The sequence below is a fragment of the Amphiprion ocellaris genome, chromosome 3 (genome assembly GCF_022539595.1).
Source record: "Amphiprion ocellaris isolate individual 3 ecotype Okinawa chromosome 3, ASM2253959v1, whole genome shotgun sequence".
NCBI lineage: Eukaryota > Metazoa > Chordata > Actinopteri > Pomacentridae > Amphiprion > Amphiprion ocellaris.
In genome coordinates this window covers 16,259,815-16,394,033 of record NC_072768.1, presented here as the reverse complement: position 1 = coordinate 16,394,033, position 134,219 = coordinate 16,259,815, and the positions used below count along the sequence as shown (strand labels likewise).

The following is a 134,219-nucleotide window of genomic DNA, read 5'->3' as shown; positions in this document are numbered from 1 at the left end:
CTCCAGAAAGGTTTGAAAAAAAAATCATCATGAATTTTGGCGCAAAAAAACGCTTTACTATACTATGTCGAAAAAAAATGCGAATATTCAAACATGTTGTGAAAACGTGCCATATCATGTGTAAATGCAAGCATGATTTATGACATCACAACTGCTTTGGAAGCTAACCGTGGTCCAGTGAGCCATATGTGTGCTGTGGGTATACACGTGGACAAATTCATATATAGTGAAGGAGGAGGAGTAGATCTTAAGAATTTCTAGACGTACAGGCAGCATGGAACCCTTGTTTTAAAAGCTTTTTTTTGTTTGAACATGCATTTAGGTTGTGGTTCACATGTCAAAATTCAAAATGCTACTGAAAGACTTGAAATACAATATGTAGCCTGGATAAAGAGAGCAGCAGGTAAATGACCAGTCAGATTTTGCCCTGCTGAGCAATACACATACATTTTTGATGAAGTTATTATTGCAGTGAAAAAAATATATAAATGCACCATGAAAGCAGTCTGCTTGCCTGACTTGGACAAAAAGGGAAAATCTCATTTTCATTGTTCTTTATAGAAAGGGGGGAAATTTAGACAAAAAAGAGTTTTTGAGCTGTTCAGTTGGTGATACATTTTTTTGACCATTCAGTTATCTACAGCCTGGTCAGGTGCAGCTTTAAAGGACAGTGATCAGATAGCATGACCAGCACACAGGCTCTCCTTTGCAGTGACTATAAATGGATTCCTTAAAGGCCTTCATTCTAATGACACGATCCCACAGACAACAACGGATGACAGCATTTCCCCTAAATGCCCACAACTCCACCATTTGTTGTCTAAGAAATCATTTCAGACACAATGGGACAGCAGACAATCTGCCACATGACCGCAGACCAGGATCGCTCATTTGCGATCATCTACACCAACTGCTGATGAAGTTGTTGATGTCCACAATCAAAGAATATCCAATCAAACTGTGAGGAATCACCTGAAGGAAGCTGGTTTCAGATCTTATCACCCACAGCAAAGCCTTGATCTAATATAGAGCGTTGTCGTATTATGTGCTACAACCCGTGTTCATTGAACACTTGCAAGACGGAGGACAGTCCTTTTCGCTGATAAATCTCTGTCTCAGCTCAACAGAGCAGATGGCAAATATTGCTGAGGCTGATGTCAACATTGTGCAGACAGTGGCCCATGGACGCCGCTATGGATTACCCATAACATTACAGCGTGATATGTCATGGACAAAGAACACATCTGCATTATATCATTGGCAGTCATAATGTCCCATGAGTTTGAAATGAAACACAGACGGCCGTGGCTATCCTGGTTATATTCCTCCATCACTTAATGTTTCATCAAGACAAAGCCTGTTTTCATGTCAACAGAATATATACTGCCCTTCTAAAGCAGTCTTTCCAGACACATCACTGACCCAACATCTGTGGAGCGCTCTGGATTGACAACATGATCCTGTCCCCCAAATGTCCACCAACTTTACCAAGTCCTTCAGGAAGAGTGGCAAAACATTCCCCAAGCAGCACTTACAACCTCAGTCACAGACATGTGACTCAATAAATATATGCTGTGTTTATAGTATTGTTAAGTATAAATAATGTCTTCCTGGTGATCTTAAATTACAAATACACAGAGTAAAGCAATGTCATTTTTTTAATTGTCTAGGTTACATATAGCCTTGGATTGTATGGTTTATACATGCCAAAATTAAATAGAGTCTCTTTCACATTTAACCAAATTTAGCTTAGATGTCTTGAGATCTGCAAATTACTAAAACAGTGCATGATGGACAAATCTGCACTATTCAAGAGTTTATACTTTTGCAAGGTCCGTAACGGAATTCTGATTAAGTGATAACGGCTATTCTTAGTAGAGGTCGACCGATATGGGATTTTCAAAGGCCGATGCCGATACCGATTTTTTAAAAAATTTTCAGCCAATGGCCGATATCTAAAGCCGATTGTAGAAGCCGATTTTTAAGGCCAATATCCTTTTTTTTTTAAAAGCACATCGATTACAAAAGGCAATTTAAACACTAAAAGTATACACATGTATATATTACAAATTAAATACACTAGTAGAACTCTAACATTTATTGAACACAAAAAGTGAAAAAGTACAATAACATAAAAAAATACTTAAAGTTTACAAAAAATACAATTAAAAAGTAACCTGAAAGTGGTTATGGTTAGGCTTGTTGTTGCCTGGCTCACTCGCTCCGCTCATGCTCCGCTCTCTGAGTGCCGGGGGTCCTTCTAAGGGAAAAGCGGTCACGGCAGCTGCCCGTACGGGTGCCTGATCACAAATCGGCTTTTTATTTGTAAATATCGGCCGATGGCCGATATTGAAAAAAGTCCATATATCGGCCCAAAATGTCGGCCGGCCGATATATCGGACTACCTCTAATTCTTAGTCAAAAAGTGAAAGGGATACAGTGCCAATAAAATGTACACTGTAGGTGAACTTTGTATGGCTTACAGCATACATTTCAGTCTTCACTCATCAGCCAGTGTATATGGCAAAGCTGTGAGGAGCGTGTGCAGCTGCATCTAATTAATAGTGTGAAAGTTTTTGCCTAATAGAGCCTAAGCTGTGTTTATACCATCCCCATTACCCGCAGAGCCTCCTCACCCGGAGGTGTCTGAACCCAGGGCTTCCACTCTAGAAAGCGGATACCCCAGCCGTGCTGCTTGCCAGTTCTTGCGTTTTGATAGCCACCAATTTTAGCCTGCTGTCATCTGAAGTTGATGTTCATGTTTTTGCTGATAGGTAGAGAGGCATGCAGCAAGAGATGAAACTGGATACCTCAGATCCGGAGGGCAGGGTTCCTTGGAATTACCTCAGCATGTCCCATCCCACACCTACCTCGGATTATCATTTCACTCCTTGATCAAGCCTTTCCCTTTTTTAGCAGACGGTGTCGTCCAAAACCCAATCTTAGGGCGACCACAGGGGGATCAGTTCACAGCAGAACCACACATGGGTTATTAATCAAGGAGGACTTCAAAGGTCTCAGAGTTAAATTTTTACTTGTAACTTTATGTGTATATCATTCTACTCTCTGACTCCTCTCTTGGTACCACCAGGCTGACTGAGCTCCTGTTGACTACTATCACTATTAGTATATGTGTGTGAGCAGTCTCCGTTCTCATTGTGCTGCTGAGCCTCAACCAGAATATTTTCATTCATTAGACAGGTTAAAGCAATCTCACTTCACAGCGAGAACATTTTGGATTCAGACCTGCTGACTGGCCTTTCTGTGTGCAAGTTGCTTCCAGTCAGAAGACATCCATGTTGGGTTGAATGGTGGCTCTAAACTGGCAGTAGGTGTGAGCGTGCATGGTTTGTGTTTGCCCTGTAATGGACTGGAGATCTGTTTGGGTGGGATAGTTTCAGCTGAAATAGGCTCCAGTCTAAACACAGCCCTCTACAGGACAAATGATAGAGCGAACAGACAGATTACACAGGGTTTGATATATCAGCAGTTTTCCTACTACAGCTGAAAGAATTATTCCAGAACTGATTAGATCTGCAACAATCTTTCTAATCTCGTAATCAGTGAAGTCATTTATCAGCTAAATATGCTTTAGCTCCACCGTGTCACATGATGGTCTTTGCTGCTTTCTTTGTTCTATGTAATTTGACAGTGAATATGAAACCATAGACTGTATACAAAGATGGATAAAGACTGACACCTATAGGTTTCCTGTAGTTTTGAAGCTCATTGTCACCATGTTGGCACTGCCTGACTTCAAAAATGAACACAGATGGAGCAGGAGTGGAGATGAGGTGGGTTGTAGAAATGTCTCTGGGCTGTCCTATGATGGCATCCATCTGTAACTGAAAGCAGCCACACTCTTAAATACCTTAAGCCTTAATATAATTTAAACTGGTGAGCTATTTAAACATTTACACACAGCACTGGGGTTACCAACAAAGAAATTAGCTGTAGAGACCAAAAAACAATTTCCAGACTAGGCTGTAAATGTGTGTATTTCTGCGGTAAAGCTGGACATTTTAATAAGGGGGTCAACAGGGATTGGCTCAATTTTGGAACCACTCTCTAGTGTTCATTTTAGGAACTACAGTTTCTGGCAATTCATTTTTATTTTATTTATTTTTTAGCCCCAGAAGTTTCCATTAAGGCAAAGAACAAACTGCCTTTACCTTGGAGCTCTTGGAAGTTGAGTTGGATATTTGGTATGTCCGAATTATTGTTATGCTATTAAATTAATAATATGCTCTTTAATTTATTAATTTAATAGCATAACAATAATTCTGACATGAAATTATTTCCAGTTCCACTTACTATGCAGTTGCAATGTCTTAGATGCTTGCTAAGCACATCTCAGTTTCTGTTGACACATCAGTGCCATTATCTCATACAGTAACTATTCTTTTGCAGGTCGCCAAAATGCATTTCTGTGCTCTTCTGTGCATCTTTTTTTTGGCAGGCTGTCAAAGACTATACAGCCAAATGATCCATAATATTCTACCTGTACAAATAGTTTCTAGATTAAATTGAAATAAGTGCAGATTTCCTTTTTGTGTTTATTTTTTAAAAGAAGAGCCATGTTTATACTGGCACTTCAAGGCCCCAGTGCTTCTAGAGCTCAGCTTACTCATTCTTAACATTTTCACTTCTTACACTTCACCTGCCGTGTCCATACCATGCCATGTTACAGTGAGCTCCGCAATGTAAACAGACTGCTGAACTGTGATATTAGGTCAGACTGGGGCCAACGCTGAGCATCTGGACTGCAAGTTGCTGCCATGTGACTGATGGGATGTCTCAATCCACAGCACAGAAGCCTTCTAACTTGTACCATATTAAATCTATTACTTGCCTTTGTTCACAAGCACATAGGCTGAATTATATATTTGTTTTTTCTTTGCTTTCTGTTGTTTCTTTTCAAGTGCTGCTGGGAACATCTTTGTTTTGTTGTGTTCCTGTAATGTAGCTTATGAGCACAGGGGGCCTGTGGGTTTCTCATATAGCCACTGGTTAACTGGTTTTGGGATGATGATAGCACATGCTGAGCTGACCTGATTATGCAGGGTACTGTTATCATAACAGCTGTTATGCTGTATATTTAATATTTATATTTAATATCCAAACTGTAGCCGTTATGTCTTTAATATTGCATTTGAAGCTTCTGTTTTCAAATATCACCAATATGTGCTTCAACTATTGTAATTATATCACTACAGACTGGGCCTATAGATTCATATTAAGAATTTACACTCATGTTTGTGTCTGTATAGATGCTGTATTTTCATCTTTCACCAGAGCTGTAATTGAATCCTGCTCAAAGAGCAACCCACTGCGGTGGAACCTTAGAGACTCCTATAAATAAACAGGCAACACTCCTTCAACACTTGCCTATATGGCACATGGAATGATTAGCTCATGGCAAGAGCCCTCTGATCTGACAGTGTGTAGCCACAACTATTTTCTGTCAGCTATGCGCATTGCTTAACTCTTGGAGTGTGTCAAGAATGTGGTCCCAAAGGAATTCACAAAAGTCAATAAGTAGAACCATTGGCATTTATATTCATTTGATAATGAATGCAGCTGTGTAGTATTGTTATAGCGGGTTAAATTTGTAAAGAATAACAGCCATGTATAGAGGAGTATGTCGAGGACAATATGGATGCAGTGGTGTGTTCGATCTGTCTATTAATACTGTCACACAAATGATTGTGTGTTACCATAAATGGCTCAACCAGCGGCAGTGATGCTGGTGATGAACTGGAAGCCTTAAAGAATAATAGAAATAAATTATCTGATCAAATGACATATATTTCATCTACTTTGACTTTCATACTATTATGTATGGTTTTATTTATGCAACTTAACACTGGAAAGTGAGTTATATCACAGAATAAGTTGTCTGTCTATTGGAAAAGTACTTTTTTTTAATTGTTGGTGTCTGTCCAGTAAGAAATAGAGAGAGGGCAGTTTTATTTACGGTTAAGTAAAAGGAAAAAACCTACAAACCAAAATGTTTAGTGATCTCTTCCTTTCAGAGGTATTCACAGCAAAACAAAGAAGTTTAGCCTGTAGTTTGAAATAGAGCAGCAACTTCTCAGTTCAACCTACATGGACAGAAATAAGATAGGCTTCACGTATTTTGGACTGTGCATGAGCACTCGATGAATGAAACACCATTTAACCAGCATGACATTTAAAGCAAAGTTACGTAAATCATTTGCTTTCATTTATATGATATACATTTGTCATATACATTTAAGGCAGCTGGTTGAGCCAAGCTCTGATCTTCTGGTACACTAATGTAGTGGCAAAAGGATGAGTAACTGAGGGAACAATAACACCACTGCATCTATTTGGAGTCAACCCATGTGGGTGGGTATTAATTATTGGTAATCAAGGAGACTAATAATTGATTTGGAACTGATATACATTTCCATTAAAGATGTAAATCTTGGTGTCAACACTTAGAATAACGCAAACTCCAATACACAATGTCACTGAAATGCTCTTGTAGTAGTCAGGTGAAGTTCTGTTGTGATGCCACCGAGATAAGCTGTTAATGGTCGACTCAAGGAGGAACGAAAGCTCAGTGCAGCTACTGTGACTTCACACTAATGACATCATTTCCACTGATGGAGTAGAAGCAGGTGAAAACATTCCTGTCCTTCTGCTTGGTAATGTCTTCCCTGGTGTTCCAGTATCTGGTCTGCATGAAGACAAACTATGTTGTGCAAACGCTGATGGTCTTGCTGTTTGCAGTGAGGAAATGTTTCACAACTTGTTTGCCTGAATGAAGCTATTTGTGTTACATGAGTGCTGAGTTTGCTGCTGCTGGTGGTGTGATGGGGAATGTTCTTCTGACACTCATTAATTTAGTCCCTTAATACCAGTAAATCATGATTTTAATGCCACAATCTACCTGAATATTATTGCTGATCACATACTTTCATTTATGGCCATAATTTACCATCTTCTTGTGGCTACTATTGAGGAGTATTTTCTGACAACCACCTTCACTAAATTATTCTCAGTTATTCTGACACAATTGGGAGGAAGAAAGTGAGCAGAGTCAGTGGTCTTCGGTGAAGGTTTATTGTTCACAAGATCTAAAAAGAGCTGATCTCAGGTGTGACTTACCGAAGCCACAAAGTGCAGTAATTTAAATAAAATGATTTGCCCTGCTCAGCGTGCATCATACGCCCACCAAGGAATAAAAATCACCTCATTCTCTTCTTGTGTCATGAGCTGCATTGTCACATCGTGTGTGACATCCTTGTAGGCTTTGTTTACATTCAAACACCTCACAATCTTATACGTTTTATATTGTCTTAATTATACATTATGTAAGTATGGTTGTAATAATGTATTTCTCACATGATACTTCCAACATGATAACACGCAATGTCACAAAATAAAAGTTGTCTCAAACTTGTTTCATGAACATAGTATGTATAGTGAACTTCAGTGGCTTCCTCAGTCAGCAGATAGTCATTCAGTAGAACACCTTTGGGATGCAGCAGAAGAGGGGCATTTGCAGATCCTGACACCAATATTTGAGATTTTAAAAAATTTAGAAAGTGGGATGTTTGCCAATGGTTATTCATTAATATACATATATAGCACAAACAATCATGTTCATACATAAACTGTAGATTTGTTGTAGTGTGTTTTTCATTGTGAACGTGACCAAGATAAATGCAGAACGTGATTTTAGAGCTGAAAAATCAACTCGTTGTTGGACAATTTCTTATTGACTGGGAAACACCAACACAGTATATCTGCAGTGAGTTAATATCTGTCAATATGTTACAGCAGGTGCCAGAGGCTCAATAGCAGAAAATGAGAGAGCAGAAAGATTTGCGTTTAAAATGCTTTATTTACAGACTCAAGGAATACGCGCATAACAAAAACCGGAACTACAAATCCGAACCAGAGGTCACTAAGAAAGAACTGAACGTAAACGCCTCTAGAGGTAAGGAGGACTAAAAACAAAAACAAAACCCAAAACTACAATTAACCCACTACTGGTATAACCAAGGCAGGAAAACAACTAAGGAAACCCAACTAAACAAACTCAAAACAACCAGTAACTGTTCTGAAATCCGAAAGCTCTAACCTAAAAAATCCCAAAGGTCAAGAGCCGACGAAAACAGGTTGGTATAATCTATGTCTGGTGACTCTAGGGCTGGAGAACCTTACTGACACTAGAAGAGGAAGGGGGAATGTCCATGGGGGAATTTGTCTCCTTTTGGTTCTTCCTAGGAGCCTCCTTTCAATAAGCGGACACGAGGATGGTAGGTATGGCATCCCAAGCGAGGCAGGAGGAGAGGGAGATAAGATGGATCCAGACACTCCAGGTGCTGTGGTTGGTGTTATCCTGGTGGTTCTGACGACGGCCAATTTCCTCAGTCCAACAGAATCCACGGAGAAGAACGGAGGACCAGATAGCAGACCAGTGAACTGGAGGAATCAGGAACCAACAGCAGGCAGAGGTCAGCACTGAACACAAGAAAACAGAATTACTGGTTGAACAAAAAGTATCGTGGCTCAGATAGTTCGGCTCCCAGCACCGACGGGAGGGACGAAGACGGTCCAGCATCAAACCACGACTGAGCGCAGTCTTTATAGGGACGCACAGAAGCTGATTAGCCGGCCTCCACCTGCACACGATCTGCTGATTGCAAATAGAAACACCTGGACCTCTCATCAGCGTCACACACACCTGTATGGGAGAGAGAGAGCAAGGCCAAGGGAGGAGAGAGTCCTGCCTCAGCTCACAGCCTAAGCTGTGGCTGTAACACAATACACTGACTAAATGCTGTTGTTAAAGGGGCTAAGCCAATACTTTAAGTCACTGAGAGCCTCCAACCAGGAACCATAAAAACGGAATTGATGCGCTTAATAACCGAGCAAACGAATGACAGTCCAACTCGTTTTAACTTGCCTTGAACACAATGTCTTTATTAGTTTCCCAAAAAACTCCAAATTGCACAAATTCCCATTCACAAGTTGGCGTTCGGCGTGCAGCATTCTACGTTCAGCGGTCAAAAACTGATTTGTCCCCTTCCGGCTGAAAACCCTACCTAGCCACAAAGGTTCCTACCTTATATAGGTAAAATAGACAATCACAAGTGAAACCCACTGACACCAATATAATTTACAGAGCATATTTCAAATCTGCTCCTACACACCAGCCCCTAATTGTCATGGCAGGCAGACAAGACAATATAAGGAAAACAACAATAGCAGCAGGATATAAAACCCAATTAACACATTTAATGTCCCAGTTTATACTTCTTGAACCAAACAAAGCTTAGTCACTGGTCTCTCAAGAACACTGTTTAATTTGCAGTTTAACAGAACACACTAAGCCTTTTGCATCAGGAAAGATCTCCAACACTTTGCCAAGAGGCCAGGAACCCTGGGGAGCTGAGGAATCCATGACAACAACAATATCCCTGACAGTTAAACTTCGTTTTCTTTAGTTCCACTTCTGTCTTTCTTGCAACAGTGGCAGGTATTCATGAATCCATCACTTCCAAAACAAGTCTGAAATGTACTGAACTCGTCTCCAACGACACTTCACAGACATGTCATAAGATCTGAAGAGTCCAGGTGGTAAGGCTGGTTTTCCCTTCAAAAGGAGGAGGTGGTTTGGAGTAAGAGGTTCCAGGTCATTTGGGTCATCAGACAACTTAGTGATTGGACGATCATTGAGAATGGCTTCTACCTCACACATAACAGTCTGGAGTCCATCATCATCTAGTCTCTGCTGGTGCAAAACTGAGCTCAGCACAGGTTTTACTGTGCGTATCATATGCTCCCAGGCTCCACCATGATGAGATCCTGCTGGTGTATTGAATCTCCACTCGACTCCATCTGAAATCACAGCACCTCGAATGCGCTCATGATTCAATTCAGCAACAGCCTTTCTCAGTTCTCTTTCCGCTCCAATGACATTTGTTCCATTGTCTGATCTTATATTGACTACCTGCCCTCTCCTGCTGATAAAATGCTATATTGCATTTATGCAGGCATCCGTTTCTAACGAGTTTGCCACCTCCAGATGAACTGCTCGACTGACCATGCAGGTAAATATTACTCCATACCGTTTACAGGTTGTCCTGCCTCTCCGTATCTCCACAGGTCCAAAATAATCCACTCCAAAATTGGTGAATGGAGGTAAGTCCGGCACAATTCTCTCCCTCGGAAGATCTGCCATCTTTTGTTCCATGGCCCTTCCATTCAGGCGTCTGCAAAAACTGCATTGAGAAATCATCTTCCTAACAGCCGCATTGGAGTTGGTAATCCAATACTTTCTCCTGAGTACTGATAGTGTATGATTTCGGCCACTGTATGCCAATAGTCGATTAATGTCTTTGATAATAAGCTTTGAGATGTACTGATCCTTGGAAAGAATAAGTGGATGTTTTTCCTCCAGAGGCATTGCTCCCTTGCTTAACCTCCCTCCAACTCTAAGAAGTCCATCTTCCAAAACAGGATCAAGCTTATAGATGGAACTCTGTTTACTTACTGTCCTCTTAGACTTCAGAGAAGAGATTTCATCCACAAACCTTTGCTGCTGACAGTAACGAATTATGGCCAATTCCGCTTCCACCAGATCCTTTAGCATCAAACTGCGGCCTGTCTGCTTATCAGTTTATGGTTCAGAGATCTTCAAACCCCTTTTCTGATGACTGAGCTCCAACAGATGTTTTTTCAGTCGAAGAAACCAGGCTACTGATACCTTAAGTTTTCTCCAATATGAGAAGTAGAACATGAGGTGGTCAGTGGTTGGTTGTCACATTCTCGACTTATGTGTCCAGCTCTTAAACACCCAAAACATATTCCCTTTTCCTTTAACAACTGGATCTTTTCTCTGTGCTTTTTACGCTGGAATTGTTGGCACTTCTCCAAAGAATGAGCACGTGAACAGTAATGACAATACAAAAGGTCCTGTTTCTTTGTATTGTTTGTGTCTGTCTTTTCTTCAGGGGAATGAACAGATGTCACCATAGCAGCAAAACTGCATTCTTTCCCTTTAAATGTCTTTGACTGCATTTTGAATTTGTTAGCAGGTCTTGAGATAGCTGTATTTTGTGGTACACGTTTCAATATCTCCGAAGATTGGATCAGTCAGGATCCTCACGTGCTTCTCCAGAGATACCACCACATCAACAAAGTGAGCTCTCCGATCATGAGCCTCCATAATGTCATGAGCAACAGCTCTCCATTTTTCCCGAAGTTTGTATGGCAACTTAGAAACAACTGTCTTCATATTACTTGGCATATCCAACTCATGCATATGATGAAGCTCCTCCATCGCATTGCAGCACCCACATAGGAACAAAGCATAGGCCTGTAATGATATGGCATCCTCTGATTTTATTGTTGGCCAAGCTAAAGCCTTTTTAATATATGCCATGGCAATTTTGTAGTTGTTGCCAAAATGTTCTTGGAGAAGAGCTTTAGCCACAATATAGCCACGCTCAGGGTCCATGTGCTGGCAACTTTGCACCAGTTCTTTTGGCTGCCCTTTTGTGAACTGCTCCAGGTAGTAAAGGCAGTCAGCTTTACTTGCTTTTTCCTCAACACCTTGCTCAAACGCTTTGACAAAGGCTTTGAACTGGAATGGCTCACCTTCAAATGCTGGAATTTCTCTTGCTGGCAGAGAAAGCAAGCGCTGTTGGTGCACTAAGGCAGTTGTTATTTCATTTTGTTTGTGCATAATACTAACAACATCACCAGATGAAAACTGATCCTTATGTTGATTATCCATGTTTTGCTTCCTGTTTTGAGTTATCCACCCACTTGTTGTAGCAGGCTGTAAAACTTTTGATGTTTCCAAAGGTTTTGTTTCCATTGCTGGTTGTTTAAATTGTGGCATTGACCAATCCCTTTGCTCTTGTGTTTTACAGGATGCGGGCTCAAACTCCTTTGCCATTGGGTTGAGTGCATTTTGTACCAGTCTCCTTTTTTCTCTTTCAAAATAAGAGTTCATGCCATCCATTGATGCCTGAGAACGGCCCTGTCCCTCAGACGCCTGCAAAACTGCCAACTTAGCATCTGATGCAGCCAGTTCCGTCTTCAACTCAAGCTGTTCCTTTTTCCTTTTGATTTGCTGCTCCTGTTCCTCCAGTGCGTGTCGTTCCTTTAAAGCAGCCATTTGGGCCAAAAGTGCAGCTCTTTCCGCTGCTACTTTTATTTTTACAAAGGAAGCAGTATTTGACCTGTTACTTGTGTAACTTTTGTTTGAATATTTACCCACGTTAGAGACACTGTCATTGGGTTCAATATTATCATGTTCACCACCAACACCATTATTATTTCCAGTTTCAGACACACCTTTTTGATTAGATTTTACCCACTCTCCAACATTGTAAACAAATTCATCGTTAAACATCATTTTAGCCTTCATCCATGTTTCATGTCTTTCTTTTTCTTCTGGTGGTAACAACCCCATTAAAGAATCATGCATACACTTTATTTCACCACATAGTTCAGAAAACTCATCCAGAGATTTTCGTACCTCGTCAGCTTTACCACTTTGCATTAAATCTTTTATCGTTTTTCTTAAAGCGGTTGCTTTGTTTAAGCTTAGTATTTCTACCACATTGCAGTCGGTCTATCTTGTCCGCAAGTCCTTTAACAGTCAGTTTAACCACCCGTTTGCTCGTCAGCGTATCACTACAGCCGGCCTCAGAGTCCAGGTTACCAGCTACAGCTGACACACTGACGTCCGGCTGTGTGTCACCCAACGCGCAATCATCCGACAGTTCACTTAATACACAGTCAAAATGTTTTTCCACTTCACCAACCAATGCATTGGGCTTACACCATAACGTGTGCACGCTATTTTTAGATGGCCATCATTATAAATGGTAGCGCTACACATACCTATTTCAGAAGACTGATCATTCAAAGCCGCTACCGTGAAGCTCCTCCGCGTCCCTCACCGGCGTTTCTCCTCTTCTCCCGCAGCTGCGTCCAGGAACGCAGGTAAACAGGTGATGATCCGCTCAGGTGTCTCCTCCAAGCCTCCGCCACCACCATGCCTCCCTTGTCCTCCCGTCCTCACCTGCAAAACGCGACAACAAAGTCCTAGCAGCCGTTGTTGAACTTTTCAAATCAGTTTTTGACTTGTGTTAAAGGGCCTAAGCCAATACTTTAAGTCACTGAGAGCCTCCAACCGGGAACCATAAAAACGGAATTGACGCGCTTAATAACCGAACTAACGAATGACAGTCCAACTTTTTTTTAAACTTGCCTTGAACAGTGTCTTTACTGGTTTCCCAAAAACTCCAAAGTGCACAAATTCCCATTCACAAGTTGCCGTTTGGCGTGCAACATTCCGCGTTCGGCGATTAGCGGTCAAAAACTGATTTGTCCCCTTCCGGCTGGAAACCCTACCTAGCCACAAAGGTTCCTACCTTATATAGGTAAAATACACAATCAATTAATTACAAGTGAAACCCACTGACAGCAATATAATTTACAGAGCATATTTCACATCTGCTTCTACAGCTGTGTTTGTTTCAGTCGTCAGTAAAAACACCACTGCATTTGCTTTTTCATGCAACAATCCAGCCGGCCAATTATTTGGTTGTAATGTGTTGAATAAAATCAAACCCTAGAGTGGTTGGGCTACAACAGGAAACATAAGCTGCAGAGGGCTTCTGCTTAGGCAGCCAATGGTGGATTCACAAGAGTGCAGGCTGCTGGTTTTGGTGTGATGAATGTTGGGGGAATGTTTTGTTGGGCACACATTGGACCCCTCAATACTAATCCATCATTGTGTGAATGTCACAGTCTATCTGAGTATTGTTGTTGACCACATTCATTTTTATTACCATAATTTACCTTCCTAAGGCTTAACCAGTGGCCCTAATTTATCTTCTTGTGGCTACTTTAAGCACGATAACACGCCAAGTCACAGTGTCTCAAACTGGTTTCATGAGCATGACGTTGAGTTCAGTGAACTTTGGTGGCCTTAAGGATGCAGTAGAAGAAGGAGATCTGCCACATGAATATGCAGCCAAAAAATATGCAGAAATGATCTGAACACGGACCAGAAACTCAAAGCAATGTTTTAAACATCTTGTGAAATCCATGCCAGAGGGAAATGAGGCTGTTTTGAAATCATTATTAGTGTGGTGTTCTGAATAAAAGGCTAAATGAGTGTTATGAGGAGGTTGATTTCTTATTCAGGCTATGTTTGGTTACACAAGCTTTCGTTAACTTTGTACAGAAGAATGAGATTTTATTTTTTTATAGTCAAATGTAGATGTATAAATCTCTAAAGCTCAGTTATTTCTACTTTTAATGTGTTCATTAGAAGATACAATATTAAAACAGTAATTTCTGTGAAGGCATACTGTGTTGTTTAGCTTTTAGCAAAGGGGTACACGGTAGTACATTTAAGGTACTACATGTACAAATATTAGATCTATGTAGCGCAAATATTTATTCTCTTCACTGAGCGAATTCCTCATTAAACTGTACCAGCACTGTTGAAATACACATCACTTGGATCTAAGGTTACATTATAATGATGAACAGGAAGGTGTCACCTTAGTAAACGTAGATCTGTTTGGAATCTCTTCTTCATGTAGTAGATGCATAGTGACCACACTGGGGAGTTTTAAGTGACAGGGTCATTAAATTACTATCTGGCTGCAGCTCCAGCGGAGATCTCACTTCAATAAGCATCAAATATAGAAATAAAAAAGCAAGCAAAATTAACTTTGAGGTAAGCTGACCTGACATCAGTAAGATGCAATAATTAAATATGTTGAGCTGCACAGAAGCTGCAGGGAGAGCAGTGAAAGGCGACAAGGCACCTGTTAAATAACTGGCTGAGTGAATGGCATGAGTGACATGATATGAGTGACACAAGCCAGAGAGGGAGCATGCTTTAGGTTTGTTCATGCAGGGCAAGTTTGTGTTTTTTTTGCTTTTGCTTTCATGGCAGTTTGCATCTAAAGCATTAAAGTGAATGTATCTAGCATTCCATTGATTATTTTTTGTGTTACTGTTGATTGTCTGTCAATGATAGATTTTTCGATTAGGCCTCAAAATTTTGCTTGACATCATAAGTAGTCCCTTTCAGCCGAGGCTAGTTTTTGAAATTTCCACCAGAAACGACATCCCCAAATTTAGTCAATAACATATGCCAAAATGAACAGGGTAGCCTTGGAGAATTTTGAAAAACAGCAGGCCTCCTTATCCTTACCACCAGACCAGAGTGAGATCTGAAGAAAAATGTCATTTTTTCCTGTCACCTAATCAAAACTGTAAATTACAATGTATGCAACCACCTTATAACAACATGTCAATAGACAGTTCTGTTATTGAACTTGTCATAAAAATGTTCAACAGGAATTACTAATATATGATCTAACAGAAATGAAGGACAGCAAATGTTACATGCATTTTATTCATTGCAGCACTTTCCGACATCTTCGGTAAATATGCAACACTTGGCAACTTTCAAAAAATGACATTCTTTGCATTTCTATCATGGATGTTGCCTCCAGAGTGAAAGGGGTTAAAACACACTTTCAGATTTGTGGGATATAAAATGATTTAATTAAAACAGGGTAAATAGGGTCAACTCTAGATCAAACCCCAGGTAGAATAAAACTGAAGTTGAATTATTTTTAGTCAGACGCCTCCCTGATGGTGTGTGATGGTTCAGAATCTAAACATCTAAAGTGCCTCCAGCGTTTGTACAGTGCTGCACAGAGAGGCACCTGTTAGTCTGAGGGCACGACACCCGTCTGACACATCTGTCTTCAACCACTGGACAATGACTTTTGAAGCCGAGGAAACCAGTTTGTACTTTAGTTAATACATAAACAGCATGCTGTTGTCAGAAATTTTTAACTAAATGCTGAAATCCTCATGATGAGGAGGATTAATAAAAGTTTAGATTCAATGAAACGTGATCTTATGAACTGGGGAAATCACAGGTCTATGATCTACCTGACCGGCCACACCTGATTTATTTTATAAATCACAGATTTGGTTCAGTTAATCTGGGCTGCAGTGTCTTGTTTTGTCCAAGGAACAATCCAAATACTACAAAGAAAACCAGAAAATGCAAACATTTGAAAAGCAGGAATTTGTGATTTTGACCAAAGGGCAAATTGTTTAACTAAAAGTGTATTATATTAGTTTTGACATTCAATTTAATTCTGAAGTAGCAGACAAATGTGAACTTTTACAGTCTAATGCAGTTCAACACAATACAACTAGATGTTTTTTACTGAGAACAGGCAGTGGTTGGTTGTGATGTACTGGACTGCATTATATTGTTTACACTGAAAGGTGTTTCTAATAATTCAAGGCTTCGGTTGATAAACATGGATCAGAAGCACCTGTTTCTGAAAGTGTTAGCATCCTCTAGCAGCTCCTGGTGGCCTTGACAATTGATTAGAAATCACTTCAGCGAGCTATGAACAACATTTATGGGACAAATATCTTACTTTTATTGTTTATGGATATTTTTTGAAAGGTAAATGTTATACCTGGACTCCCTTTGGAAAGCAATCGCTGACTTAAAAGTACATTTAATACATTTGCTTGTACTTCTTGTGCACGTGTTCTCTGTTGCTCTACCAGATTCAACATGCTGATTGGTTGCTGGTCTGACCGGTCTGTACAAGTCAGGCCAGCTGCCCTGCAGTACGCTAAAGAGAAGGCCAAAAGTCAGGGGGCAAGCTGACAGAGGGAGGGGCAGGTGGTCTCCTATTACTGCAGCGGCCGCCAGAACTCAGCCAGCCTTGTTATTCCCTCTCCCAGTCCCTTCCCTTTCTGTGAAACTACAGCACCTGCTACACGGTCCTCTGCTTACTCCAAACTTCAGGCTTGTAGCCGCCTGAGAAAAGAGTGTGAACACAGGTGTTTGCTTTTATCTCATGTGTTTGTGCTGTTAGTGAGCGAAGAATGGCACGCTGACGCTGGAGGTTTAACTGCTGATCCACCCAGCGGACAGCCAGCAGCTCCTGCAGGATTAAACTCATTTTTAAAGGAGCAGTCATCCCTAAAATACTTACTGTAGGTAACGTTGGATTGTGTAATAAACATGTGATTAACCCTCCTGTCAGTTTCTGACTGCATGACCTGAAGTCACATGTGGACACATCCAGTGCAGCCAAGACTTACTGAACCACATGTCAAGAGGAGTTGAAACTGTGCTCAACAACAGCACCTGTATTCACAAGATAATGAACATGCAGCTGAAAGATGCTAAGAGAAGTATATGTTGAACAAAATCACACTTAGAAGCTGTGAATTACAGTTAGGAATGTCTCATTACTGTTACAAATATCATTTTTTGTTTGGTGGCTCCTTGTTGTTAATTAAGTTTAGTTGTAATGTGACATAAATGTGATATATAAAATTCTTCAGTGATAAATTGAAACAGCTGTGATCATCAAATTCTTGGAGATCAGACTCCTGTTATTCTGTCCAGAGTGAGATTTTAGACTTGGGGGTTGGCGAAATGTCATTTTTGATGACTCAATTAAACAGTATGAAGGTGGAAGGTTGCGGTTTACCCCACGGTTTTTCATTACTTGTTTTGTAGTGTAATACTGGTGGATCATATAGCCCACATTTAATAAGCATCCTCCACCAAAGTAGCAAAGCTTACTGAATGATTTATTACTGTCTGGAAGAATAGCTGTGCTGTGAATGGAGACCAGCGTTACTGTGAAGCACAAAAACATCAGCTCACCCACACCTTTAATGCGCTTCAGTAGCACATTTACCAGATAAATCTGCTGTTGTTTCCTGTAGGGTGTGAGTTAAGGATTTGTCTTGGTGAGGAGACAAACTGGCTGCTCATATTATTACCTCAGCATTGCAATATTTTATCTTCACTGAAAATCATTTGAAAAGTGTAACTTTAGATCGCTGATATTGTGGGAAAAATAATCTCGGTTACGCACCGCAATCACAACGTATTCTTGCATTAATGATTGTTTTATACACACACAAGATACACAGATACTTTTTGTCCTGTATTTACATATTGAGCTTTAAAGATTTTTTAAAAAAATAAGAAAATTGTTTGTAGTGGCAGTGCAGGATGGCGTGCTAATGATAATTCTTTTAGTATGTTAAACAAAAGAGAAAATGTAACAGACTAACAATAACAGACCACCACAAGAATCAACAATAAGAAGAAAACAAACAATAAGATTGGTCCATTTTGTGTAAATGTAATCCTTCAAATAGAACTGAGCTTTTAATTACTTAAAAAATTGACAGAAAGAAATGCAGTATTACAAAGATGATCATCATATATTTTTAAAATTTCACATTTTTGGGTTGGTAGTACTGTAGAATCTGTAGTAGGGTTACATAGTTTCTCTGAAAAAAACACATTCAAAATAAGATACTAAGGTTGGATGGTTCCTGCTGATTTTTCTTTAGTGAATAGTAAATGTCTCTAGATAAAAAATAATCCTGGCTGTTCCTTTTTACACTATTTATCTTTACATTTACCACAAATTGAGAGGAAAAAAGAGAGTAAATGAAAGGGGCAAAAAGACATGCACTTATGTATCTGATTTGTACAAACAATACCATACTTTAATAATAGTACTCATTGCCTGATGCTTCAACAAATGAGCTGGATTTAAAAGCTGTCTGTGGTGACACTGATGACCTGCGGCTGCACTCGGTTCCTGTTGCAGCTGAAGAGCCAGGCTGCCCTCCTGTGGCGGTAACGCTTCGACAGCAGCACATAGAGCACCGGGTTGATGCAGGGGTGCAGGTACTGGAGCACAGTACAGGTGAAGTAGAACATCTCCCAGGCCTGTCCGTGGCGATACAGACCCAGGTAAACACACAGCTCCAGCACATAGCCGGGCAGCCAGCACACTGAGAAGGTAGCAGCAGCCAAGAACACCATGACAGAGGCTCTGCGGGTGTTTCTGGCACTGGACACCGACATTACAGGACTCTTGTGGAGGAAAAGAGCCAGACGGACATAGTTGAAGGCGATTACTAGCATTGGAAAAAAGTAGTAAAGCACAAACTGGCTGAGGACCACTTGGTAGTGGTGCTCATGAATGGTTGGAAGGCAGAAGGAGCAGTTCGCCAGGCTCGGGCCCAGAGTCTCTTTGGTGGCAAACATTCGCAGAGGCAGGCTGATGAAGAAGCTGAGGGCCCAGACCAAGACAAACATGAGGATGACCAGGTCCATGTTGGGCGGCTGGTATGGGTTGGTGATGATCATGGCGCGGGTCATGGACACAGCGCATAGGGAGTAGGTGCTGGCAGCCAGGCTGAAGGCCAGCAGGAACTGGTAGACCTTGCAGGAGGTGTCACCGAGAGGCCAGGTGAAGCTCACAGCGGAGTAGAGGGTGAAGGGGATGAGCAGGAGGGTTAGAAAGTCAGCCAGAGTCATGCTGAGGAGGAGGATGTCCAGGCGGTTCTTACGCAGTGTGTTGTACTTGGCAAACAAAGAGAAGACCAGCAGGTTGGCACAGAGCCCGATTCCCAGGATCACTCCACAGGTGCAGGCAAAGATCAGCCCAAAGGTATTCTGAGCCGCCATGTTATCATCAGCTTGACATCACCTGGAAATTAAAAATACATATAATCAGTTCCAAACTTTTGCTGCTTACAGCTTTTCAAGCGAGATGATTTGACTCTTCTGTTTATCATATATGATGGAAAACTGAATATAATTGGTTTATGCATTATTTTTGGGAAAAAAAGGGCACTTGGATATTGGGCTTTGAAAAAACAGTATTAAAAATATTTAGATTTTACTGAAAGGTTGTAGACAAAAACATGGAATAATCATGCTATTTCTACTGAAAGGAAAATTACATGGCATGTCTAAATATTAAGATACAACTTTTGTTTCTACAAAATGTTTTTTGAAATAATCATCTGTAAGGCTTTTGAAAACCCAGGAGTTATAGAAAAGATATATATATCAAAATAATCTCGTGAAAACACATATATGATGTAAAATCCCCAAAACACAAAAATACACAGAGTACAATGTGACTCCCTACTGAGGAGAAAATCTGCTTGAATTAATATTTTTTAACTGGCATCTACTGAAAGCTACATTTTCAATAAATATAGGTGTGAACAAGTGCAGGCGTTAGTCTTCACAGTTCATTTTAAAATGGTGTCAGATTCATCCTTTTGTCATACTCACCATCGTTGTTCCTCAGCCGTGTCTTGTCTATGACTGAGCCGTCCTCATTATGTATACTGGATAATTGTTTTTTACTGGTTTCTATCCTGCTAGAATGGACTGAGGAGGTGAGAGGTTGCAGCCTCTGAGGATTCATTACAAAGTGTGATTGCTGAATGTGAAGGGAAGAAAGGCAAACATTACCTGAGCCAAATTCATTCTGGTTGACTGGGTTTAAAGAGAAATGGCCTCTGGTCAGCTGCTGAGAGAACAGTCATGTATCGTGGTGCCTGTTTTCCTGTTATTGCTTGTGGGTGTTTGTTTATTTTCTCATAACATGTTAGAAACCATGTAGGTGTAAACATATAAGGACATAATAGGGGTTTAATAAGGTCTTTGTTAACAGCTGTAACAGCATTCATAACTGCATAAAAAGGCCTATTGAGGGAATGATCCAACAAAGCCTTTCAGATCACACATGGATAAAAGTATGTATTTTTTCATACATTTTTTGACCTCTTTCCAAAATGATATAGTGGTTGTGTCATTAATGTAATATCTCCAGTATAAAAACAATGAGCAAACTTTAAGAGAATAAAAGAAAGAAGAAATTAATTGCCTGAATATGTAGCTTGAAAGTAGCTCAAAGTTGTATAACAGAGGAAAGAAAACGCTCTTGACACTTATGTTGGGCTGAAACCCAAACTTGAGGACTTTAGAGTCAAATTGCACCATAGATAGAGCCGTAAAATAGGGAAAATAGATACAAAAACAGGGAAACTGATAAAAATCTGTTTATATATTGACAGGCTTGAGGTGCAGTTGGCCTGTTGTTGGATTGTAGCAGTAATGCATTAACTGTATGTGCACGTAAAAAGTCATTGATAGGCAAGTTTAAAAAGTGCTGTTAAAATTCTGATTTCAAAATATATGAAAAAACTGTTTAAAACTACTTTATAGATAAATAACCACATCTGTTTTTACCATGTTATCCAATGTTCACCACTGTTTGTACACCATATATGAGGAAAAGGAGCTATAGACATTTCTAAATGTGCTTATGTGTCTTTACAACTTTGGTGTGTTTTAAACCATTAAACCATTATTGTTTATATACTGTCTTTATGAGCTTATAAATGCTAAATGGAAGCTTGACTTGTCAGCCCTTCCCCTCAGTCTATGAAGATGCTATTTTAGGGTTTCGCTCATGCTATAAGAATCACATTTTAAACTCAACATCCCGAACCACCTTAAGACGGTCAGTCTGTAAAGAGAAAACGTCCAGCCCATTGATTACGTTCTCTGATCCTCCCCCTCTGTGGAGATATTAACGTCTCTCTCCATCGTTTGATTGATTTCTCCAGTATAAGCGGCAGGCTTCTAGCAGTGGCTTTATCAGGCTTTCCACAGCATTTATGACTCTGTCAGCTAATGGCCTATGTCGTACACTGCTGCTCTTAGCACAGGATATAGCTGACGCTGATGCATTTGCGAACCCCTCCATTACCAGTGTCGGTGCCTTTCATTCAGTGGCTGTTAACATGTCATGTGATCTCAAGTGGGACATTAACAGCTTCAGTGTGTCCTGTCCATGTCAAAAGTCAACAAAAACATTGATGTGTTTTTTGCATACTGCTGCCTAAATGTTAAAAATCAGTGCCAATGTTCATAGCTGAGTAGTTGGTAGATTTTTTCTTGCAAAATTGACAAACATTTTCTCCTATGACACTGAAACGTGAAGATTGGTATGTTAATAATATTGTTCTATGATAGTAAGATAATGTATAATTTTGGAATGTTATTTTGGACTAAACAAGCAGCATTTGGGTATTTTTGACAGAACAATTAATAACAAATGAGCAGAGGAATTCATAATGAAAATGAACAGCCTTAGTCTCTTTCATATCAACCAAAAGTTTTAGATTATAGCAATCAGTAGATTTCTGTTTGGTTGTTGAAGATGTTTCTCCTCTCATCCATGAGTCTTCTTCATTTCTGCCATTCTAAATCTAAAAACAAGAAATTCAGTTCCAGTTATTTTACAATGGCAATCTTCTGAAATCTACTCTCACTTGTGCTAACTTTAACATTAATAATTTTTTTCTAAAAAATCTAATAAAAAATAGTGAGAATGCAGTAAAATATTGTGGAAAAAGTGACAAAATAATTCCAAATCTAATCATCTCACTAGCCATAGTCTAAAGATAATCCATTGAGTTCCCCAAAATACATTTAGAAGCATTTTTGAATAAGAAAACTTTAACAATTAAGCATTAATTAGAAAAAAATAATTGCTGCTGGTTGATTTTCTGTTGACTCAAATCATTCTAGCTCCTGTCATGAATGCTATGTGTCGTGTTTGAACATCATGTTTGTGGTGAATAAAGACACCGTGAATCAAAGTCTCTCTAATGGCTACATTTTTAATGTTTGATTAACTGGAAACCTGTACAGTATGCCCTCAGTGCAAGTGCAGAACATTATAGGAGTCTGATAGCCCCTGACTTGGGCTTTTTCTATAAAAATAAACTATAAATGCAAAATGATGGGAGTGGGTTTGACAAAGCATCCAATAAGTTATAAGTCCATGAGGGATCTAAGGAGGGAACGGAAACCAGGACCATCAAAAAAAAAGCATCACCAAAGTAAAACTCAACCACAAAAGAACATTTACAGGATATAACTAAAGTGCATTATGGAATTTAGTCAGCAGCACCGTGATACATTCACAAAATAAATATACATTTTCAAAATGAAATAAATTATGGCAGAACCATTTGAAGAGATGTATTCATTGATCAGTTTGTCATGACTGTAAGTCCATGATAGTCAACACATATAGAGCCAAACAAAAGCAGACCACTCAGCATCCCAGTTTTTGTGAAGTTATAATATATAAGAAATAAATACTTCCTCCTATGCTCAGCTTGTGCTGGTTAGAAAATACAATATATGCCATGGTTTTGAAGGTTACAGAGGTGTAAAGATTTTCCAAATAAATATGGATCTAAGAAGATGTTGTGGTGACACTCCAGGAAGTGGGATTGTTTTAAGACAAAAATACAAACGTTGCAACACTTTATCATACAAGCACAACCCCAGGGCCGTAATCTGAAGTGACCGAGTCAGGAGCAGTTCGAGTCTGTCAGGCCTCAGTCAGTCTGTCAGTGTCTTAGTGCAGCACCACATGCAGGTACTGGGGGTCTCTCATGCAGGCTGCTGCCTCCTTTATGGCCCCTTTGTTGAGACAGACCGCGCTCTCCTCCTCTTCTTGTCGTTCTCTCTGCGCCGGCCTAACCTCACCTTTTTTTTCCTCTTGGTGGCTACTTTAAGTGGCTGGTCCTTATAAGCCAGAGCCTTGTTGGTCTCCTGGGGGAGGTTAGGGCCCTCCCTGTCCAGCCTGAACCTGTCTGGGAGGTCCTTGGTGGCCCCTGGGGGTTTCTGGTGTAGAGCATTTCCACTGAAGGTCTGGCTCGGCGTTCTGCTCTGCACAGGTGGTGCATGCTCATCGGCCGTGTGCACCTCCTCCAGCAGCTCCTGTAGCCACATGCGGCGCTTGAACTCCTGCAGGGAGCGACCTTTATCGTGCATCAGCTGGGCGTGGCTCACTGACCTCCTCCTGACAGCAGAAAGTGACAGGTCAACATGTGCTACAATCAGAAATAAAGCAAAAAAGATAGGATATTGGCATCCTACAGCCAAACCCTGTATTGAGGCAGCACATATTTCTCTTTTGTAGACTTTTAAAAACCTGTTTTGATCTCTGCTGCCTGCGAGCCAATTCTCATAACTCTCTTTTTATGTTTAACCCATGTTGGAATTTTATTCGACACCACAGTGGTGAGTTTATGCAGTGAATAGTTTTAGAAGTGGTGGCAGCTGAAATTTAAGGTCAGGCTTCAGGAAACCTCAGTACAGTAGGTGGCAGCATAAACAAGTCTGAGAGCTGTCATTAATGTGAGTTTAAGACAGAGTTACAACAGACAAGACCTCCTTATTTTAACATGTCCAGGTAAACTGCAGTGGTGGTTTCTAAACAAAAAAACTGGAATCATTAAAAAAAAAATCAAATACTTTTTTAATAAAGTTGCCAATTTTTAAGTACATTACTGCAAACTATTTCTTCTAAACTTTTCAAAATTACTCTTAAAATAACTCACGTTCTGCTACTAAGTGCATCAACTGGTCTCCCATCAAGTGTCGCTGGGGAACACAGCAAGAACACAGCCAGACTCCACTGATGAAGCATGACTATAGAGCACATCCTTGAGCCAAACATCTGAAGGACACAATAAATATTATCAGTCACTTTGATGAATTAAATAAGACTTTGTTTTCTAAATTAATGCTCAGCTGTTTCTCTGATTTTTACTTGTTATTTTCAGTTGAAAAATTCCACAGTTTCTAATACATAAGATCTTCCAGGCACCAAACAGTTTGTATGAATAAAGAAGAAACTTACATGCTGTGAGTTTGTCCCCCCAGTGAAAATCCACAAAAAGCTGCAATCTTTTAAGAGACGATCTTGTTGCAAAAATATGTAATTGCAAAAAGATAATAGAAATTATTTGGCCAAATTCAATTTGGTCCGTTCAGAACTTGAGTCCAGGTCCATTGGTGCAAATGCAGCCTGGGGAAGTCCCCTGCGAGTCTGCTCCATTCATTTGCCTCCCAACAGTGTGTGTTGAGCTATTTATTTCTCCCCAGTGTCCAAATTAAAAGAGGGGTAAAGATAGAAAGAGCAGCAGCCCATCAGCTGCAGAGCTGCCACTCTGCTCAGTCCTGCAGGAAAATCATGAAGAGTAACACTGAAGCATCATCTCTGGTGGCCAAAGCTGGAGAGCAGAGCTGAGACACTTTTTCAGTCCAGCACTGTGAGTGAGCCTGTGTGAGTCTGTCTGAGAGAGAGGCACTGAGAGAAAGTCAAACTCCTCTTTGGGTGAAGATGCATGCACTACCTCAGCCCCTACCCATTAAGTCCAGTCCTAACACCCTGCCCAACCTCCCAACCCTCACCTCTCTCCCTCCCCTCAACCCTTCACACACACCTGCTGTGACATGAAGGTGGTGGCCGCGCAACAAAAAGTGAAGAGAAACTCCGCAGTGGCTGTGTTTTTGTCCAGTTTCAGCTCTTTTAGCTGTACCTTCAAAATTAAAGCATGCTAATAATTCTTTCATAAAGAGGTCAGAAATGACAGGTGTGCACCATCGTCGGTAATCATGGGTTACCAAGCGGAGAGTGAACAGTTTAAGGGGAGGGGCAGGGTTACTCCAAAGTAAACAGCCAGGCCTAACCACTTTCCCAGGGGAGAATGACCATAACCTCAGAGAAACCCAACCCACAGCCTCTCACTGCAGACCATTCAATTCGCCTCCACTCTGCCTCAGCAAACCAGCTCACCACCGAATGGTTACAGTGGCTTCTGAGGTATCTCTGATATTCAGGTAAAAAGGAGAGCAGAGAGCTATGAAGGAGGCAGCTGTATACAAAGCCAGGTTCAGTGTATATGTCTAGATGTTCAGACTTCAGCATCCTGTAGATTTACTGAAAATGTGATAAATGCACATGTCAAAGCTCAGCAGTCTCATGGCTAAAACTGAATGTGTTTTTAGAGTGCTGCACACCTCAGTGTGGCAGTGTACGCAACCAGATGTGATATTTTTAGATATAATGCAAAGTTTTACAGTCAAACACAGCTAACGTCTTTTAATATTACCTTGGTTACTTTATTTGTGACTTTGCACACATTTGGCACATCATAATAAATGTGAATTTTGAATATTAATAATTATAACTTTATTTATATAGCAGCCTTAAGAACAGCATTCACAAAGTGCTTTGACACTTAAAACATGAAACAGAAACAATCAAGCAAGATATAAGAAACAAGTCCACGCAGTCAATTAAAATGAAGAGTAAAAATGATATTAAATTAAATGAATAATTAGCTAGATTAGCACGCAAATCAAACAAGGGAACTAGGCAGTTTGAAAATTAAAGAACAAGATTGAGGGTTAAAATTAAAAATTTTAAAAATTTGAGAATTGAAGATTTATAGGAATATTCAATTCAATTCAATTTTATTTATATAATTACAGTCAAATTGTCTCAAGACGCTTTACAGAACCCATATGCCTGACCCCCAGAGCAAGCCAAAAGGCGACAGTGGCAAGGAAAACACCCTTTTAACAGGGAAAAAATAATAAAATATTGGCTAATGTTCTGTTATACAGATATGTTCTATAGTTACAATGGCAATCAGTTCCTGTCACCATTTTTATTTAAATGATGCAACTAATGTGAGGTGTGAAAACAACATTAACTCATAATTTAACCAGACTGCAGGTCCATCAAAATAGAAAGTGTTTTTCACCCTTTTATGCGCAACGTGGGTCAAAAGTGACCCAAATCCAATGGAAAATGGATATCTCCTGACCCACATTGTGCATCAAAGGGTTAAAAATAACATCTGAAGGAACAGATATACTTGCATTTTTTTTTTAAATATATCAATCCACATTGACTCCAAATGTCCATCCTTACAGGATGCTTCCTTTTGTAATGTGTTTTATCAATTCCAACCTGGAACCTGTATTAAAAATCATACAAGTCAGCAGTTTCATCATCTGCGCACCATGATTATCTGCACAAAACTTCACTATTCTGTCCAATACCTGTGAAGATATTTCAGTCTGGACCAAAGAGCCAGATGCTCCACCAGCTCGGCTAAAAATATGTTGTCCTATGTAAAAATACTTGCAGTCTGTAATGTTTCATTTTCATTGAGCTGTAAACTCTGCAGTTTCCTCCAACTGTGAAACTCAAATCGCACATTTGGACAGTTCTGTCCACAACATTCTTGTTTGGTACAATACGAACATGTTGTTCCTGGGTTTGTTGAAACTGATCCCTCCGTAAAATGTAATTGGACACAAATGAAAAAGAGCAATGTGAAAATGGATATTACTGTTTGCACTCAAGGTTCATGAGAGTTCCTCCCTGGTAGCACATTGTTCTCAACCTAGTTAAATATTCCTGTGATTCATTTCTGAGTCATGAGCTGTCATACTTAACACTATCCCTAATTCAAAGTCCATTTGATGGCTTATTATTTTTTATCCATGTTGTTTGGTCTATAAATGGCAATTTCAGTCTGTGAGTTGGTTGATTCACTGCTTTGGTCCAGACTGAAACATCTCAACAACTGGTAAATGGATTACCATAAAATTGTGTACAGACTTTCATGAGTCTCAGAGATTGAATCCCAACTTTAGTAATTCTCTCATGTTTCCTCTACAGGGTTTTTGCTGCGTGCAGGAATTTTTGGCGCCCCCCCAGAGAGGCTTCAACCAGTGCCAAAGGAAAATCAACAGTGCCAAAAGAATAAAAATAGCAAATTTTAGCAAGTTTTGCTGATTGTGCTTGCAATTACTGGTGGCTAATTGACATGCTTGCTCATCAAATGGTCAGAAATAACAGGGAAATGATAGATTTCTGTCAAAAATATAAAGATACAGTTGCATCTCCGTTATGGTCCGTGTACTGATCATGCTTACTGTTGTGTGTAGTCACTTCCCAAAGGTCCATTCTGAGCCAGGAAAAACCTGCTCAAACAGCACCACGTAGCTCACATTTATGGTTTTGAGTGTCTTTTCGCTTGTCATTGATTGAATAGATTACCATTAGGTTTGGAACAGACATCCATGTTCCCCTCAGGGTGAACTGCAATAACTTACCTTGACTTTCCTCAACCTCCATCATTAAGTTAATGTGCCACGTTGTTCAGTACTTTGCTTTATGTCTGTGTAGATTCTCAGTAACCTTGGTCATGATAGTTCTAAGAACATCAGTACAAGACTAGTGGACTTCACTTTTTTGGTTGATGAAGATCTCATCCAAAAGGGTTCTTCAGTTTTAACTGACTGGGTGCAAGTTCCAGATATGTTGGTATATCATTATTCCCTAACTTCATGCACAGTCAGCCATGTGAGTTGGGGATGGTGTATATCTTGGTACTCCCCATCAGTCAGCTAGAATTGAAATCCCCTCTTGGATCATTGGTGCAACATCTCCATTAACCAAATACCTGCAAAACTAATGACATTCCCATCAGCCTCAAATTTATTTTGAATTTTTTGCTAATTGGCAAATGCTAGCATCCTAAAATAGTTTACTAAGCTGGTGAACATGGCAAACATTAAACCTGTTAAACATAGCAACTTAGCATTGCCACTGAGAGCATGTTAGCTTCTGGATGTTAGCATTAGTAGCACTGGTCTTCCTGTGTACACGATGACAAAGGCTCTCGCATGGCAATACTCTCATAGGGTTGGATTCTAGTCTCTGAATCATTTCTGACATGCAGCTTCTAAAGAACATTAGTCCTCCATTTCTGTTTAAGATGTATGTTTGAATCACTTTATTGCTGAATGTTGTCATTCTTTGTAATAATAATATTTTAATAACAGTGGTAGAACACAGCAACATGCCTGTTCTTTATAAAAACTATTGTATTGTCTTATCTAAGGTTAACATAATTTAAAGTCATCTATTATCGTTGTTGCATTGAATGGACGTTTTTCAAACATTTTTAAAAATGTGCCCAGTAATGTATATACTTTATAAATTAACCCACTCGAAGTATTAAACTGTTGATATTTCTATATTATGTAAAGTTTTTGTGAGATGACGAAGATGAATACAGTCTATTCAAAATCCCAAGTCATTTATGTGGTTGCCGTACCTAAATTTTTTACTGGCTGGAATAACTTGCATTTCTCCTCATGAATAAAACCCATAAATTATTTCTATGTGCCGTGATGATTAGTAGAATCACTTCAGGCCAGTCTGGAGACCAGTTGGTGGTAAATTACTTAATAGAGGGCTCAGTATTTTACAAGCAGTCATGATTCAATTCAGCAAGGGGGTCCAGAAGGGGTTTGGGGCTGGGACAAATATATGGCAGACCCTCCTGCTGTCCCTGAAATCCAGCTTTCTTCTGTTTCCAGCGAGTCTGCCCCAAACTTCCAACACTTTAACATTCGGTAGGGGAAAAAAATACCTCATCTGATTCCATTCTGCAAAGACTTTACCTGCAAAAAAATATGAAAAAAATCCCATTTCCTGGCAGACTGCAGCGTATGGAACAGGAGCCAGGAAAGCTGCTTTTGATTCATGCTAAATTGCCCTCTCAACACAGAACAGTATTCCTGTCCGTTTTTCATCCTTTTCACACTGCACCTACTTCACATTCACACGTACAGAACGTATACACACCCGCCCACCCCGGGTTCAAAAGAATTGTACCCTCCAGTCCCAAGCAACCAAACTCATACACACTCCGCATCCAGAGAAACACCCTCATTTCATGTATAAATTCAGAGTTCAGTGTCTATTTTTAGATGTGTTTTACCCATTCCTGTATTGGCCCACCCAATTATGTCATAAATCCTGGCTTAAGTTGCCGCCACAGTTCCTGCTTTTGTTGTGGAGTTACATTCAGAGTCACTATGTACGTTACGATTCTGCCCGTGTCACTACGTCAGTGGTAATTCCCACAGCAGCCACACTCAGACACCGTCACAGTCCCCGGTTATTTTATTACTATGTCACAGCAACCCTCCACTGCTCTCCCTTTAAGTGGAATTTGAACATTATAGTAAAGTGAAGACATAAAGCGTTTAAAACCATTTTAAAAAACAAATTCAGTGCATTTCTTTTTAGAAACTTGAAGTTCAACAAACGTACACAAAACCCCAAATGTCACATGTAGCCATATGTTCAGCTGCAAGGAGCAAAATCTGAGGTTTTTAAGGTATATTTGATAATGGTCTCTTTATGATGCAGTCAGGGCTTTGATCGCTTGGCCATTTGTTCACATGAGAACTTCAGGTTTGTTATCCTGGAAAACCTCACTTGAAAAATGACTTTTGCAGAGGTACTTTTCCCTCCTAATGGTTTTTTAACGGTGAGTTACTGTACGGACCGTTTCAGTTAGTTCATTTGAGGCATGCTTTATAATGTCGTACTGTGGGCTGTTGGAAGAGTTTTCTGCAAATCATTCACACCTACCAATCATAACTGTCATCCCAGGAATGCTCTTTATTCCTCTTTACCTTCTTCTGGTTCAGCTACTTTCAACAGCTCTGCTATAGAGGCACAAGTTCTATTCATACAGGAGGCGAAATTTTAAATTGATCCACTCTGTTTTCTTTCCGGTTGGTGGTTTATTAGTGCTTAAAATGTGTTGCTTTTTTGAAGAGAAGGTTTTGCCACATTAAACCTGTACACTTAAGAGTTATAGATGAGAGAGGATAAAGAGCTCATCATCAAATTCACAGAAAATTGGTAAGCATAGACATTTTGACTGCAGTTGAAATGCCGTGAACTTCAGCTGACTTTGTTTTAATAGTACTTTATTTTACATATTAGATTGCAGTTGTCTTAGATTTCCATGAAGTGAAGTTTATATATTTGTATGTGCAGTAAAAAGGCTTTTACTGCATTGTTTATTTATGGTGTAAAACAAATCTGTCGCTTGTTAACATTAAAATATTCCTAGGTTGTTTCCAGGTTTTCTCTACATTTTTACAACACCGGTATTAAAAATCATCGAAGTTCTCAGACACACGATATCTCAAGTGAACTTAAAAGCTAGTAAGTAGGATTGAGTTTTCTGATAGAACATCATAATTTCTGTATGCTTGCTTTTTGCTTACTTGACCTACTTTTCACAGTTTGTAATTAATCATACAGTCCAAACAATAAACAACAGTACGTCTTCAGGTTTACAATTCACGATTTTCAGTGGAATCAAAAAGTAAAATTTAAAAATGTCTTTTGAACAGTTATAATAACACAAACCATGAAAAAAGCACAACATTTTTCTAAGTGGCCCCAGGTGTGACCAATACTGGGGGGAAAAAGGATAGCATCCCTTAGATATTTAACTACTTATATGTTTAATTTGTTGCCATCCTTGTCTCCTGTCTGCTCTGTTTGAACACAGCCTGCAGTTCAACCAAAAAGTCTCAGAATTTTTACCCTTTGACATTTGGTCACAGCAGAGTCACCAATGGCTTAAGTGTTGCACAGGGGAGTCCAGACTTTTTTGTTTTTTAAAGAATTTTGCTAGAGGAAACATTTCAATTTTGGTGAATTTTTAAATGAAACATGTAGAATAGAATCACTTTCAGGAAATATCGCGATTTTAGGATTAGATCACATGTCTATCAGAAAGTAAAAAATCTCATTGTTTCTGTTGTTACAGTTGTAGCCCTGATAAATACTGAAATGTTGGTAATTTTCGATGACTTTACACAATGGCAGAAATATCAATACTCTCATTTTCTTTGGTAAAGAGAAAACTGAATCCCAGTGATATTGTGGATGTAGGTGTTATCTACTGAGAGATTTCTCACCCTTTAAATGGTTAATATAATATTTCACAGCTTTCTATCCATTGTATCGGCATTAGTGTGAATTCATGGCTTTTGAGTTTGTTTCTAACCGCAAATGCAGACCTCCAGGTTTTGACCCACAATGCACAATGGGCTGTTTAGTCAGAATGTGAGAGTGGGGTCACCGCTCCACACTTTAAGAGGCGTACATCCTGAACATTACCTAATTCCTGCTCAGGGTTACCCAAACATGGCCTCCTCCGTCATGCATTTATTTGATCTGAAAGTAGCTGCAAGATTTGTCTGTTTCTGTTTCTGCAGCTTGATATATGATAATCCTCCTCAGGTTGTGCTTTGGGGCTGATTTCTTATTTACAGCTAGATTTTTTATTTTTTTTTATGTTAACCATAAATGTCAAGCTCCTGGAGACAGTGAGTCGGGGAGGTCCTACCAGGACAAAAGCATGTTGTCCAGACTCAGTCTAGAGCACAGGTACATTAAATCATTATTTTTCAGACAGGAAATATCTGCCATTGGACATTCTGCCTGTAAAATGTATTTCTAAGATGAAATGATTCTTGCTTGGCACAGCTCAACTCTCATCTGAACTGAAGTGTTTTTGCACTCATCCATTCAATGTTAGAGCTTGTTTCTAGTGAAAACCTTCAATGTTGTTCATCTTGTGATTAAACTGGGTCTTTGATCATGCCCTAGATGTGATTCAGGGTGAGTCAAAAAGCAGAAAAACAAGTCCAAAGCTTGAGTCTGTGACCCAGCCTTATGAGGTGCCCACCACATTAGCATTTCTCTCTTGGCAGATGTTGATGGTGGGGTGCCTGACTCTCTGCAGTGGCCCTGTGCTCCAGGCTCTAGGGAAGGGGGGAGGTGGGCTCCTTACTCCTTACTCACCCCCCAAACTCAAACCACAAGCTGCCCAATGTCTGATGCCCCCCTCTCACTCTCCTGACCTCAGAGGCAGCTCCCAGGCCAGCTGGACGTGGCCTGAAACCCCACACAGCCACCACCAGGTACCACCACCCTCCTGCCCCTGACCTATCACCCAAAACATTACCATAAACCTCTGCCCAGCTGCCAAGCAACACACACAGCAGAGCTTACAGTCAGTCAGAGTCTGCACCGCTCGTCCATGTAAAGATAGCTCTGTCTGAGGGGCAGAAAGTGGAGCTGGTGGAGAGGGGCAAGCGCTCTCGGTTACGATGGCGTTTTACACGCGACATAAAACCTACTGTGGTGTTTTATGTTTTGTGGCTTGGGATGATGCCGTGGCATTGCCTGTGGAACAGACTCCTGCCCGCTGCAACGACTACTGTGCAATATTTGAGGCTGATGAAAAATGTGCCCGGCAGTGTGTGAACCATTTTGAAACATGCCACAAGTCGGCATGCTCCACGTCCTTCCCTCACTTTGACAAATCGTGCCGTTTTTGAGTTGCCTCAGCCTCTGCGAAAATTGGAGAATCAATAGAGGCCTGATTGAGAAGACCACACACACATGGTGTTACGGTAATGACGGGCTGAGTCTGTTTGTTTGCATAAGTGAAGAGCAGGCTCAAATCGTTAATGAGTGCTTTGCGTCCAGCGTGCAACCACAGCTAAGCCAGTGGGTCAACAGGGTTGGCCAGACTAACCGCCGCTCGTGTGTGAGCGTGTGTGTGTGTGTGTGTGTGTGTGTGTGTGTGTGTGTGTGTGTGTGTGTGTCTTTAAAAAGTAAAATAAAAAAGAAGTTTACATGCATCAAGTAAAGTAGCCTAATATCAGAATTGACCGCACTCCTTGTTTTCCTTACATGTGTTAATTTGCTCTTACATCATCTATAAGCACTCGCTGTAATGGTTCTATATTTAACTTCATGCTGTATTTACTTGTGCTCTGACACACAGATACAGTTTTGTTTTCCCAATGAAAAAATATATCTGAGACATTTCAGTGTGAAAAAAAAAACCCGAGCAGCTTCACTTGAAATTTCCAAATCGTTATAATGCACGATGTTAGCCAAGTGCACTTCACCGACTCAAAGCTGATCCATTTACTGTAAATGAGCTTGTCTCTGTTGGTTTCCTGGCCAATTACTGTACAGTGAACTTAGGTCTTGTATTTATTTATCCATAGGTTATTTTAAATGGACTGCGCTCAATGCAGAGGCCTTGTTGAGCGGTCTTGTCCTCCCAGCCTGCCCTGGGACATGCTAGCAGTGCTTGGCAGACAGACACGGACGCTGAAGGCAGCCTCTGGACAGCTTTATCCTGCGTCCAGTGAGGCCACCCGCTTCGTTCTCACCAGGGCACAGTGACTGGCACGGCACTCCCAGGCCTCAGTTTTCACCTCCTCAATTTTCTGCTTCTCCAAGAGAACTGGAGAACACTGTACACTTTTAAAATCCCTGAGAGGCGGAGAGGATATCAAGGTTAACCAGAGAATAGGAAGGCTCAAACTTAGCAGAATACGCTGTTAAGCGAGTGTGTAAAACATTCCAAATGAGGGGATTATAAAGTGGATTACGTACAATAAATCTTAAATAGGCTGTAAGGGCCAGGTTATAGTGTCCCGGAACTAGTTAAGCTGTGCTGTCTGAACATGTCAGAAATCAAATGTGTTTATAGTCATTTCCAATGGCTACACAGGAAGACCAAATGAAAGTCTGGCCGCCACAGACAGAGGCAGTCCCAGGAAAAATGTTACACAGTTTAAAAATGGGAATAACAGCACAGCTTGTCTGTCCATGAAGACACTGACAGTGTTGCTTTGGACTGCACACATAAAAACTGACACAAAGGCTCAAGTACTTACTGATGATTAAATGTGTTTTGGCTTCATCAAGACTGGAGCTAAAACAAAATAATAAAGAACAGTTTTTTATAATTTAGGAAAGTTATTTTTTAAACAATAATGTCAAACATTTGTTAATTCTCAGATGTGAGGATTGCAGGTTTTTCTTCATCTTATGCGTTAGTAAATTGAATTTCTGTTTTGGTGAAGCCATCAGACAAAACAATCAGATGACAGTAATACAGCTTTTTTCTTAACATTAAAGATTAATCAGTTAATCCAGAAAATGAATTGAAATTAGAACAGTTAATATTGAGAATAAATATCAGCTGCACACAGCACTATTTAAGATGCTCAAGAGATGTATTTGTGGTTGCACACTTTGAATAAATTGTCTTTTGGGTGAAAATATTATTAATCTGTTAATATAGGGACATATACAAACACTCAAAACGGCCACTTCATTTTCAGACTCATCGCTAAACAGAGATGTGATGTGTTCTGTCTGATGAGTTGCTATTAATTGGCAGCTTTCAGTATGAAGTCTTTAGCAGGGCTCCGAAACGATCTATTAAATCTGCAATATTCAAAGACGGGATTTGTTGTTTTATTGAAAATGCTTTCAAGTCGGTTTATGAAGCTGAAATAGTCGAATGTGGTACGCAGTGACATCATGTCCTTTTACTGACAGCCACATCTTTTGTTACTGAGGTTTTCACCAAACACAGACAGACAAACATTTACAATGACATGAGCTCAGTCATCTCGGTATTGAGACGCAATAAATGAGAGCAGCTCTTATAAATGATTCAATCAGAGAGGACACTGCGCACTCAATGGAAGAATGAAGTACTGTAACAAATCCAAATCAGGTGGAGACACAAATCCAGACAGGAAAAATAAAAACACAATTGTTTTAATGCTGAAATTGTTTTTTTTTTTTTTTTTTTTTAAAAAAAGCACTGACGCATTAGGTGGTTTGTTAAAGAACAGGTATAAATGTGCATGTAGTTTTGGTAATTGAGCTACAAAATTGTTGTATTTCAACACGGGCCATGATATCATATTTATAGGCTGGTCCTTTAAAGTTGCTGCTAACGTTCTCTTTAAATCTTTACAAGGCTTCTGTTTAGAGGTGCTGTGGTCTCGCGTTGACCTTCAGTTGATGAAACTTGTTCTGTAATTCTATATTTTTCAGAATGGTTCCTACAGAGAAAAATATCCCCACCCTCTGAGCGAAAACTCTAAAATAACTTTTTCTTTCATAAATTGAAAACATGTGCTCGGCCTTGATGATGTAAATGTTCAGAAGTGTTAATTTACTAATGAACAGTGAGTCCATTAGACATTCGATTACATACTCTGGGCAGGAGATAAATCAACACAGAGCGTAATTCAAACATGGGCCCTGGCCAGGCAGCTTGTTTTCTGTCCGACTGTGGTTTTCCAACAGTCTAAATCCATGAAGCGGATTTGCTCACAACAGCCAACATATTTCTCCAATCTGCATCCCCTTGTAAAGCAAAGGAAGGAAGGCAGCGCTCACAACTGTTTGTTTTGTGCTGCCCACGGTCTCACAACCCTGCAACATAAGGCCGGGCTTTCATTGCCTCTCTGCTGCATGAGCAAAAGGGAATTAGCTTTTAAAAGTTTGTTTTGTAAGAGTTGTAAATAAAGCAGCACTGATTCAGACCTCGATCCCCTTTCTCTCAGATGGGGTATGGCTTGTGTGGGTGGCTTTGGAAATACTGAGGCAAGCTGAACATGTTTATATTACACTGTCCCCAAGGAGGGCTGAGCTTTGTGGTGCAGATGGATTACAGGGGGAAAAGAGCTGTTGTAGACGCTTAAAGTTCAGTGTTAATGGTGGGAGTGAAGTGGCTGTGTAGGTGTGATGTGTTCGTTTCACAGGTCGCTGCCATTTCTGTCCACGTCAGTGAAGGCAAAAGGGGGGATTCCCACGCCAAGCTCGAAAGGCTGTTTTGCTAAGTATGAAGATACAGACTTTAAAGCGGCACAACGCAGCGCTTTATATTAACGGGACTTCTTGGGATTGTTTGCGATGAGCCCACGGGGAAATATTATCCGTCTCCAGGGAGCGTTTCTACATCTCCAGCTCATTGTTTTGTTTTTACGCCCCAGAACTTGTCTGTTTTCGTTCAGTCTCACCACTCTCATCAGTGATTTTCCGACATCAGCGGCAGGCAGCTGTTTTCAGCCTTAACAACATGAGTACACACTACCTGGCTAGTGGCAAACAGCAGGCAAAGGTGAACATAGTGGAACATTTGGCAGCCAGAGTTTCCCCTTAGAATAATTTGTTTTTGGAAGAATGCCTACCAATTCACGATTTTAATCTTGCTTGTCTGACACAAAAAGGTGCTTTTAGGTGGATTTTTTTTTTTTTTTTTTTAACCTGTAGAGACAGCAAGGCCAGTTGCTCTGCCCTTTCTCCTGTCTTTATGCTACGCTAACTATGTTTGTATTGACCAAACAAATATGAGGGTGGTATCAATAGTCTTTTTAAATTCTTGACAAGACAATGAATAAGCACATTTCCCAAAAAGCAGAGTGAATATTGCAATTAGATTTACAAGGCGCCCAGAAACACAACTTGAATGCTAATGTGTCTTAGCGTTTGCTAGATGTGTAAATAGGTAAGTCCTTGCTGCCATGTTTGCTAGAATCATCACGATGACCAAATCTCAAGGGCTGCAATATTTTTAATGAGGCATTGAGACATCCCGGCCGACAAATCATACTCTCCTTACGAAAATGGAACATGCTTCTTTGGTTCTGACTGCAGCATAAATCACACCAGGGGTGGGCAATTAATTTTCATACGGGGCCACATGAGAAACTTTGACGGTTGTTAAGGGCCGGACCAGTACACTTAAAAGCTCTGCTCAATATATATCTCAATAAAAACAGTAAATTACACAATACAATGATATAATGAAAATGTGGAACACAGAACACAACTATTTAATGAAAGATTTTGTTTTTTCATTCAAACTACGACTGCTGCCTATTGAGTTGTAGATATTTACTATCATAAAGACATACTTAAAATGTGAAACTGATTTTCCAGGTGCTTTACTTACTTTTCAGCAGTCACTGTTTTTACAAAGTAAGTAAGCCATCACTCAGAATTTATTCTAAAACAATATGAACATCAGCTGGCAGAGATTTGAAACTTGCCTTATCATGTCAGTTTTTGTTCATCATGAATGCTATGAGGTAACTTCTACAGCTTATCTGGACGAACAGCTGCTGGATGTACAATAACACTGCAAACATCTTGTACCATCATAGTGTTGTCAGTTTTTCTAAATCTACATTAAGATGACTGTGAAGCATAAAGAAAGACAACAGCTCCCCACTACACTTAGAGCAATGTTCAATATATCTCAATAAAAACAGTAAATCACACAATACAATGATGTACAATGATGTACAATGCCCAAGTCTTGAATCTCTGCTCTCAGATCCCAAACTCGTTTAAGCATCTTGTCCAGGCTGAGCCATCTGACAGCTGTCTGGTAACCAAGGTAACCATGTTCACTCTCATCTCCTCCAAAAAGACAACAAACTGTCTGTAATTCAATGCTCTTGCCCTGATGAAGTTAACTACTTTAGCTACAACATCAGTCACGTGGTTGATTTTTAGCACTGACTTACACAGCACCTCCTGATGTATAATACAATGCAAAAATATCAGTTTCTGTTCTGGGTTCATTTCAGTCACTTTATCTTGCATCCGTTTCAAAAGTCCAACATTTTTCCCTGTCAAATTTGGACATCCATCAGTTGTAACACCAACCAAATTCTCCCATTTTAGTCCCAGCTTGTTCATGCATGTATTTACCTCAGTGAACCGTCGTGGTTCCTTCATTGGCTGCACAGCTGCCAGCTCCTCCGTCATCTCAAAGGTTTTTTGTTAGTCCACGTACAAAGATGAGTAACTGGGCTGTGTCACGGACATCACAGCTCTCGTCCAGAGCCGAGGACAAAACGTCAAAATCGTACACTTTGTTGTGCAGCTGAAGCTCCAGATTCTCGGCGCTGCTCTCCACCCGGCTCGTTACGGTTCGCCTCCAAAGGGTCACATTAACGAACGCTCCTTCTTCTCCGGGCATATAAACGCTGCAGAGTCCACCAGACATTCCTTTATAAACTCTCCATCAGAGAATGGCTTACTGTTTTTGGCGATTTTGTAGGATATTACAAAACTCGTCTTGACTGCTGCATCCCTTGATGTGAGCTTTGGTAAAACAAAGTCATTGCTGCTTTAGCAGTTTAGCTAGCAAACCTTCAGATATCCTCCCCGCTCTGCATCAAATGTTTGTACTTCTCCGCCATGTTTGGTCTCGTAATGTCGATTCAGATTATAATCCTTGAGCACCGCGATCTGTTCTCCACAAACTAGACCACAGCTTTACCTCTGACTTCAGTGAAGAAATACTTGGAAGTCCATGTCTTGTTAAAAACTCTGCATTCGGAATCAATCTTTCTTTCTTTGCCGTTAGCTGACCAACAAACCAATCAGCGCATAAACCTTATGCTAAGTACGGAAAGCACGCGCGAAAAAACGTTAACTTAGCAGCTCTTTCAAAATAAAAGCAGTGCAGGCGTATTGCTTGCATGCATTGTGATGATATATATTTGTATTGACTTTTAGTATTTTCCAATGACCTCATACGGGCCAGTCAGGGTTGTCCGGCGGGCCGGATGTGGCCCGCGGGCCGTAGCATGCCCAAGTCTGAATCACACCATCACTGTCTGGTCTTTTTTTAGTGGGAAATAAACACAAACATTTCAAATCCTACTAAAATTGTACGGCCCACCACAAAATAATTGCACTATGATATTTTTTTTTGTGTGTGTGTGTGTTCAACCCTACTATTAATTTGTCTTTTATTCTCTTGTATCCCCTTTAATTTATCCATTTTGTGTTAGCTCCACCGGCCCCAAGTGGCCAAAAATATGGGTTGAAGTATTTTAATGAAACAAAGAACAAGACAGAAAAAAAACAGCAAAAGATGTCGGTAGGTTTATTTTAACACCCCCACAGCTGAAGATATCTGTTCCCAATCAGGACTGTTCGTGTAAGAGCACACCGGCCCTCCTGTACAGTAACGAACCACAGTGAGAGCCGTCCTGTGCTGTTTGGATGGGAGTGTGTGTGTGTGTGTGTGTGTGTGTGTGTGTGTGTGTGTGTGTGTGTGTGTGTGTGTGTGTGTGGGCAGGCATGCCTGAGGTTGCTGAGCCTCGGCCTCCTCCTCAACATTAATAAGGACTTCCTTCCTACCAGACAGTCAAACACCTGATCATTTACCGGGGAGGACATGCCCACGCATCCCTCAGAGCTGGCAGCCGTCGGCCTCTAATAAGGATCAGCCTGTATTCCGTAGCTGCCCATCAATCAAAGTGTTCACATGCCGGACATCCATACACAAATCATGTTTTCTCTCTGTACTCCACCCCTAATGTGTGAGAGTGTGTTTGTGTGAAAGTTTAGACTGAGCTATCATGGGTGGCAGCTATATCCAGGTAGACAGAGCAAGAAATAATCCCTGTCATACACACACCACTTCAAAACTTCAAATTGGCCTCTTGTAAAAATGTCGAGCCAAAATACACCTGGTGAAATGTGCATTTTTATGATGTGCATAACCTCGTGTTTCTCCTCCTTAAATATCAGGTTTTGAAATGGTTTTTCCATAATTGAATTAGAGTGGCTAGTCACAACTGACTCGAGAACACATCAACAGTTTTCAGCCCAGATGCTGTCAAAGAGTCACTGAAACCACAGACAGGTTGCTGAAGAGAAAATTGTCCTGTTTGCGGAGCTCGGCTGCAATCAGGTCTTCTCCAAAGGTCAGAACTTAAACAATGAAATCATCACTTTTACATGACATCTGACATCTCAGTTCATCGCTGCATATGTTGACTGTCAGGAACCTGGTTGCGTTCGGGTTCGAGTTTCACGCTTCATATTCTGTCAGCATACCTCCCAGAGAGGCGACGTTTCAGCAGTGAGAGCTGCTGCAGTCAGTTTGTGCTCAGCGGGACGAGTGGGGGGAACAGAATATCCTTCAACTTAAATGGAAACCCACTGTTTTTCACTTTTTCAGCCAGGGAGGTTATTAAAGTGAAACTCTATTTAAATTAGTGATTGTTACAGACTTCGCAAAATCATCTGGTCTTTATGTTCTGTACCCAACAGAACCCAGAGATGCAGATCTCACAGTGATTACTTTGTTCTTGTGCTGCAAAACAGAGAATGTGTGATCAGATCCTGGTGCATAAGAAGTGTAACGCATTATGTTTCCTAACACTGTTGTTACATAATAAAACCACTTGGATGTTAACAAAGAACTGCACTCAAATATGAAAATTGGGAAACTCGTACATAGTGTGATATTTGCATCTCTTTTTTTTGCAAGTTTGTTCAATTTAAGACCGCAGCTAACTGAATTTATTTTTTATTCATCTCTTTACTTTGTTTATAACAACAGTACAATGGATTTTAACTTGTAACATGTAACCCAAAGACTTATCATCGCGTTAGAAACTGCTTTGAACCAACGGCTGTGTTATCAGAACAGCTGATGATTATTTTTCTGACATTTGATTGATAGTGTAAGTTGTAGTAACCATTCTAATCTTCTGTTTGCCCCAAAGGAATTTTTGCAACACTTCTATGAAAAAAATGAATAATTTACCACGATTCAAGTACACAATAATGAAATTTTATACTGAGAGGCTGGGCAGCAATTTACAGTGAGTGCATCTCGATCAAAACATGTCTAAAATTTGGTTTTATAGTGTTTTTAGTGCAAAGATACTTGTTTTTGTTGCACCAATCTGGAGTTTGAGGGGTAATAGTCGATCATTATGTAACTATTAATAATTTGACAGCTGCAAAAACATGAAGAGGAAAATATCATTTTTTTTTAGAGTTTTAAGATTTTTTAGATGTTTTTTGTTTTCATATAAAGTAATTAATGGCCAGACTTTTTCTCTTTGTTGACAAATGGCAAAAACCATTAGACAAGTCGTGGACTAGCTGATGGTGCGTAACAAGACTCGGCTGTTCAGTGTCAAAGTCTTCCAGTAATCAGCCTGGCTTCAGATCCGTACCTCATTAGGTTCAACTGCTGCCTGTAATTAGAGTTCGTTTGTAGCTTATTCATAGCAGATCACTGTGAGTGTAACAAGCTCCTTATGTCTGAATAAAACAGTACTGACTGTGGATGAAGAGGCAGCAGCGTGTTGACTGTAGTTGGAGTGACTGAAGACATTTACACATTGTTTGTATTCTGATTGTATTTGATTTTCTTAATTATCGGCCACCAACATGTTATGCGCCCATTCTTATTTTTGTTCAGCTCCACGATCACTGCTGTGAACAATGTTGTTGTTAATGTTGGATTCATGTTGTTTTTGTTCAGTTTTGTGTGTTCCGACATCATGTTGTGAGGAAGTAACATGGTTCAGTATGTGGCTTGGTTTTGGAGTCACAGGGCTACTTGAGACACCCATTCCTACCGTCCCAGCACTGTACTGGTCAGAACTACAGACCCAACAGTGTGAGGCAGTCTGGATCTTTAAGCACTCACTGATACTGGTAGCTAACTATCATTCTAACATCAGTGTAATAGATTTTCTCCTGGGTTCATCTCTTTTGTAAAGGCAACAAGAGATGCCATGAACTTTCTTTCATTTGCCATAAATTTGTCTCCTCCAGCAGCTTTAACGGGTCTGATCAAACACTCATTGCAGACTCACTATTCAGAAAAAAACTCACTATAAACAGACTGAAAAAGAACCTGCTAGTCTCACATTAACAATCTGTTACATTAACAATCTGTTACACCAGTACTCTCCAATGGAAAACTATGTCTGTAATGTTTAATTCATTGTTTAGTTCTCAGATGTAGCACCACCTTCACTTTTTAAAACACTGTAAGACACTGGAGACCTTTTTAAATGTTTGTTGTGGTATCACTGCAATGGTACTGCTTTATTTGATCTAAAACTTTTATCAATTTAACACATAATATGCAGTGACACTCTTGATAATGCTGCTATTTTGTTATGGTTGTGAAAATGTTGCTGTTTTATTAGTACTCCTAGAGCTAGGATAATAGCCATGATAGTGGCAAAATCTTATAGGTTTATTACAGAAAGCTATTTTTGATATGCTTCATCCTGAGTTTATATAGGAAGGGAAAAATGAAGCTCAGTTTTTGGCCCAGCAGCAAAAATAAACCAGTACTCGCTCTTCTCCACCTACCGGAACTGAGAAATCAAACATCACAGCATAATAATAACTGGCATTCTTCAGCGAGTGACCTCTCTGCCCAGCATGTTTTATCACCTTGGAAAGCTTTGCAGACAATGAATATATCAGATGATGTGTGAGGACTGATTTCCACATCGCTCTGCGTAGTTGCAGTTGGACATTCCTGTTCGCCCCACGTTTGCTACTTGCTCCTCCATGTACGAGCTGAAACCACAAAACTCAGCGGCCCTATCAAAAACAAACACAACAAATCTTCACGGAGCTCCATTTCCATAATGCAGTTTCTTTTTGAATATCCCTCTGTGTGTGTTTTCCACACTACAAGTCTGAACATATTCAAGCTATTCTGCAGTGCGAAGGTTCTCCGCTCTGTTTGATTAGGGCAACACACAGGAGGTCCGCTGCCACGGTGTTTTCTTTACCTGGGCCCATAACTCTTAAAAACACACAAACACTTGGGTTGTAAATGACCTGTTCATCACACAGTGACAGGAGAGGTGATTCTGGACTCTTGGTGGGCCAGGTGTGCAGATCAGGACAGCTGTGTCGTGCCAAGACCTGTTGGCATGGCGACGCGGGACCATGGAAAGTTCTGGAATCTGTCGCTGCTGGCAGCGCTGAGCTCCTGAGCAGGACTGGTGTTGGCTTTGCCTCCAGCTGTTTCTTTACAGACATGCTGAACGCCAGCAAGAGCCAGGGGCCAAGATCAGCCCAGCGAAGTCTGGCCACACACAGGCCACTTACACACACACACAGACACACACACACACACACACACAGACAGCCACAGTTATACAAGCTCACACAAACAAACACGCATGCGTTTTCTGCAACCGGCCCATCTTTGAAAGAGAAACAGAATAACAGAAGGCAAAAAACACATTATCACACATCTGTTAAATCTCCCATAGTCATGTTGTTATTATTTAGTGCATGCATGTATATTTTATGTGCATGTTTTGTCCAACATTTGTCACTTTTTTGATCTGTTTCATGTCTCTTGAGTTTATATAGCCCGCATTTGTTTTGCTAATCATACTTTCCTGTCCTGTATCCCAGGCTTTCCCTCTTTACCTGCTTATTCTCAAATGTTTGTTCACACTTCTTTCCTTCATCTTACTTGATAACAATGCTTGCTTGTTTTATTGATTTTAGCATTTTTGTGACTGTAGTGCTGTCTTACCCTGGTTTTAATCACACTAAATTGCCATTTGTTTTCATTTAATTACTTTAATCACTGAAATTATCCATCCTGTGCTCTATGAATAAACCGACTTGTGCAGCTGTTTACAAAAACAATAAGCACATTTTTGACCTGAAATCATACATTTTAACACCCTGCCAGTCAGCTTTGCACCATTAAACTCTTTTTTTCCGACAAATACTTTACAGATGTTCCCTTTTTTTTCTTTGACCAAATATACAAAACATAGCCCTCCATTTTAACTAACCATAATGTGACAGTGTATTACACAGTACTGTAATGTTCCCACTGTTGCTAAGCATTATCGGTGGGGCTTGAAACCTTTGATTGAGGAACCTTTGAAGGTGGTGTCAGTGAATAATTGCTACGTTGAAATGGCCCCACCACAGAAAAATAAACTTGCCATCTTTTGTTTTCCTTCTGTGGTCGACGGTAATTCATTGAGTAAAGAGAAATGGGAGGGAATTCTTTTGAGGCTCTTGTTTGCTAATTCATTGAGTTCTCAAGACCGGGGAAAAGTGGCTATGGAAATTAAAATTTATTGAAATCTATTTCAGTGGTAAAGTTGGCTGTGTTTCTTGGAGAGTCAATTCCTTTTCTATACTTGCTCAGTGAGTTTTGGTCAATGAGGAGGTGAACTGCTTTTGTGGCTGTGCTCAGAGGAGGAATGTGTAGGCTTTGTGGCAAATGGAAACCCACAGTTAAAGGAACTAGTAGTATTGGCGTGCTGGAAACAACGTACAGACTGATCAGCAGTCTCACTTGTTTAAAATGAAAACATTGGGATTCTTTCTCTGCAGGTAAATGGGCAAAGTGCTACAGACAGAGCCTCATTGACTTAACACTAGAGTGTGAAATCAGTAATTGTTATTTGCAGTAAGCGTTACTGATCCATTATTTACTTTATCTATCTGACTTTCAGAATCAGAGGCATCAGCTAAAGAGAATCCACCTCAGCAGTCCATAATACTTGCCAGCTATAATACATGTGTTTCTGAGAAAGTTATGCAACTCTTGTGCTCTTTGAGCTGAAAAACTTGCTTCCTTTTTTGATTTTACAATCCCATTTCCATCACTCTACATCTCTTCAAATGTAATCAAGAGCAAAAGCACTCTCGGAAATGTCAGCAATTAGTGAAAAGAGTAGAATTCTGAAACAGACAGCACAGTTTAAGGTGATTGGTCTCAGGCTGCAAATATAGGATAATAGTAAATGCTAAGATATATAGTTTAATAGAATCCAGAAACTTCTACTGCTGTATATACACAGCTATATTTAAACTGTAAGACTGCTAACATTAGCCACCATTAGCTACCGATCATACCAGACCAGGTAGGACTGCAGCAACAAAAACCAATGGTGGCTTTGATAATGTTGTTTTTCTGTCATGCTGTCCTTTGCTCAAGTACAAAATGTCACAGTTTTCAGTCCTGTCTATAAAACTTTGATCGAGTTGCCAGCGGATGAGTCGCTGCATTTTAAAGGTCTGCTTTAAATGACACTTTGAGAGATTTGATTACAATATTTAATTTTGGGGGAGAAGTGGTGTCAGTCTTTATTACAGAAAACTTTATTGCACTTTTTGCACCTTTATTTCTGCAATTGTGATGTACAGTTGGTGTATTTTGCTTGTCTCTGATGCATTGTGTCACCAGCACTGCAGGTGGGCAAAGCTTCACTTAAAGTCCTGTCCATCATCCACCCACTTACTTGTCTACAGGGGTCAAGTAAGACCAGACTGACTGACTGCAAGACTTCCTCTCCTCTGTCCCCTCTCACTGGGCGCAGAGTTGGTGGATATGGTTAGCGGCAGTCATAACAAGCATTTTTCAAAATGAGCTTCATCTGATGACAAGCTCGGACATATTGAATGGCTGACAGTGTTTTCCAGTCCAAGTCTCTGATGATGCTGCCATACAAGGACTTTCTCTCCCACGGCACAGAGGCAGGAAATAGAAAGAAATGTTCTTGGAAATGGAGTAATGTTTTTAGCATCTTACACACAGCTGGACATGCAGTTTCCTTGAGCCACTGCAGAGATTTTCACTGAATTTGCCCCCAAATCATTATGTTGTCACTTCAATTTCAGTCGCACAGTTGGCATTCTATAGCTTAACGCATGTGGTTACCGCATTTATTACTTTACCAAAGTGTGTCCATCAACCTGCAAAGTTTCACCAATAAACTCATTTCCATTTATTGTCTGCTGCTGATGTTGTAAGTACATCTTTTCTTTCCATATCCGTCGTTCCTGCCAGCGCTCACCCAACCCGGGGCCATCTGGTCTCATTTTGACACCCGAGACTGCCATCTTGTAATTCTGAAAAAGTAAGAGCTATAGAAAGGTGACAACAGTTCTCCTTCCTAGTTTACCTCCCTGCACCACACTGAGTCTGACAAGCTGCTGAAAAATAGGACCAGGTCACATTTCAGCCTCAAAAGAATGTGCAGGGGCTGTGAGTAACCCTGTGGTCTGGCTTGGCATGTTTGGTCTGGCTCCACATAATATCATGTAGTGTGCCATTGAGGACCGAGGGCATGAACACCAAAGAGAAGGGTTGAGGGCGTTCCTACTTTGGACCAAAATCGATGCCAAAACCTAATAGTAGCACTGTAATCAGTCTTCCCCCTAATATTAGCACCATAACTTTTTTCTCCAGGGTGGCGGTTGGTGTGTTTGGCTCGGCGCGTCTTCTTTGACCTTAAATTCAGTCCTGCGGCTGTGCAAAGCGCCTCTTGGCATCATCAGCAAGCAGCACATTAATAAAACACTGCATTAGCCTTGTATATGATGCCTTTACCTGAATGTAACACAGAAGATAATGACACCGGTGATTTCAAAAACATCCTCACTTTTGACATTAATCCTCCTCAACAGAACAGATTACAGAATTGATCCATTATGTTGCCCTGCATGTAAAATATATTAACTTCTTGAGCTATTGTAACCATATGGTTTTATCATTGAACGCTGCTCAGGAAATCTCATGGAGCTGGTTTCTCTTTTATCAAAACCAGAAGTGCCTTGAGAAAATAGTCGAAAGCAGGCACTGTGAAAAAGGTTCAGTTACACGGAGAAATAAATTGTGTCCCAAATGGACTGGATATTAACTTAAAGATAACTTGGTCAATATACTTCAAATCGGAGCTGATATTCAATCTCACCCCCGCTGGCGACTGCAGCACCTCATACACTGCAGGGTTGCTTTCTACTATTGCACCTGTGCTGAATTTGCAGGAAAACTCGTATCCTCGCATGTAAGAGAGGAGCACGTCAGTTAAACCGGAAGCCGATCTCTGGTCAATCAAGCCACCCAGTATGTGCTCACTGTAAATTAAAATTAAAACTGATATCCCCAGCAAGGCCAATATTTTTTGTTCTGCCACTAAATGTCGGCGATTTATCATTCAAACATCCCAGGGTTTTGTGTAGGTACTTTTGGACCTCAGGTTCAGTGGGTTTGATGCTCAGCCAGAGACAATATCGAATCCATGCCAAGAGTCCAAGCTGTGAACGCTTGTCTGAGAGTTACCGTAAATCCTTCTGCTCGCACCACTAAGAAGCTCAGAAAGCCGCAGCCCTGCTATTTGCCACCCCTGTGGTCCTTACAGGTAGCCACTGAGACTCCCTAAATTATGATCTCCGTGTATAGCAGAGCAACGCAAGAACAGAGCTCAATGGATAAAGGCTTACCTGTTGCCCCTTATTTTCCTCACTGGATAAGGACTGGGGCTGTCAGTTCTCCTCTGTGTTGATTAATCTGGCACTTTATTGGATATGATACTGATGATTAATGGCATATTATCCTGCCCTGATAAAAACATTCACTTTTCAGATATTTCCTGATTGAATCTGATATTTTTTTGGCTGTTGCCCCTCAACATGCTAAACTTTTGACTGTGAAAAATACACAGTTTATTCAGCTTGATAGGCGATTTACACTATCTCGCTGTTGAAAGGTCATTAATTTATGATTAATTAGAGTTCTGGATAGGTCGGTCTGACCATAACAAACTATACTTAACATTAATTCCATTTAAGTTTAGGAAATGTTAGGTTTGAACATTTTACTGTGCAGTTGATTTCTCTTTTTACATCTGAAACTGCTCAGATGATTTTCAATATAGTCTCATGTATAAAATACGGATTGTGCTTCTTAATGTTAACAAAAATCCTTGATATGTTTTACTGATCCTGCAAATCAGAATATAGAATTAATATAGAATTAGCATCAGTAAACATGTTCCTAATTTAGACTTTTTTTGTTTTTTTTCAAATGGAAACTGTTCAGTCAAAGGGGTCCAGGAGGGTGAAGTCCAACACTGCCCCCACCAGGAGTTCCCAGCAGGGTCCTGGAGTCACACATCAAGGTCTGTCGCTGGGCCTCGACCCCTGCCCAGGCCTCTGTGATGGGGAGGGGCCACGACTGAGCGAGCCAGAGGAGACAACACACCATAGCTGTGTGTAACTGCACAGTGAGTCCTTTCGCTCGTTGCCATGCTGTAGCTGACCGCAGGATTGCAGTGTTTACTTAAGAGCCAGTGCATAAGAGAAAGGCGGACCACCGGCAGTTGCCACCCGCCGGGCCCTGGGCAGGACCTGGGGCTCATCTTTGTTGAAAATGGCTCTGGAACCTGCCACCTCCCACCGGGCGGGCCTATATTTAGCAACAAACTGAGAAACCTCTTCATTCTTAAAAAGCTGTTTAGGTTTCCATTGAGAGTGGGGTTCAGAGGAGGACGAGTGGCGATGCTGCACTCCTGTGGTCTGAGAGGTGCTTCTCTTTGCCCTGGACTCACCTGCACAGGACAATCATGTTACAACTAACCCAGGATGGAAACAGGTTATCTTCAAAGGACAGCTATAATAAGAAGATGGGAAATCTCTTTTGGGGACATTGTTATGCCAAAAGAGGAGCATGTGAAAATGCATCAAACACACGTCAACACTTTAGCCAGTGCAGATAATTTTAACTGAATTAAAGCTTTTCACTCTCTCATTAACATGGTAAGTGACTGCTGAGTCTATAAGCAATGTGAAGCCTAACATGGTGACCAATATACTGTAGATTCATAATTACGTGTGAAACAGATCTACAACACAACATCAGGTGAAAAATGGAGATAAAAGTTCCACTTTCAGGAAAAGAAATATAATTTGCAATTAAAGAAAAACTGCCAGTAACAGCTGTTAATGGTAGCGCTAGAAAACTACCAAAAAAGAAACAACATAGAAGAGATATTCTTCTGTCAGCAAGGTTTTTATACATTACACCAGATGCTATTTGGACCTTTTTGACTAAATTAGTGTGTCTTTTTTCTAGTCAACATCAGTGATTGTAAAAATATTTTTAAAGTACCTCAATTTTAAACATGGCTGGAAGAAAATCAAGATTTTGTCGTTCTCAACAAATCAAGATTCCATGTTTTCCGTCTTAACGAAGATGTTTTGTAAATGATGATTTGCTGAGTCTGACTTTTCTGTTTGCATGCTGCTTCACCCTTCCCACTTCTCAGTGCTGAACTCAGAAGGAGAGCAAATCCAAGACAGGACATGCGTATTACATGTTTTCATTTGCCCTCATGTATGCCTGAATAGTGAAACAATCCTTCTTTTCATGCCCATGGTTTCATTCAGTGGGTGGTGAGAGCACCACTATGATTGGGGATGAGGGAGCTGGGTGATTTTTTCCAAGGTGAGCACCTCATGGGAGATGACTGCTCGCTGCCATTAGTTTAAGTGCAGGAGTGTCAGTTAACCCGACACTGGCACCAGGAATACTTAATACCAGATGGAGGGAGCTGTCCTTGAAGTCTTAACAAGCAGGCGCAGAGAAACAAGCCTTTATTCAGTGTGAGAGAACATAGAAAAAACTGATAACTTAGCAAGGTTACCACAAAGTGTACGTTAAATCCCACATAGGAAAGGGAGGGATAAAGGAGATTGAAGGGGGTGTGGAGGGGCAGAGGTCCAAAGTGGATAAAAACACAGTTTAGATGTTGCTGACTGTAATTTTTTATTGCGTTCAAAATACGCAGGAATATAAAACAAAGCGGTGGTTGTCACGCTAAAGGGTCCAGCTGCTTAAGAGGTGTCAAATTATTGTACCTCAGCTGGATACATCGGTGTTGGACGCCAGGGGGTGAGAGAAGAGCCAAACCCAGCAGACTTTGGCACATTTGTCCTTTACCGCTGGCACGGATAAGCCACGCTGTGAGGCTTCAGAGCATCGATAGGCCCCCGGTGTTTTACTACCCAAAACTATGAGCCGCTACAAGAGCTGAACCATCAAGACTACCTCCTGGAAGAACAGTAAACACGACGACAAGTGCTTTTTCCACACGATGCACCTCCTGACCAAATAGTTCAGACGTGGGGCAGTTCATTCAGCCAGTATGCAGTACACGATGAGGCCTAAAAGTTTCCATTTTCGAGATTGAACAGATAAGAACAAATCAGCTGAAGTACCAGGTTTGTCTTGGCTGCGGTAGATACAGAGCTGAGAGCTATTACTTAAAATAACTTGACACCAGAAAGCCCCCAAATCGACCAGTAAGGAAATTACAAGCACATTCGTGTCAGTCTATGGAGGCACCTCACACAAAGGTCCCCAAAGAGGACTCTTGTTGTCAGCTTTGATAAAATCCACTCCCTTTCCTTTTTTGGTACATAATTGAAAATCGAGCTTGAGCCCTGCCAACGATTGCAATAAAATGCTGAATGCACTGAGCTTCTGGCATGTTCCCCGATCTGGCACTTGGAGCTACAAGTGCTGCTGAGTTTCTGTTGATCGTCTTCTTCTCATTCATTAGGTCCGCTTAATGCTGACGGCCCTAAATGGTGACCCCTCACTTGAGTCAGGGTCCTGTGAGCTCAGAGGCCAGGCATCCGCGAAAGAGAGGAAACAGTTGAAGGGCATGGCAGTGTCACAACCGATACATCACAGGAGTCTTTTGAGAAGTCTTTGGCTCTTCCCATACTGGTCCGGTACCAGTGTTCAGCCATGCGGGCAGAAAAACTAAGCAGAGGCAGGTCTGTTGAGAACTTCAGCCAAGTTAAGCACGGAAATATTTCTTTCCTGTTAACTCAAGAGTCTGGCAGTCACCTGTGTGAGGTTGCCGTCTCTTTTTAGTTGTGAGCCACCGGCCATTCGGGGCGGTCATGTCAGGCATGTTTAAAAAATAGAAATAAAAACTAAAAAAAAGGCCTCCATGGCGATGAAACATTTGATCAAGCATGTTGTTGAACACTTTGATACCACATCACAAAGGTATTACTGTCCCAAGCAAATAGAGACGATAATCACTTTGCCAGTTGTTTTGGCTGAAAGAAATTCACTTAGTTGTTGTATTGGATTATAATGAGTTCCTGACGTCCATTCCTTGGGGGCAGTGGATACATTTCTGTTTGGGCAGAGGTGGTGATTGTGTTTGGCGCACAGTAGCTCACTAGCAATAGCTCTCCTTTAACCTGTGTTAACTGGCGTTTGGGCCAGTTGGCGCCAGCAGAAACAGTCTGCAAACACACCATTAACATTACCTCATAAAGGTGATTTGGGGAACTAGTTAGCAAACAGTTGCTCGTGTTCACAATAAGCACGCTGTAAGTCATTTCAAGCTTGTTAAACTTAGAAACACAAGTTTCCCGACTGCCACAAAATAATGAGTTAACTGGACGTAGATTGAGTAATTATTTCAATTTGATGTTGTGAATTTTAAAAAGTAAAATTATCTGGGTTAAATGAATGAGTTCAGTAAACTGAAAATATTACACTGAATCAAATGAGCAGTCTCTCTGCTGGAGGACTTTACATTTTCTCATGAAGCCAGGTCTTTAGTTAACATGGAAATTAACAGTTACATGAGCATTTTGTATCTAGAGCAATGTGCCAGATTTCAGTTTTTGCTTTAAAATAACATACATAGGTAAAGATACTAACCTTCCTCAAGGTTTGCACCGTTGTCTTTATTATGTAAAGAAACAACTGGGATCGAATACATCTTAAATGACACACTGTGAAACTGTTCTTAAAGCTACAAAAGAAGAGTTTTGGGAGAGTTTCTACTGTAAAATAATGCATGGTGGGAATTCTGTGAACATTTTAGTGTTGTTACTTTAAAAAAATAATTTTCATCAGTTGATTAAACTCTCAGCCGTCGATTAATTCAGTTCACCATTTAACCTCAAATCAGACACCTAATGTTTTTAGGTTTACATAATTATCTGAAAATAAAAACTATATAGTATGTTGAATTAACCTGAAATGAACAAAACCTCTGTGTTTACATTAAGTTAAGAAGAAAGGATTAGTTTATTCCACTAGATTCCTGTTTTATGTTTTAGTATGCAGCAATATCAGCATTTCTTTGGAGTCAGATGTGCAATATTCACTCAACTTTTAAGTCCATTCTTGAGAGGGATATCTGCCATCATAGCTGCTAACTGTGTTCAAAATATGCTGCTAACTTTGTCTGCCTGTTTCTGCAGTTAGCTGAAAGACACTAAAACGCTGAGTAAAGCTGAGGAAACTGCAGAATAAAGTCTGAATTCTCTGTATGTTCGTCACTCCAAGACAATCTTATTACATTGCTCATAGTAATTTGATTAATGGCAGATGATGCACATGAGCAATGAACTGAGTTGTGCAGTGAGTTGAAACTGGCAGAAGAGATGCTTTTGGTGGCTCTGACAGATCAAATATATCAATGCATAACACAGCAAGGAGACAAATGGCCTACAAGTTTTCCGTCAGACGGTCCAGCATGACGCTTCACTGGTGCGTCACTGAGGACTTGATTGAAATTCTTCATTCACTACACGCAAGTTCACACACAGTAATGTTTGCCTTAAGTTCAGTGAGGACATGAGCAAGTGTGTCTCTGTACTCAATGGCCAAATAAAACAGGAATAGCCCAAATCATAATAGTAATGCAAATAAATGGAAGAGTGCTTATGATACAAACAGGCAGGAGGCCAAATGGGCATCAACAAGGACCAGAGACGCAGTCTCATTTTTCCTCCTGACAGAAATGTCTACAACTAAGTGTGTGTCCTTTAAGTAGAGTTTGGATTGTCAACAGATGAAAATATACTGTGTGGGCATTACTAGATGGCTGTTCCTAGGCCAGGACACACAAATCTCAACTCTGGTGAAATACACTGCTCCCCGCTGCCCGCATCCTACCCTCCTTTTCGCACAGGAAACTGCCCAGGACTTGATCTTAATTAGTTTGGCAGTGAGTAATAACATCCTTGGAGGATTAGAGATTGTTGTGATAGATTAGTACAGGAAAACCGACCCTTTTTAGCTGTGCATGGTACTACAAAGTGGTCTGATTATGTAAAAATCCTAATGTGCAAATTGCATTAACCAGAATAAGCCTTAATAAAAGAAACAAACACACAGCTGACTGTCTGGACAAAGCAACAGATGTATGCCCACGAGGTGACAAGTCTGTTATCATATAGTGTGCTGAAATTTTGTAACACTGATTAATTTCACAAGTATGTGTTTTGTTGTGTCAGTGCAATTGGATCAGACATTCTCTGGGTGGTAACGGTTGACTTTTCCTAAGGTACTTCTGTGGTTGGCTCAATTGGGATTTAGAAATGCTTAAAATCCAAGATAAACTGTACTGAGGAGCCTGTGTTCAACATTTTTCTAAATGATCAGAAATCCTCTTTTAGAACATGGATGTTGGAGTTTGTGTTCATTTGAGACAGCCTGTCTTTTCCAAACACAACATAGCATTTAATAATTCAACTGCCAATTCAACGTTCTTAAGGTAACAGCACATTGGCTGCTATTCTCAATTGATTATTTTTTTTTGTCTTTCTCCAACTAACTGCTTCATTGATTCTTTAGATTTATTCAACCATCATCTGTCATGAAATGTCATCAAATATACTAACTGGTCAACATCAGGTGGAGCAGCTCTATATAAAATGAAATCATTCTGAAAATGTGAATGTTGACGATTAAAGAGGAGGCTTTGATCATTTTTCAGAGGCCACGACTGTTATGCTTAAAGAGGCACTCTCTATGATTCTTGGCCGGAGCCTTATTTTCTGTATAAATTACATACAAAGAAAGCTTAAGAGGTGTTTCTCAAGGGCTCAAAATTTTTTGCGCTTACACTCCATTGGCAAATCCACTATGGAAAAGCTGAACTATACTTGAAGTGCTGCATTTTACTGTGGTTTGGAGCTGAGGCAGAGATCAATTGCTTGGTTTCTGCAGCAGCATCCCAGAAAGCCCCAGAGAGGCAGGTCTGAAGGACAGGTGGGGAGCCACACAGTGCCACCTCAAACCACTGTCCCCACAGCGAAGGCCGGCAGCATTAGAGAGCAGCCAGGAGGAGGTCGAACACTGCCACATCTGTGTGTGAGTGTGGAGAACCGCCGCTGCAGATTATTTTCTTAATTGATGGATTAATCTGTTGGTTATTAATTTTTTTTTAAAGAATCCTTTAATCTAAAAAATGTCACAAAACAGTAAAAAATTAGCCTCATTCCAGACACCAGTTGCTGCTTATATCTTACAGTGATTGAATATGTAGAAGCACTTCAGTCTGATTATCATCCTGTCAGAAAATGTCCATCACGGTTTCACATCTGGTGCAAAATAATCCAAAGATTTTCAATTTACAATACAAAACAGAGAGAAGCTGTGAATCTTGCGTGTGTCTGTAAATACTGTGTTACTTTTATTTTTTTTAAGCTTTCATGCTGTGTACTCTTTCTGCAGAAGTTGTACTCTTGACATACAACAGTATTCAACTGGTGCTCTTGCTTCATCAACTTAACTAGAATGACTTTGCACAATGTCTCAGAGAGGCCAAATGTAAATGCAGCATGAAATATTTTATTCAATTCTATTCATTCTTTTTAACATAGTCACACATCTGTTATGTAGTTATTGAGGCTGTCAGTGTTGCTTGTTGAATGTCGTCTTCTTGAAGGGCTTGGCGAACACATTCATCCAGAACCATCTGAAACAGTTTCTTAGATGATAAATGTTAGAGTTGTGCACTTTCAAGTGCCTGACTATGACCCTAACTCATCTCATATCCACTCTTCACACTGATCGTACTGTGTAGAAACTGTATATGTAGGAACAATTTATGAGTTTTCTCGGTTCATTATCTGAATTTGAGTGTTTGGTTATTTTAGATGTTTGGTGGACAGACAAAGGTGGCAGAGTTGCCAGTCCACGTGTTCGTTAATTTGACTGGGATATGTTGTATTTGTTAGTTATTTACTTAGTTTTATGCAGCATGGCATTAAGGCCAGCTCCACTGATTATACTGTTCATACCTATATTTATCTCTTCCTTCGTATGTACATTTATCTATCTTAAATAATTGTCTACAGCATTTTCTATTTATATGCTTAGTGTGTTCAAACCACTCTGTTCATACTGTTCATTCTATTTATATTATTAGAATATTGTATACACCTATACTGCATATAATGTACTTTTACTGATTCTTTTACCCTTCTGGGTAGATGCTAAACTGCTTTTTATTGTCTCAGTACTTGTGTAGTATCAGTTAGATTGAATCTAATTTAATCTTATCTAATCTTATCTTTAGCATCCTGGTCTTGTCTTTCTCAGATATTTATCTGTGGCATTGTGTCATTAAAATGAAGCTGCCTCTTCAGATGGCCGTTTACAGTCACTGGTCAAAGAAGTGTCTGTGTTCTGGTCACATTATCAGGTCACTGTTCTTGGAAGCCACACCTGATCAGGATGTGGATTAACTCAGTGGTCCAGATGTCGTAACCAAACTTTTAGTGCACTATTGGCTGCATTTAACCCTTTTCTAACCTCATCAGCAGAAATTAGGCTTTCAATTTTTTTGTGCAAGTCAGAAAACCAACTGCATGCTGTATTTGTATTTTTGTCCAGTCTAAGTGCACATCTCTAAAAAATTATTGTCTTCTGTGTAATCCATTGAACCATCCCAGTTTCTTCTCACTGTAAAGTGCAGTATGTGTTTTAGACGTGAAGTTTGCTTTCGTGTCTGTTCTATATTAAACATTATAAAACTTTAAATAAGCCAAACCCATGTTTCTTTCCAATAATGTGGTTACACTGCCCTCTTCTGTTACAACAGCAGATTTCATATTAATTGCTTAACATTCGTTCATAACGCATTGTGCCAAAAATAAATCGTTAGAGACACCGTAGTTAACATCAATAAGTGCTAGCCGTTATCAATTATTGAGGATTGGACCAAAATCCTGCCATTAACCTGAAACTGCAGCTGTATAAACGTGAGCAACCGTCAGTGCCATTAAACCGCCATTAACATTGTTCCCTCTTCACTTAATGCGACTCAGATTAGGGACTTAAACTCACATTTGTCTGCGATATTACATCACACTGTCAATAACCTCTGTAAATTAAAACAATTGTGCAAATGCGTTCGTCAGGATTTGTGCAAAGCTGTTATCTAAAACACACAGCCTGCGGTTTCTTTGTGGCGGCGGCCTGCCAGCGTTCCATTCATAGCAGGCCAATCAGAGCGCAGCTTACTGCGGACCTTCAGCCAATAGCGGCGCTGCTTGGTGTTTGGCCCTGTTGCGACCGCGGACAGACAGAAGCAAGTGGACCGGTTAGAAGCTAAGCTAATTCAGTCAATTTACAGCTGGTTAATATAGATTTTTGCATTTGTTTCATTCACAGCACACGCGTGTATCTGTTTTTGAAAAATCTAAGCTACCTGTAAGTATTTCTGCCACTAGGCTAACACGCAGGACTGGACGTTTATTTGAAGAAACCGCTTCTGTCCTGCTAGCTTTGTCGGCAGCGGGTAGGCGCCACTTCTGTTTGACAACAGCGCGATTCGGTCACGTTCCCGGTGTTGTTGTTTGTAGCGGCTCAGTTAACGAGCTGATTTCCGTTAGCTGCAAGTAGCGACAATAAAAAACCTCACATCGTTGTTTTTTTTTTTTTTTTAAAGTTAGCATGGCAGAATTCCTGGAAGACCCGTCGGTTCTCACGAAAGATAAGCTGAAGAATGAGCTTACAGCAAACAATGTGCCACTTCCCAGCGGTGAGCATAAAAAAGAAGTGTACGTGCAGCTGTACCTGAAAAACTTAACCATACTGAATAACAAGAAAAGCCCACCTGCAGACACTTTCTCCAGCGACGAAGAGTTACCTGCCCCCGTGGTGTCTAACAAAAGTCGGTCTGGAAGAGTAAGTTTTTGTTCAATCGAATTTGTAAGTGTGTGATAGTAACCATGCGTCTGTTTGGACTGATGCAGCACCTTTATGGGTGTTAATCCTATCGCAATGTTTGATGCATTTTTGGATCTTTTTGCAGAAAGCTACCAAAAAGACAGATAAGCCTCGCACAGAGGAGGTGGAGGTGACAGATCTCACTGATGAAGATTTAAAACAGCAGCTGGCCAAGCATGGTGTGGAGTCAGGACCTATTGTTGGTGAGTTCCTGGATGCACGTCTTACCCTTAACACAACATCAAAGATGCAAACATATGTATATATATTATTGTTATTCATGTGGCACTTCATAGAGAAAAGTTGCAAAGCAGTTTACATTGAATAAAACATTTCATGCTTGCTTCAGTAAAGTTTATCAAACATAGCTGTTTGTGTCAGGATAAATTCTGTAATTTCTTGGTTGAAGTTTCAACCATAGTTCTATTGATACTGAGACCAATAGAGTTATCGCCATCGTCGAGGGTAAACAAAGTAGAAACTTACGCCCCCATAAAGTCCTGATAGGTTTGAAAAAATGCCAAAACTACTCCATTTATCAGAGTATTGCACATAAGACATTTTTGAGTCCTCTACTTCTGGATATGGTTATGATGTTTTCATGTTTAGATTTAAATGAGCAAGAATATATTAATTCTGCTGGAGTGAAAGTATCATAGTTAGTAAATATTATATTCTCTTTTGTGCCTCTTTTTCTGTCCACTCAGCCTCTACCCGGAAGCTGTACGAGAAGAAGCTGCAGAAGCTTTTGGACCAGCCTCCAGCCGAACCTGAAGCTCCTACAGATGTCACAGCTCTCCCCAAGGCAGACAGTAACCAGAACGGCAATACAAACTCTGACCAGTACAGCGACAAAGAAGATGGTGAGCTGTGACTACACATTACTGGTGATGTTTTCAAATTATACTGGATTTGAAAGGACAAAATCAATTTGATTAAATATATTAGTATGTTATAAAGCATACTTCTTCTTTTTTTTCTGCAAAAATTTCAAAATCAGTTGCGTCATGCCTTGGTTAAGTGCTGCCAAACACTGATTGCTGTTCTAATATCGCCATAGTCCACAGTTCTTCACTCAAACTGTTTTTTCAGAGGAGATTGCTGCTGCTGAGCCAGAGCCAGTTCCTGTGGTAGAGAAGCCTGTGAGGAGCAGAGGAAAAGCTCCTGTCACTGTCAGAACCAGCAGCAGAAGACAAACCAAGGTGAGGCACATTTTGCCATTCCTGATTTTGGTGATCTGAGTATAGTTTCAGTTTGTATGACCATGTCTTAATATATCCTGACAGGTGGTAGAGGAGATAATTACTGAAGAGACCCCTAAAAAGGCCAGTGAGAGTGTTGTTGAAGATATCCTTGCCAATGAAATAAGCACACCAACGGGTATCAGGTAAGCCGTGGTCATTATTGACTTGTTAATTATTTTTCCTCGTGTCAAGATGCTCACACTTAGTCAAATATGTGAGTTGTGTATTTGGAAATATTCAAGGAACTATATAACTAAAATGTCAAATGTCCTAAAAAGTAGTTGAGTGTGGAAGTTAATTCTCAACTATGTAAATATAACTTTGAAGACACTCCTCTTGCTAGATTTGAAGGCAACATTAGAGACCATATTATCTATAAAGCTCCTTAAAGTTTGGTTTAAACTGGCAGATGCAACAAGTCTGTGATGAGTAAGCAAACTTAATATGCAGTAAAAGATAGTGAGATGTGGTTCTGAGCGGTAGAAAAAACAGGCGATTGGACTTTGACTGAGGATTTATTTATTGGTTTTCAATCTAACCTGAAAGTCAATTTCATTGTTTGTCTAATCAGTGCAACCTGCAGACGTCCAATCAGAGGTGCAGCCGGTCGGCCTGTAAAACCAAGTGAGTACTGGCTGGATGAGTCCCGTGTCCAGCACAGTGTCCACACCGAGAGCCGCTCTTACTCCGAGTCTTTGTCCCGACCGGGCAGCAAGGTTTCGACTGGCAAAGCACCTGTCCGACGAGGCTTCCTGTCCCTGTTGCTTAAGCTCCTGCTCCTTGTCGTGGTGTGTGGTTCTCTCTACTATGCCTACCAGAACCTGGATTCCGATCAGATCAACACCCTCAGAGGCGTCCTGGACAGCGTGATCGTCCCACTCCAAGGCACTGTGGACAAGGCAGCCGCCTACCTGGGCATCGGCAGCAGCGGTGCTCAGGAGAGCATCGGAGAGTAAAGACCCTCAGCAGTCCCTCGCCATGCCCACACCACCTCCCTGCCACAGCACACCACGACTCAAGCAGTAAACCTGGCTCACCTCTTCTCTTTTCCTACATGTTTGGACAAAGGACACAGTTTTAATTGGAACAATAAACTTTCCCCTTGCTGAACTCCAGCTCTCCTCCCACCACCAGAGGGAGGTGTACTCAAACAGTAGCTTCTGGATAACACTGTTATGTGGCAGTCAGAAGAGACTAATTTTAATGTTGAGTTTAATCTGTGAATTGTTTGTGTCTTTGTGTGTATTTAACCCTTATATGTAGAAACGAGTGCAGAACGGAGAGGCCAGTTTATCCATGCATGGTTGTAGTTTTCGAAGGCCATACTGTAGTTTTTCTCTAATGCTCTGTGCCAGGTGTTTTTCCGATGGTGAAGTGCCTGGACACCGTTAGCACTTAGTGCCCTCCCACTTATTTCAAGCACAAAGCAGAGCTTCTACTAACACCAGAATGTCTACATGTGTTTCTCATTGAATTTCAAAATTTGCTCCATAGCTATAGATTTTAGGTAGAGTGATTCATTATTTCTATGGTGCTCAGGTTGATTCAGCTCAAACTTTTTAAATGTGGTCTGTGCTGGGAGGAGACGTATGGTGTAATCAGGACACATCACTGCATGAGGAAAATCAGCCCACATTCAACTTGAAGTATAAACTTTTTCTTTTTTTTTTCCAATGGCTGATTGCTGCTTGAAAAAGCTCATATGGGGCTCTGTGATCACGGCTCAAATTAGGATTCTATGTTTTGCAATCATGATTTTATGGTCAATGGATTGAGGTAGAGAAATTACTGTACTTTGGGCATCTTTTGTCAACAATGTCAATTTAAAAAAACTGAATATTTTAAATGGAAAAGCTTTTTGGCGTCGTCTACCATTTTATTTGTCAAATACTTGATGAGGAAACTAAAATTGCAGCATTTGATCAGAGACTATTGATTTTTTTCCCCCACCCCTGCCACACTGCCCATTTGAGTTTACATGCGTTGAATTTTAGTGCTCTTGTGCTTTTCTTTATTTGTTGTTTTTATAAGATTTCTGATCCTTCAGTCCTGTATACTGGACTGGCTGTTGCAGTGCACCCACATAGCCCACCTCACTGACTGCATGTGTTCAGACATGGCAGATCTGCAAAGAAGACACATGGAGAAAGTAAATCCTTTTGTTCCAGTTTACCCATTTAATGTTATGACTATTCTTCTGCCTGGGCAAAATTACTACTAGTAAAGACACTGTAGGCTTCTCTGAATGGGGTTTTGTACCCGCTGGGAGAGAGGAAGCATTCACTGGAGATGACGGTGGGGGTAAGAAGATTTCTTTGGGGTTTGGTTTCTATTTTGATATTTTTCTAAAGTGGCGTGTTCAACTTTTTATAGCACATTTTAAGGTAACAATGTAAAGCAATATGTAATACATGCAAGTCATACTGTATCTTAATCTGAACCTTGCAGACTTAACACAAGTTATTCATCATCAGGCAGCTCTCCCACAATGGACAGAAATGACAGGGGATATGTGGGTAAGGATTTTTAATCTGTTTATTTATGATAATGTAGGCAGTGTATCATAAAATAAACTTGGTTGTTACATCTTCTTTTATCTTCCGTGTCTGAATCTTTTAAGCAGTACCAGTTTTTTTGCATCTAGATAATTTTATCACATTACATTTAATATGCATTTCTTCTTCTACAACGTTTACATCAAAATCAGCCCTGGTGAGTTTGAGCAGTTTGAAAGCACAACTAACTTGCCAATCATGCCGCCAAAAGGCTTTGGAAGGTCTGCGTGGAACACCATACCTTCTTCAGATTTGTGTCCCCTGCAACAATCTGTCACACATGCCAATGGTGTGTGCGTAACTAATTATTGACCCCCCTGCTACAACAGGTAATCTGGAACCATATGCAAAAAAATACAAACTACTAGGCTAAAGAAACAAAAAAGAAAAAATGTAAAATGCACTAGTTCTATATTTTTCTATCACAATATTCAGCTGAACAAGTGGCAGCTGATTTGTGTAGATATGATCTTTTGTAGATGATTATTTGAAACAATGAAAAGTTCACTTCAATAAAGTTTGTGGACCCACAAGAGAAAAAGAAAACAGAACTGATGATGCAGAGGCTGAGATACCAAAAGGTTTAGTCGCCATATGAGCCTGAAGCTCCCCAGCACTGAATCCTACACTTCCAATAATGTGTCGTTGCACCATAGTTTGTCTTCACTCTCTGACTTTAACGGGGTTTTATAAATGCGCAGCATTTAAACTAATGAGTCGATGTCATCTGAGTCATTTTCTGAGACGTGACAGAGGAACAGACATTATAAAGTGTTTTAATCCTAGAAATAAAAGATCTCCTTATGACTAATCTGAGTCTTGACCGTTTTAAAACATGATTATTTTACAAATCCTGACTGACTCAACTTGAAATGAAAAACACCTAAACTAGGTGAACAACATGCCAAAACAGCATGAAGAGGATGCGAAAAAAAGTTACCGTGCTCTGTTGTCCACTAGAGGGAGGTGTATCTCGGGTGATCCAGGTAGAGACCAAGTGCTGTACCTTTGCCCAGGTGCTCATACTTCAGCTGAGTTCCTGCTGAGTGAAAATTCACAGTTAGATCTGCTTTGTTCTTTGTTGATAAACTGTTTAATGTAGAGCAGGAAAATGATTTAACTCTGTTAAGTAGATGTTTGACACTTGACGACTACAGTGATGTGTGTAAATGTCAATCATTCTGACAAAGACGTAGTTCGAATTTCTGTGTTCTCTGTAGTTGCTGTTGGACTGAAGACAGACAGGTTTAAATCTGTTGTTCACGTCAGTATCCTACCTGAGAGGGTGTTCCCTATGAAGTCTTTGAACAGCAGCAGGTCGCCGTCCTCCAGCTCAGCTTCTACTTGGGTTTTGGCCAGCAGTTTATAGCTGCTGAAGACTCCCAAGACACTTGAACTGTGCGTTGACCATCACTGCACAGAGCCTCACACTCCATGCTGGGACACAGCAGGTAGAAAAGCAGAACATCAGATGGAGCAGCTCAGCCTCTCTGGCTGACAGAAACCTCTATGAAGCTCACCTGTCACTGATTACAGCCTTTCAGGACTCTGAACACCAACCTGGAGACTTAAACTGCAGGACAATGTTGTAAATACAAGTTAGAAAGTCAACACACACTAATGCAAACACAAAAATCACCAACTTGCTGAGTTTACAGAGAAACAAGTGGAAGCAGGCTGAGAAATCAGAGACAGATCCACTTCTGTGGCCAATTATAAAAATCCAGAGATTAACCAGACTAAAAGAAAAAAGAAAATCCAGCTGAAGAAAGAGACACGGGATTCAGAACAAGCTGGTGAACAGATAGACCACACAAATACAGGAGGCCAGTGACACAGGTGAAAACAGACCAACCAGCAGAGAAAGCCTTCATGAAACGAAAGTAAATCTGAAACCAGAACAATTCCAGGTGCAGGTCAGTTGGCTAAAGTCTAATCAGGTTTTTCCTGATCAACCTTTGTCACCCATTTTACAGATTCTCAACCAAACCTGCTTTCATGGGACTCAGTCACTTACTTTTATACAGGTTTTCTTCTTACAAAACAATCTTTTCTGAAAAAGTGCATTACTTGTTATTTGGACAAAATGGAGCCTAAAATTAAATGTTACACAACTGGGAATATTACTTAAACCATATGCAGAATTAAAACAAACTCAAGTTAGAATCTATTAAAGTTTATTAGTGTTTAAAATCCACAGTGACCCAAATCTGGACATGTGCAGCACATTGGATTAGTCTAGCTAGAAAACAAAGAACATTAAATTATCGTGCAACGATGTGATCAGACAAACAGAAGTGAATTACACCAGTTATTTGTGGTTACATGCACCTTGTGTTCATTTCAGTAACATTCATTAGTGTGTTTTAACAATAAAAATCAGCTCTTTTCTTCTACCACATTAAAACTTTAGATTCTACCTTAAATTCTTCTGGAAGCTGAAGGATTTTCAGTTAGCTGCAATAAACAGCCTCACCTCCAGGACCACATTCTACAAACAGTGGCTTTCTTTTAAAATCATTAATTCTCAATCACTTATACATTTAAAATCAACTTCTAAATCCTGATTTAAAACGTAGTCTCCATGCTAGCTTGTGCGTGTCATGAAGGAGACTTTTAAAAGAGCAGCCATCTTTCATCTCCAGCGGTCGATGGCACACAGCTGGTGAGGTGGAGGAGATGAAGTAACTCCTTCAGCTGGAGTCAGATCCAGGTCATCCTCTGAAACCCCAGGTGGAGCAGTGAAGCGAAAGCGCTGCAGGTGGGAGGTGAAGAAGAGGAACAGCTCCAAGATGCCCAGATTCTCGCTAAGATCAACCTTGCAACCTGCAAGACCAGAAAAGCTCAACATGATCCTACAAGCAGCAAACTCCTTCAAGAAGCAGCTTCAGCAAATATGTCTCACCTTTGGAAAAGGCCACGAAGGCACGACGCTGGATGAATCTGCCCTCCTCATTGAGGAAATGAGCAGGATTGAAGGTGTGTGGAGTCTCCCATTCACTCTCATCATACAGGGCAGAAGTCAGCAGAGAAAACACGGTTGTTCCCTGCAGGTGGGAAGTAGAGCAGGTCTCAGAACTGGACTCTGCATTAAACACTCACATAACTGTGCCATTGTTACTGCTTATTACATTTATGCCTGCTCTGAATAATTAATTGTATATTATTGCGTTATTTTACACAATGGGTGTTTATGGGACTGGGAGAAAGATCTTGAACTATTTTGGTACTTTATTCTGTTATGGCTATGCAGCAAATGCTTTGAACAAAATTCCATTGTTATATTGACAATGACAAAGATTGAATTGAAACAGTTTGAGGAATTTTCAGAGATGCATAAACAAACCCGTTCAATGATGTATCCCTTGAAGATGCCGTTCCGGCAGGCCTGGTAAGGGACGGCCATGGGGACGATGTTCACCATCCTCTGGGTCTCATGAACCACAGCATTGGTGAATGGAAGCTTCCTCCGGTCCTCCATAGAGACATAAGCTCTTCCTAGCACCCTGTCCAGCTCCTCCTGGACCTGGTCTGCACAGAACCAGACAACTCACCTTCATTACTCATGCTGAGAACAAAGATTAAAAATAAAGATCTACTGAAAATAGAGATTCTTCTGGATCTAAAAGTGAACAGGATGTTCAGATGCTGTTAAAGAATCTTATTGAAGCGTTCTGTGACTTACAAACTCACCACAAACCACAGTGTGCAGTGGGGCATCACTGGGCTTCAGTGGATCAACCAGTTTGCACACAAAGTGGGCGTGTGCAGTAAATAGACCGAGAACATCCTGGAAATGAACCAAGTGGACACAGCAGTGCTCCCACATGATTATCCCAAATGTTCTGCTTCGGGAGGATCTACTCTCTGAACTCTCACCCTGAATCTGTGGATATTTGGCCATAAACAGGAACGCCCATCTCAGGGTGGCAGATGTGTTGGTTCCAGTAGCAAACAGGTTCCCCACAAAGGGCACCAATTTCTCGTCAGAGTACAGACCGTCTGGATTACCCTCCTCCTAAAAGAAAAAAACATCCATTTATCATTAAACAAATCTCACTAGCAAGGACCAAACCCTTGACTCAAAGCTTGGTTGTTTATTGGATGCAAAGGATCATTATGTTGATGACGGAGCTGAGCTCAGCAGCGGCTCCCGGGCCAGCGGACCTCCTAGGAAAAGATATACATGTACAACAGGAAAGGGGGTGATTGAGGTGTGGTCCTGCTCCTGAACCTCATCTTAAAAAAAAAAAATAATAATAATAATTTATCTCCATGTAATCCAAAATATCAGTCATTAAAAAACAAAGACTCACCAGTTCTTCTTGCTGCCGGATCAGAAAAGCATCCAGCAACCCTCGCCACCTTGCCATGCTCAGCGTCTCTTTCAGATGCATCAAGAAATCCTTCATGAATCTGGCATCGTTTTCATTAGCTTTTATAATAGCTTGAAGGTTTTTGATCCAGTGGAGCATTCTGGGAAACATGTTGTAAAACTGAGGAAGTACAAAGACGATTATCCCAAGGAGATTGAATTCTTAAATGTGAAGCTGAACTAAATTCTAGTTTGCAATTCTGTGTTCGACAAGTAAAAGCATTCATTATTGCTACAGTAAATTGTGTTATTTGTCATGTTAAGTTTGCCTCAGAAATGATTGAAGATGCAAAAAAAGGAAAAATGAGACATTTGGGGAAAAAAAAAAAAAAAAAAAAAAAAAAAAAAGACCTCAGCAACATTTTCATAACTGAATATTTCTGTTCTTGGGTAATATTTAATTAAACAAGAGCTCAAATCTTGCGAAAAATTTACTTTGTACAATGTTTTTGTTTTTTTTTTTCACTGAACATGTGGTTGTCATCACATGGTTATCTTTCTGCTCGACCGCACTGGCCCATTTTATTGACTACTTAAACTCGGTGTTGGATTAATTTTATAAATCAATAAGTCAAAAAGCCAACATGGAACCCACCTGGACTGTTGCACAACCTGCGAAAGATGTCATCTGAGTGACTCTAGACATGACATTTTTGAATCGAGGATCTTCATATTCAAGTCTCCCTCTGTACACAATCGCCGCAACAACATTGGAAACTGCATAATTCACATGATCAGTTGTGTCAAATGGGTTCCCTGTAAAGTGATGGTGACAAATTTATTTAGTGCAACATGAATATAATCTATTGTGTGACAATGGAGAAAAAAAAAAAAAACAAAACTTCCTAACTTAACCTGGCAAAATATATATATATATATATATATATATATATATATATATATATATATATATATATATATACATACATACATACATACACATACATACACATACATACACATACATACACATACATACACATACATACACATATATATATATATATATATATATATATATATATATATATATATATATATATATATATATATATATATATATATATATATATATATATATATATATATATATATATATATAAAAATAAAAATTTAAACTATTGATTTTACCATAGTGTTTAGTGTGTAGTTTAACCCTCCTATAATCTTTGGGGTCAGTTTGACCTGATTCAGTGTTTAACATCTAAATAAATCATTAGCATAATTTTTTTCCCCCTTTCATATTTAATGAATTTTCCCAATTTTATGGGGACAACGGGGTAAATATATAACTAATATGATGTTTTCACTGTCCTGTACACATCAGTGGTCTTTGGGATCAGTTTGACACCAAGCTTTTAGCTGTATAAAAAAAAAAAAAAAAAAAGAAAAAAAAAAAAGAAACATTTTACACAATTTTGTTTTGGATCATATTGAGGTCACTATAACACACAATTATATAATTTTTAAAAAAAAACAAACAAAAAAAAAACACACAAACACAACTTTAGGGCCCTAAAGCATTTGAAATTGTGTTCATTCTTCCTGAGGCCAAATTTATCTTTAACATAATGTTTCTGTTCTTGATAACAGAAACCGTTTTTCCATTCCAAACGGTATAGATAACAAAAATATGTACTCTGAAATATAAATCCATTGAAACACCAAAAAGACAACCATCCAATTTTAGGTCAGTCACTGACAAGCATTCTAGATGTATGAAGGGAGTGGGTTGTTTTATTGAGAGTGCTTTCAAAAAACAAAGAGGTTAGTAAATTTGAAGGTAGGAGGGTAAAAATAATACACCCGCTACTTTACCTTTTATTACAGTGCATCACATTATAGAGAACACTGTACCTTCATGCTGTATAAACATGTCCTCCAGATGATCACTTTCCCGCAAGATTATTTCCTCCAAGAAACATCGTGGCAACCCATAGTTTTTGAGGGCGCATACATATGCGAATTCTGTTAAACAAATCGTCACATTACATAGAAAAATCCTGCGATTCTAAATAACACAACTTATAAGACTGAGAAACAGGTAAAATCTTCAGACCAAACAGATATAACTTGTGACTGCAGGATAAAAGGCGTTTTAAAGGGCAGCACTCACCATGAGGTAGTGGGTTCAGATCCTTAAACCAAGGAAAATCACGTCGCTCATAGCCGACCACAGCTGCTTTCACTGCCTCGTAGCCGGCCAGAACCACCACTTTTTTGGGTCCCAGGTAAACCGTGAATACAGATCCATACTTCTTTGAGAGCTGGAAGAACAAAAGAACGCAGTTAGTTTATTAGAGTCATGAAATAAAAGTACAGGAAATGTTTTGAATCTGTGCCTCACCTCATACAGGCTTCTGTAAGGCCTCTGAAGGTCCAGCTGCAGCAAGTTTCCAACCAGAGGCAGCGGCTTTGGTCCTGGTGGTTCCTTACATAGTTCCTCAGAGCTGGAAGCAGCAGAGGACCGATAGAGGAGAAGCAGGGGAAGCAGCAGAACAACAGCCAGCAGCACAGCAGTGGGCAAGGCAAGCAGAACGACGATGAAGGCACCCACAAGAGCCATTGTTTCTGCTGCTGCTGATCTCCTGATAGACTGCTGGTGGAAGCTGCTGCTATTTAACTGGTCTGAACAATCAAGGAGAATTGCTGCAGCTGCAGGTTGATGAAGAAATCGCACATCTTTTGCTTCTGATTATCAGCCCACCCCTCATAGGAGCTTCAGCCAAAGATGTGGTTCAGCTGGTGCATAATTACATCAATCCAACACACCTCTGCCTCCAGGTGCATCTACCTGATTCAGCTATTAGGTTTGACTGTTCTGCTGTTGTAGTGTTTCAGGTGTTTCTAGGGTTGAAACTAGTAGCTTTGAATCTTTCTGAGTTGCCCTAAGAGATGACATTGTCAGCATTTACCAGAAATGTGTTTTACAAAAGCCTTATTTAGCCACTAGTCTAAATGCTGCAACCATTCAACACCTCTGAAGGCCAATTCCAATAAAGTTGGGATGTTGTGTAAAATGTAAATAAAAACAGAATACAATGATTTGTGAATCTTTTTCAACCTATATTCAATCGAATACACAGCAAACGGCAAAAAAAATGGCAACACCGACTGCTGCTCGTCCCTCACTTCAGCTCTCTGGACCACTTCCCTTCTCCTTCCAGCGTCTAGTAAGACACACTCTCACAACAACAGTCTGCGTGGAACACCATACCATCTTCAGATTTGTGTGCCCTGGAACAATCTGTCACACATGCCTCTGGTGTGTACGTCACTAAATAGTGACCCCCCCAAACTACAACAGGTAATCTGGAACCATATACAAAAAAATACAAACTGCTAGGCTAAAGAAGTCACCATATGAGCCTGAAGCTCCCAGCACTGAATCCTACACTTCCAATAATGTGTCGTTGCACCATAGGTTGTCTTCACTCTCTGACTTTAACAGGGTTTTATAGATGTGCAGCATCCAAACTCTAATGAGCTGATGTCATCTGAGTCATTTTCTCAGGTGGGACAGAGGAACAGATATTATAAAGTGTTTTAATCTTAGAAATAAAAGATCTCCTTATGACTAGTCTGAATCTTTACAACTTTAAAATGTGATTATTTTACAAATCCAGATTCAATTTGAAATGAAAAATACCTAAACTAGGTGAACAACATGTCGAAACAGCACGAAGAGGAGAAAAAAGTTGCTGTGCTCTGTATTGTCCACTAGAGGGAGGTGTATCTCAGGTGATCCAGGTAGAGACCAAGTGCTGTACCTTTGCCCAAGTGCTCATCCTTCAGCTGAGTGAAAATTCAGTCAGATGTGCTTTATTATTTTTTGATAAACGAAACCATTTAATGCAGAGCAGGAAAATGATTTAACTACCAAGAAGTAGATGTTCAACACTGTTGACGAGTACAGTGATGCGTGTAAATGTCAATCATTCTGACAAAGACATAGTTCAAATTTCTGTGTTCTCTGTAGTTGCTGTTGGACTGAAGACAGACAGGTTTAAATCTGTTGTTCACGTCAGTATCCTGCCTGGGAGGGTGTTCTCTATGAAGTCTTTGAACAGCAGCAGGTCGCTGTCCTCCAGCTCAGCTTCTATTTGGGTTTAGGCCAGCAGTTTGTAGCTGCTGCCAAACTTGCTTTTCAGGGGCTGAAGACTCCCAAGACACTTGAACTTTCCGTTGACCATCACTGCACAGAGCCTCACACTCCATGCTGGGACACAGCAGGTAGAAGAGCAGAACATCAGATGGAGCAGCTCAGCCTCTCTGGCTGACAGAAACCTCTATGAAGCTCACCTGTCACTGATTACAGCCTTTCAGGACTCTGAACACCAACCTGGAGACTTAAACTGCAGGACAATGTTGTAAATACAAGTTAGAAAGTCAACACACACTAATGCAAACACAAAAATCACCAACTTGCTGAGTTAACAGAGAAACAAGTGGAAGGAGGCTGAGAAATCAGAGACAGATCCACTTCTGTGGCCAATTGTAGAAATCCAGACTGAAAAAAAATACTGACAGACAAGGAGACGCAGGATTCAGAAGCAGGTAAACCAAAAGAACACAAACACAGGAGGCCAATGACATTTGCAGGTGCAAATAGTAACCAACAGGGAAGAAAAAAAAAAAAAACCTTCATAAAACAAAGTAAATATGAAACCACAACTCCAGGTCAGTTTGCTGAAGTCTGGATTCTGATCAGATTGTTTCTAGGTGAACCTTTGCCACTTGTTTTACAGAGTCTCAACCAAACCTGCATCCATGACTCATCCATTGAGTTATGCACATTAACACAAATAACAGAATCAGCATTGAAATGCAGCATTAATATAGTTTCTTTTTACAAATGTTCTGTAACAGTGCAGCACTTGATTATGTGCTGTTTGGACAAAATAGAGTCCAAAATGATAAGTTATGCAACTGGGAGTATTACTTAAACCATTTCCACCATATGCAGAAATAAAACAAACTCGAGTTAGAATCTATTAAAGTTTATTAGTGTTTAAAATCCACAGTGACCCAAATCTGGACATGTGCAGCACATTGGATTAGTCTAGCTAGAAAACAAAGAACATTCAATTATCGTGCAATGATGTGATCAGACAAACAGAAGTGAATTACACCAGTTATTTGTGGTTACATGCACCTTGTGTTCATTTCAGTAACATTCATTAGTGTGTTTTAACAATAAAAATCAGCTCTTTTCTTCTACCACATTAAAACTTTAGATTCTACCTTAAATTCTTCTGGAAGCTGAAGGATTTTCAGTTAGCTGCAATAAACAGCCTCACCTCCAAGACCACATTCTACAAACAGTGGCTTTCTTTTAAAATCATTAATTCTCAATCACTTATACATTTAAAATTAACTTCTAAATCCTGATTTAAAACGTAGTCTCCATGCTAGCTTGTGCGTGTCATGAAGGAGACTTTTAAAAGAGCAGCCATCTTTCATCTCCAGCGGTCGATGGCACACAGCTGGTGAAGTGGAGGAGATGAAGTAACTCCTTCAGCTGGAGTCAGATCCAGGTCATCCTCTGGAACCCCAGGTGGAGCAGTGAAGCGAAAGCGCTGCAGGAGGGAGGTGAAGAAGAGGAACAGCTCCATCCTGGCCAGACTCTCTCCAAGACAAACCTTGCAACCTGCAAGACCAGAAAAGCTCAACATGATCCTACAAGCAGCAAACTCCTTCAAGAAGCAGCTCCAGCAAATATGTCTCACCTCTGGCAAAGGCCATGAAGGCACGACGCTGGATGAATCTGCCCTCCTCATTGAGGAAATGAGCAGGATTGAAGGTGTGTGGAGTCTCCCATTCACTCTCATCATACAGGGCAGAAGTCAGCAGAGAAAACACGGTTGTTCCCTGCAGGTGGGAAGTAGAGCAGGTCTCAGAACTGGACTCTGCATTAAACACTCACATAACTGTACCATTGTTACTGCTTATTACATTTATGCCTGCGCTGAATAACTCAGGAAGGTCTTGCACCATTTTTGCACATTATTGTATTATGGCTATGCAGAAAATGCTTTGAACAAAATTCCACTGTTATATTGACAATGACAAAGATAGAATTGAAACAGTTTGAGGAATTTTCAGAGATGCATAAACAAACCCGTTGAACAAAGTATCCCTGGAAGGCGACATCATGGGTGGTCTGGTAAGGGACGGCCATGGGGACGATGTTCACCATCCTCTGGGTCTCATGAATCACAGCATTGGTGAATGGAAGCTTCCGCCGGTCCTCCACAGAGATATAACCACGTCCTAGCACCCTGTCCAGCTCCTCTTGGACCTGGTCTGCACAGAACCAGACAACTCACCTTCATTACTCATGCTGAGAACAAAGATTAAAAATAAAGAACTACCAAAAATACAGTCTTCTGGGTCTAAATGCAAACAGAATGTTCAGATGCTGCTAAAGAATCTTACTGAAGTTTTCTGTGATTTTAGTTTGGTTAGAAAGTCACCACAAACCAGCATGCAGTGGGGCATCACTGGGCTTCAGTGGATCAACCAGTTTGCACACAAAGTGGGCGTGTGCAGTAAATAGACCGAGAACATCCTGGAAATGAACCTAGTGAACACAGCAGTGCTCCCACATTACAGATTATCCCAAATGTTCTGCTTCAGGAAGATCATCTCTGAACTCTCACCTTGAATCTGTGGATTTTTGGCCATAAACAGTAACGCCCATCTCAGGGTGGCAGATGTGTTGGTTCCAGTAGCAAACAGGTCACCCACCAAGGACGCCAAGTTCTGGTCAGTGTACACAGAGTCTGGAACACCCATGTCCTAAAGGAAAGAACATCCATTTATCATTAAACAAATATCACTAGCAAGGACCACACCCTTGATTCATTGGATGCAAAGGATCATTATGTTGATGACCAAGCTGAGATCAGCAATGGCTCCCGGGCCAGCGGACCTCCTACGAAAAGATAGACACGTACAACAGGAAGTGGGGTGGTTGATGTGTGGTCCTGCTCCTCATCTTAAAAAAAAAAAATAAAAATAAAAAAGTTCTTCTCTCTATGTAATCCGAAACGTCATTAATTAAAAACAGACTCACCTGTTCGTCCTGCTGCCGGATCAGAAGACAATCCACAAACCCTCGGCTCATGTCTGGATTCAGCGTCCTTTTCAGATGCTTCACGAAATCCTTCATGAATCCGACATCGTTTCCACCAGTTTTTGCAATAGCTTGACGTATCCAGCGGAGCAGTCTGGGAAACATGTTGTAAAACTGAGGAAGCGCAGAAGATTATTTCAACCAGACTGAATTCTTACATATGAAACTGAACTAACGTCTAGTTTGCACTTCTGTGTTTGACAAGTAAAAACATTCATTATTGCCATACTAAATTGGGTAATTTTGTGGCTTTATACAGGCAGCTGCATTTGTCATTTTAACTTTGCCTCAGAAATAAACATTAAAGATAGTCTCAGTGCAAAGAAGGAAAAAATGTGATGTTTGAAAAATAGACTTCAGCAACACGTCAATATTTCTGTTCTTGGGTAATATTTAATTAAACAACAGTTCAAATCTTGTGAAAATTGACTTTGTATAATGTCTTTGCACTGCGAATATGTGGTTGTCGTCACATGGTTATCTTTCTGCTCGACTGCACGGGTCCATTTTAAACTATTTGGGATTGACTTGGTAAATCAGTAAGTTAAAAAGCCAACATGGAACCAACCTGGACTGTTGCAGAACCTGCCAAAGAGATCATCTCAGTGACTCCACACACCACGATTGTGAAATGAGGATCTCCATATTCAAATCTGCTTCCGTACACAATCGATGCGATAACATTGGAAACTGCATAATTCACAGGAGCAGTTGTGTCAAATGGGTTCCCTGTAAAGTGATGGTGACAAATTTATTTAGTGCAACATGAATATAATCTACTGTGTGACAATAAAAAGCTTCCCAACTTAACCTGGCTACAAAAAAAAAAAAAAAAAAAAAAAAAAAAAAAAAAAAAAAAACACAACTTTCAACTATTGATTTTGCCACTTTAGTGTGTAGTTTAACCCTCCTATTATCTTTGGGGTAATTTAACCTGATTTGATGTTTAATGTCTCTGAAAGGCATCATTTCTCTTCATATTTAATGAGTATTCCTAATTTAACAGGGACAACTGGGTAAATATAAAACCAGGATGAGGTTTTCACTGCCCTGTACAAATCAGTGATTTTGGGATCAATTGGACCCCAGGCTTTTAGCCGTTTCAAATGCAAGATAAACATTTTACACAGTTGTTTTGGATGATATTGAAGTCACTATAACAAGCAATTATAGAATCTTCCAAAAACAAACAAACAAACAAACAAACTCTAAGACTTTGGGGCCCTAAATCTTTTGAAATTGTTTATTCTTCCTGGGGTCAAATTGACCTTGAACATAATGTTGTTATTCTTGATAAACTGTTATTAATTCCAAATGTTAGAGACAACAAAATTTGTACTTGGAAATAGAAAGCCATTAAAACACCTAAAAGATAACACTATCCAATTTCAGGTCAGTTACTGAAAGGGCCAGTTTCAAAAAGACAAAGATGTTAATAAATTTGAAGGTAGGAGGGTCAAAATAATACACCCTACTTTACCTTTTATGACTGAGCATCACATTAGAATAGAGAACTCTGTACCTTCATGCTGTTCAAACACTTCTATCAGATATCCACATTCCTCCAAGATTTGCTCCTCAGAGAGACTTCGTGGCATACCAAAGTCTTTCAGGGCATTTGCCAACACAATCCCTGTTTCAACAAAACATCTTGAGATTCTGAACAATAAAACTTAAAGGACTGAAACGGTTAAAATCTTCAGACCAAACAGATATAACTTGTGACAGCAGGATAAAAGGTGTTTTAAAGGGCAGCACTCACCATGACCTCCTGGGTTCAGATCCTTAAACAAAGGACAATCACGTCGCTCATAGCCAACCACAGCCGCTTTCACTGCCTCGTACCCGGCCAGAACCACCACTTTCTTGGGTCCCAGGTAAACAGTGAACATAGATCCATACTTCTTTGAGAGCTGGAAGAACAAAAAAAATGCATTGAGCTTATTGGAGTCATGAAATAAGAGCACAGAAAGTGTTGTGTATGTGAATCTGTGCCTCACCTCATACAGGCTTCTGTAAGGCCTCTGAAGGTCCAGCTGCAGCAAGTTTCCAACCAGAGGCAGCGGCTTTGGTCCTGGTGGTTCCTTAGAGCTGAAAGCAGCAGAGACCAGATGGAGGAGAAGCAGCAGAACAACAGCCAGCAACACAGCAGTGGGCCCAGAGAGCAGAGCTGCGACGAAGGCATCCACAAGAGCCATTGGTTCTGCTGCTGCTGATCTCCTGATAGACTGCTGGTGGAAGCTGCTGCTATTTAACTGGTCTGAACAATCAAGGAGAATTGCTGCAGGTTGATGAAGAAATCGCACATCTTTTGCTTCTGATTATCAGCCCACCCCTCATAGGAGCTTCAGCCAAAGATATGGTTCAGCTGGTGCATAATTACATCAATACAACACACCTCTGCCTCCAGGTGCATCTACCTGATTCAGCTATTAGGTTTGACTGTTCTGCTGTTGTAGTGTTTCAGGTGTTTCTAGGGTTGAAACTAGTAGCTTTGAATCTTTCTGAGTTGCCCTAAGAGATGACATTGTCAGCATTTACCAGAAATGTGTTTTACAAAAGCCTTATTTAGCCATTAGTCTAAATGCTGCAACCATTCAACACCTCTGAAGGCCAATTCCAATAAAGTTGGGATGTTGTGTAAAATGTAAATAAAAACAGAATACAATGATTTCTGAATCTTTTTCAACCTATATTCAATCGAATACACAGCAAACAGCAAAAAAATGGCAACACTGACTGCTGCTTGTCCCTCACTTCAGCTCTCTGGACCACTTCCCTTCTCCTTCCAGTGTCTAGTAAGACACACTCTCACAGCAATCTTATTTAAAAATAATGAAAAATCACAGAAACCAAGGTAAAATATTACATTTAAAGGCATACAATGCAACCCAAGGGAGAGCAATCAGATAAAGGAAATAAATAAAACACAGCAAATTAAAAACACATGCATCTGACCCTGTCACACCACTTTTCTTTTTAACAGCACTCTATCAGCGTTTGGGAACTGAGGATGTTAATGGTTGCAATTGGAAGAGCTGGAGTCATTTTTTATGTGAAATTTAGTACGCAAGAAAGCAAAACTGACATATTATTATGTTTCATTCCTGGAGGAGGCACAATCTGCTTTAAAGATGCATTTATGTGTCACGCCTAATGAAACGTTCCATTGAATATTGGAAAATAAATGTAATACTAATGTTTGTTTGCACAAAAGGCATTGATAATCATAGTTGCGATTTGTGTAAGCAATAACACTTCTCTCGGTAGTATTTAGAATATTTTGTTTAGTATCTTTTTAGTCAACGTTGTACCAGCTGACTGACTAGAGTGCCAAACTGAGACTTTGTAGGGGATGGAGAGGCTTAGTCAATTAAATCCAGTAGGCTGCAGCCTGACAGCACAGCAGGAAGAGGAGCAAACACACAGGACAGCACACCAACGGTGAGTCTCACTGTAGCTTTGGACAAAGGACAAGGAGTTGTTCTTAAAGTAGCTGGACCTCCAAGACAACAGGTGAACAGCCATGTTTTCATGTTGTGTAGATTTGAGAAATTTGGCAGAGGCAGAAAGCTTTGAACTGACTTTGTTTTTGTGGGGTTTTTTTTTTTTTTTGCAGTATATTTATAAACTATTATGCTTAACTTATTATTTGCTGATGAAACTAAAATTGTCCACCTTTTTTGTATCAAGTATTAACAGCTGAACACAATCAGAGTTTATTTGCATTCACTCTCTTCATCTTTTCTTCACTGCTTGTGCTCACTTGGGCGTTTTTTTTTTTTAGTCGAAACACACCTCCAAGTCACATTTACTTTAGTAATCTGCTTATCTGTAATATATAAGTGGGTGTGCTTACAGTTGTTTTCACAGTGGACGATGACAGCTTTGTCTTATTTCCAGATGCACAGGTACAACTATCATGCACATCATCAAAAGGATATTTTTTGGATAACTTCTTTTTTACAAGAAATGCAAATTATGTTTAGAAGTTAAAACCAATATCATAGTCATTCAGATACAAAATAAACTGGCTCACCTGCAGGTTATTTAAAATGTTTTTGGTGTGGAACTAATAAGCAAGATAAGACAAAAGAGAAAAAATCCATATTGCCTTTATTGTAAGCGATCATTTCAAAATAGAACTTTAAAAATGTTTTTAGATGAAACTGTACAGTTCAATGTGTGACTTTATACTAAATATACAAACTGCCTCTAGTTATATTACTATCTATGCAGCATATTAAAACTATTTAATGTCCTTACTTCTCCAGTTCAAGTTCTTTCAGTCGCACAAACATTTGTGAAGTTGCTACACAGATGTCTTGTCCACAGTGTTGGAATGAAACGGCAACTTTGTGATGATATTTTGCTTTCAATAAGGTACCAACTGTGATTTGTTAAAAAAAACTGCTGTCCCCCTGGTGACCTTGGATGTTAAGCCACCTTGTTATCTACTCATGTTTACATGTTCGGAGCACACAGAGTTTTGTGGTGGTAATCCAGTTTCACTCGGGGATAATGAATGGACAGTCTCACCAATGCATTTTCAGTGCTTCATACCTACTTTTTCAGTTATGTAAATGATGTCTTAGCTCAAGCATAGGTTTCAATGCTGCATGTGCAGTACAGTTTTTACAATGTGCGTGCAGCTCATAATTCTTTGACCGTTTCCAAATGTGTATGGTGCATAGCATTCAGTGGCTGCAAAATTATGTATCATTCAGATTCTGTTACTGCCTGGTATTATTTACCAATGTTGTGGATCTGCACAATTGAATTGAGATAAAACTGAATTGAATTATAGCTGTAATATGGATCCATGAGAAAACGCTACTAACCCTGTTTCCAAAAATACATACCTAATGTTTAAAAATAGAAATCAGTCTCTAAAGAACAGTAACAGTTGTTCTTCCTATTACATACAACGCTGATGTTCATCTGTGGCGCAGGTGCAGCAGATGGAAGCAGTGTTAAGGGATTACAGTAACTCCTTAACAGTCTGCAGTCAGTCAGTCAAGTTTGGCATCCGATTATAGCGCACCGTCCTCCATTTAGGGAGGAGGGTGGAGGGAGAGGAGCTCTGTGCAGCTCACAGCCCCTCCATCCAGCCCTGAGTCACATGCGCTCTGTGCCACTGCTGCAGCTGACTGGATACCTGCCCTGACTGTCTGGATCGCACAAACAGCGACTGTAGGAGGTGTTGTGGATGCAGGGGGTACGCAGCTCGGTGGCAACACCCCTTAGGTTTCCATTCAGTTTGCCATGCTGATTACATGGTGGTATTTATACCTTGCAGCTCGGAGCTTCGTCGAACAATGCAAGTATTGCTGCTGTTTTTGTGCCTCACTGTATGTCGTTTCAAGGTGAACTCTGCAGAGAGATAATGTGTGGGACGGTGCTGAGTTAGTGTGATTCCGTTTGTTCTTGTCATGGATCGAGATGTCAAAGGAGTCATGCTTTTATTAGTGCTGCTAGGATAAATATCAGGCGCTGTAGTCCCTCTACACTCTGACCGAATGCAGTATTTATGAAGTTTGGGCATGCAAGGCTGCACACAGGACTGTTTGCTTCTGTTGTGTCTGTGTGAAATGTTCTATGTGTGACAACAGCCTGACCATTAACACTCTTCCCTTTCTTTTTTTTATTTACATTCTTTAGCACTGAAGATGGCTTCAATCCTGCAGAAGCTGATCACTCCGCTGTTCAGTGGTCCTCCTGAGCCCCCCAGGAATAAAGTGACAGTGGTAGGCGTGGGCCAGGTTGGCATGGCCTGTGCTGTCAGTATCCTGCTCAGAGTAAGAGTCCCACTGGTTCTGCCTCTGCTTAGATTACCTTCCTGCCTGTAGGTCTCACAGAGTGGGGAATTACCCAGGTCTTCCTTGACGGACACTGGATTACTGATCTCTTGATGTCTGATCTGGGTATTATCCTCTCACTGTCCTTGTTAACGAAGAAACTAACTACAACACTGTAGCTTGACTTTTGTTCCTCAGCTGACATTGGGGCAACAAGTTTACCTTATTGATAGGCGTTAGAGTGAGAAATTTCTTTAACACCCATTATACTATGTGTTGTTTTATCTGAACTGATTTTTAGGAAGTTTTGAGACTGAGTCATTCATGATTATTAATCATTAGGATTAAAATAAACAGTTTGAACTTCTAAGTTGAAGCTATTTAAAGTGTTAAAGTGCCCCATTTGCAAAAGGCCGTTACGCTGTTGAATGTGTGTGTTGTGATCTTCCTGATGCGTGCAGGAGCTGGCTGATGAGCTGGCCCTGGTAGATGTGATGGAGGACAAGCTGAAAGGAGAGATGATGGACCTGCAACACGGCAGCCTCTTCCTCAAAACCCCCAAAATAGTAGCAGACAAAGGCAAGTTTGTACCTGAAACATGCCATGAAACGCAATCTGACTCCGTTTCAATGAATACCCATCCAGTGTTTCTATAGTGCTGCTAACCGTAACTCTTAGAATCTGAAAGTGAGGAAAAGCCTTTTTACTGTTGTGACAAACTGAATTCTCTTCCTTTTACCCCAGACTACTCAGTCACAGCTAACTCCCGCATCGTCGTGGTGACGGCCGGAGTACGTCAGCAGGAGGGGGAGAGCAGGCTGAACCTCGTCCAGAGAAACGTCAACATCTTTAAGCACATCGTCCCGCAGATTGTCAGATACAGTCCCGACTGCATCATCATTGTTGTTTCAAACCCAGGTACTGTCTGCCACTCTTCATTCTGTTTCTTCCTCTCAGACATGAAGCCATGCAGTGTTCCCCTTTTTTAACGTCGTTAAAATGGCTCTCTAACAGTCGATGTGCTGACCTACGTGACCTGGAAACTGAGCGGCCTTCCCAAGCACCGCGTCATCGGGAGCGGCACCAACTTGGACTCGGCACGCTTCCGTTTCCTGATGGCCGACAAACTGGGGATTCACCCCAGCAGCTTCAACGGATGGATCCTAGGAGAACACGGAGACACCAGTGGTGAGGACTTTCTGCTTTGTCGGCCCTTTAAACTAAACTGCCTGTGAGCAAACAAAAGAGAAAGAATCCCAGTGCGGTATTGTGATAATGTCGGCCGTGTGTGGTAACGTGGATGAGAGTAATCTTTTCAACATGTGTGTTAGTGCCTGTGTGGAGCGGAACAAATGTGGCTGGAGTCAACCTGCAGCTTTTAAACCCGAATATTGGCACCGACTGTGACGACGAGAACTGGAAAGAGACCCACAAGATGGTGGTAGACAGGTAAGGTCCCTTAATCTACTGTGTATTTGCTTTGTTGATTAAATCTTTTGAGGTTATTTTTTAATGATGACCTCTTCTCATGTGTTACATCACACACACAGCTAAATATTTATTATTATTTTTCCTATTAAAGTCATAATTTTCCTACATTGAGGAAATTGTGTACCTTTGAAGGAGGTTATAGCCCATGCCAAGAAAAATTATCAATGAAAAAATAAGAAGCCAGTATGAGAGATTGAGTCAAATAATGTAATACAGACTTGTCTGTACTTTACACAGACCGATCATGTGAAAATTGTGGCCTATTCATTTTATCTATATATTGCCAGTCCGTGACCCCTGTGCAAAAAGTATTACATTAACTGCATAAAAATAAGGATTTTTCTGGAAATTACATTTGTAAGATTTCCTTAAATTTAGACATTCAACATTGTCACTCTGTGTAAATGTCAGACTGTTGTTGTCACAGCTGTCGCACTTTCTTTGTTTCTTTTATCAGGCAAGTGTTTTTTAGAGTGTTGTTGAATCCTAAAGGTTTATTTATATCTCTTCACATCATTGCTTTAAGACAAATCAAATTTAGTTAACAGCAGCACCTCAAAACAGCTCTACTGTCCAAGCTTACTGTTTGTACCTAAAGCCGTGTGTCGTGTCCTTTAGTGCCTATGAGGTGATCAAACTGAAGGGTTACACCAACTGGGCCATCGGTCTGAGTGTAGCTGACCTGACAGAGAGCCTCATCAAGAACATGAATAGGATTCATCCCGTCTCCGCTATGGTGAAGGTAAAGGATGTTCACGTGCACACACGCTCATTCACATTGCACATAACCCAACAGCTTAGTCATTTTTAGTACATTCCAGATGTATAAGATGAAATCTGAAGTATAAAATCCAGTTTTAGGTGCAGTTTTAGTTTTGTTTTGAAACTTTCCAATTCACTTTTATGATACTATAGCTGAAACAATTAGTCAGCAAAAACGTATTAAATTCAATCACAAATTATTTTGATAACCGGTTTGACAGTTTGGTGTTTTGTAGTTACATTAAATAAAAGGAATATCATTGGGGTGTGTATTCTTAGTGGCACAATGCAACTTCAACATATTATCTTGGGTGGAGAGAAACTGTGATGTGTAATTTTCAGAATGTTCATATTTCACAGCCTAAGGTTAAACACTTAAGCAAGACAATATTTGATTGATTTATTAATAATAACAATGTTTCTATATGTAGCCCTAAGTTGCTTTATAATGTAAGGCTGCAGGTTAAAAATACAAAATAGAACATAGAAATGACAAAATAGCATTCAACAGAATGGCATAAAAAAAAAAATGTAAATACTACAAACTGACTAAAGTCTCCAGTCACAATTTCAGCTCAGCATTAGTCAGGCTGATCTCCATAATTATTAATGCTATAGGGTCTTTGTCTTAATGTGTAAGTCGGTTAGATGATGCATTATGATAAAATGGTCTGAGATGTATCATTACAATAGTTAGGTTAATCTCCATAATTACTACCACTGTAGGGACTCAGTCTTAATCTGCAATAAAATCAGGTAAAGGATTAATCTACTGTCAGGAAAATTCTTCGGTGGAGTCTTGACTTCTCCAAATTAATACTCAGAGTCATCTCTCAAGTCAAAGCGAGTGTTTTACTTGTACAAGGAATCAACCTGCACAGAACACAGTCTGGGCAAGCAACTGACAATAGAAAGAAACAGTTTATCTTTAATACAGGCACATAAACAAGTTACATTACCATGGAAAATTACTGAGTACATTGGGTTATACAAGTACACAGTCACACAGTTATACAGTAGTTTGAAATCACAAAGAGCATTTAATCATAATATTATTCTAATTTATAACATTTACATATATTTTTCCATTTTTCCATATATATATATATATATATATATATATATATATATATATATATATATATATATATATATATATATATATATATATATATATATATATATATATATATATATATACACACATATATATATATATACACACATATATATATATATTGCCCACCCTAACCTGGGGAGAAGAGTGGGGCAATAACATGCAGTAAATGGCCAAGGTTGGACTCAATCTCATGACCATTGCATCAGGAACTGTAGCCCCTGTTTACGGGTCACCCACTCCACCCTTTTGAGCGACAGGGGTGCTCAATTTACCTAATGTTTTGAAAATTTTTTTGATCCATCTTGACCCTAATATATAAACCTGTTTGGCTAATTTGTAACGCCAATCATTTTCTCTCCCTCTGTCTTTTTTTTCACTGGAAAGCACTAATTCCCACTTTCACTTTTCCCATTTTGGACATAGTAACTTAAACATTTGCAGTTCAGATCCAGTGTAGCACTAGATTAAACAGACCATGTGGTTCTGCATCAACAGGGCATGTATGGGATCAGTGATGAGGTGTACCTGAGTCTGCCCTGCGTTCTGAACAGCAGAGGAGTGGCCAGTGTGGTCAACATGACCCTGACAGATGACGAGGTGGCCCAACTGCAGGCCAGTGCCAACACACTGTGGGACATCCAGAAGGACCTGCAGGATGTCTAACTGACCAGATGAGGGCGCCATAGCAGCATCTCCCTGACTGCTAATCACCTTCAGTAATTTCACTCTGCATTCGCTGCGTACCAGACAGCTCCACCGTCCTCACCTTCAACCCACTGCCCTCTGTAGCTTCTCTGGTGTTGAGGGGTTTAAACCCACCAGAATTAGCTGTAGCCGTCAGTTTGTACACTTGTACTCGCTGGAGAGAAAACCAAAGGTGACATAGTCTGAGAGAAACGCTGTGACTCATTTGTCTTCGGCTGTGTAGCGCTGTGGGACCATGTGTCACTCGTGTTGCTTTGACGTGCAATAAAGCAAGTTTGTTGGTGCTTGAACCAGACATGGATTGTTTCAGTTATTAAGTAGTGAAGGGAAAATGTACTGCGTGATATTTCTGTAGCGCAGAAAACTACTGTACTGTAGATACCCATCATACATTGAGCAACTAGTGCACTGAAACATTCAAGACCAAATGAAGATAAAATTATTTAAATTCTGAAATACTTTGGAAGCTCCTGTGACTGATTTACAGTCCAACTTCTTCTGTGGATCATTAATTTGTCAATGGATGAAGTCTGTCTTTTTCTTTGTACTTATTTTTGTTGACCTAAAATCCTTTTTAATGACACACTAAGTATTTTATTGGCTGGATTTACCTTTCATGCTTGTTCTGCCTTACATACAAGAATTTCCATTTTTCCTGCCTGTGTCATTTTAACAGAAGTGAAACTTAATCTCCTCTAAATCTCAGCTGCTTACCTCTGATTGACCCAGACATGATTCCCTCAGTGACCCCGTGTGGACAGTGTGTTGATGTATGACTGAACGTTGTCCCGCCTGGTGTTAATCACTGTATGGTGTGAATGAGTGTATCACGAAGTTGTTGCTCGAAGCATTTTTTAAAAATAGTCCTGTGAGAAGTGCAACTGTAAAAGGAAATCCCCACGAGTCACACTGAAAACTGCTAACTAACATCAGGAACAAGCAAGACACTACTATGAATCCCAGTGGAACAACAACAGCTTGCAGCCAAGGCATTTCATTTATACAGCATATTTAATGAAAAGTAAATGCAAATGGCAACACATGACGAAAAATGTGATCGATATAATGAAATGCAACAATTAACCCGAAATAAATTGCAAGTGGTCTCTGATAACTTTCACAAATGGTTTATATTCAGCTTTTGGTAGTCCAGGTAATTTGGATTGTCTCCACCTGAGGAAGAAAACAAAGATGTTGAAACTGCTAAGATAGTGGTCAGGCAGAGTGGTGGTGAGTTTTACCTTCTTCCACAGCTTGCTGCAAGAGCTCCAGAAGAATTAAAGGAGTCAGAGGTGATCCCAGTCCATCACTGCTCTGGTTGGGAGTCTCTGAAGGAAGCATTTAGAAAAGAAATAAAATTAAGTAGATTACACATGTAGATAAATGTATCACTTTTGAAAGCAGATTCTAATTTTGGTGAGATAAATACTTGGTATCAATCAGATGTCACGAAAGATTTTAGGTACCACTTTCAAACAAGGAAACAGAGTTAATGTAACCAGTTGCTCTAGGAGTTGATTCTCCCTTATTAATGAAAAATATACTAATATTTTGTAGATCACTTGCAGTATCTCACTAGTATGTGAGGAAATCTGTGTGTTGTTTGTTGCGCATCTTGAAGGTCAGCAAAGAGGAAATACTAGTCATTCACAAATTCATCACATCACATAAAGTTAGAAGTGTGTTTTTACATACACTAGACAACATACAGATCAACATTGGTTATGTAGGAGTTTGTTCACTTCATACCATCAGTCCATGCAACAAGAAAAAAATCCACAGCTGAAGCACTCATTCACCATTCATCCACCATGTTTTCAAGTGTTTGTCTTTTACTGTAATCCAAAAGGGACCTTCATTGTGAAAATGAATGAGCTGCACCAACAGAAGTTTGGAGTCATTCATCTAGTTGTGAAGTAGGAGGCTGCATGTAACATCCTGAATTGTAAAAATGGGTTGTCATGATGATGCCAGAAAACCATTCCCAGTTCAGCTTCCTCTGATTAAAGGGCAGACAAACTGGTATTCAGATTCTATTTCTTCTTCCTCAGGTGAAAGTATTTCCCAATTTGACATCAAAATGGTCTTTGCATGAGTAACAGCTGTGTCTGCACAACAAGAAGTGCATCCAGAGCAAAATAAAGAGACAGATGCTGAAGAACTGACATTTAAATAAGCCTCCTGATTACACATAAAGAGAGCACAAATTCCATTATCTGTCTTCTGATCTGTCATTTGTCAGTGTTTAACAACAACATTTAATAATTTGCTTTATATGCTGATTAAGACTAATCGTTCAATCTTGTTGCAATTAATTCTGGCAAACTATCTAATCCCATCTTGTAAAGTTACAATATTATATTACTGTATTGTTAAAATGTACAATAGATATGCATCATAAAATGCATCAGCACACTTAGGGTGAAAGCTTCATTAATGCCTTTATTGCAAATTTTTAAAACTTCAACTGGTGAGATGAATTTAAAACAGAATAAATGAAAGAGTGGAATAATGTAGTGCACGACTTACAGTGAAGTGTAACTACAGTCACAAGACAGGTCTGGAAGAGAGAGTTAAATCTCCAGTGCAACATATGTTTTACTTACAAGTAAAAATTACAGCAGAAATGGTAAACATGAGAAACCACAATACAAAAGTCATCTTTCATATATGTCTTACAGTGCTTGGTGCGGCAGTCTGCACACAGTGAGGAAAGTACTGGTAAAGGAATAATAATTGCCTTTACAATTAAAGTGAATATAGTTGAAACAGTTGTTGCAGCAGTCTGTAAGTAATGAAGGTAAAGTGAGAGAAGTCCAAGAAGTGTGCAAGACAGTTCATAGGTAGCAGGCTCACAGGCTGGAGCAAGAAGCTGCTCTGAAGTGTATTTACGTTTCAGTGCCTTGGTTTACTTAAGTCACTGCAAAAAAGACAGTGAAAGGAGCAGCTTGAATGAGAGTATTTGGATGTAAACTTGCCCCAGTAACAACCCTTATTAACAAGTAATGCTCTCAGAACAGTGCACTGACAATAACTGAAAACTAACCTCTCATTTTTAAAACAGTTTTCTGAAGACTATGCCTGACACGCAAGCAGAGATGCCATGCAGTGGTAAGAATAAGACAATGATTCTAGGGGACAATGCAGGGATTTGAGGAAGACCATATCTAGCTAGACTGAACAGAGTTAGGCCCACAAGTGTTAAAGTTAAAAAGATACTATATTAATAACAAATAACATCACACATGGCATGACAGTGTGTTTAGGCCTAAGACAATCCATTAAGACTTAACTTCAACAGTAAACAAACTGTAAGACATGAACACTTCACTGTTGCTGAAGATGACCTTCAATGGATTCGGTTCATGAAAAACATAGCCCAGGAGTGTCAAACCTTATGTGAAGGTGAGAGATAAAGCTGACATTTAAACAGTGAACCTAAGTAGCCATATAACACTGTTGACACAAATCTGTCAGCCTTGTTTTCCCTGGATTGGTACCAGCCTTCCACCTGCATCTCTGCCACAGAAGAAGATCTAATGATCTTCACGTCTGGCTGCACATGAACTGATTGACACTTGAGACGTTCCCCAGGTTATTCATCACCCCAAACCATAAAATTTGCACAGCAATTCTTGCACTGCTACATCTTTGCACTTTTTAAACTTATTTTTTTCAAGCCACTTTATATTGTATTGTTTACAGTGTGTCAATATTGTACTATTTCATTCTCATTTCTCATCCCTGTACATATTGTAAATATTATTACTGCTATTTTATTCTTATCTTAATACTATTGCTATGTTTATTGCTACAGAAGCTGCTGTAACAATGTGAATTTCCCCTGACGTGGGGAGAAATAAAGGACTATCTTATCTTACTAAGATTGTTGCCCATGGTCTCTGTAGCTCTCTCAGCCAGATGCAGCTGTCCACTATGATCCAGATCAGGACTGAAAGGAGTAGACTGCAATTACTGTTGTCAACAAACTACAGTAAACTTAAATGAGACACATAACATGGGTATAAATGTGCTAACAGCAGAACAATGGTTGTATCCTGTATGCTTGCATTTTGTTGCATAAGACCCAGACAATTGTCCTGCCTCTGCTGTACTATATTCTAATGATAATGATAGAAATAACGTGTTAATAATAGTAAATAACTAAAAATACCTCTGCTGTTAGCAATTCAGCTTTAACAAAAATAGCTCTCACAAACTTACAAAAAAACTAACAAAAAATGTTTTCAGCTCATTTTCGTTCAATTTACTGGCCCAATGAAAAACAACGAAAGCCAGGACATTTTCTGCACTTTAGAGAACAACCAGGATGGACAGGACAGGACAGGACGTGAAAACAGGACGATTGGTCACCCTACACGACACACAGTAACGTCAGCCTCAGTATAAAGTAGCGTAAAGTTATATGCTTAAATATGTAATATCTGCCAAACGTCGACACATATTAGCAAAAATATTTACTTTGGCGATTAAATATAAAATTTACCACGACTCACGGAAGGTAGCGTTGCTAGCACTGGCTGTTTACAGTAGCAGTACGCCGGTATTAGCGGGGCTACCTGGGTTTCCTCGGGTGTTCTCGTGAATCCTCGGAAGTCCTCGGGTTGACCACGCTCTCTTCTAAATATGGTCACTTCCGGAAAGAAGGTGGAGGTGAAATAGTGACGATGACGTCACGTTCTCGCCAACGTTGCCACACAGTTTCGTCATAGTCACAGTTGTGCGATGTTACTGTGACATCACACAGGTAGGGTTTAAATATCTGAAGGAAACAGTTAACTTCTTAGATGCCTTCAGGATATCCATGAACATTTACATTCAAGTAACTAGCAGAGATGTCACACTTTACCGTGAAAGAAGATGAAATTCTGACTGCTGAATCTGGTCAGTACCAGATTCTAAAGTCACTTGGGAAAGGGTCCTTTGCAACAGTAGCAAAGTGCAAAAAACTGACCACAGAAGAAGTAGCTGTCAAATTTATCCGTGACGATATGTCATTCGCAGGCAGAAGGGAGATTCAGATGTACAAAAAACTGAAGGAACTTGACCCAGACAAGTGCAATGTGGTCAGGTTTATTGAGCACTTCACCGTCAATAACCACGTTTGTCTTGCTTTTGAATTACTCGGAGACAGTATACATGACGTCATGATAAAGAGAAATTTCAAGCCTTTTCGTGTGTCTGAGATCCGCGTGGTTGCTCAGCAGCTTCTAGTGAGTCTAAATGCCCTGAAAAGCATTGGTCTAGTCCACGCGGACATTAAGCCAGACAATATTATGCTGGTCAACCACAAAGCGCAGCCCCTCAAGGTGAAGCTGATCGATTTTGGTATGGCCCATATGTCATCCAACTTCAACAACTACAAAATTCAGGCAATTGGATACAGGGCACCAGAGGTCATCCTTGGTCTCCCCTTGAATGAAGCAGTGGACATGTGGACTCTGGGCACTGTGTTGGCCTTTATGTACACAGGCAAGCACCTGTACCCTACACACTCCAACTATGAAGCCATAAGGGTCATGGTACAAATGCAAGGTCAACCAGAGGAGCGTGTACTAGACTCAGCAAAGTATGCAGAATCCTATTTTACAAAGTCCAACAGCTCCCCGTGTGATATGTGGAGGCTCAATACGTCAACCGAATACACGAAAATAACAGGGATCGCGACAGAGAGGCGTAGCGGAATTTACGACCTTTTTAAAACACTCGACGACCTCTTGCATTACCACGATGCACCTGAGGACCCCACAGAGCTTAAGGACACTTTAGCATTTATAAGTTTACTCAAGCGGATGCTTCACATGGATCCAACGAAACGGATCACACCCACACAAGCTCTTGGACACCGTTTCATAACCATGAAACACCTTTCTCATGGTGCCAGCAATTCTGCTAATATATCTGCAGCACAAACAACAGGGTGCCAAATGAATGAAGCACCGGTTGAAAGGTATGTGACTTCCACTGAAACTGTAAGCAGCAGTGATGGAAGGAAGGAATTTGTCTCCGTGGAATCAAAAGTGCCATCAGACTATGTGCCGGTGAAAAGTAAACACAAGTATTTCAGGGCGATTGGCAAATTCTTCTCCAGCATGTTCAAATGCTTCAAATGCAAAAAAAAAAAAAGATTGAAGACGGACACATCTCCCGTTGTTTGCTGCAGAAGAGCAAAAAAATAATAACAATCCGAAGGAACGATGGAACATTCTCCAGAAATGTGCTGAAAAGGCCACGCCTGACAGTCAAACATTCCTAGAAATGAAATTTATACTGATATTAATAATTTACATATATATATATATATATATATGTATATATATGTATATATATATATATAATCATTTTAAGCAACGTAAAAAAAACAAAAAAATAAATGAATATAATTACAAGATTTCTCATAAGTTTTTTTCTACTGAAGTACATCTGAACATCCTACATATTTTCAGTTAACAAATACATCTCCAGAATGCTGTACTGTATATTACCAAGTGGTCCACGCTTGTAAGAACACATACAACAAACCATATACGAAAGCAGATGCTAAAATTATGTTATTAACTTGTTCACAATTACCTTAGCAGGTTTCAGTATTAATGAAAAAAATTAAACTACATTAAAAACTATTTGAATGACTGAGAAATGACTAAAAACAAGCATGTAAAATCCAAGAAGAGATCTTGTTTCTTTTACTTCTCCTAGACACAAATTAGATATTTTTGATACTAATGTGAGACCAAAGGCTTGTTCTAGTGCTTCTCAAACTCGACCAAAGAGAAACAATCACATATAATCTCATGTTTGATCAAAACAAAAGATCTCTATATGATCTCAAATAAGTCTAGTCTCAGCCTCTTGAAAGTGAGACCATGAAATCAGAGAAAGAGCTCAAACAAAACTCAGCTGTGACTCCCAAGAGCTCATTATGCTTCTCAAATATGTCCCAGTTTTCTTATAGTGACCTCAGGAGAAAATAGCTCATCTGTGTCTCACCAATCACCAAAATATTTTCCTGATGCTCAACATTTTTGTTAACAAAGTTCAAAAAGAAATTTGTAAATATCACAGTGTTTGGCTTGACATTAACAGATGTTTATTTCTATATATGTATTGTTAAAAAATAAATAAATAAATCCAGTACTCCAGCTTTAACACAACAGGCACAAACTTGCAGCTGTGTCAGTTAACAAAAACATGCTAACCTGAACCACCAAAATGAAAATAAACTAGCTGTTTTCAGACATTTTCATAGAAATTAGAATACTAAGGCCAATATGTAAGAAATTGCTGTGTGTAAATCTGTGTTTGTGGTTCAGTTTCCAGAGAAAAAGGGATGAACTGTATCACAAAGAATTTAAAACCTCAGGACTGAGACACAAACTGATGGTAGCAGCTAGCTAGCACTAGCAGTTAACGGTTTCTGCTAGCTAACGCTCACTAGCAGCCACTGGCATGCTAGCAAGGATTCAGGCAACACTGAGTTGGCAACACTGAGTTCAAATTAACAACTAAGCTTTCAGGTCTTTAGATCATAAAGACATGGATCATCACTTACAGTAATCAGAGCAACTTTTGGGTTGAATTGTTGAGCTATTGCTCTGAACAATGTTAAGTCATCAGTTCAGCAGGCAAACCTGTTAATAAGCTTTCAATAAGTTATGTCTGTAAGTCTTCTGTTTTAGCAAGGAAAAACAAATATTTATAACTGACTTAGAAGGTATTGAAAAATGAATTTACCACTTTGAAAAGTCATTAGTTAACTGTATTAGTAAACAATTAACTATTAGAAAGCCATACAAGCCTTTAATCCAAAATATGTAACTGTTTTTGTTTGAAGTGAGGGCTGCCTAACAGTGACACTGGAACTATATTTGTTTTAATCATATTATATGAGTGGAACTGCATCACACATTAGACATACCCATATGTGAAGTGTCCCCTTCATCTCTGCTGGTGCGCTCCAATACTGAACGGTGTCCCTCTGTAAAAGACCAACATTCATCATTGTTCTCTCTCGATGTGATAAAGCAGCTTCAAACTGGGTAATTCCTTGCTGCTATAAATGTGCTCTTACGTGCTCCTTTGAGGTATAAGATCGCCTGAGGAGTCCAGTTTCTCCTCTGTAAGATGGTAAAAAAAAAATATTGTCCTATTTCATCCTGATATTTTCAGAGATGTTCTCTAAATTCAGCTGAAACATGAATCATAATAATAAAAGCCTGTTTTCACTCACCTGTGGTGCAGTCCAACACTGCGAAGCCAATGACACCACAAGTAGTATGACTAGAAGAGACATTGTTGAAATCTGCAACGGTATTATCATTATTATTTATAATAATAATAATAATAACAACAACAACAGAAAACAGTATTGTAACATAAAATGCATCCATCTCATCAAAAATCCTAAAGTATAAGTATCTATTGACAGGCAGTATGCATATAAACACTTAAAATCAAGGTTTAACACACTATAATGTAGTTGTATGAGCAGATTTAAGTATTTATTAATGCATTTGAAAAGATCTATACCTCCTCCTGTGGCCACTTATGTTGCAGGCTACTGCAATGATAATAGCGTAAAACACAATCATAATAATACAAAATATGTATTCATAAGACAAGTTAGAATTGTTGAGTATCCAATTTAATAAACACTTTTCCTTATATCTGCATACAGCTTTGTTATAGCATTATATTAATCATTTAATAAGTGTATACTTACTCATATTTATTCTTTTATTAGCAATATATCATTTTTATATCGTAATGTGTTTACTACTTACCAAACTTTTGTACAGTGCTGACATGCTTTAAGTTAACATTCTCATTTATCTCTGAATTCTTGGACATGTTAAAAAAGGTAAACTGACTAAATATAATAATGACTATTATAATACTAGCCTTAATAATAATAATAATAATAATAATAATGATAATAATTGTGACAGCTTACCGTCAACTTGTTGTGCTCTCCAGCGGGCTGCAGCCTGTTAAAGTGTTTGACTGGTGCGTCGTCCTCCTCCGTCCCTGTGTCACAGTATTTTAAAAAGCACAATTAATCAACCAGCTCGTTATACAGCATCATTGACGAGGGTGACGGGTAGTCTCGTTAGCTCACACCTTGTATTTCAGCTGACAAAGTGACAGGTGCTGTTAAAGCTGTCGCTGCACATTCATCACAAACACACGAATGAGATTCAAACTTTTAAGCTTCTCGTGAACAGCAGAGTGTCTTCACAGGGTCACCGCATGAAGACCTCACTGGTGAGATTTTATGAATGAATCTGACGTGTCAGTGAGTATGTGTGTGAAGGAGGCCTCAAGTGTTGATGCTTTCTATAAAAAGCTGCAGGAGTCTGCACCATGTTTTGTTCTTGTCCTGTAAACAAGGCTTAGGGTTTATTTTCATATAAAATTCCACAAAATCAACAAACAGGTGTTCCTTGATGGAGAGTTAACTCATGTGAATAGCACAGCATGCTAGTATGAATTTATGGTAAATATAAAGTTACAGCAAGCGGCTGGTTATCTTAAGGTTTAAGTTCTCACTAATTAACATGTTTACATCTCCTTTCTTTAAAGTGTCAAAAAATAGAAAGGCACAAACAGCATTGATCACCTGACAACTTCACCATGACAACAAGACTTAATGGAGGAAATGCAGCCAGCAAGATGTGTAGCATTCAAACCTTTAATACAACCAAAACCTGTTGTTTTTCGACACTGAAGTGAACAAAGAAAGGTAGAGGCACCTTCAGAAATTTTTCTAAGGGGTAGCTAGATGAGCCGGTAAAAATCTTAATGTGGCACACCAAAACATAAAGCCATAATGGAATTTCAGGAATTCTATTCTGCTGTAGCAGTATAGAGGCTACTAATTATCATCCATCCATCCATTATCTATATACCGCTTAATCCTCATTAGGGTCGTGGCGGGGCTGGAGTCTATCCCAGTTGACTTAGGGTGAAGGCAGGGGACACCTGGACAGGTCACCAGTCTATCTACCAACTATCAAATAGTAATGTATTTAGTTTTTTCATTTTACAGTTAATGTTGCCAATTATTATCAGCATGTTGGTTATTAGGGTGACCATTGTTCACAACAGTCCAGAAGAAGGGATGCTACAGTATATTGGAGGGAAAAAGTTTTCTCAAAACAAATTGCAACGTCGATACTTTAGTGCTGAAAATTCTATCTGCGTTTGATGATAACTGATCAAACGACAGCAAGCTATGTGACAATATGATTTATTTTTGTAGGCCAGGGCTGCACAGTTGCTTGGTTAGCACTGTCACCTTGCTGCTAGAAGATCCCCAGTTCGCGTCCTGGCCTGGCATCTTTCTGCATGGACTTTGCATGTTCTCCCTGTGCATGTGTGGGTTTTCTCTGGGTACTCTGGTTTCCTCCCACAGTCCAAAAATATGCTGAGGTTAATTGGCGACACTAAATTGTCCATATGTGTGAGTGTGCTTGTGTTTATGTGTAGCCCTGTGATAGACTGGTGACCTGTCCAGGGTGTCCCCTGCCTTCACCCTCAGTCAGCTGGGATAGACTCCACCCCCCCGTGACCCTAATGAGAATGTAACGGTGTATAGATGATGGATGGATGTTACAGGCTGGATTTTGGAGAACTACTTTAATGATAAGAGGTCACATTCGATAAGGCGTCCATTTGCACATTATAGGTCCCGTATTGTGGTCCTTTTCAGTAATTTAAAGAAAGTCTCACGTTTCCAAAATGTGTGTTTCGGTTGTCAGCTGTAATGCAGCTGAGCAGCTGTTGTCCACACTCCTATCAGACTCTCTCTGTATCTGTGATTAGAATGAGACTTAAATGAGGTTGAGAACAGGACTTCTTGTCTCTTCTCACTTTTTCTCAGAACATTCACTTGACATGGAAATATCACTGAATTCACAGCACAGCTGTTTGTTTTTTTTTTTAAAACTGATGTCTACGGGTTATACAACACACAACAGAGAATAAACACCAACACACATGGGATGGTATTAGTAGATATCTTCATCTTTTGCACAATTCTGAGCTGAAAAAAATTAAGGCACATTCTGGGGACATGTAAGACTTCCAGTAATTTGCTGAAAAGGAGCACAATATCATTTTGTCCATCAAGCATTCATCTTGTGAACACAGGTGCTAATGGTGTGTTGGAAAAACTGTAGGTGTGAGTTTGATATAGATTTCTGCATATGAAGAGCAGAAGCCAGCTGTTTTGGAGCTTAAGTGTTGTGCTTTCAACTACTTCTCCCGTGTAGCATCAGTAAAAACTGATAATGAATGATTAACCATTTTACACAGTGCCATTAACATTAAATATGAAGTTTATTCATTTTTTTTATTATTTCTTCTTGTTTAATGACAAAACTGGTCAAAGGAGGCAGCTTCAGGCATGCAGTGGACCTTGAGGTGTACTTATTTTTTGTGTAACTATAATTTCTGAAGTCAGGAATGAACCTTATTGATTTTTGTACATTCATAAACCGTTCTCACCCAAACTGTGAAAGGCCTCTACATACCTTGTATAAAAGGTAACATTTTAAATATGCACGTCATCTCTGATGTCTCAGATGTGTTCAGATTCATGAACCAAAAAGTTGGACTTGTGAGAAAATAACTGTCTATGTTGTAAAGGACATTTGTATCCTTAAGCAATGAGAGGTGTTCTGTACTGCATTTGATTGCAGGGTAATTATACTGTAATAATTATCCCCAATGGCAAAGAAAACTGTATTCTCTGCTGCAAAAAAAACACAATAAGTTATAAAAGACACACTTTATTTCAAGTATGCACTTAGAAAAATTACAGTACAACACATCCGGGACAAGCCTCTTAAACCTTCTATCACAACGGTTCACATTTCTGTAACATTTAGCTCAACGTTATTTATTTTCAAAATACAAAATGAAAGTAACACTTCATCAAGGAACCTAATAAAAATCTCTCTCAGTGACTGTTGAGGCACACGATCCGTAGAAGTGGATGCTGTCAAAGGTTCATAAGTCTCCTCTGAGTTACGCCAGTGGTCCCAAGTTATCAGTTCATAAATATCAGACTGGAATGATACATAAACCGGCTTCTAGCCTTAAAAAAAATAAAAAATAAAAATTCTTGGTAACATTGAGTGGCAGTCAGATATAAAACTGTTTCCTTCTGACAGAAGAAACTTCACAATGTCAGTCAAACGTCCACAAATACACTTGTGTCTTTTGTGCAGGGAAATGTTTGAATTCTGAAGTGGCAATGATCCAGTTTTATATAGTCACCATTAGAAGCTCTGATAAATACTGAAACTGTTCTCCATTATGTGAACAGCTCCACGTTATACCATGGTGTTGCTCTCGCCAATTTTATCCACCAGCTGAAAGAGATTAAGGGAGAAGTGCAGTGTGATTTACAAGTAGGACTGAATCAGAACTTTGAAGTGATCATTTAAAAATACAGAAATGTTGAGGATGATGTAAGACGTCTCACTAATAGATTAAGGAAGCTCTGAAAAAAAGATCCAGACAGCCAGAAGCCCAAAGACCCACAAAACAGCCACCGTTTATTCGATCTACTTCACTGACTCAACTGACTTGATACAGCACTTCCCACCCACCAAGACTGAAACTGATCAGATGTACAGCTGTTGAGAAATATGAGCACACACAAATTCCTTCACTTATTAATGAGATCAATCTGAAAATAGTTGGATTATTAATTGGCTTAGTCATGTCTCATAAAACAACAATTCTCTGGTTTCACCTTCTCAAACGTGAATATTTGATGAGGTTGTAGTAGTGGGCATATTTTTCACCTATTGTTGACTAAAGTCATCGTACTTAGTGTTTGAATTGGTGGTATAACAGCTTGTAAATCCACTGTATTTATTTTCTGAATTGCAAATATAGGATATTGTTGCAGCTTTTGAGGCTACAACCAAATTAGAAGTTCCTCAATCACATTAACACACACAATCAAAAGGAAAAAATGTGACATAATTCTATCTGTGATGAATTAGACTTGTCAATCAAGTTGAAATCTCCAGTGCATGAAAGCAATTAATATTTTGCGATGTGTGGTTGATTGATTGTCATGATACTCACCGTACTGATCCCTGGTAAGCTGAGCAAAGACCCGAGCACAGGAACTCGTCGGATGAATCCGACTGCCACTGGGAAGAATCCCCTGTTGAAAAGAGCAAGAATGAGATGAGACGTAACAATTCATTATGATGCCAAAGAGGTATTTTCTTTCTGAACTGACCTGAATAAGAGAAAGAAACCATAGATCTCCAGAACAACTCCAACAATCGGCCAGCCGATCAGAACCACGAGCACTCCTCCCAGGAAGAAGCTGGTGGCTTTTACTTTGTGTCTCTGAAAGAAAAATCTGAAGGTCCGCTCCAGGCCGATGACGAAAGACAAACCAGAGACAAACAGAATCTGCATGGAAACAAACAACATCACAAGTCTGGTGCTTTTCAGGTCACATGGGAGAGACTTTCACACGGTGTCACAATGTGCATGTTTGATCAACTCACATTTCCAATGGCAAGGAGAGCTTTATCAAAAAACAGCATCATCCCAAAGAAGAGGAAAAACACGCCAAACCCAGTCAGCCCCATGCCAATTTCTGTGGATTTAAAGGAGCAAAGAAGTTATGTCCTCATGGTTACATCATATCATTCACTGCTGTAAACAAGATGTCAATTTAAAAATAAATAAATAAAACATTTAAAGAAGCATGGCAAGTTAAGGGGAGATTCCTATGAGTTTTAATGATATGCTTTAATCAGTTTTTTTTTTCTGTTTTGCTTTGTTGTTTTAACTAGTTTTTTTCAAGTTCATTCACTAACCTCTTCATTCATTTATCAAAACTAAAATGGAAAAAAAACAAGCTCTGAATCTGTTCATCCCAATCTGAGAATTTTCCATTTCACAGGATATTTGCAGTAGTATATATGTGTATGGATGGTTCCCATAACTATATATAGTATATAGAGTCTCTCATCATTAAGTAAGTTGCGAAAGATGCCAACAGGTAGCTGAGTAGCAATGCTTAAACGTTTTATAGTTTAATTGTAACTTGCTGTAGTTAGATAAGCTATCATTGTAGTATATAGAGAGACTTTTTTGTCAGCAATACAGTTGTCAGATTTGGTCTGACTATTATTAGCTATTTGAGGTATTGTGTCATTGGACTTTTTTTTTTTTTTTTTCAAATTTCCCCAATGAATAAAGTATCTATCTATCTCATCTCATCTCCTGGACCTTCTCACATTATCAGTGAGTGCAAGCCCGTGCTCAATGATAATGTGGAACATGAACGTAGGGTAGAAACATATTGGGATAATCTTATTTTGCCTAGAACACAGTGTCTCACATTTTAATGTATTTTACTCTGAAATAACTGGAAAATTTCAGGTCAAAATCTAAATACTGCTGGACTGGTGTAAGCCCCCATCTCAACACTGCCTCTGGAGAGCACTATAAACACAAATAAAAGCATGGAATCTTAGGTTTTATTGTAAATATATGCAAGCCTTAAGTCACAGATTTTCTTTGAGGATGCAAGACAAAACAGCAGAAACCTGTGGGTGTATACGTTCAGCTCAACTCAGTTTGCTTTGCTGGTTTTAAAGTTTCGAGGAGCAATACTGCCAAAGCAACATAAAACCCTACGTGCTTATATATGTTCAGTATTTTAAATGCACAGACCGCAGACTGACACTCCATTGTAAATATTCCTCACTGACGTGTAACGTGACGACGCTCTCAGCCAATCGTGTTGAACCGTTAGCCTCGAGCTAAACCCGGTTTCACACAGAAACACCGCCGAGACAAAGAACAGCGGGGAAAAAATTATAATAAAGAAATGGCTCTTACTTTGTGAATCCGTAAGTGAAATCATTTTGGCAGCAGCTGGATAATTTATCAAACTACACAGCCCGTAACGACTGAAACTTCCTGCTTTTGATAGCAGGCTAACTAAACTGTTGATGCTACAGCGGCGAAGCTCGCGGTCTGTTACGTCATTACGTCAGCCGGAGCCACGTACTCCAGCAGAGATCGTCTATGTGACAGCTGGTATGTAGGTCAGCATACAGGCAGCAGATTTCACCCTGTGTTGGTGTGTAATTTGTTCCATTTGATTTGATCATCTGTATGTAAAGGGATACATCAGGCGTCACAGCCATTTTTATTCTATAAAAATTAGAAATAGATTTTTTTTAAGTGCTTGTTGTGACAAAAACTGCATACAAGTGTATCACCATGCTCAGTCTATGAAAATAAAACAGTTTTAGGCTAGATTTAATGAACAAGATTGTGAAAGCTTTTATATTTTCGCTTTATAGACGTTACTTTTTTAATAAATCAAAGTCATTTTGTTTACTCAGTCATAACTTAGCAATTCACATTTTTCTCAGAATTTTAAATTACCTGCTTGTAAGTTAACATTCAAAGCTAATATTTAAATATCATGTATCTATACTGGTGGCTACATTACAACAAAAAATGGTTTCTACTTTATGTATTACAAGACTTGTACTGCATGACAGAAAAACACTTGTTGAGGTAACTTTTCTATCAGTGCTGGATGATGGTGACATGTTATATATTTATCTAATATATCTACCTCACTGCCAATTTGCACCTGTGTACATTGTTCATCTGTATTTGCACTAGTATGTTACTAAGTTGTGTTTTTTATTTTTTCTTTCTTTTCATTGTATTTTTACTCTTATTTTATTACTTGTTCTATATTTGTGTCTATATTTATCCCTACTTGTTTTATTTATGTTACTTATCTCTAATTTTTTTACTTTTTTTTTTTTTTTTAAACTCAATTTCTTATGTTATTGCTGCACTGCCTGCTCTGCGTGCCTTTTTTTAATTGCCCCTTGGGGACAAATGAAGTTTTCTGAATCTGAATCTGAATACATGTATACATGGGCTGTGAAGAGTCTTATTTTTCATTATGTATAATAATTTATTGCTGGTGATAATTACAATACTAATCCCTGTAAGCTTTATGTTGAGGTCAGATGATCTCTGTAAGGCATGATATGCACTAGGTGTTAATTATATATAAGGCCCCCATATATACCCCCTTTTATTATTTCATTGTTGTCTTTTTTATGACTTCTTACCATACCTGTTCAAATAATTGTATTAAACTGTAGGTATAGGATGTTTGTACTGAGCTTGAAAAGTCCAGTTTTATTTCCTATTGCTTTATTTACACCTACAACCTTGAATAACATGGAGAGAGCTATGTAAAGCTTGACTCAGTTTTAGTCTTTGGGCAATCTGGTTTCTAATTTCATCTTATTTTACTTCCTGCCGTTGTAGTTGATTAATCTGTTTTTACATCTTAAATGCTCCAATAAATGTTTTTAATATTTTTCTACCTTTGGCTCTTTAATATCTTTCTTGTCAGTGTTATCTAAGTTTCTTGTCTGCCTACATCTTGTGTTTTCATGTTTGACTACATTGTAAATTAGGCCTCCATTCCTCAACCCACTCCAAATTTAAATATATAAAGGTCGAATTGTATGTGTGTGTGTGTGTACTTCAGGTTATTCTAATCAAGAAGGTTTTTTTTTTAACTAAGCAAATGTTTCATTATTACATTTTAGGGAAAAACTGTGAACTCAGATTTATACTTTTATACTTGTTTTCTGGCACCGGAAAAAGAAAAGCAGCATATGAAGCTGGTTGCAAACCTTGCAACCTTAGATGATGATACAGTGTGAAAAGCAGAGAATGCTGTTCTTAGTGCAAATAATAATGTACATATCCATTGGTATATTATACAAGTGTAGAAGAATGGCTCAGCTGTTTATTAGGGTGATGGCAGTAGGGAAGAAGCTTTTCATGGTGCAACATGTTCTTGTTGTTTTGTATTGCTGAATAGCATTATATTAAGTATTCATTTGATTCAACCGCAAAACTCTGAGTTTCTACCAGTCAGATGTCTATTTTCTTAGACCACAGTCAAGCTACTCAACATTCTTTGTCTCTGTTGTTTGCTGTACCAGTTATTCCATTCAAGCTCTGATGGAACAGGACATGGAAAACTGAGTGAGTATTGACACCAGGGTTGGGTCCTCACTACCATTTGTGCCTGACGAAGATGACTACCTCAGATTTTTGTGGGACCCAGGTTCACTAATAAGATTCTAGTTAGGACTAGTTAGACAAAAGTGCCACTAGTTGCTGAAGGAGTGACAAGCAAGAGATTTGGTTCAACAAGTGCAACATGATTTTGAACTAATGTGACCAAATATCCAACTAGCGCTGACCAAGACCTAACAAGTTGAGAAAACTGATGGTTTATATCAAGGAGTAATTGCTCAAATGGCTGTCCAAAGAACAGTAACTTAATATTCTGCTGCTGTATCAGCTTCTGTGTAACTTCTGGTAACCACAAAGTCTGACATAGTGAGAGCTCACTGCGCTTTTGAATACATGACAAACTGCGCATGCGCGTTGTGGAGTGTAGCGCTTCAGAATTGCGCAGTTATTACGCCGTTAGCTCATTAATTCATCATTTCTGAGACATTTCAATAATATTAACGCCTAGTATTGTTACACAGACAGCACTGGTGTATAATTTGTGATGTTGTGTTCGTCACGTAAAATATCAAGCGCGCTTTTTTTGTCATGTTGAGAATTGGACTCCAACTCCCATGAGCCACCGCGATCAGGAAGAGCGCAATCTCAGTTTCAGACGTGTTCAAACAAGAGTTTGTGTAGAAGCTGAAGACTTCCTCTAAAACATAAACCGCTGCTCATTTGCAAATATGCGCCGTGTAGTTGTCCGGTTTAATAAGTGACACGTTTTTACACCGAGTTTCTTTTTGCACTGTGTCGTCATGGGGACCGCGTTCGCCATTGTTCTTGTATTTGTCGGATGTTGTAGCAATGTGGTGTCTCTGGAGCTGCTTGTAAGGTCAGTGACAAACTTACACCGTCTGTGGAATCACGTCGACTTTACTGCTCGGAGATCTTCTCAGATCTGAAGTCTGTTTTGGCTTGTCGCCACACTTTACGGTATTAAACCGGAAGGAGGAGATTCATTAGCATGACGTCCAAGGTGGAAATCAGCTGTCTGGGCTCCCTCACTGCTCTCATTAAGTTGCTGTTTCATGTTCTTGTACTGTTTGTGTATATTAATGGGGAGTTCAGTTATTAATTAATTCAAAATGCATTCAGTGAAAGAAAAAGTCAAGACTAGTTTGTTAAACAGCCCATTTAAAACAACAGACACTGGGTTGAAGTGTTCAATTGAAACATGACTTACAAGTCCTACAATTATTATTACAAATGATCTGACATATTTATGTATCAAGGTTAAAAACTTACAATGTTAGATATTATACGAATTTACCAGACTAACATCTAAAATATAAATATTAAGGTTTAGACTGAGACAGCATGATATTAAAAAAATTACTTTGAACGATTAATTTTCACCAGATGACTAAAGAGTTTAGAATTCTACAATGACTGCGATGATGTGGAAGAAAAATGCATCTGCATTGCAAATTAAAAATAATTTTCAGAGGACAAAGCACAAACTACAAGAGAGAAAAGAGACTAAGGCCTTGTCCACACGTAGCAGGGTTTTTGTAAAACCGAATATCCTGCCCCCTCCGTCTAGAAAAAAACTTACGTACACGCCACCTCGTTTTTAGAAAAAAACTTCATCCACACCAAACCGCATAAGTGCGTTTTTAAGCACATTCATAAGCATGCCGGACCTTTAGGTGGCAGTAGTTCCCCAAATCCTATCCAATCAGAGTAAGCTTCCGGCTCTAACGTCACTTCCACGAAATATGAAATATGGCGACAGGCTCGTTCGTGTGGACCGATAAGGAGGCAGAATTGCTCTTAAACGTAGTAAAAACAAGCAAGTAAAAAGCGCCTGTACAAGAAACAGCGCCCAAAACCTTGTGAGAGCATCCATACTGTTACCGAATGTAAACACAGGTCGCATATGTGACGTAAGAACATATTTTGTCGCAGGCGGTGACGTTTCGAAACGCAAAACCTCGGTTACTGATGTCCACATGCAGACGCATAAAACGGAGAATTCGCAAATCTTCACTTTGGTCGGAGTTTTTAAAAAGAATCGTTTTTGATGACGTAAATCTGCGTTTTCGTGTGGATGATAGGCCGAATCGTAGAAAAATATTTTCGTTTTGTGAGATACCCGGCTACGTGTGGACAAGGCCAAAGTCAACAGCATGAAATAGGACACACATCTGCATAAAGGGAGTTAAACCTACCCCAAAATCTTGAGTATAAACACACAGTATATAACAGAAATTAGTACACCCCTTGTGTGTTAACATTTAAATGTCAAAATTTGAGATCATCGTCAGCACACCTGAACCGAGCAAAAGTACCACTAATCAGAGCTACAGCAGCTGTGTTCCTAAAACGGACAGTTCACTACTTGCATCTATATTTGCTTGCTTTCGGTACAAATATGCATTATTAAACTTTGCTTCAACACCTAAAACAAAACCTGAAGATTTTTGGAGGCAAATTGTTTGGTCAGATGAGAACAAGATTAATGTGTCTGACTCCGACAGTATCTGGTATGTTTGGCAAGAACCTGACCAGGACTGCCACAGTGAGGCAGTATCCTGTCAATGAAGCACAAGGTTGCCTATAGATGAACTGAATTTCTGTGTGACAAGATGATGCTGAGTCTGCAGAAACCTGGCAGATGCATTGTAATGATCAAAAGCTTACTCCTAACATCACGTGTTTATAAAGAACATGAAACTGTCACATAGCATGACTGAACGAGTACGTTGCCTGACCCAAATCCAGCCAAACAGCTTCAACTTCTAGAGACAGGTAGAGCAACACAACCCCTACAGCCAAGAGAAGCTGAAAAGATTACCACTGAAGATCGGCAGAACACTGTCCGTCCTTCTTGCCAAAGGGAAATGAGTCATCTAAAGTAAATGATTTGAATCTTGGTAATAAAAAGTGTACTGACTTTTGTTGTATTGGGTTCCTACGGTGTTGACTGTTAAAATATAGTGAATCTAAGCTGCTAGTGTTAATTTTGCATAAGAGCAAATACCCAATTTTACACCTTGGAAGTGATCTAATCGCTGTAAAGTGACGCATTCGTGAGTTGTTTGACGTTTAAGTGATGTTGCAGAGGGGTGTACTGATTTCTACTGTACTACCTCATAAACTGGTTAGCCAAGGATAGAGCATATTTGCTGAGAAGCAAAGGCAAAAGTACAGTAAAACCAGGCAACCAAAACGAATGTTGCCAAAGGTAATATAGGATTTAATGTGGAACAGAAGATTGTTTCAGAGTAGGGATGACACTTCAAAAGCGATTTCCCCTCAAATTAAATTTTGCACTTCAAATTATATTTCACTATGTGCTATGTTTTGATGAATGTGTTCAAAATTGGTTTATAGTGAGTCAAAAAGTTAGAGCGAAAGTGTTCCATATTCTGTGATAGCACAAACTGTATCTTTGCTGCTCCACCTTTAGACTAATATCTGTTTTTGTGTTCTTCAGAGAGTTTCCAGGATGTGGCAACATAGTCACCTTCGCTCAGTTTCTATTCATCGCATTAGAAGGTTTCATCTTTGAAACAAAGTTTGGACGCAAGAAACCAGCAATCCCTGTCAGGTAAAAAAAAAAAATCAATAGAAAAAGGTCTGACCTTTCCTGCTGCAGGTTAAAAGGAGAACTGACGCAAAATCTCCGTATTTCTGTCTCTCTTTTCCAGTAACTATGTGATCATGGTGACGATGTTCTTCACCGTCAGTGTGATCAACAACTACGCCCTCAACTTCAACATCGCCATGCCTTTACACATGATCTTCAGATCAGTACGTATTACTGGTATTTACCGTCCCTCTTGAATGTTCCCTGTTAGCGTCATTTCCTCCATTTCAGTCTGACCTGTGTTTGAGCTGCTGTCTCATTTCTCTGCAGGGATCATTAATCGCTAACATGATCCTGGGAATAATCATCCTGAAGAAAAGGTAACCTTGCCTCAAGTCTTGCCTGCTAGTTAGAAGCATCCCTGTAGATCTACGTGCAGATTGACTGCAATCATTCATCTCTCTCTCTGCAGGTATTCAGCCAGTAAATATCTGTCTATAGCTTTAGTGTCAGCTGGTATCTTCATCTGCACCATCATGTCTGCCAAACAAGTGGTGAGTCCTCTGCCAAACATGTTGCATTTTCTACACTGTGTTACTGGTTGCAGTCTTAAAGAGCCCCTATAATGCACATATACAGGTTCATAATTAGTGTTTTGGGACATTCAAGTATGTAACAGGTTGAGGTAATAAGTAATCAAAGAAAAACCTGAGCTTCAGAAGAGATGATTTAGACAAGTAAGGAGCAGTTCAGGAGAAAATGACTCCTTTGACTTTGTAAGTTTGGCTTTATGTGCTTTTGTTTGCTTTTATATGCTCAAAAAAGCTAAATCACCCCCCAAAGCAAAGGGAGAGACTCGGTAAGCATAATACGGGCTCTTTAACAATCCGCCGTTTCAACATTTTTATCATGCAATGATACACTGTTGGTTTTTGTTTTTGCAGAATGTTTCCAGCGAAGGATCAGAAGATCAAGGATTTTATGCCTTCATACGCTGGCTTATAGGTGAGTGATGCTGCCATGATTAGGCTGGTAGATCAATGGATAAATAAATTAGAGTTGGACCTATTGATTGACTGATATTAGCTTATTAGAGATATTTTGGCACCAGTGTACATGTCGAACTATAAGTGACAAGCCAGTGCTGGTCTTCCTTATCCACCTATCTCTACACAGTGACAGGGCTGGAGAATAGTTTGGCAGCACCCATGATTGTTGTGCTACAGGGAGTCAAAAACCTCTGGCTTGTTTAAACCAATCACAATCATCCTGAGCGGTGATGAGTTCTGATGCGTCTACTTTAGCTGTGGAGGAACTCACTGAGCTCATTAGAACCACAGAATTTGCTGGCGGTATGTGACTCTTGCAGAACTTTAATAAATCAATATCACAGAAGGTTGTGGGAAGTAAAACGTATTTGTAAAATGGTGTGCATCGCTGCCACAGCAAAAACATCCAGATATAAGGGACGGTGGCAGTCAGAAAACCAATTAACGTCGGGCATCATAGTCCTGCCAGATGCAGTCTGGGCTTCCCAAAGTCTGTTCACAAGTTCACGGGATTCAGTGCATAAACCGTTTGTAGCCTTAAGACATATAACATTGCTGCTTCATTAATTTGTTTAGGCAATGGCGTTCTGTCATTCAGACATGTCAGTTTTCAGCTTTGGTTGGTGCTCAGAGGTTGTTGCCGTTTCCCAACGTGCAGGAGAACCATAGTGGTACCAGTGTATGTGTTGGCCCATCGGTGAAGTGTTCATCATGTCTTGTGTTTTTATTTTTTTATGCTTTCTTTAGGGGCTACATTTTGCCTTTAGTAGATATTTGCATGACAGATCTAAAACTTGAGGAAATAGAAAATTGGTGTGGAGAGATAATGTGACTCTGGATAACTGGAAGACAGTGAATGGATAGGTTAGAGAAAAACAGGGACTGTGGGGGAAAAAGAGCAGGGGTTTGACACAAGCAGTGAAGTTCTGAGCTGCTGAGGTCTTTTTTTTTTAACAGACATTAGTTTGTGCTCAGACCTCTTGGCCATTCTCTGCCTTTGATCTTTGACATGTTTAAATCATGCAACACATGTTGCTTTGCTGATTTCTGCTCATTCAGGTATCGCCATGTTGACGTTTGCTCTGCTCATGTCTGCGAGGATGGGTATTTTCCAGGAGACGCTGTACAAGCAGTACGGAAAACACTCCAAAGAGGCTCTCTTCTATAACGTAAGTGGTCTTTGAGTGCCGACCACCAGGCTGCCACGTCTGAGTTGTTTCCATGTGTTTTTTCTCAGGGAACTGTGTCAAAATGCTTTGCACTGATTGTGTTAATGTGTTTGCAGCACTGCCTGCCTCTGCCCGGCTTCCTGCTACTCGCCTCAGATATCTACAACCACTGCATCCATTTCAGTCAGAGCAGTAAGTTCCATCGATCGGTTCTGGAGAGCCTCTGTTTATAGCTCTGACTGGAGATATTACTGATGTCTTTTTTGTTTTGTTTATGTTTTTTTGTTTTTTTGCAGCTCCTGTGTTCGTCCCCGTGGTTGGATTTAGTGCACCGATACTGTGGATCTACCTGCTGATCAATGTCATCACACAGTATCCTGCCAAGTGCTTTTGCACTTTGTTTGCATTGGTTTCTGCACTGTAACGTTTAATGCACCATTACAATCGTCCCCAACCTGCTTTTTCCTGATTCTGAACTTGGATGATCTGTTTAAAGCTCAGACTGCAGATGAATTCCACCTGTGACAAATAGAGCTAAAGTATTTATTGACCTGACTATTCTGATTAATCAGTTAATCTGTCTTTTTTTTTTTTTTTTTTTTAATACAAAAATAGCCAAAATTCTCTGATTCCACCTTTTTAAAATTTGAATATTTTATTCATTTTATTATTTCCTCTGAGGATATAATGTAGGTTTTGGGAAACACCGATTGTCATTCTTCACCCTTTTTTGATATTTTATTGATCAAGCAACTAATCAGTTAATTGAGAAAATAACCATCAGATGAAAATAACCATGAGTCACAGCGCTAGTGAAGAGAGGCTGAAAGCAGAAAGACTGGTTCTGAGCATCAATTCAAGTGCTACTACTGCATTTGCTTTTATTGCTATTGATGAATTTTTTTTTTTATTTGGCTGAAGTTCTTGTGCAGCTGCAAAAAAACATAAATGCTGATTGTGGTGCCATCATACTTACGCTGCTAAATAACACAAAAAGCATCAATGATAATGCTGAATGAGTTTAAATTGGGAGATTTTGTCCCGTCTTGTTGCAGACTTTAACTTTCCCTTCAGGTACGTGTGCATCCGTGGCGTCTTCATCCTGACCACAGAGTGCGCCTCGCTCACCGTCACTCTGGTGGTGACGCTCAGAAAGTTCCTCAGCCTCATTTTCTCCATCATTTACTTCCAAAACCCCTTCACCGCCTGGCACTGGGTGGGCACGGCGGTGGTCTTTCTGGGGACTCTGCTGTACACGGAGGTGTGGAGCAGCGTGCAGGCGGCGCTGCGTGGAGCCGACGCCAAGCAGCAGAAGAAGGCCGAGTGACGGAGCAGAGACTGGCGGTGGAGTAGAAAACCAGCCACTGTGTTGGACTTAGAAATAGGTTTTGTTCAGTTATCCTCCAGCAGTTTTATACAGTTGAGAACGTTTTTGTTTTCACGTTCGATCCTGCATCACCAGAACCACACATGAATACGGACACGCAGCGGCTCACAGGATGATGCTGATGGTCAGTTTTGTTATCCTCGTCAGCAAATCCCATGAAAAGACCAAAACCAAGGTGTTACAAAACATTCACACATACGGATGCAGAGTAGTTTTTAAGTTCTGGGGGTTCGTTGTATTGAACACATCATTGTCTGGATTAAATGCCAAACCTTCTACACAGTGTTATTCCCTGAGCACACAGCAGTGTTAATTACAGACTTGTTTACCTCCCTGTGCTTGTTGAACCTGTTGGGGTTTCAATGCATAATTTTGTAAGATCATAACCTTAATATTTAGAATACTCCACTAAGTTTGTATTTTATATATAATATTGCAGGGTCTTAATAGTAATATTTAAATGAATCAGGTTAATTTATATATTCATACTGCAATGTCTTAACATGTATATTTACATTAGTAGGGTAGGTTTATATAATAACACACAATAGTTCAACTTGTCTTATTTCTCTATTGGAAAGAATTTTAGCTCAACATCTGCTGTTTAAATAACGGCAACAACGACGCCAAAGCTTGTGTCTGAGCTGGAAGTGATCCTGCTCACTGGCCTGGCGGTCGCATCACAGGATGCTTCCAGGAAGTGGAGCCTTTCTCATCTTCCCCCTCTAGTGCATCCAGGCTCTTTTTCAGTCCGCTGAGCTCAGATGCACTGCTGAAAAGACAGATGTCGTTCACAATGAATAGCAGTCCCACTTGTCTGAATCCGTATGTGTGAATAATAATAATAATAATGAATGTCTTGTTGCAGGTGCTGCTTCAACACCTTGTAGTCAGTGTTTTTGCAGTAATGGATCGCATGACTACTGGCAAAGCAGAGATTTCTAGCCTCTTTCAGCTCATTGTTTTGGTTTTTTGGATTCACTCTCACCACTTTCATTAAGTCCCTTTCGACTGCAGAAGGCTGGAACGACCCCCGGTACACTCTCTGCTCAGACAGACAGCAGTTTGACCAGATTACTTAAAAAGTGATGATTTGCCCGGAGCTGCAATGATTAGCCCATTAGTTGTTTAGCTGGTATTTTCATCAACTTCAGGTGTTTGTTTTCTTTATTTTTTCATGCAGAGCAGTGCAAGATAATAAGCAGCAGAGTAAAGGGTAATGATAACGAGTGACTGAAGCGAATCAGGTAAGCACTGACAACTGTATCATTTCATTTATTTAAAATAGTTAAAGTGGTTTTAAACACTGTGGGGCCTAATGGTTTCTAGGGTCAATTTTAAGACTCAGATTAATGTCTGATTGGAGGCCTGATGAGTAACTGGCAGTTTAAAGACTCGCCCCACATGGGAGCAGCACACCCACCATACAGACATGATCTATTTTTGTTTTTTGTCTCCAACTGTGCATCTTCCTAATGTGTGTGTTTTTGTGGTCATATTACATCTGTTTATGCCTCATGTATATATTCCATTTTGGTCTATTGTCTCTCATTTAGTTGTTTAACATCTTTTTACCACCATTTTGTCTCTTTGTTGTCATTTTACATCTCTTTTGCTTCTCATTTTGTTGTTGGTGGTTTTTTTGACATTTCTGTGCTTATTTTGTCCCATTTTTGACCATTTTTGCACCTCTTTGTGGCTCTTCTGTGTCTTTGTTCATTAAGTTACAGTTTTGTCTTAGTTTATCTGGGAGCCAGTTGTATTTCTTTATGGTTTTTGTCCTATTTTGGTCATTTTATGTCGCAATTTGGTTGTTTCCCCTCTCTTCATAGCTATTCTATGTCTCTGTGCTTGTTTTGTGTCATATATTGGTAGTTTTATATTTCTTCATTGTTATTTTACGGCTCTTTTGCCGTCTTACATCTTGTTGTTGCTATTAGGGCTCTCTTATTTTGTGTCTCTGTTTGGGATATATTATAATTCAAGAGCTCCCTAATCTGTCCATGGTGTTCGCAGGATTCATTCATCGTTGGTTTTGGTCTTTTCATTAGATTTGCCGACAACAAAAAACACTTAATAATCCCAGACTTTCTGTCATTTAACGTTAGCCACCATCACAGATGCAGAACCATGGTGCTTTTCTTTCATAGTGTCAGATTTAGTTGCAATATTTATTTTTTAAAACTGACAGCTGTCTCTCTCCATGTTAACGGTCATCAGTGGGATTGCACTGAACCCAACGATGTGATGAACTGAAGCCATTGAGCAGCAGCTGGAGGCGGTGAGACTGTCTGAATGTATAGAGGAGTGATTTATGCACATCATTCAGTCACTGTGTCTTTGTCTTATTGTCTCAGGTGTGTTGGACCAGTTATTTTTTTGTCAACAATAAATCTTTACACTCCCTGACCGGTGAAAATAAAAAGAAAACATGGCTGCAAGTGGAGATTATTGATCCACCAGAGCTGCTGCAGGATCATCTCTCATCACAAGACATGCATGCTGTTTCTGTTTACAGTGAAGTTTCATTACTATTTCATGCTGGGGACACCGTGTTCCCTCAACGTTTCACCGACTTGAAAAGCCGGTCGACCAATCAGGAGAGGCGTTGTTGAGCTCCGTCCAATGGGAGCTGCTGTTGCTGTCGCCCGGCGGTGGGAAGGGCAGTCAGCTGCGGCTGTTTGGGCTGATTCCAGAGAGCGGACGTCCACGTTGTGAATTAAATAATCTGTTTAGTCCGAGATAGTCGAGGACCTGCACCTGAAGGAGGGGATGGGGGGAAACAGTCCGAGTCACTTCTCCCAGGAGGAAGAAGGCGGAGGAGTCACTTTTGTGAAGGGCATTCGGGTGAGTGAAAGCTCCGGAAAACTAAAGGTGCCTGCAGGCAGTTTGTTGAGCAGAAACGGAGGACATCCGTGTCAGTGTCTCCTTTGGTTTTACACTAAAACTCTGTCATTCCTCATGAAGTCACCCTCTGCTAGTTGTCACTCCAGTCACCCCGCTGTTAAATATAGAAACAGCCTGTCAGTAAATACCTCTGACAGAAAACACACTTTCTGCTTTCAAAAGCTTCTGCTTATATCGTTTTTTGTAATATCTTAACATGACAAAAACCTTTAGAATTATATAAAATGAGTTATTCACTCTAATCATTTACTTATGCAGGCAAACCTGCCATTAGAGGTCCACTGGAACCAAAAAAAGTATATTAATGCAACCCTTAATTGGTGAAAAATCTGCAACAGTTGCTAACATTTTTTTTTTTTTAATTGCACATAAGATAATTGCAATTTAAATGACATAAGATGCAAGTCGAAACATCACACGGTGTCATTCCAGGCTTTATTTCTGTCTTTTATTGTTGAGCAGTTTGCGTTTGTTTCTTCAAAGTTGGTTTCATCCCTACAGATTCTGTACAAAGCTTCAACTAAATCTGCAGCTAAATCAAACCGACTTAAACGTATTTTTAAAAAAAAACATGCACAAACACATACTTTATTTACATATAAAAGCTGATGCATTTTCTAACTATCTGGATACCATTAATACAAAATATCTGATTTGCTACAAAATACTTATTGTAGGCCAGCGGTGTCAAACTCATTTCAGTTCAGGGGCCTCATGCAGCCTAATTTGATCTCAAGTGACCAGTAAAATCACAGCATATTAACCTAGAAATAATGACAACTCCAAATTTTTCCGTTGTTTTAGTGCAACAAAAGTACATTCTGAAAATGTTCACATTTAAGGGATTATCTTTGTACAATACATGATGAACAACCTGAAATTTCCTAAGAAAAATACATTTAATTTCAACAATATTATGCCTCTGTTTATCATTTACACATTACAACTCACAGATGACAGAGTATCTACAAAGGCACAAAACATTTAGTCACAGGTACCTGGAACTGAACGATATAGTATTTTACTTTATGATCAAAATGATGAAAGTCAGAGAAAAAAAGACAAAAAACCCCAATAAAAATGAGACAAAATACTACAAATGAGACACAAAATGACAAAATATGAGACAAACGACACAAAACAAAAGACGAAAAAGTTAGACAGCGACAAAAAATGGATATGCGATAAAAAATGGCAAAAGCGAGAAAGAAAACGACAAAAAATAGACTAACAACACAAGTGAGACAAAAAAAACAAAACGACAAAAACAGCGAATAAAGCAAAACACAAAATGACAAAGACATGAGACACACGACAGAAGTCGGACAAAAAAAGAAACACAAGACACAAAATGACAAAAGAACAATGAGCAATCTAGTATTTATGATCAGAACAACTGGTCATGGTCTAGAAATTATTTTAAATTTATAGTTTTACAAATTTACAATTTGCAGTTTATGTCGTCGCTGTAATTTTTACACTTTGTAAAGTCGTCCTGCGGCCGGATTGGACCTTTTGGTGGGCTGCTTTTGGCCCGCAGGCCACATGTTTGACACTCCTGTTGTAGGCGGTTATCAATTTATCTTTTTATTTTGTGCTGCATTTTGAACTGCAGGCCTAAAAGGACAACACATTCCCCATGTTTTATTTGTTTTGTGTAAAATAATAACATTTTTTACATTCTGATGGAAGCGTTTCATGTAATTGTACAATCCTGACTTAATGGCTTATTCATTTCAATTGTTCAAGCTGTTTTTACTGCTGATATAATAGAATTACTTTTGTCAAAGTAAAGACAGATTTAAGGAACACAATAAGCTGATTGTTCGCAGCCTCTTAGGTTGAAATCATGAAATCATTGTAGTGATAATAAACATTTTCTCGATTTTTCAGTAAAAAACAGCGATGTTAAGGTGAGATACTGGTTTTTCGTGCGCTGGTTGATTTGGAGATTTCAGGATATTTTGGCCTCCTTTTAGAATAGTGAAAAGAAAACTACCAAAGTACACTATAAGGTTAACTGTATTGTAAACTTGGAATACAAACAGTCAGTGTCCTAATGTAAGTAATCACCTGTAGAAGTTTCATGGTGATATCTATCAGTTAGATTTTTGCTTGTAAACAGTGGTTTCAAATAAAAATTTGTTGAAAATTTACAATACATCTTTATATCTTTCTGTCTTTGAAGGTTGTTTATTTAACATTAGTTTTTTTTCCGCTCCTACTCTGAGCCAGAAATCTCATCTTCGGTCGCATCTAAATACACCAAACTTTCCAGGTTTGTTCCTGTCTGAATATTTGTAGCGAGGAGTTTGTTCATATATTTTTCATATTTTTAAAAGCATATAGATTTTTTTTCTGGCTGTTGACAGTAGTTTCTGATTTCTGAAGTGATTAAACAAAATAACCAAAATCCCTTGTGAAACAAAAACTTTGAAGCCGACTTAATCCAACATTCACATTTTTGTTGCAGCAAATTTGTGTATTTTTATATAGAAAATACCTTATTTGCATATTTAAACATACAATTTCAGGAATATTGTAACACAAGAAATGATTGTTCTATTGTGACATCTATCGTCAGCTGGGGTTTTTTATGTTGGTAGTGTTTTTTCTTTAAATATTAAAAAGATCTGTGTACCAATGCTACTAATTCACATAGTAAATAACATTTTTATAAAATTACAGAACATGACATGCATTTCCACCATTTACTTGTAGTTGTATCACTTGTATGGACCCAGGAATGTAATCCAAATGATCCACTCGCTGTAAAATATGTTTCCTCGATTAACGGTATCTTGCTGAATCTTCTAAAACTACACAGTAAAATTTACTGCTTATAAAAATCACAGTACTTACACAGGAACTGAACCCACAGAGTTATGATTATGAGCAAAACCCGGCAATGAACAGACACATGCACTGAACTCTGATGTTAATGTTAATTTTTGCTTTCTCCATATTATATGTCTTTATGAAGGTAATTTGTTTATTTGTCAGTGACTGTTGTGAACTGATGTGATCAGTTTATTAGGTCTGTGTTTCAAACTTATGAAATTAACCAAACTGATCTCAACAGCTGTTTTAATGAAACAAGCTGGTCCTGGTTCAGCTTGCATGATTACCTCAAGACAGGCTTTGATAATAAGGTTTGCTCTTCTAAAGTCACCTCTCAAGATCAGTTTAATCTGGATTACTGTGTTAGGATGTTAAAGTCCCTCTCCTTTGTTGTTCCTATTGACTAAATCCTAAAAACTCACCACCGTGTATCTGAGTTGCATATTCAATAGTTTTTGTCCATAACAATATTTCCTTCATGCCTTAGTAAAATGGCTTAGACTCCATACCATGAAGGGAATTTGAAGGAGGATAATGATCCAGAAAGTCTCACCCTACAAGCTGACAGAATTGGTAGTTTGTGTTTGTTACATATGAGACTCTGGAAGTCTGTAGTTTCAAGGTGAATATACTCAGCCATGGCATTGACTGCTCATTTTGCTTAGGATGCATCTTCCAGCATCTAAAAAACACCATATTGACATATTAATAAGGTTAAAAAACATAGGAGGTCTTTAACTGTTGTCAAACCTGCAGGATTTCCTGAACCCAAACCTGAATTACTGAAGTAAGCCTGATTTAACTTTATTATTATTACTGTATTAAACTCTGCTCTGGGTGTTTTTCTTTACCCATCAAAGCAGAAGCAAAAACAAAGAAAGCTGCACAAACAGAACTTTCAACAGCAACAAAGCAGCAGACAGATTTATCAGATTAAAAATAAGCCGGTGGCGCTCATCATTATTTTTCTTCTTCCTTCAGCTGTCAGACAGAGTCATCCACCGGATGAAACAGTCGCCAAAGGGCACCTGTCCTCAGTTCGCAGCTGAACCAGAAACACCGACGGTCACTCCAGTTCCTGCCCCTGCTGTGGAGCACTCGTTACCTCTTCTTTCACCTCCTTCATCCTTCCCCACTCCTCCTCTGGAAACTCCATCCCCACCTCCGTCAGTGGAACCAGCTCCTCCTGTGAAACTGATCCCTCCTCCTCCAGTGAAGTTTCACTCCCTTCCTCCAACCTCCCTGGAGCCTGCAGCACCTCCTCCTCCTCTAACCGACCCTGTTGTCTCGGCTCCACCTCCATCCACACCTTCTCCACAAGTCGAAGTGCACGTGGAGCCTGAATCTGTTCCTTCACCTCCTGCTGCGGAGCCCATAGTCCTGCCTCCCGTTGACTCCTTCGCCCCACCTCCTGTAGAGCCAGAAATCCCGACCTCACCTCTGATCACAGAACAGATCGTCGAGCTTGTCGTCCTCCCTCCTCCTGTACAGTCATCTCCAGAGTCTGTGGCTCCACCTGAACCTCCATCTCTTCCCTGTGAACTTGTGATACCAATATGTCCCACTACTACTGAGCCTGCTGCTGTAGCTCCATCTCCTCTTGAATCTGCTGCTCCTTCACCTCCATCAGTGGAATCAGCTCAACTTTCCCCTGCCGTTGAGTCCGCACCAGTTACACCAGTAATCCCACTCTGCCCTGTGGATTCACCTCCAGTTGAAGCTGCAGTTTTACCTCCACAAGTGGAGACAGCTCCGGTTGAGCCTGTGGTTCTGTCTCCTGTAGCTGAAGAAGTGCCTTCAGTCGTGGCTCCAGCTGTTGAATCGACGCCTCCGTGTGACCTGCTTCCACCTCCTCCTGCTCCTGAGCCAATTGCCGCGTCTCCATCTCCTCTAGAACCAGTTGCAGCACCTCCACCTCCTCCAGAGCCAGCTGCAGCACCTCCACCTCCTCCAGAGCCAGTTGCAGCACCTCCACCTCCTCCAGAGCCAGCTGCAGCACCTCCACCTCCTCCAGAGCCAGCTGCAGCACCTCCACCTCCTCCAGAGCCAGCTGCAGCACCTCCACCTCCTCCAGAGCCAGTTGTAGCACCTCCACCTCCTCCAGAGCCAGCTGCAGCACCTCTACCTCCTCCAGAGCCAGTTGCAGCACCTCCACCTCCTCCAGAGCCAGTTGCAGCACCTCCACCTCCTCCAGAGCCAGTTGTAGCACCTCCACCTCCTCCAGAGCCAGCTGCAGCACCCCCTCCTGCTCCAGAGCTCTCTTTTGAGGAATCCCCTCCACCCTGTCAGTGTGTGGAGCTGGCTGTTGTTCCCTCTGATGCACCTGTAAATGTGCCCCTTCCAGAGCCTGTAGCTCCACCTCCTGCTGAACCAGCTGCACCTGCTGAGGAGCCCACCATCACCCTGACTCTGCCCCCAGTTGTTGAAGATGAAGTACCTGTTGTCATGGCAGTGCCACCACCTGCAGCAGGTGAGTTTGGCCCATCTTTATCACCACACTTAGTGATATTTTCAAGTAACCAGGTGTTGACTGATGCATTTCAGTGCCACCATGCTCACTGGGGCATGTTTGATTAACAAGCTCATTCATGCAGCATCATACAGTATTACAGTCGCAATCATATCACATGGACTGCTGTGTCCTGTTCACCAAGATGTGCACGTTTCAGGTGGTGATGTTTCATTGTTTCATTTGACACCAGTCGAGCTGCTGCTGTGCAGGAACTTTCTTAAAAACAAGTCGGCTGCTTCATTTTGATGCAGGTTTCAGGCTTGTAGCAGCAGTTCAAAATCGAAATAAATAAATCCGAAAACGAAATTTCTTTCTTTTCTTTTGTCTTTACATACAGCCCTGCCCATTTCTCCTGAGATGGTGGAGGAAGAGTTGAGGCAGAAGATCAAAGAGGAGATGCAGCAACGTCTGGAGGAGCAGATCAACCAGAAGAGGCAGGAGCTGCAGCTACAGTAAGGACACAAGACTGAACATTTTACGGAGTTTCTGTTGAAATGTTGTGGATGTGTGTGTGAAGGCTGATTTCTGTGATGTGACTTGGTCTAACACGAAGAATTAAAAACGTACAAGTTATTTTTCTAAATCAGAATAACATTTTCTACTCAAGATGCCTCATATAGACAGTAAAGCAGAATGAATCTGCAATATTCTGAAAACTAATGACTTACTGAAGTCTTTTTATAAGCAAAAAATGGGGGGGGCATCATCACTGTATTTAGTCTAGAACTGCAACTAACTTTTTTCATAATCTCAAATATAGTTTTGATTTTGTCAATGACATGTCAAGGAAACCTCCATAGCCCCAAAACATTCTGTTCACAAGACAAGGAAATCCTCCCATTGGAGCTGTAACCAGCACAAACTGCTGCCAATGAATTGTCTGCTAATCAGCTAATTGATTAATGGGATTTGTGAAGGCTGGAGGAGATCAGGGCTCAGGCTCGAGCAGAAGCGAAGGCAGCAGCTCTGGCTCAGGTGGATGAGCAGGTGAAGAAGACTCTGGAGGCGGAGAAGACGGCCTACATGGAGAAGCTGACGGACTCTATCACCAAAGAGCGAATGAAGACCGAGGATGAGAGGCTCATGGTGCAGCTTTACGTAAGCAGAAGAACACACGCATGACTTTTGCATGTCAGGATCTCTCTTGTAAATGTGAACTTCTTCCTCTTATTGTGCTTCTTTTTCTTTCCTGCCCTGTTGTTGTTTCAGTGGATGGAGATGAAGGTAAGACGGGGGAGACTTTATGCATGCGTGTCTCGCTCTTTTACTTTCATTCTGCACTGATCGCACCTAAATCAACCACTGTTTCTTTCTTTGAAAACAAGGCAAAAAATAATTTGTGACCACATGGAAACTGGGTGTTTTTGTCCACAAAATATGAACAAGCTGGTTTTAGAGCTGTGCTGATGTTCTCCTCCGATGTTTAAACTCCTGCAGGCTCATCAGCTGGAGGAGAAAGAGAAAGAGCTGAAGAAACGAGACGCTCTCTACAAGGAACATATCGCAAAACTTGAAGCAAAGGTTAGTTAACATTTTTGAGAGTTAAAGCAATAAGCAGTGAGTCTGAAGTGAAACTGTGTAGGTTTTACTGAAGCAGCCGCTGTGGCTCTAAGTGACAGTTTTTACAGTACATTGATAAACACAAACACAAGCAATTATCCACCATTAGCTATGGATAATGTTTTGTTTTTGTTTTTGGAGCATAACCGTAACATCATAAGTCCAGGTAAATAATGCATTTGTTTTCAAAAGAAAGAATTTCAAAACATTTAAATGATTGGATGTCAAGAAGAAGAAGTGCATTTTTTTCAAGATTAGCAATCAAATTATTGGCAGTGACTATGTTAAAGTCAAACATCCTCAAGCAGTAACGCCTGGATTTGCAGATGATTGCTCACTAAGTAGTATTATGATAGTGCGACAAATATTACAGCATCAGAATTAACTGAAGGTGTCAGGAGTTGAGTTATTATTCTAAACAAAGAGCAGCTTTCTCAGCATCAAATCAAGGCTACACTGAAGGATTCTGAGGGGGACCAAAGGTGACCAAACTATCCAAAGACCAATGCATCCAACTCTGTTCACTGAGAGATAGAAAAGCAACTTCACCACAGATACAGAAGTTACTAAAAAAAAGCATGCAAGACTCCAATCAGCAAAAGACTTGTCAAAAGAAAGCAGTCTAGTGGTGTTCTCAAAGGATGAGTAGCATCTCTGAACCACTTCTCAAGAGGTGAAATGAGGCCAAAAGCTTGGAGTGGGCTAAGACATGCCAGCATTTCACTGTAAATGATGGAAAAAGTCCTATTTACGTTTGAAATTTGTGGTCGTAACAGAAGAATGTATGTAAATGCAACTCCACCTCGATTGAGGAGGAGTTCTCCATTCTTCAGAGACGTGCTCCATCATCCGGTTTGCTTCTTTATGGAGAAGGAATCAAACTGCAGCAGGATAATGAGTCCAAACACACGACAGCGCTTTTCAGAAATACTCGACCACTACACATTTATGGGGCGCTTAAAGGGTGAGAAAGCCAAACATTCAAGTCATCATAAGAAGCTTTTGGAAGCTCATGCTGGAAAAACTGGATTTTCAGAATTTAAGAATATTAGATAGATCCTAGGTTAATTTTATACTGTTTGCGCTCAAAACTGTTGAAATAAATCTGAAACAAATTCAAAATAATCGTCACTACTGGGCTCAGACCTTTGGGACGTCAGTTGAAAAGCAGCGCACACAGCCGGCATGCTTCACAACGAACACAACCCATCTGTCTTTCAGTCAGACTTAGATCTTATGAACATCATCTCCTTTATTATCTTTTCAAACTGTCTCTCCAGGTGTAATGTGTTAACCATTTTTTTCAACCACAATACATATATAGCAACAAAAACTTTCTACAAAAGACTTTTTTTATGCTGATTAGTCACCAAATAAACTAGTAGGACTCATCAAATGTCGATTTTAGCTTAACTTGCTCAAATTTGTTTGGTCGGTTCAGTCGTACACCTGGAAACGAGCAAACATCCAGACAAATGTCATGTATGCAGCATCGTTGCTTTTAGCTCCACCACTTTAAACCACTGACGTATAAAATTTCAGAATCTTTTGCCATTTCTGGCCACTGAGGGGCAGTAAGACTCAACAACACAGGGGATAAAAAGCACAGTTGGATCATTAGTCCCTAGTCAAGTGAAAGTAAATAATTCTCTTCATTTTGATGATGCAGCTGTGATATTTATTTTGACGACAATGTGAGGTGTTTGTGTCACTTTGACAGTGCACGGAGTTTTACAGAGCGTCCGCTGAGAGCTTCCAGAAGGGCAAAGAAGAGACTCACAACCGCTTTGCGTAAGTCAGCGTTCTGGGTTTTTGTAGGAAAACTAGATTCACATATGCAGAGTGGGATCAGTGTTGCGAAGCATTGTTACTGCTTTTGTGTTCATGTTAGTGATGTTAATGTGCGTTCTGTCGTTCAGGCGTTTCAACATCCAGCCAGTGTGTGGAGACCTGCAGAGTCAGATACTAAAATGCTACAAGGAGAACACAGGACAGACTCTGTCCTGCTCCAGCATCGCCTCGGCCTACATGCAGTGTGTGGACAACGCCAAGAAGGTACAAGTCAATGTTTCAACACATTTCTTTATTTCTTTCTTCTGTCCCTCTGATAACCTAACTTATTTTTATAATGTGTTTTGCAACTTGTTTAATGATGCTCCTCTGTCTTAATGTTTGGTAGTATTATTATTAACCTTTCAACCCTGTGTCTTTTCTCTCCAAACCCAGAAAAAGCTGATCACTGGCGGTTAATGTGGATACGGGACGAGGGCGACGTCTGACAGGTTCACTGCTGCAGCAGAGAAAACACGATGGACAGAAATCCACAAACAGACACGATACAGAAGTGACAGGAGAGCATCTGAAGACGTGCCATATAACCGCATGAACCGACGTGTCTGGAGTAGTCTTCCAGTGCGGTGTCACAAAAACCAAACAGTTTAGCTTTAAGTAAAGAGACACTCGATATCTGCAACTGTCTCTGGTTCTTGGGATCATCTTTAAACCAACTGTGCCGACAGGACAGCATCTGGGATTTTTAAGTGCTTCAAAGAAACATGCGGGTTTTTTTCACAGCAGTGTGAATTCAAGTCAGGTATTTGTACGAGATATATGATTAACGAGAGCCTGTTTAATCATTGTGTGTGTGTGTGTGCCTTGATGTTTTGAAAGCTCATTTTAAGAGTGCAGATGCATGAAGGAACCATTAAGTGAGCAGAGTGCAATGTAACGAAGACCTGTATGAAAAACAGAGATACATCAATAAACTCAGATGTGTTTAAATATTATGGATGCTTCAGTTCATAGCTCTAAAAAATATTGTTGGGGTTCTGCTGGATTACACACACTAACATACAGTATGCAGTTATTTTATTATTTCAACAAAGCAGCAAACCTTCACTTTGCTGACATCTAGATCAACTCATTGTCTTCTTAGTGTTGTTACTTGTAGTGGCAGAAGGAAATACAGTATTAGGAATTACTTTATTTGGTGCATATTTTAGTCATGGAGCTTATTTCAAGAAAATAAGCAGAGTTCTGAGAACTCGGTGTAATACTGCTTAATTATTCCACTCGGAGCTCAATATTTTCTGCCTCTTTCATGTAATGTTTTGCCTGAATCACACAGCTGCCTGAAAGGTCAACACAATCTGCACTGCAAACAAGACTGACTCGCTTTTCATTAAGACGCAGTAATTGCAAATGGATCAGTCTGGCTGGATGTACAATATTATCATCATTATTACTAATAATGAAACGTGTCCGTAAACGTGACAAGTCGTTTCTGTAACAGCACTTGGAAAAAAATAGACAAAGCTAAAATGGAGAGATCCCAAACACACAACAGGTATTTAAGACGGCACTATATCTACACTGTGTGCACAATTATTAGGAGTATTTTGACCTTACAAGCTATATAAACTTGAATGCTAATTGGTTTTAAGCATTATCAGGTGATGTGTATATTTCTAATGAGGGAAGGTGTGGCCTAAAGTGATCGACAGCCTATATCAAGGTGTGCATAATTACTAGGCAGCTTCTTTACCTAAGACAAAATGGGCCCAAAAAGAAATTTAACAGACTCTGAAAAGTCCAAGATTACAACATGCCTTTCAGAGTGATGCAGCACTCTTGACGTAGCTAACCTATTGAGGCGTGATCACCGAACAGTCCAACGTTATGTTGCAAATAGTCAACAGGGTGATGAGAAACGTGGAGAAAAAAAGATGCAAATTAACTGCTAAAGGCTTGAAAAGAATTAAAGGTGAAGCTCCCAGGAACTCATTAACCTCCAGTGCTGCCATATTCCAGAAATACAACCTACCTGGTGTTTCCAGACGTAAAATTGAAATGTCAGCATTGGGCCAAGACAGAGGTGGGGTTCTGGCATGGGCTGCTTTTATTAAGGATGAGCTAGTTAGACCTTTTCGGGTTGAAGATGGACTTCAGATCAACTCCCAAACCTGCTGCCAGGTTTTTAGAAGATACTTTCTTCAAGCAGTGGCACAGAAGTCTCCATCATTCATAATAAACTAGCCTTTTTAAATATTTACAAATATAGATATATATGTACAATATATAATATGTGTTCTTGCAGAATAACAACACTGAATTAACTTGATGGATCTTTTTAGAGACTTAATAATAAGGCCACTGTAGAGTCAATCTGTGTTTTTGATTGTTACATGTGATCAATAATGTGATCAGAGCTACTGTCACCCATTAGTTTCTGTACTTTATCATCTCCAGTTTGTAGTTTAACCCTACATTTTTCCACTTTAATTCATAAACTTCTATTTATATTCCATGCTGTGCTGCATTATACAGGGACATACAGTTTGTCCAAATAAAATGTCCCTCAACAAAATGATCATTTGGCTTTTTTTTGGGAGGGAATTTCACTGTTTAAATCAATTGACAAATCATAAATAGTCAATAGATTTTTCCACAGTTCGTGGCAGTCGTGTGTCTTTCACAGTTTTACAAATGATAACATCCTGCAGCTACAACAGTCACCAGTAGAGGACCCTCCACCTGCAGCTACATGCTGCTGATTCACTGACTGATATCTTCACATTTTTCAAGATTGGCTTTGCAAAAATAGGGATGCTGACCAAGTTAAGATTTCCTGTGAGTCTTATTAAGTTCCTGAAGATGCATTCACATCCTCATCATTTAAGTCTGAGTAGCAGTTCCACATTAGTTCTTTACAAAATAGGCCATTTAAGTTCTGACTTCAGAAATTCATCAAATAGTTGGACAACAAAAGTTGTCTTTACTGCTTTGGATGTCTTAGTTCACCTTGATTTCACTGAAATAAACACTGCCATTGTGAAGTCTTAATCAAGAGAGAAAGCTAATCTTAACTGCTTCACGTACTTTTGGGAAATTTGTAAGGTTGTAAGTGTAAATTTCAGAAATCAATAAAGTGATAATGTGTTTAATATGTAAAACCTTAATCTGAAAAGAATGGAAATACTTGCAAGTGAAGTAAAAGTGCTTCAGCACTGTTCTTATTATTAGTACAGCACTTTTAAAAATGTGGTTAGTTACATTCAGACACTTCTCTGTGCCAGAATATCAGAATCAATAACAGTCGCCAGTCTGAGTGAGTGAGTCATTCTGCTTCTAAGTTTAGTTTAAAAAACAGAAAAGAAAACAAACACACACGCACAAAAAAAAACATGGTGCAGCTAAATGAAGGTCTTACATTTTGTGTGTGATGTAAGTGTTGGTCTCATGTGATTTTAGGTACATCATATCCTGCTTCATCTGAGGAGGAAGTGGGTGTTTGCATGTATATGTGTGCTTGGGTGCACAGACATAGATGTTGGGAGAAAAGCCCAATTTGCATGCAAGAGAATAAATGAAAGGATGATGAAATGAAGACTCTGCAGCCATGAAAACCTTCAGAATATATTCAGTATTGTTGGGTTGATAAGCTAAAAACAAGGCCAGCTCTTCCGAAAGCTTTGATATTTTGAACTTAGCCTGCATGTTGGTATGTTGAAATGCAACTTCTGACCATTTATCCGTTTTATTTCGAGTCTTTAAGGTAGCAAGTTTTTTCTTTGACTGGAAATTGCTTGAAATTGAGAAAGCTCTTTGTTACTAATTAATGTAACAAAACAAAACAAGAGAAAACAATTTGTGACGAATTGAGGGCGACATTTAGTGCTTGTTTTTCTTTTGCAGTGCAGAGCAGTGGCTTCATCCGCTCACTGCACACCAACAGCCAGGGAAATAAAACAGAAGTGAAGCTGCAGTCTGCAGACCAGACCTGACGTCAAGTTCTTTCATTAGCCACAGAGGAAGCAGCGGCCAGCTCAGCACTGTTTATCTGTGGCTGCTTGTGTTTATGCACTAGAACAGTGTGTGTGTTAAACATTATGTAATTGTGTTTGAGTATACCCGTGGCTTTTAAAAGTAGCATCTGGGTTTTTGTGCGCGTTTGATCTATTTTTGCTGCCTAATGGAGACCAAACATACAAACATGCACCTTTGTGCACTCTGTTTTCATAACATCTCGAGAAATTATTCGTTGGTTGTTGCTGGTTGTTATCAGGGCTGACGAATTTTTCTCATTTGCTCACTCACTTACTAAATATCTGTTTGATTCTTACTTTGATGACTTATGACTGCAAATTCTGACCATTTCAAGAGACAGCAAACATGCAATGTTAAGTTAAATAGCTTTAATATCCAAACAACGATTAGATGGATCACCTTGACATACTGCAAAGACATTCGTGGTCTCCAGACAATGAATTTTATTGACTTTGATGAGGATCTCTTGGGTTTTACTGTCAGCTACAGGTCAATATTTGTGCCTGTGAGGGAAATGTCTCAAATATCACCACTATCACAGAGCTGCCAGTAGGACTGTGAATTCTATAATTATAATAATTTGCCTTTATTTGTCACACATACATTACAACACTGTGAAATGTTGCTTTTTGCTTATCCTAATCGGGGTTAGAGCGCAGGGTCAGCCATAGTACAGCGCCCCCTGGAGCAGGAACAGTTAAGGGCCTTGCTCAAGGGCCCAACAGCAGCCACATCAGGGTTTGAACCACTGATCAGTAGTCCAGAGATTAAACTGTTGCGCCACTTAGACTTGTTTTATTATCAATGGATGAAATTATTTTGTGTATCATGAAAGGTTACAGGGGCTGCACAGTAGTGTAGTGGTTAGCACTTTCGCCTTGCAGCTAGAAGGTCCCCGGTTTGTGTCCCAGCTTTCCCGGGATCTTTCTGCATGGAGTTTGCATGTTCTCCCTGTGCATGCGTGGGTTTTCTATAGGTACCCTGGCCTCCTCCCACAGTCCAAAAACATGCTGAGGTTAATTGGTAACTCTAAATTGTCCGTAGACGTGAATGCGAGTGTGATTGTTTGTCTCTATATGTAGCCCTGTGATAGACTGGTGACCTGTCCAGGTGTCCCCTGCCTTCACCCTGCAAAGCCTGTTTTATCATCATTAGTCATCTGGGATAGATTCCAGCTCCCTGCAACCCTAATGAGGATTAAGTGGTGTATAGATGATAGATGGATGGATGGATGACAGGTGTCAATAATATTCATGGGCCTACCAACAGTTAGCAAGTAATAAGTCATAGTTTTGGTTCTACTCGACCTTTGAGTTTATGTTCAATCTTACAAATATAAACCAGAATACTAAACAGTAGACACACAGACTTAGTCAGTTAAAGGTGACTGTAGTGGCACATTCAGCAGTACAGCTAGATAAAGTTTGCAAGAGTTGCTTTTCTTGCTTATCTGCTACTGTCTGCTATCAGACCTGCTTTGATTTCACATGTGTTTGCAGTTTATTGCGCTGCCATGATGTGCGTAAATATCACTGATGGTTGCAGGTTGTGGTTCTTCCTCTTTGCTCAGAGGGCCATTTCATGTTGCTCTCTTCCTGCTCTCACCTCTGCTTGTACTTTCGATGCCAATCGAATGTTGTTGAATGTGCCTTTCTGTATTTTTGTGTTCTTGCGTTGTGCATAGAAGTTAATCCGTAGGCTTTAATCACTGCAGGTTTAAGAACAAAGGTTAGGTGCTGCAATATATGGTCCAGATCTGGAGTGAAGATGGGGTTGTGCTCACAGGATTTAAGAATCAGACTAATTCCTGGGTTTAATTCCTGGGCATCTGGGTTACCAATGAAATCACAATGTGAGGGATAACGTTCTTAAACGGTATTATTTTTTACAGTTTGGTCAATATTTGTGCAATACTTCCACGACTGAAGTAGGAAATGCTCTTTTAAGATGCATCTTTACACTGAAGTTACTTTTGCAGTGTTGAATACAATCTTTTTTATTTCTAAATGTCAGTTTTGATTTCCAAGTTTTTCCCTATGTTTGAGGTTGATGCAAACAAACTCCATGGTGCTGAAGTGGTTCAAGGTGTTGTCTCGGCCTGTATGTCCATCTGCTCCTCACCAGCGGTAACTGGCTGCTGATGTTTCTCCTTCATCTCAGGTTCAGCTCTCACTGCTGAGGGTGGGATCATAATCAGTCAGGAAATAATGTGAAATTTGCCAATTTACTCATAATCTTTACTGAACAAAGGTATAAATGCAGCATGTAGAATTTTTTAAAATTCTATTCCTCCCTTTTTAAGACAAGAGAATGAGTATTTGTTGCTGAAACACACAGCACAGTACGCATTCTATTGGAAATAATAATAGGAAGACGAAGAGTGGAGTCAAACACCAGTAACTAACCACGAGTTAGTAACAAGTCACATGTAGAATTAATGAGGTTGTTGATGCTGCTTGTGAAGGGCTCCGATAAGCTGACGGACATTTTGGAGGACAAGATCATATAGTTGGACATCCAGAGCATCATGTGGCAGATTGTATGTTTTATAGCCCTGACTGACAGCCAGCAACCAGCAGCAAACAGCCCGTTCTCATCTTCCTCCTATCATCTGTAGCATTGTTTCATTTGAATAAAGCTGCATTTGAAGATAATCTTTTATAATCACTGGTCAAAGAGCGTCTGTGTTCTGGTCACACTATCTGATTATTGTCATTTTAAGCCACACCTGAGCAGAATGTGGATGAACTGAAATGGTTGAGAAATCATTACAAGTTGAACAGCTCAAAACTTCTTGTGCGCCACTGGCTAAATGCTTTCTGATTATGTCATTACAAATGTTACTTTTTCTGTTAGTCAGAAAAGATCGTTTGAATGCTGCGTGTGAGAGCCACGAGTCAGAACAACGTGAGGTCCGGCTCTTTCATCGTGACGATCCTCTGCAGCTATTCACTTTGTCTGCTGGGAATCTGCCTGATATTGAACATTTTTCATATATTTAGTTTTTTTATGATGCGTTTAGTTTGAATCATCTCTATTGTAAATATTCATCTTAGTAGGTTTACTTGCAATTCCACCGCTGGGGATAAAAAGACATTTTTCTTCTCTTTCAGTGAGAAATTATTCACAAAAAGTAACATTTTATTCAGCTGAAGGACTTCACTGACACTTTCACTGCCTCAAGCGCAACCTGAATGTCTGGATTACTGTAAAGAATTAAACATTATTATTTGTATTTTTAAAAGGCTTCAAAACATTTTTACCATAACATGATTCACAAAATTGTTGATTTAATTACTGCTTTATTCTGATGCTAGAAAGAATTTTTTTTAAATCTGCAATGAAAAAACAACATTGAGTCCCCATAGGAAGGACGAGACAGTAATTATTAAATGTTGTAAATATAAAGTAAAAAGATTGAAAGACAGACCAGTTTGCCTAAAAGTAAATAAACCATGAGTGGGAATGCTGACCAGCAAAGTTACAGAAAGACTCATTTAGCATCACAAATTGCAAACAACAGTCACAAATTAGCAACAATAAATGGGGTACCAGCAGATAATGGTCAAACGGGGCATTTAAAGTGAGGATAAAAGATGCTGTGACAGTAGCTGTTGCTATGGCAACATAATGTTCAACCGAAAGCCAACTGAGATAGTCTGACTGAAGTGACATTTTATTTTCACTTCACTGTTTATCCAGTGTGAAGTGACTCAATGGATTTCAGCTGTGCTGTTTGAACTGCAGAAAATACTCTGATTTGAAGGCCGGAGTTCAGAGGTTTTCAGGAAGTGTTTATTTGCAAGATACTGGACTAATTTCAAGAGTTAGCTCAGATTTAAAAAGCACGTTATTGCTTGATTGATGTCATGTTTGCAAAAGAAAAGTTATTGCTTAGTATTACTGCACACATCTAATATTAACTGTTATATTTGGTAAATTATCAACACTGATGAACTGAAAATGTAAAACCGGGTTTCTGTGATCAATCCTGGCTTCTATAATATCTTCAAAAGAATCAAATTGTATGTTTTTAATTATATTTATGTATTCTCAAACTGTATTTATTTTGTGCTTCTGTGAGGATGAAAAGAAAACAACGCAGCTTTTCGATTTCTCTGAAGGACGTACCCGCAGGCCTTTAGAATTGGGAGGTCGATAGAGTGTATAATGAGGGACAAAATAAAATAAAAACAGGGGAAAGGAGGCGAGTGTGTAATTGAGTGTGTGCCCAGTATCTCACTCCACAGAGAAAAGCCCATCGCTATAACCTTATCACCCACTCAGTGTTCTCAGAAACACTACAAAATACCTCGCATTACACCTACATAAAGACCACTGGCTGCTGAATTGTCTTCACCAGCGTCAAATCCACACTTATTGCATACAAAATTAAGGACTGGATGTTTCTTTGTAGGGAAACCGTTCATCTCTTTCGCTGTTCATGTGGGAGGTGTGCATATGGCTTTGCTGAAAAAAATACAACTGTGCTTTGAACCGAAGTAGTTTCATGTATGTTCATTTAATCAAAGCTTTGGTGGCTGAAAAAGAAAGATGCGAGCTTCAGCTCCTTTGCATGTAGGGTATGTAAGGTCAGATATGCTGCATTTACTGTCAGAAGGCTGAGTTTGTCGTTATGCAATCCTGTCCTTTTCTTTGGTGGTGCTATAGTGATTGTTACCAAGGACGTATCTGAAGCCTGCAGACTACTCGATGGGGATTGTTACATAACTCGGCTTGTTTTTGTGTGTTTTCTCTTGTCGCTTTGCCCACAGGACCTGACGGCGAGTGTGACGTCTGATGCTATAATACCTGAACAATCCCACGGGCCACAGGTCAAGTTCAACCACAGGTGCAACAACATCCTCCTGCAGTGCACAGACAAGGATGAGGATTCTGCATCTGTGCCTCGTTTTGCAATTCATTGTTTAGTGGTTAGATTACAAACGTGGCGGGTTAAGAAGGGTTGGAGGGTGAGCTGTGCTAGAATCTAGTGAACCAAACAACACCATGTGGGGACTCTCAGCCCAGAACTATTATATCTGGACCACCTGAGTCACATACAGACCACACAGGTTAGTTAACTGAGAGAAGACAGAGACGTGGTTCAAATCAGAAGAAATTACATTTACTGGATAACTGATTGAATAATGTGTGTGTGATGTGTGGAAGTGCCTGCAGAGAGAGAAGCCCTAAAACAAAAACAGAATTAAACAAACCAATTAAACAACACAAAAAAATGCATTGTATTAATTTAATTCTATTTAACAGCAAAATATTTTTTAAAAGAAGACAATAAAATGATCACAGATAGAGGAAAGTGCAGCCAGCAGGGGGAGATGACCTGTTATATTAATAAGGTTACACATGAAGCAAAAATATTAGGTATGATGAAGAAATATTGCAAATGATATTGAAGTTGAAGCATTGCACATGAATTTTAAATATTGCATATTTTTTGAAAAATAGCAAAAATTTATTATTTCTAAAAAATACAGATTGTGTTGATGTGGGGGTTTTCTGTGATTTTACTAGTTATTATCTTTAATTTAACAAAACACTGGAAAAATCAATAAAACAAATAAAATGAAACATAAAATAAAGTTATTTTTTAAAATAAACTTAGATATAAATTAAATAATTTCCTGTTTCTCAGTCTTTGATATAGATGACTTGCCTTTCAAAGGACAGCAAATATCTGTAAAATAATATTTTTTTAATTGACACACTGTAAACGTTTACATTTTCAAACTGCTCATCAAGTGCTGTGCTACTGTGGCAGCTTGTACTTTATTTGTGTTGCATCACGTTTGGTTGAGTTAGGTGAGAATTTTAAGAACAGGTTCAGTGACTCACTCGCTGTGGCTGTTATTAGCTCTGTCTAAGAGTTTTAACTGGACTGGAATTGAACTGTCTGGCCTGCTGATGGGGACAAGGAGACTTACTGGATTTCAAACTTCTCCCAGATGTCTCTGATCCACAGAAATCAAAGTTTTCATTTTGGCTTTATATTTGTGAAGCTGCAACTCACTGACTTTTTTTGTTCTGATTCTAAAGGGTTAACTCTTGCTGCCACGAGAATATTAAAGAGCGTGTTTATCAAAATGACAATCTGCTGCTCTATTTCACTTCTCCTTTATGTTTTCCACACCAGTACAAATGCAAACACTGTTCAAGGCGGTCTATTTTGATCCAGCTCTGCATTGAGCACCACTGGGCATTTATCGGTTCAGCATCGTGACTGCAGGATCTGCACTGAAGTAGTCTCAGTATACCTCACGTCTGTCTTCAAAGTTACACAAACTGCGGCAGGAAAGACAGAAGGAACAGAAGCAGAGCATCAGGGTGAAAAGAGGACAGATATTTTCAGCCTGAGTCTTTACAGCAGAGTTGTCCTCCGGTGGTGAGGATTAGGGATTGTACGAGGATCGCAGGCGGAGGCTGGCAGTGGGACTTCCGGAGAGGCATATTTTTGCTCCAGCTGTGTGTGAAGCCACAGCTGGAAAGTGAAGGGAAGGTATGGCGTGGCAGGTTAGAGGTGGAGCGAGTGATAACAGGTGTACACACTCTGTAGGAGGATGGTGGATCAAAGCGAGGATGCTGCTGTAGGGGGATGAGGAGGAAGTGGAGGGTTTTGTGGTGAAATCAGGGTGAGAAGTTGACCTGACTCAGCCCTCATAGCCACTTCCTTTGGCATCTTCGGGATGGACGGATGAAAGGAAGAGAGGGAGAGAGTCATCCTGTGGTCAGCTGACTCACCATATAGGAACGGATATTGGGAAAGGAAGCACGTGCTCGCTGACGGGGGAGGGGCTTATGCGTGCATGTGTTTGAGTGGACCGTGACTTTGGTGTTTGACAGGCGCTCAATTATTCCATTTCCCGTCACAAGAGAGGAATGCGGGGAGAGATTCCTGCTCAGTGAGTCACGCCCTCTCACCTGCCATGTCCAAACGGATACTATCATCTTTCTTTCCCCGCCTCTCGGCCCGGGGATTTCCCAGTTTGTGTAGTTGCACTAATGAGGGAAGTTACAGAGCCTTGTCTGTTTAAGTCGTGCTGCTCTGTTCATAAATGGATACTTCACTGTGTGGTCAGTTTAACAAAACCATTTTCCTCTTTTCTCAGTTTATTTTGTTAATCTGAAGGAGTCTAAAATGAGGTACGCTGAAGGAAAAAATAACTGCTGGGTGGTATTTTCAAAGCATTTTAGAGCGTGGAGCAAATAAATCTAAAGGATTATGCGGATGAAGTGTGTAAATAGAGTAATTGCTTGTTGGTGTTGGTTAGAACAAGGATGCTTTGTCATGCTGGGTGTGTGATGTTTGTGTGTAAAGAGAGAGAGAGAGAGAGCTCCTGTGTGGTGTAAATTCTCTGTGCATTATGGGTATTTATCACGTGGGAACTTGTTTGTTAAGGTCGCAAAACATCCATATTGTCACTGGTTACAACCTCTGTGACTTGCTGTAAATTTAAAGATATGCAGTGCAGTGAAGTGTGTGTGTGTGTGTGTGTGTGTGTGTGTGTGTGTGTGTGTGTGTGTGTGTGTGTGTGTGTGTGTGTGTGGTGGGGGGGTGCCTATGTTGACTCACAGTTACAATAATGACTCTGGCAGAGCAGTGGATGAACAGCTCACACTGACCGTAAAGAGAGAGAGAGAGAGAGAGAGAGAGAGAGAGAGAGAGAGAGAGAGAGAGAGAGAGAGAGAGAGAGAGAGAGAGAGAGAGAGAGAGAGAGAGAGAGAGGGCTGAGCTCTCAGAGGCATCTCCATCTCATAACTCCTCTGCTGCTCAGTGCTCTCTCTCACACACACACACACACACACACACACACACACACACACCTGAACACACACGTACACAGGGAGAAGACAGCCCTGAGGACTACAGCACCTACACTCCACTTCACTACAGGACACCTCGGTGGAGGCAGGAGTGGCTGTCAGCAAGTGGCAGAACGTCTCCAGGGAGGAAATAATGCATCGTACGGTCGGTGACGGATCATTTGCAACAGGTTAGTGTCTGTGCTTGTCATTTATTTGTTCTTTTTTTTGTTTTCTCTGTGTTATAAAGATGCTGTTTTACTTGTCATCCTAATACTTTACATTTTATGACCGTGTCACTTTGCATAATGCTTTGGGATGTTACAGAAAATGACGTAGCAGTTTCACTTTCAGCCTATTTTTGGAGCTCAGTCAGTCACCTGTAGACAGCTCAGTGACATGTCTTTACACATTTTAGGTTTCACTAGAATTCTGTTTATGACTGAGATTAACAGGAAAAGTAAACCATGAGCAAGAAGTCTGTGTTGATGGTGGGAGATAATTCATCAGCACTCCTTTTTTCACTTTACTGTCTAGTGATTTCAAATGAGATTCGTCACGGAGGAACACTTTCTCTCTCACGCTCTCTCTGTACTCACAGAAGAAAATGTGATAGCGCTTGGCGAATCTACTTGTTCGTATTTCAAAGCTCAATATCCTTCCTTTATACTGAATCGTCCTGAATGCATACAGCACTATATGGTAGCAGATATCTGAATGCCAGGTGACCACACCTGGATTCTGTCCTACATCAGTGCAGGTATATATATAGCTACAAACCTGCAAACCTCATTCTGTCATTTAAATCCTGCGTGTGATGAAGTCTTCCTTTGTCTGCACAGTCACTGATCTCAGGCAGGGCAATAAAGGCTCGGGCTAATTAACGGCTGACTGGCAAGTCTCTTAAAATCCCCTGTTTGCTCATCCTCCAACATCAAGTACAGTGACATTTATTTCCATATTCTGACAAACGCAATTTCATTTCTGCTTCTCCTTTGCTCCCGTCCTCATACATAAACATCACCACGCTGAGGTAGATATACACACATATACATAAAGATATATATGTGTTTCCTTGAAGAATGATTGTTTTACAAAACCCAGGAAATGTTAAAATGACTCATCTGTCACAAGGCTGATTGCTTTAAGTCCAGGAAGCAGAGCTGTTGTCTTGGCATATGACACATGGCCCAGTGTTGAGTGTTAAGATCATAAACTGTAATTGGACGAGGAGGTGGACTGACTAATCCTCAGTGTCTAATGTTTTTTAGACAGTCGAGGATGGAGTTTCCATCATCTGTTCAACTGCCCAGAGCCTTATCAGGTTTCTGATCCCAGCAACATCCCATATGGAACCTCTCACTTACTGTTTTGAAGCAATACTCTGAAACTTTGGGAAATGTGCCAAGAGTTGGAAGAGAAGATCAGTATAATTCTCACTAAAACCACACCCTGGTTGGTGTTCGGAATGAACAAACAAGACGGAAGTTTTCAGTTTGTGCATTGTTTAGCTGTCTTGTATCATTCTCTTCCGGTTTTAAAGATGAGCTGAGCTAACCACCTCCTGGTTATCTTGTCATTTACAGAAGATGCCCCATAAACATATTTTCCAAAATGGTAAACTATTCCTTTAATCTGCCTCTTTGATAATGCTAATATGTGTCTGTATGTCTCATGAGCAAAGACACTTTTCACTCAAAGTAAATCATTTCAATGATCCAATGTGTCGTAATGATGAATAAATCCTTTAAATGATTGGTTTAAATCACCTTTAAGTGTATCTGACTCATACTGACTCACATTTTAAACTGATCAAATTCATCAGCCACTACTTGAGGAGCCTAAACATCCGATCCACTCTGGCTGGGTCAACAAGCTTCAGTGTTCGTGTCTCCTGCCTCCCTCGTCTCTCTGGCTCACAAGCACATGATTGCACATATTCATGGGGTTATACCTTCCGCCATTAAGGATAATTGCTCTGCTTGCCCCATGTGTGAACTTACTTAAGCGTGCTGAGGAGCTTTCACTCTGATGAGAGCATGAATCCACAGCTCGAGACACCTTCGTATCCAGAGTCTCTCCTGACTTCTGCTTCTCGTATCTCTGTGATGAAGAACTGACTCACTTCTGCTTTGAATCTCGGACGGCTCATGACACCGAGCAAAAATACTGCCAAGATGAGACAAATTGATGACTGCTGTGTCTTCTCCTCCTCCTGGGGCCCCGACTCTCTTCTAGCTGTGGTCCACTCATCAACTTAGACTGGTGATGCAGAGCATTTACCATTAAAAACCCAGAGGAGGGTCGAATTTAATTTCCTTTCTCTCTCTTTTTAATGCATGAGCTGGCAAGATCACACTGCGACTAATCTTTCCCTTGAATGAAAACAAGTATTATCATCTCCTGTATCTTTGTGTCTCTGCTTGTTGATACAATTATTCAGTGAGATTTGGCCAATAAACATGATAGGAGGGGAAGAGGAGGTGTGATGAGCTTCGTGTCACATGATGACCTCCACCTCTTTCAGCTCCTCCTCAAATGCAGCAATCTGGGAACAAACATGACTCATGGCTCCAGTGGTGGAAACATTATTATCAGACCTGCTTGACCTGTTTGATAGCTTCACAGTGCCAATTCAGTGCCAGAGTTTTTCTGACTACAATGAGATCACTCAGCCATGCCATGCCGATACCTTTTGTTTTCTGTCACGTATCGATTTCAGCAATGGCCAAATGTTCTGACAAACTTGAATTGGTCCTTATTCTGCCCTGCCACAAGCAAAGTGGCATTCAAATGTTCAACCATGTATCTGTGAATGCTCAGTTTGCCTTTTTCTTCATCACCTCCTACACTTACCAGAATAATACAACATTTGGGGAAATGCGCTTGTTGTTGCCAAGAAATAAATGAGAAGATTGATACAGCTCTCCTTATGGAGCTACAGCTAGGAGGTGGTTAGCTTAGCTTAGCATGTAGACCGGAAACAAGGAACAACTAGCCCTGTCCTCTCCTAAGTTAATGAAGTCCATCTTCTAACACCTTTAATGTTGTTTTCACACAGTAGTTTTGTTTGGTGTCCATAATTCTGCATAATATACGGATTTTGCCCCCTAGTGTTCAACACAAGAAAATGCATTTCTTTACAGATGGATGGAAACTTCACTGCAGTCATGCAATAGAGGCTAATTTTATCCGTTTTATCATCCAGTTTTATGTAATATGCATGGAGCATCACTGCGACATTACTGGAATTCCATGTGATTTGCATACATACACAGATGTGTACTGAAATCAGACATAAGGACAATGTCATACTTCCTGAGTATGTGAGGATCTGTGAGGGTCCACATGACGTAAATTCTGTCATTTCACCAAGTCAGCAAGTGTCTATGCAAACACCTCTACACAAGTCCAAATGCAGCAAAACATATGCTACAAGGGCAGTAGTATGCATGTGAAGAATATGTAGATACAACCTGCCACAAGTGTATGCAACAGTCTTCCAAGTGGACTATCGAAACCTAGAAAATTAGCATGAAGCCCTGATTATACTCACATGCGAAAGGTCACATAGAAAGGTGTGGACGCTCATGGATGCATAGTTGTGGTTATTATATACTACTTTCTTAGTCCATGACCGTGACTCACAGATGTGGGAAAATGATTAAATTTATGCTATGTGGACCCCCAAGTACTTGCAAGCATGCAAAGTATAACATCAGCTTAAGAGCAACAATTCTGCATCCATGAACGTGCCTGTCTGCAAAGCTTAGAGCTCACAAAACACTTTATGTTTAATTTCTTTACCCCAAACAAATACCAAATTATATAAATGAAAAGAATCATGTTTAATTTGCATTGGATGTTCTGTTTGTTGGATATTGCTTTTGGTTGTTTCTCCCATAGACTGTAAATAAAAGATGGATGTAGTCTGTGAGTCTGAAACGTGAAACCAATGCAGATGTTCCCCACACCTGCATTCTTTCTAACCACCAGCAGGAGACGACTTCTCAGGTTGCAAAGACTGATTGTAAAGAAGTTAATGAGAAAATGATGCTACTTTTTCCTTGATTTGTTACCTCAGTATCGTCTCAATCGCCAGTTTCAAGTCACAACAGAGCATGATGTCGAATCTGTAACTGAAAGTCCTATTTAGAATAAA

General features: G+C 39.9%; 9 protein-coding genes across 16 annotated transcripts; 4 read left to right on the top strand and 5 right to left on the bottom strand.

Moving 5' to 3' along the window:
• Positions 1-18,256: 18,256 nt before the first annotated feature.
• On the bottom strand, positions 18,257-19,587 carry LOC111566801 (galanin receptor 2b). The gene has a single exon (XM_023267566.3). It carries the CDS (start codon positions 19,568-19,570, stop codon positions 18,647-18,649), a length of 924 nt encoding a protein of 307 aa, XP_023123334.1. The 5' UTR covers positions 19,571-19,587; the 3' UTR covers positions 18,257-18,646.
• Positions 19,588-22,570: 2,983 nt separating this feature from the next.
• LOC111566802 (parathyroid hormone-related protein-like) lies at positions 22,571-25,234 on the bottom strand. The gene is made up of 3 exons (XM_023267567.3): positions 24,630-25,234; positions 24,328-24,446; positions 22,571-23,786 (listed from the first exon to the last, which is right to left on the bottom strand). Exons 2-3 carry the CDS (start codon positions 24,444-24,446, stop codon positions 23,396-23,398), a joined length of 510 nt encoding a protein of 169 aa, XP_023123335.1. The 5' UTR covers positions 24,630-25,234; the 3' UTR covers positions 22,571-23,395.
• A 31,218-nt stretch (positions 25,235-56,452) lies between these two features.
• Positions 56,453-60,955, top strand: tmpob (thymopoietin b). The gene is made up of 6 exons (XM_035946925.2): positions 56,453-57,078; positions 57,206-57,323; positions 57,828-57,983; positions 58,213-58,322; positions 58,407-58,507; positions 58,936-60,955. Exons 1-6 carry the CDS (start codon positions 56,845-56,847, stop codon positions 59,318-59,320), a joined length of 1,104 nt encoding a protein of 367 aa, XP_035802818.1. The 5' UTR covers positions 56,453-56,844; the 3' UTR covers positions 59,321-60,955.
• Positions 60,956-63,079: 2,124 nt separating this feature from the next.
• LOC111566777 (uncharacterized) lies at positions 63,080-74,677 on the bottom strand. The gene is made up of 18 exons (XM_055009187.1): positions 74,433-74,677; positions 74,195-74,345; positions 73,955-74,065; positions 73,001-73,161; positions 72,373-72,546; positions 71,957-72,095; positions 71,416-71,600; positions 71,024-71,165; positions 70,756-70,944; positions 67,642-67,982; positions 67,411-67,561; positions 67,152-67,262; positions 65,890-66,050; positions 65,236-65,415; positions 64,799-64,937; positions 64,266-64,450; positions 63,825-63,966; positions 63,080-63,745 (listed from the first exon to the last, which is right to left on the bottom strand). The coding sequence occupies exons 1-18, from the start codon at positions 74,628-74,630 to the stop codon at positions 63,555-63,557; spliced, it is 3,051 nt and encodes a 1,016-aa protein (XP_054865162.1). The 5' UTR covers positions 74,631-74,677; the 3' UTR covers positions 63,080-63,554.
• A 1,137-nt stretch (positions 74,678-75,814) lies between these two features.
• Positions 75,815-82,598, top strand: ldhbb (lactate dehydrogenase Bb). Of its 3 annotated transcripts, none has more exons than XM_035946922.2 (8): positions 75,815-75,948; positions 78,094-78,230; positions 78,692-78,809; positions 78,975-79,148; positions 79,245-79,418; positions 79,562-79,679; positions 80,340-80,463; positions 82,099-82,598. In XM_035946922.2, the coding sequence occupies exons 2-8, from the start codon at positions 78,102-78,104 to the stop codon at positions 82,264-82,266; spliced, it is 1,005 nt and encodes a 334-aa protein (XP_035802815.1). In that variant the 5' UTR covers positions 75,815-75,948; positions 78,094-78,101; the 3' UTR covers positions 82,267-82,598. The 3 variants fall into 3 exon arrangements, with proteins under 3 accessions (XP_035802815.1, XP_023123300.1, XP_023123299.2); XM_023267532.3 differs by having other exon boundaries at positions 75,821-75,876; XM_023267531.3 differs by lacking the exon at positions 75,815-75,948 and adding an exon at positions 77,530-77,752.
• Positions 82,599-82,843: 245 nt separating this feature from the next.
• Positions 82,844-91,616, bottom strand: LOC111566780 (spexin prohormone 1-like). 2 transcript variants are annotated; one of them, XM_035946924.2, is made up of 8 exons: positions 91,450-91,616; positions 91,283-91,356; positions 90,859-90,889; positions 90,560-90,631; positions 90,401-90,446; positions 90,248-90,307; positions 83,550-83,636; positions 82,844-83,481 (listed from the first exon to the last, which is right to left on the bottom strand). In XM_035946924.2, the coding sequence occupies exons 4-8, from the start codon at positions 90,620-90,622 to the stop codon at positions 83,426-83,428; spliced, it is 312 nt and encodes a 103-aa protein (XP_035802817.1). In that variant the 5' UTR covers positions 90,623-90,631; positions 90,859-90,889; positions 91,283-91,356; positions 91,450-91,616; the 3' UTR covers positions 82,844-83,425. The 2 variants fall into 2 exon arrangements, with proteins under 2 accessions (XP_035802817.1, XP_035802816.1); XM_035946923.2 differs by lacking the exon at positions 90,859-90,889 and having other exon boundaries at positions 91,450-91,585.
• A 2,489-nt stretch (positions 91,617-94,105) lies between these two features.
• golt1bb (golgi transport 1Bb) lies at positions 94,106-100,321 on the bottom strand. 2 transcript variants are annotated; one of them, XM_055009159.1, is made up of 5 exons: positions 100,303-100,321; positions 95,871-95,962; positions 95,594-95,772; positions 95,434-95,515; positions 94,106-94,706 (listed from the first exon to the last, which is right to left on the bottom strand). In XM_055009159.1, exons 2-5 carry the CDS (start codon positions 95,952-95,954, stop codon positions 94,668-94,670), a joined length of 384 nt encoding a protein of 127 aa, XP_054865134.1. In that variant the 5' UTR covers positions 95,955-95,962; positions 100,303-100,321; the 3' UTR covers positions 94,106-94,667. The 2 variants fall into 2 exon arrangements, with proteins under 2 accessions (XP_054865134.1, XP_023123330.1); XM_023267562.3 differs by lacking the exon at positions 100,303-100,321 and adding an exon at positions 97,216-97,351.
• slc35b4 (solute carrier family 35 member B4) lies at positions 100,043-106,868 on the top strand. The gene is made up of 10 exons (XM_023267560.3): positions 100,043-100,285; positions 102,893-103,006; positions 103,107-103,209; positions 103,316-103,365; positions 103,458-103,539; positions 103,930-103,990; positions 105,094-105,203; positions 105,320-105,395; positions 105,500-105,575; positions 106,278-106,868. The coding sequence occupies exons 1-10, from the start codon at positions 100,209-100,211 to the stop codon at positions 106,528-106,530; spliced, it is 1,002 nt and encodes a 333-aa protein (XP_023123328.1). The 5' UTR covers positions 100,043-100,208; the 3' UTR covers positions 106,531-106,868.
• Positions 106,869-109,224: 2,356 nt separating this feature from the next.
• Positions 109,225-119,196, top strand: LOC111566800 (uncharacterized). 4 transcript variants are annotated; one of them, XM_055009158.1, is made up of 10 exons: positions 109,225-109,437; positions 113,320-114,187; positions 114,278-114,808; positions 115,188-115,302; positions 115,768-115,948; positions 116,060-116,074; positions 116,288-116,371; positions 118,131-118,201; positions 118,330-118,465; positions 118,637-119,196. In XM_055009158.1, exons 1-10 carry the CDS (start codon positions 109,363-109,365, stop codon positions 118,658-118,660), a joined length of 2,100 nt encoding a protein of 699 aa, XP_054865133.1. In that variant the 5' UTR covers positions 109,225-109,362; the 3' UTR covers positions 118,661-119,196. The 4 variants fall into 4 exon arrangements, with proteins under 4 accessions (XP_054865133.1, XP_054865132.1, XP_023123333.2 ...); XM_055009157.1 differs by having other exon boundaries at positions 114,248-114,808; XM_023267565.3 differs by having other exon boundaries at positions 109,226-109,437; positions 113,320-114,808.
• The last annotated feature ends 15,023 nt before the right edge of the window (positions 119,197-134,219 follow it).

What these genes read in the sequence shown, in the direction of transcription:
- LOC111566801 (XM_023267566.3), bottom strand. Translation starts at nt 19,570, where the DNA reads ATGGCGGCTCAGAATACCTTTGGGCTGATCTTTGCCTGCACCTGTGGA.
- LOC111566802 (XM_023267567.3), bottom strand. Translation starts at nt 24,446, where the DNA reads ATGTTTGGCTCAAGGATGTGCTCTATAGTCATGCTTCATCAGTGGAGT. An exon ending in GATGCACTTAGTAGCAGAAC is followed by an intron (nt 23,787 to 24,327) that starts GTGAGTTATTTT and finishes TTCTGCTGTCAG; the next exon opens with GAGGAGGTCAGTGAGCCACG.
- tmpob (XM_035946925.2), top strand. Translation starts at nt 56,845, where the DNA reads ATGGCAGAATTCCTGGAAGACCCGTCGGTTCTCACGAAAGATAAGCTG. An exon ending in ACAAAAGTCGGTCTGGAAGA is followed by an intron (nt 57,079 to 57,205) that starts GTAAGTTTTTGT and finishes ATCTTTTTGCAG; the next exon opens with AAAGCTACCAAAAAGACAGA. An exon ending in GTACAGCGACAAAGAAGATG is followed by an intron (nt 57,984 to 58,212) that starts GTGAGCTGTGAC and finishes CTGTTTTTTCAG; the next exon opens with AGGAGATTGCTGCTGCTGAG.
- LOC111566777 (XM_055009187.1), bottom strand. Translation starts at nt 74,630, where the DNA reads ATGGCTCTTGTGGATGCCTTCGTCGCAGCTCTGCTCTCTGGGCCCACT. An exon ending in CAGGTTCTGCAACAGTCCAG is followed by an intron (nt 72,547 to 73,000) that starts GTTGGTTCCATG and finishes GCGCTTCCTCAG; the next exon opens with TTTTACAACATGTTTCCCAG. An exon ending in CTTCGTGGCCTTTTCCAAAG is followed by an intron (nt 63,746 to 63,824) that starts GTGAGACATATT and finishes CTGGTCTTGCAG; the next exon opens with GTTGCAAGGTTGATCTTAGC.
- ldhbb (XM_023267531.3), top strand. Translation starts at nt 77,698, where the DNA reads ATGCTGATTACATGGTGGTATTTATACCTTGCAGCTCGGAGCTTCGTC. An exon ending in CATTGTTGTTTCAAACCCAG is followed by an intron (nt 79,149 to 79,244) that starts GTACTGTCTGCC and finishes GCTCTCTAACAG; the next exon opens with TCGATGTGCTGACCTACGTG. An exon ending in CACAAGATGGTGGTAGACAG is followed by an intron (nt 79,680 to 80,339) that starts GTAAGGTCCCTT and finishes CGTGTCCTTTAG; the next exon opens with TGCCTATGAGGTGATCAAAC.
- LOC111566780 (XM_035946924.2), bottom strand. Translation starts at nt 90,622, where the DNA reads ATGTCTCTTCTAGTCATACTACTTGTGGTGTCATTGGCTTCGCAGTGT. An exon ending in AGTGTTGGACTGCACCACAG is followed by an intron (nt 90,447 to 90,559) that starts GTGAGTGAAAAC and finishes ACCATCTTACAG; the next exon opens with AGGAGAAACTGGACTCCTCA. An exon ending in AGGGGACACTTCACATATGG is followed by an intron (nt 83,637 to 90,247) that starts GTATGTCTAATG and finishes TGCTTCCTTCAG; the next exon opens with AGACTCCCAACCAGAGCAGT.
- golt1bb (XM_023267562.3), bottom strand. Translation starts at nt 97,240, where the DNA reads ATGATTTCACTTACGGATTCACAAA. An exon ending in TTCACTTACGGATTCACAAA is followed by an intron (nt 95,963 to 97,215) that starts GTAAGAGCCATT and finishes TTAAATCCACAG; the next exon opens with AAATTGGCATGGGGCTGACT. An exon ending in GCTTACCAGGGATCAGTACG is followed by an intron (nt 94,707 to 95,433) that starts GTGAGTATCATG and finishes AATCTCTTTCAG; the next exon opens with CTGGTGGATAAAATTGGCGA.
- slc35b4 (XM_023267560.3), top strand. Translation starts at nt 100,209, where the DNA reads ATGGGGACCGCGTTCGCCATTGTTCTTGTATTTGTCGGATGTTGTAGC. An exon ending in TACACATGATCTTCAGATCA is followed by an intron (nt 103,210 to 103,315) that starts GTACGTATTACT and finishes ATTTCTCTGCAG; the next exon opens with GGATCATTAATCGCTAACAT. An exon ending in CTTCATACGCTGGCTTATAG is followed by an intron (nt 103,991 to 105,093) that starts GTGAGTGATGCT and finishes CTGCTCATTCAG; the next exon opens with GTATCGCCATGTTGACGTTT.
- LOC111566800 (XM_023267565.3), top strand. Translation starts at nt 109,363, where the DNA reads ATGGGGGGAAACAGTCCGAGTCACTTCTCCCAGGAGGAAGAAGGCGGA. An exon ending in CTTTTGTGAAGGGCATTCGG is followed by an intron (nt 109,438 to 113,319) that starts GTGAGTGAAAGC and finishes TTCTTCCTTCAG; the next exon opens with CTGTCAGACAGAGTCATCCA. An exon ending in AGTGCCACCACCTGCAGCAG is followed by an intron (nt 114,809 to 115,187) that starts GTGAGTTTGGCC and finishes CTTTACATACAG; the next exon opens with CCCTGCCCATTTCTCCTGAG.